The 144,179-nt window shown below is 34.7% G+C and overlaps 1 protein-coding gene across 3 annotated transcripts; it reads right to left on the minus strand.

Annotated features, from left to right (window-relative positions):
* Nucleotides 1-1,254: 1,254 nt before the first annotated feature.
* On the minus strand, nucleotides 1,255-109,260 carry LOC150110504 (tetraspanin-5-like). 3 transcript variants are annotated; one of them, XM_090394241.1, is made up of 9 exons: nucleotides 109,097-109,260; nucleotides 91,415-91,609; nucleotides 86,002-86,076; nucleotides 65,697-65,795; nucleotides 52,593-52,721; nucleotides 31,902-31,952; nucleotides 21,472-21,588; nucleotides 11,192-11,308; nucleotides 1,255-2,516 (listed from the first exon to the last, which is right to left on the minus strand). In XM_090394241.1, exons 1-9 carry the CDS (start codon nucleotides 109,181-109,183, stop codon nucleotides 2,448-2,450), a joined length of 939 nt encoding a protein of 312 aa, XP_090250367.1. In that variant the 5' UTR covers nucleotides 109,184-109,260; the 3' UTR covers nucleotides 1,255-2,447. The 3 variants fall into 3 exon arrangements, with proteins under 3 accessions (XP_090250367.1, XP_090250384.1, XP_090250375.1); XM_090394258.1 differs by lacking the exon at nucleotides 21,472-21,588; XM_090394249.1 differs by lacking the exon at nucleotides 11,192-11,308.
* Nucleotides 109,261-144,179: the final 34,919 nt, after the last annotated feature.

Here is a 144,179-nt window from a genome sequence, read left to right on the forward strand (position 1 = left end):
TCAACAAATACCACTGAAGAGCAAACAGTCATGGTGCCTACCTTAATAAGATGTACGACTTCCTTTCGCTGCAATGACTGCAGCAATCTTGCAGGGCATACTTTCCACAAAAGTATGATAGTGATCAATGAAAATTTTGGATCATTCTTCCTGTAGGCATATAATAAGGTACTGGATTGTTGTGGGGCAAATTCCTTGACCTCATCTGACACTCCAGTTCATCCAAGAGATGCTCATGTCCACAAACCATGCAATTACAGCAGCAACTTTATGACACGGCGCATTATCCTATCTAAAAGAGACAATGGTCAGTTCTGTAGAAATGCCACAAAGGGGGAAGCATTACACTGTCCAAAAATGTTCAGATACTTCTTGGAGTTCGATGTTCGTGGCACCACAAATAGAGGTCCAAAGCCAAACCAGGAAAAATAGGACCATACCACCACGCTGCAACTTCCGAGTTTCATAGTTGGGTTACACACTCTGGTAAGAGAAATTCCCTGGGTATCCACTTCCCTTGTCCATCTGCTTGGTAGAGGGTGTAGTGTGATTTATCACTCCACAACAGCTTTCCAAGCTTCCACATCCCACTGTACATGCTCATTTGCACCACTGAAGACTATGCTGCATGTTGGTTTGGGAAACATGGGGTTTGCATACTGTGGTCCTACCATGGAAATCCATGTTGTTACCCTCAGTTCTGAATGTGCAAATTCATATTCCAGTTCATGACCAGAACTCCACATTCATTCCCCACGAATGGTGGTTTTTACATATTATCCTTTGTAGCATCATACGGTCACCTCTGATGTCATCAACTACATTTGCAGATGACTCCCTGCGCATCCATCTCAGTATGGTATCACTGATCGTTGAACTGGGATGGCCCAATTTGTTAACAATTTGCCAAGAAGATAGGCTTACAACATGGCATCCTATCAGAACGCCTCTTTCAAACCCCATCAGTCCCCTCCTCGAAGCCATTTCACCTAGATGCAGTCGTACTGACTTGGGAGCATTATATTCCTCCAATTTACACTGGCTACAAACATCGTTAAAAGGCACAACGTACCTTGCCCATGGAGGTGTCTATTGACTTCTTTCCAAGCAGTGGAAAGATAAATAAGATACATGAGGAACCTGATTTTCTATTATAAGCATGAATCATGCCTGAGATTCAACTATCATTTTAGTCCCCCCCCATACTTTTAACAGTTGTTTTTATAACATAAACCTTCAAATACAAAACCAGCATAAAAAAAAACAGTTGCTTTTATTCAAAAGGTATTCACAAAAAAAAAAAAAAAAAAAAATGATTCATTCACAGACCACTTTAACTGTACAGTCATCATTACAGAAATAATTTCACCATAAATATTTTACAAATTCATTGTCTCTTTATTCCTCAATTTTCTGTTCAGAAATTATTTCGACACTATAAATTAATTTTGTTTGTACAAACACCTTTGTGATGCACTAGCATAGCATACCAAATTTAGAATAGCCAAGTCAAACTGTTTAGTAACAGATTGCAAAATTTAATTTTAAAGCTTTAATATGCCTCTCCACAATATGCAGATAATAAGAATGAATTTTATATCAAAACATCTTAAAATAATGAAAATCAAAACACATGTAGCTTTTAAACAATATAGACAGCAGTTCAAAAAATTGCTGTAGTTGAATTTTAGAGAAATATTTTGACCTGATTATTTCATTTAAATATGTATTTGAACAAAGTTCAGAAGGCTGGTTTATGGAATAAATATTAGATGCATGAAGATGCACCAGCTGTTTCATGCAACTAATATTTATAACAGCATTGTATTATACTGAATACCTAAATATATTTTTAAACTAATTTATTTTTAATATTTTTTTTTACTAACATACAGATATTACAAAATTTTATCAATAGGAGAAGACCTAAGTTATAATATAAATAGTAATTTACCTTGAAGCCTGTAGACTGCATTTCTCATTGATCTGATCACACATTACTTTCACCGCAGTTTGTTATCATCACATACTGCTTTCAAATTATATAAAGCTTAAATAAAAAATAAATTATAAAAAAAATTTTCATATTCAACTTGTTACCAACCTATCATGTTTAAATGAATTTCTAATTAGGGTATTGAGTGATTGTCAGGAACATTTCAACAAAACTGAACGCGTACAAGAGAGTTCTCTCAAGATGCCAGAATTATCTTCTGAGTATAGGTGACCATATTTTCTTCATGTTGAAAATCTTAATCTCGATCCATGTTAGGGCAAATGAAAGGATGGCGCAGCTACATTGTGCATAACGAAACTGTTCATGAAACTGTCTTTCAGTTATCAAAGGTACAAAAGTTGAGTTCCTCACAAACTATACATCTGGAGTCTGGGAAATTGTGTACAGTGGAAATTCTACAAATTTACAACTACATGGAGTTTGGTTCATGTCAGTGCCATTTAGCTTTTTGAGCAAAGATGTCTGCTCGAAGGTTTTGTGCAAAACAGATACCCAGTATCTGGAAATAATAATGACAGGTAATAAATATATAATCAAAATCATCAAGAAAATAATATTTTTATACTAAATAATAAGAAAAATAATAAATAAACTTAAAATGATATATTGTATATGGAAACTAACTACACTATGACAGTACAGCATACTCAAACTACTGGATATTTACTTACATGTGAGGGGAGAAATATAAATATCCTTCCAACTATCATCAAATCCCTGATATGTACCCTTGTAGGGTACATATCAGAGATTTCATGCAGGATCAGTTCCTGCACAAAAAAGTGTTATTGCTAACTTCCTACTGACAATTTTTCTTCAAATTAGTCTGTTATTCATGACTTCAATACTGTCAAGATCTCGTACTTTAGTCTTCTAAGGTATTTCTTACTGCATCAGTTCATCTCATTCTTTATCTTCCTATGGGTCTTTTCTGCTATCAAACACCTTTTTTTTTTGCTAATCCTTCCTGCCCATGGTATTTAAGTGACCATAACACCTGAGAGCAGCTCTGCTCTGAAAGTTTTTTTCATTTGGTTATACTACAAATTATAGTATAACCAAGTTATACTACTAAAGATGCCAAGAAAATTATATTTTGGTTTCATCCTTTATCCACGTGTGAGTAAACAAAGTTTGCATGTGAAGTTACTTCACATGCAAACTTTTACTTTGGACAATCAGGACATTCTGTCAAGAAAATACTATAGCAGCATCTATCTTATATCAACAATAAAAGCTTGGCAAGTCTGGTATAGTGCAAGATGGAGACTGATCACAGAATCTTTTGGTGTAAGATTTATTTATTACACCACTGCCATTTCAAATTTGAAAGCTTGTTCAAAGAGTGGGTGCTGAAGTGCTATTACACTGCCTTAACTTAAACTGCAGTAACTACCTTGAACTAAATTTTGTTTTACTCTTATCCTTATTAGAAAAACAGTAAATTTTGTTTGATCACAATTTGCTATCCACTATACCATATTATGCTAGTGTGTGCTGCTTGTTATCTCTTGAAATCTATTGTTATTCAACCTTGTTGAATTGACTGTTTGTTAATCTGTTATATTCAGATCAAAATATTTGATTTTATAGTGTTATTAAATTTCTTGTGTCGACATGTTTCAATGTGTTTCACCATGTCACAAGTGCTATTAAAAACTCGTTTCCTACTCTGCTGTTCAGATTTCCAACAAGGACCAACTTCTTTATGTCAGCTACCTCCCCTAATGATTTCAAAAATTTTTCTAGTGCAACCTTCTGTGGGACCACAGACAAAAACAAGTCTTACAGTCCAATCCTCCATTCTGATTTACCAACATCATTACCTGGTATTGTCTGGCCAAACATTCAAGATTATCCCTGTGTTTAGTTTCAAGTAATATAGCTATTTCTTTCCCTGGTTATTGCCTAAATATAACATCTTGTATGTAGAAGAATGTCACCTGTCTGTTTGAGTAATACTGATTACATCATTGTCGTACTTCTGCAATTCTTTTACTAGTTCCAGTTTTACAATTGATGGTGCCTATCCTAAATTCTGCTATGCTGAATTGAATTGGAATTTGTTTTGATAACCGACTTTTCACTGTTTGCTCTGGTAGTTTCCTAATGAAAATAGCAAGGGCCTTATTTACTTGAGTGGTACTCTAGCAGTCACAAAATTATCATGGTGTATCATTTGAACAATTTGGATGGCTAAATCCCAAACTGCCAGCTCATCGTTATTCCTTTAATATCTAGGCATATATCTTCTAATGGGATGGACCACAAGGTGAGGATTAGCATTAGGTCAGAAGCCCTGACAAGTTCCATGTATCCCTTAAAGTGCTATATGGAGGTCTTTTCCCAGCAATCTAGCTATTGAAGACTATGTCAAATGCCAAGTTACTGTTAATTATCTAGAATATTCCCTTGACTACTCATTCAAGCTCTGCATGATACTGCACTTAAGAGGAAATATTTGAACTGTTAATTAAAAATTTCACAAAAAAGATCTTCTACAGCAGTTATCAGCTACCATTTACAAATAATCAGAGCACGACAAATATGCTGGCCCACTTGCACATGGTAAGTAGATTTTGGCAGTTGACAAGTAGCTGACAAATCTATTTAATTTAAAAAAACAATATCTTTAACATGTCATAATATGTCAAATTCTGCATATAATCATTCTTCTAGTTGTCACACATTGAAAGAACTTGGAAGTTTTTCCCCTGACTGAATAACTGCTACTCATAATGCACTCTTTGTTCTTACCAGAGTTACCTTCCTAGCCTGGTCTTTATTACTCATGTAACTCACTGCTGTTTCCCTCTTTATACTGTCTCTATTATATCTCTTCCTTCCATTTCTGGACTGCATGGTTAATCTTATTATTCATCCATTGCTAATGTTAAAGAGTTCTCAACCTATGTTCCAAGAAGCAATGATCTCCTTTCTACCTACCTTATCACAAGCTACCAATCAAAGCTCTTTGTGAGCTTTCCATAAACAATAGGCAAAAATTACAAGAGCAGTATGAAACAACACTAAGATTGGTGCAGAAATAATTCACTGTATTTATCTAGCCTTAGAGGGTATCTTCATTTTTCAGAATGAAAAAAGAATTAACATCCATCCTATCAAGATGCCCTCTAAGGCTAGATAAATAACATTGTTAATTCAGAGAAATCAACCTAAACATAGTCTTAAAATGACTATCCACCAGATATTAGGTAAATTAATGAAGCAATACTTAATGAGGTTAGGAGTGTTTCATTGTGAAAGCTGATTCTAAAAATAGTTTTTCAGATCTATAGTGATTTCTATGCAGATGTCTTCTTCCATTTAATCCTGTTTAAAGGAGTATCCAGAGCATGGAGCATGTGCCAGTCCTGACTTGCCATACAGATCATTGCAAATGTAAGATAACAATGCTGTGTATCTCAGGTTCAAGCAGATGCTAATAGATCTACTGGCATGTTCAAAGTAGGCCAAGTTGCAGACATGAGGAACTGTATATATACCCAGTATACATACAGTTCCTATACATACTGCACACATACCTAGTTATGTGCAACAGGATGAGATGTCATCCCTTGGATAACAGATGGTCAATAGATGAACGTGTGGTTTGAAAGTGGCAATGAAGAACTTTAGCAACAACTGTTTTCAAATACAGTGCATTTAAACAGCCAATATCCAAAACGAAATTATTTCAGGAAACCTACAAAACATAAGCCTATAACAACCATCAATCCCATTGCAGCATCTTTAAAGCACTTACAAAACCAAGGCTATTTGTTTTAATGGCAGAGTCCTTACCACAGAATTCAGTTACTTTTACAACACTTTTTTAGCCAATTGCTACAACCCCCATAAAACAGACAAAAGACAGCATCTTTTCCCCCATATCTCCCACATCTGACATTCAACTACAACAAACCATTCCATATCTGGAGTACATTTGAAAAGGCAGTTTAAAGTTCTTTATTCAGCTGAAACCCTCATCCATTCTTCAATGGAGAATTCTCATCTCTAGAGTGTATAAAGTTCCTTGTGGTAGCAAACAGCCCACTTTGCTGACACCAGTAGATTTGCTAATATCTACTTTGAACATATATTAGCATATATTATATTTGAAACTATATTAGCAATTGTATGTATGGCAAGTCAGGCAGATTATATTCTGGATACTTTTATGCAGGATTAAATGGAAGAAGACAACTGTGAGACACTTAAGTCACTAAGTCAGAGAGAATTTTTATTATCAGCATCAGTTATGAAACACTCCCCTAACCCCAATAAGTGACTGCAATTCACCTGAGATGTGGAAGAAAGCCATTCTAAGATCACAAACCTTCTGTACACACAAACCACCCAAATGAAAAAAAAAAAAAATTTTTTTGCAGCAATCTAGACGAGTGCTGCACATTTTATCCCACCTATGATTTGATCACTGATTGAAGAGAGCAAAGAGATATGTAACTCAAAATTTCTTCTGTTCTTCTGATATGGTTTATACTGTACAGAAACTACTGGAATCATACTAACATTTTCTGATGCAATGATTAAAATTCAAGATTCACAGTTCTCATGTGTTCTCTGTTAAATACTACATAAGGCATTTGCTGATCAAAAATCTTAAGTCCACTATCCTTACTCCTAGATGCTCTCTTCATTCCATTCTACGAGTATAATACCATAATTAAAATCAGCTATAATGATCACACTTCAAGCCAATTTACCAATACATGTTCTTGTTATCCTTTAAACATTTAAAGGCCAACACCAATATCCCACTAAACACATGTTCTACCTTGCCATACTACCTCGAAAAACCACTGCTACTATTTTGCCTTTGCATCTCTGAGTCGGAAGTGGGGGGAGGGGGAGCGAAGTCCATCTTGATGGTGGCCAATATGTGTTTACATATTAATCTAAATGCATGAAATAGAAGTGTCCTCTGAAATTGATATAACATTTGGATAGAATTAAAAAAAAAAAGGATTTGATGCATAAATTATCTGATATTATTTTGACACCTCCAGGGAGTCCAAAGACTCATCGAGGGAGGACACCTGCTCTATAAAATCTGTCTCCACCACTCAATCCACAAACAGATTTCAACCACACCAACACCATCTACTGCCGACCACCACCACCACCAGTATATCTACTATAATTAAAGATACCAAGAAATTATATTCTTGGTTTAATCCTTTATCCATGTGTAAGCAAACAAGTTTGCACCTGAACTATTTTCAGGACTGGAGACTGGTATGAAAAAGCTAATGGCTTCAAATCACTTGCCTTAGCAACCCATAATGCAAAGCACATCTCCTTGTGGAGATATATAATACTATGCATTATGGGAAAAGTCATTACCCAGACTAGTTTCAACCGTTAATCAGGTCTCATCATGTTGAAGTAATGCATTAGCCACATTTTTGTATACAAGTAGGCAAAATGCCGCAACTCATTATTAAAATACTCTGGATTAGAAAAGGTTGTTGCAAGTTTTTCCACTTGGTTATACTATAAATTAAAGATGCCAAGAAATTATATTATTAGTTTAATCCTTTATCTTAGTGTAAGCAAACAAGTTTGCACCTGAACTATTTTCAGGACTGGGACAACTTGTATAAAGAAACTAATTACTTCACATCACTTGCCCCCAAGTCCTGCAAATAGTTTAGGTGCAAACTGTTTGCTTACACTTGGATAAAGGATTAAACCAATAATATAATTTCTTGGTATCTTTAATTTATAGTATAACCAAGTGGAAAAACTTGCAATAATATCTGATATTTCATCCATATGGTCAAACCTCAGTGGTCTAAAATGATGGAACTGATGATGTTTGCTATACTCCATATTATGAACCTCTAACTTCAATGAAGCCTGGTAAGTCTAAAGTGAATGAAATCCTTTGCCTGTACTTTCATTTTAATAGTCCTAAAATGAAATTTTAGAAATCCTTTGCCTGTTGCTAATCCTGGATATAACCCTCAGCCAATGTTATTAAACCATCAAACTGAAGAAAGTTGTCTGGGAGTGAACTAATTTGAGGGCAAAATCTAATGAGATTTCTTAATGCTCCTTAGAGGAAACGTGCAATATTATGTGACCACAAGCTCTGCCAATTTATGAGAGTAGTAATGATGGGAAAATCTCATTTATGACTGATTATTTATTAAACACATTATTGATAATGTTTTAGTTTTTACCTGCTTATGCATCATGGCAGGCTATTATACACTGCTTGGAAAGAAGTCAATGGAACCCCCCCCCTGCATCCCCCATAGACAAAGTGCATTGTGCAATGTAATAGTCACATGTTTATGGCTGGTATAAACTGGCGGAATATGATGCTCTCAAATTAGTGCAACTGTGTCCAGGTGAATGGCTGAGAGAAGGAAACTGATGGAGTTTGAAATGATGGAGTTTGATGCAGGCCTGTTCAACAAACTGGACCATCCCAAGTCAACAATCAATGATACCACACTGAGATGGAAATGATGAAGGAAGTCAAGTGCAAGTGCTACCAGCAGTAGACAACCCATCACACTCACCAGATGTGACTGTAGGGCACTATGAGGGATAATAGCATTTAAATATAAAAACTACCATTCATCGGCTAACACACTGAATGTAAGGATCTGGAACACAAACCTGCACAAAAACATTTAGAACTGAAGCTCACAAGATGGGTTTACATGGTGAAACCGCAATATGCAAGCCCCATGTTAACCAAACTAACATGCAGTCATCTTTAGTGGTGCAGAGCATGTACAGTGGGATATGGAAGCTTGGAAAGCTGTGTTATAGAGTAATGAATCATGCTACACTCTCTGCCAAGCAGACAGATGGGTGTGGTGGATGCCTAGGAAACATCTCTTATCAGAGTATGTAACCCCAACTACGAAATTTGGAGGTGGTGGTGTGATCCTGTTTTTCCTAGTTTGGCTTAGGACATCTTTTTGTGGTGGCACAAACACTGAACTCTGAGACATATCCAAACATTTTGAACAATGCAATGCTTTCTACTTCATGGTGTTTCTACAAAACTGACCATTGTCTCTTTCAGCAAGGCAATGCATCGTGTCATAAGGCTGCTGCAATGGTGGTTTGTGGACATAACTTGACTGGCTTCCACAGATCCCTGATCTCACCCCTCCTGAACATATGTGTGATGAACTGGAGCATCAGATGAGGTCAAGGGACGTCTACCCCACAAGAGTCCAGGAGCTCATTGCATGCATAGAGGAAGATAGTCCAAAGTTCCCATTGATCACTATCATACACTTGTGGAAAGTATGATCTCAATCACTGCAGCTAAAGGAGGTCCTACATCTTATTAGGGTGGGTGTCATGGTTGTTTGTTCCTCACACTATAGTATCCATTGACTTCTTTTCAAGCCATGTATTATAACTCACAAATTGATTGAGTTTGTAACTCATTTTAATTCATATATAATTCCAATTATGATTTCATTACACACTTATATTTGCAGACATTCGCTTAAAAAAAAAAAACTTTGTGCTCAACATTAATGAATGTTTTTTTAATGGAGTTATTTTGAACGAAATATAAAGTGCCTTGTGGGGCAACCAATTACTTTTATTCAGATACACATTTTAAATCAATCAGCTGACTTACACATTAAACAATCTTATAAAAAACTGGAAAGAAACTGATATAACACATTAAACATATTATCCCCCCCCCACACACATACACTACACTACTTATTTATAGTAATGAAATGCAGTTTTCTTTTCATCTTCAAAGAAGAATATAATATGATTTACATAACTTTCTAGTTATCAAAACAGTCCATATCTTTGTTACGAAATACGACAAACTTCAGGCTTGGGGGCAAGAACTTTCATGAACTACACTTAATTTCAGTCAACATACATAAAGAAGTTATCATTCTTTTACTTAAATAGCCTGAAACTGTATAGACAAACAAGTTTTATTACCTGAAAATTTATTTTACACACTATTTTGTCCTACCTGTATGAGAGAGAGAGAGAGTGCCATTAAGTTTTAACCAGCAGTTGGAAGCTGGTGCACACCTGGGCAAACATTTTGGTAGCAGCACATTTGATTCAAGACTAAGATGAGTTTTCTTCTATTACTGCAGATAAGAAGGAAACTATACATACTGGCCACAGAATTAGAAACATATTTTATGTATTGGCATCTGGGTGCCAATACTGATCCTTTCCAATACTGACCCTGTTGTGCATAGTTCAGTGAGATATGGTTAGAAACAGGTAACAGCCTTCATTAAATGCTTTAGTCAATTGCTGCACACAGGAAGCGCTGTTTGTCTGAATAAGCCTTCTCAGACAACAGCAATCTCATTCCTGACAGACTGTCTTAGGACCACTTTTATGCCTCTTAGACAAGCAATGTAGATTATTTTTCCGCTGATTAAACAACTGGGATATATCTCACTGTTTGAGAAACCAGTCAACTCTGTTTTCAAAATCATGGCTCTGGCCAAATGGGCACATACCTTTACTGAACTCTGAAAAATCCTTTGTTTTTCCCATTGTGGTCAACACTGTTGATTACTGACCAGCACCATTCTTGAATAGTTGCCTAGAACATGTGACCAAGTATTTTGCATATATGCTGCATAAGTGACGTTTATGTATATTTGCATAAAGGTTTTGAATTCAGTGGCCAGTATGCATATAATCAGACAGAAAGAAGAATTGATTTTGTCAAAATGAAAGATTGCTTAAAAACTGTCAAGCCAACAAAGTTTATTTAAGCATTTTCACCTTAAGGATAATTTTCTGAGACTGAGTTTTTTTTTTTTTTTTTTTTTGCCAAGATGTTTACACTGATATCTACTGAGCTAGGACAAGAATATTCCTTTCAGTTTAAGGAAGGAGATAATTTGGGAAGGTCAGGAATCAGAGTAAGATGGTTCTTATTTTGGAATTGACTATTTTGAATATATTGGAAAGCCAAAGAACTCCTAGAAAGGATTAGCAAAGGAATTTGTTTATCTGTTTTGCTGTTAGAAAACTAGCATTTGTTTTAAAGTAAATAAATATATTGGAAAGAAGCCAAATAATACTTGTGAAACTGTTTTGGTGTGGAAACACACAAACAGGGAGATATATATATATAAATAAAATACATATACATTTTCAATTTTTACAACCTACCTGTGCAAAGGCAATGGCCAGCACCACCCCTGCAAGAGGAAGCAAATTTCTTTCTACCCACTCCTCACCTGACTGTACACAGCCTCTTTCGAAGATGACACGAGAGCGATCTCGCTCCTGAGAACCATTAAAAGTTTCACAATGAAACAAAAATCAAAACTAAAAGTTATAAATAAACATACAAACTTACCTGATGTTTTCCAAATGATAATCTTGTGATGTCTAAAGTTTAGAAACATGCTATATTTATTAGTATGCCAAAGAAAGGACATGGTAGTGATATGTGCATGGCAAAATTTGAAAATTACCTCTCAACTTCTCTTACTGAAAGTGTGAAATAAATTTTATCTCCCAAAACAGCACTTTATTTCAATGGTACCTTACAGTATTTTTGCTAAAACTTTATACACATGACCATGTGCTTAACTGCATGTGTATATACGGTGTAGATGTAAATTCATCACCATCAATGTACCTAGCCTAGCCATAAACACTGTTACAACTTGAACAGCACATAAATCTTTAATCTATCAGTAAATCATTTACAGCTTTTAGCAGCACTCAATGTTCAAAGGGCCCTCTTTTGCCTTCACGCATGCCTGAAGTCTGTGAGGCCACATATCGATGACGGTATGCACAACATCCAATGGAAATGCTACCACTGCTTGCTCAAAATCCACATTCAGGATGGTGATGCTGGGGTGTGGTTTATGGGGTCAAGCAAATTTGCCTCCAACTACTGTTGCGTAGTCCTAGTCTTGTGTGTATGGGCTGAGTCCTATTGGAAGGTTCCACTGAACAACAGGTGTTGTTCAGGGGGCCATACCACAGGTTCCAGCATGGTGTCTTGATACACTTTGGAAGAGGTTTTAACCTCTTTCTCACAGAAATGCAACTTGGATATAGTTCGCCCACCGATTTGAGGTCCCTCAACACTTCTGCGCATCTCAGAAAAAGGAGAATCCATTCCGATAATAGGGTAATCAGTCCGTATAGTGGGATGAGTTGTTTATTATTACCGGTCAGAAAAGTAACTCCTCTTTTATGATTATTGTAGTTACCTATGTTGCTTGTATAACAGTTGGAAAATTTTACCTATAAAGCACGTGATTTCGCATGTTGGCGACCAATTCGGATGTCCTTCATTTCTTTCTCCCCTTCAGCATGAATTAACTATTCTTGAAAAGACGCGAAGCAGGGACCTACAAACGGTGGGCGAACTATACCCCCAAAACAAAATCATCACTGACAAGGGGGTGATGATCTCTCTGAATCTGTGTGCTATGTCACATGCTGTGCGACCATTCAGGGCATATAACCGATCATTTTGGTGGGTAAACAACTCTTCAACAGTGAAAATCTTCTCATCCGAGAAGAGGATATCTTTATGCATGTTGTTCGTGTACTACTGGAGAAGTACCTTTGATTTTACCTCCCTCTGCTGCATAAATTATTGTGTTAGGAAATGTCAGTAGAATGAAGATAGGCCTCTTGCACCCAGATCATCAGTTAGTACAGGACATCATTCTCTGTGAAATCTTCATCTCTCATGACATCACTTTCTGCATTCTCATAGGATTATTGCAGAGGCATGCCTTCACATCCCTCACAAGCTGTTGTGCCCTAACCCATTTGGTCGACCTGTTCTTTGGCAGTCAGATATGTCTTCGGTATTATTATAATGGTCAAAAGTCTGATACACAAACATCCTACTGATCCCCAATTTTTTTAGTGCTATTACAACTACACACTTCTCATAATTTCTTCACAGAGTGTTAGCCTGTACAGTTCTAGGCAGTTCTCTCTCTCTACTGATAAATATGTGAATGTTGGCTGCATGCTGTGGAACTGGGACACAGTGGAAACAATGGAACTGGGCTCATGCAATCCTGTGAGCAGTGCAGGGCATGCAGATGTTTTAACAGTATTTATGGCAAGAGTGTGTATATAAGTAAAATTAATACTTTCTTCATCTCATACGTAGCTGAAACATAAGCAATTGTGTGCCATAGGTGACTTAAAATAATTTTAGAATTACTTTCATGGAAAATTTTCAAACTCAGAAAACAATGTAATTTCAATGTTTGGATAATATCCCAAGAATATCACAACTAGACTTCAAAGCTGAAGATGGGTTGCTAATTCTGCATTAGCCAGTAAAAGTTGGAAGTTAAGTCACAAGAGAGAATCAAATACTCTAGAACAGGGGTCGGCAACCTTTTCAGACTAGCGGGCCACATTCAACTTTTATTTTTAATAATCGGGCCGCAAGCGTTTAAGAGAAAATAGCGAGTGAAAAAAATACTCAAGATATCAATTTTTATTATATCAATCTTAAAAAAAAAAAATACAAATATTTGAAGTACGAAATATGAAACAAGCATGAAAATTAAACTGAACGAAAAATTATTATCACGCAAAAACCAAGTAATATAGTTTTATGCATCACAATATGTGTCTCTCTCTCTGCTTAATGTGACTTGTGATTGTTTTCCCTTAGCCAAATTATCTAGATCCACTTTATAACTTGAGGTGCAAATTTGCAGATGCAAACATTCATCAGTCAGTCGTGAAGAAAATTTATTTCTTCTAAAACTCATGACAGAAAATGCTTGTTTGCAAATGTGCTTCCAAATGCGACTATCATCTTCTTTGCGAAACTGATTAATCCTTCAAATTTTTTGGTAAGCATTGATAAATTTTTTGGATATTTTCTAACGAAAATGCATTCTTTAATATTTCGTTGTGTTGCAATTCCAAAACTTCCATCAGTAGTCGGTTTGGTAGGTCATCAATGTTGACATTAAAAGGATTCAATATCCACAAATCTTATTTTGTGTAAATCTTCAATAATACCAACAAAAGTTCCCTTTTGTGTTTGCCATCCAACTGCAGATGCTGATTTGCAACATATATAATCATGTAGATTTTCTTCCATCATATATTTCTTCAACAGACATAGTTTGCCTTCAAAAGCTTTTATGTCAGAAAACAGTTCTGATAGTAAATTACCTTGGCCCTGCAGGTTCAAATTAAGTTCATTAAGGTAGTCTACCATAAATGCAAGAGACATAATCCATCTTTTATTCGATAGTTGTGGGACAGTATTTTCATGTTCCGTCATGAAAATATCTATTTCTTCACGTAAATTAAAAAATATTTTTAGCACAGCACCTCTACTTAACCATCTAGCACTTGACTAGTAGATAATGTTTTGACCCATTGCGTACTGTCTACAGTAGAAGATCAATTCAGTGATGACTATTGTCTGTATAAGCAGGACAATACTATCTGCCATAAAGCAAGATCTGTGAGGGAATTGTTTGTGGACAATAACATTCCAGAAATGGACTGGCTGGCCCAGAGCCCTGACCTGCATTCTATAGAACACCTTTGGGATGAATTAGAATGCTGACTCCACACCCCAAAGACCCACATCACGAACTGCTCTGACTACAGCTCTTCAGAAAAAATGGGCTGCCATTCCTCCAGAGACATTCTGACACCTGGTAGAAAGTCTTCCCAGCAGAGTTAGAGCTGTCATAAAAGCAAAGGGTGGCCCTACCCAGTATTAATGTTCACTACTAGAAAGTGTGTCACAGGAAAAGTCTGATTGCAGTTTCGGGTAGGTGTCAAGATACTTTTGATCAGATAGTGTATATAGCATAGCAAGACTGTTGGTTGGTGTGTGTGTGTGTGTAGCAGTTGTGGGGAGGGGGGGGGGGGAACAAATGTGACTTCATAAGGTAAGGGATTTCTCTGAGTGGTACAGTGGTAAATATTATTATTATTATTATTACATGACACCTCCAGGGAGTCCAAAGACTCATCGAAGGAAGGCACCTACTCTACAACTCTCCATCTCGACCACTCAATCCACCAACTATAACAATCTCCATTTACACCAATGCCATCTACCACCACTAGAATTTTCACTGACAATCACAAACATCCATGTCCACAGCAGGATTTAAACCTGCAGCCTTTTGGCTGGAGAGCAGATACGCTAACCACTCGGCCAACCAGACCAGCAAACCTGATGACATTTGAATTTTTAGGCTAATATATTTTTTTTTTTATTAGTTTTGAAAAAATTTTTAATAAAGGAGGAGTGTGAGAGGGGAAGAAGATTTTGTTGACAGTTTGGCAAGTTTGTAGATAGGACTGTCTGTGCTATCATATAATTGAAGTGAGTAAAGATATAACTTAATATTTATAACACTTTCTTCCGAGATTTTGTGGGATCAAGGGCATTCATTTTCTGTTACATTGTTTGATCCACTGCTTGGTTTATAACAATTTTGTTGTATAATTAGTTTTCTGTGACTGCTATTTCCTTTGATAGAATGTTGCTCCATATTTCTTTCTGAGCAACATTCTTCTAATAAGTTGGGTTCATCAGAATCCTGATGTCAACCCAAAGTAACATATTTCGAATGAATTGGAATGCCAAATGCAGGCTAAACAGGGGATTAATGACAGCACATTAACACAGACATGTTGTGGAGTAGTCCAAAATAGTTGGACCATTATCAAAAATTGGGACCAAAGGAAAGCACATGTTAATGAGGAATGTACAATTTAAGTTTCTCTGAAATATAGTTCTATCCTAATACTTCAATCTAGCTTATATCCTATCTTGAAGAGTGATGCTAGGACTAGTTATTGATTTATTCTTGTTACAGCTTTAAATTGTTTCCATTAGTCTACAGTATTTTGTACTGTAATAAGTGCTCATGCACTCCTAATATGTTGGTTTGAATTCAATAACATATGAACTGCTTAATAACCTACATCAATTCTTTGTTCTTGCATGGTGCTGTGAGTTAGTATTATTAAAAGACTCACATAATGAAGTTCATAAATGCTTCAAGAATATGAGTTGGATGTATTATTCATAAAAATGGATGCTTATTTTGGGGAATTACTAATTTGCTGTTCTCTCTAATTCCACATAAATTTATTTAACTGACTTACCATAATACACTTACTTATTCTATTACCTATTTGCTTCAAAGAATAAGGCAACACATATTCTTGTGTGAAGAACTTATTCTGCACAGATACAAGAAACAATCAACTTAGTGTATGTGTGTGTGTGTGTGTGTGTGTGTGTGTGTAGACACACACACACAGGTAACCCTCATATAACACGGATGTTAGGTTCCATAGAAATGCCATGTTATGCGAGACTTAGATCACATAGAAAAACCAGGGTTAGGTTTCCAAAATTTTTTTTAAAAAATTATATAAATTTTTGAATGAAAATAGGCAGAATCATTGAAAATGTCAACTGTGTTGTGAATGGAGAACCTGTGGAACAAGTAAAACATTTCAGCTATTTAGGCACGATTTTTACCGAAGATGGTAAATTAAATATAGAAATAGACAACAGAATTAGCAAAGCTGGTATGGTGGGAAGTCAATTGAATAAATTCATATGGAATAAGAGAGAAATTAGTCTTAACACTAAATTAGCTGTATACAAGACAGTGTTCAAACCAGTTTTAACTTATGGATCTGAGAGCTGGGTCAGAAGTAAAACACTTGACCAAAGACTAGAGACCACAGATATGAGAGTCCTGAGAAAGATTGTAGGCGTGAACAGATGGCATCAATGGCAGTATCATATTAAAAACGAGGATATTAGGAAAGAACTTGACATTGTCAGCATCCAGGAATGCGTTAGCAGAGCTAATCTCAGGTGGTATGGTCACTTAAACAGAATGGGCAAGGAAAGATTAGCAAAACAAGTGTTCTCTGCCAGGTTGGCAGGAAAACGACCGAGAGGAAGACCAAGATATAGGTGGATTGATACGGTACAAAGTGCTTTAGACGATAGAAATATAAGATCTGATAATATTGGAGTGTTGACAAGTAACAGACTGATTTGGAGGAAAATTGTAGATAGGAAATTAATAATGATGTAATTTTTTTCATGTAGTACTATCATATCCTGTACACCCCTTGAGGGTACATGGCAGGAATTTGATGATGATGACATATCCAACAAAAACAATATTTTTTTTAATTCAGGTACTTCATGTAAGTTAAGAAAACAAATTATGAGACAAATGCATAGTATAAAATTATAAAAATTACAAATTGTACATAGATTTCATTGCACATAATGTATAAATGTTTTAGACACAGTATAATAAAGTGCATATTTTAATCATCATCACTGTCTTCAGAAATAGCATTTCTTTAATGGGAATAAATGCAAACATTTTTGCTCCAGAATGGCTTCAGGCCATATTTTTTTAGCTATCAAGAAGTCAGTAATAAGACTTTGCTTACCACCATGCTGCAATTTTTTATTAACTTCATAATATGGAGCTAAACAAATATCCAATTGTCTTGTGAATTTTCCCAAGCGCTCCATTGAGGGATCATTATCCGTAAAATAACTTCCTAACTTTCTCGCCAAGTCCAATCCTTCTGCTAATTTCTTTAAAATGAATTCTTTAACGGATTCATCAGAACTTTCCCCACCATCTGGTTCAACACCCTCCATTAATTGTACTAGTTCCTCCTCATTTAAATCTGTTTCTCCATCAATTAATTCACTAATTTTGTTTCCAACCATATCGCAAAAGCACTCTCCACCAAAAATGTGTGCGACATTTATTATACGACGTAGCTCGGCATCCACTGGAGGTACGAAATTTTGTTCCAGAATGGCTTCAGGCCATATTTTTTTCCAGCAAGCATTCAGTATAGTGGGTTGTAATTCCTTAATGGATAGAGAAACAATTTTCACACAATTCAATATTGAAAACTCTTTCCATGCTTGAGGCAGTGTCATGTTTGGATTAGATTCCAATTTTTCCAAAATTAATTGGAATGTTCACCAAATATAATATGACTTAAATGTTGATATTATTCCTTGGTCGAGTGGTTGAATAAGTGAAGTAGCATTAGGCAGCAAAAAAGCTATTTTAATATTCAGATGGCTTAAATTTGTTGGGTGGTCTAGTGTGTTATTTTGAAGTCCATATTCTTTTTTTTGTATAACTTTCTACATTGGGTACAAAACACTTGAAAAACCAATTTTCAAACAGCTAGCTGTAACCCATGCCTTTTTGTTGGCCCGCCAATAAACAGGTAAGGTGGACTTGTCAAGCCCTTTCATTGCATGAGGATTTGCAGATCGGTTAATAAACATTGGTTTTGTCATGTAATCACCTGATGCATTACTACAAAATAGTAGAGTAATTCTATCTTTGGAAACTTTGAATCCAGGAGCAGATCTTTCATTTTGTGAAATATAGGTGCGTGTTTGCCCTTTTTTCCAATATAACCCAGATTCATCTGCATTGAACACCTGGTCTGCACTATAACCACCTTCTTCAATAATTTTTAAAAGTTCTGCTGGGTATTTTCCTGGCAACTTCAACGTTGCTGATGCTCCCTGGATTTTAAGATTATACAACGAAAACTGCTTTTTAAAGTTTTCGAACCAACCCTTACCGGCACAAAATCCATGCTGAGAGATTTCTTCTGAAGAATCTTGATCAAGTTCTTTTAAATGTTTATAAACTTTGAGAGCTTTTTGCTTAATAATGTGTCCATCCAAAGGAGTTTTCTTTTGAGTGCAATCTTCTATCCAAATCATTAGAGATTTCTCCATTTTTACCATTAGAATATTGCTCAACACTTTCTCGGATTTTATGTTCATTTTGTTTGATTGTTCAAATTGTTGATTCATTTAAATTAAGAGTTCTTGCAACAACTCCTGGTTTTTTTCCAATTTTCAAGCAATCCAAGATTTTAATTTTTTCTTCGAGAGAGATGAAGTTCCTCTTCAATGTTGGTTTTTTTCCCCTTACGTTGCAGTTTTAATGGCCACTACAATAAAAATAAACTTTTGCATAAAAAAAAAGCGTTACATATGTATGTAACTCACCAGTAAATAAACTGCACAGCTTGAAAATAACACACTTATGATTTTTAATGTGCTTTCCTGGCAGAAAACGAAGAAAAATTTTCAACAATAAACACTTTATACAGTAAACCCTAGATGGCAAACCTATGGCACTCGTGCCAGAGGTGGCAAGTCTGAGAATTTTGCTGGCACGTCATACAGGTGATATCCTCTTATACGAATATAAATTATTTAATTTTTTTTAAATTATTACAATACATACAAGTTGAATTTTGTTTTACACAACAGCGCAGCTATAAAGACGTGCATATGATTGGTGCAGTATTAACAAACGCTCGTGTCACCTAAAGACAAAGGCAACCGACAAGTGTTGAGTTGAAATGCCAATTCTGTTCAATCGAATTCCATAACATCTGAAACTGTCATAACAAAATTTATTATTAGTTTTAACACATTCGCGACAGGGTGTCATTTATCGTTCTGACGGAACTTCTCATTACTGACTCGCTGAACTCACACAAAAGTTTCAACCCTTAGTTGAATTTTATGGCTTGTTTGCGTTTTCAGTGGCAGGCGAACTCACACACTCATTATATGGCATGTTTCAATTCTTGGTAGAATTTTATTTTAAGTTAGCCTTTGTGATCTGTCATAATGACAATGAGAATTTCAAATGCAATAAAACAAACATATTTCATAATTGAAAAATTGGACAATAGTTTTTAGTTAGATACTATGTTTCGGTGCAACATATGGTTTTGCTCGAGTCTATACAGCATAGTTTCTGTGAGAGGGGACATGTGATTCATTAGTTAGTGCCGTTTTTAATTCCAGCTGTCTCTAATTGCACTATTTGTTGAGAATTACACAGACTGCAAAAGCCTCTGTTCGGTGATACAATAAAACTAAATTCAATACTTATAACTACTTGCACGATATGGGCAGATGCAAATTTAACGAAGATAAAATTTGATTTTTAAGTCCCGCGGTGAAAAATATATGAAAAAATAATAATAAATAAAGGGTTACTAGAAATCGTAGACCGCATTGAACAAGGGTTACTACAATTTGTAGACAGCGTTATATCGAAACCACGTTGTATAAGTACCATGTTATATGAAGGTTACCTGTATATAAATATTATTTTTCTAAAATAGTTGTCAAAGATGTTTATGTATTTGTCTCAACATGACACTAACGTATCCATCTGAGTACAGAAGAAATCAATGTCAAGCATCTTTAACCAAGAAATGACAGCAAACTGCAATCTCATCAGCTGCAAGTTACTTGTCAGCCAAACTGCTCATTAATCCACAACTTCTCACAGTGGCTTACACTCAACCCTTTTTCCATGATATATTTGCTTCACTTCTATCAACTGAAGGCAATGTGAAATCAACATTCTATATACAAGTAGAGCAGACCAGTTGCGAAGATACTTCGTATGCAAACTTTGGTTTGCATATGCTTGAGTAAAGGATTAAAACAAGAATATTTCTTGTCATTTATGATATACTTTATAACCAACAGTAAAACTTTTTAAAATGTATGCTGAGTTGGAACACAATAAACTTGCATATTAGACTTGCATTATTTCTGCAGGAATTCCATTTAGGATTAGTCTCAATACAAGTTTAATATATTAGACTTGAAAATCATATAGCTAATTAATAAACTAACATTTTGAAGTTCACATTTTAATTTGGCATTTTATTAGGATGTCTATTGGATATTTTATCCTCAAAGTTATCTTCCTTGCTTGAGTGTTTTTAGGAATATATCATAGCAACTAAGGTTATGAGATTAGCATATTCACCTTAAGTCCCCTCCCTGAGTTTATTGAGAGGAAAAAATTCTGCACTTCTAAGAAGCTAACCTTCAGTTGAAAAATCCTTATAAAATGTTCCTTGCATCCAAAATGAGTTTTAAATTCAGATCTTTCCACTTGAAAGACAATTTCTTCCAAGTGTAATTCCTCCTATAGACGTCTCAATTCTCAATATTAATTTGGAATTTAAAAATACATAGTAAACTATATATTGCTTTGCAAAAAGTTCTGTTTGCATTATATTTTTAACACTTTGGACTCTCTGGCATCCATTACAAGTAAGGTCTCAGAGGACAACTTGTTCAAGATCTACAAAACTAAGGCATAAAGGTCACTTATTTCCTATAAATTTTCAGCTAAAACTGAAATTAAACAGCTAATCTGATACTTACAGGGCAAAATTTACCTTCCTTTATGTGAGTTAGCTGTTAGTATCTAAATGAGCTCCCATAAAGCAGTGAGAAAGAACATTACCTGAGTATCCAAGGCTACTTTTCTGACACAAAAAAAAACAATAATAAAGCAAAGGGAAGGGGGAAAATTAGAAGAAATAAAATTTAGTACCTGCAGAACTGCTACCCCTACAGCTACACCTGCTACGGGTACCAGGTTAGCCTCTATCCATTCTTCCCCTGCCCTCAGGCAGCCTTTCTCATAGATCACTGAAGACTTGTCCCCAGCCTGACAGAAAAGAGAGAGAGAGAGAGGGAGAGACAGAAATGACTTCCACCTGTTAGTTAATTATTTAGTATATCAATTAAAGCTGCTTAGCATTAAGCTGAAATATGCATAATGTTTTGACAGTAAAATAATTTAAACACTTTTTGTATAATTAAAGAATGAAATTTAATGTATATTTTTAATTTCAAAATTATCATATTTTTTTAAATGCCAAGAAACTTTACATAATCTCTATATTTCTTGAACAATTTACAATATAGTACATTGAGTTACATGACCTCTCAATTTCAGGGGGAGATAGGATCATCTGCTTGGAATAAATGGATGTTAGGTAAGCATTTAAAGTTCAGATAACTGATAAAACTGTTATGTGGTGCAATTACATAAAGCATCATAGCAATTATTTTCAGATTTTGGAGGTAAGATGGCATGTAATTCAATGTAATAATAATAATAAAATTCCACTATTATAGAGAATAGAAACTTATATAAACAGTTATGAAAATAATCTGAATTTAAAACCATTTATCAATTTTTTTTCTTCTTCTCACAAAGTCTATATTAATATAGATGGCAAAAACTCTGCAGTAGAATCAGTTTCAAGGCTACATAAATCGGATCGGACATACTCTAACAAACAGTGAATAACTGCTGATCAATGACTCCAGTCTAACTACACTTGTTATGCTGCATGAGTACTATCATCTACTTCATGGATGAGTTAATCAATTACTTTGATTTTATTGCATACAGAATATTTAATTTTTATGCAGTACCAATTAGCATGGAATCCAGTTTTGAACTAAGTAATAATAAACTTGAATAGGACTATAAGTATGCATGGGATTTTTATTCTTCAAAAAAAAATAATAATAAATAAATAAAAATCCAGGAAAAAAAACATAAAAAATCTGGCTCATTAGAAATCAACTTTATGTAGTCAAACCTCACTAAATTCAGCTTACTTTTAATCCTCAACATCACACTGTCTAAATTAACTATGACTTCCTCACCAAATAGAGATGAAATTCTGATATGTTGGAAAGGTCTATGCACCCAGTTTCCCGTTCGTACTGAAAAGTGATATCCTGTAAAGTCATGATCACAAATCAAAAATCTTACGAAACTGTGTGTGCAAAGCTATCTGCAGTCTATTATAAAATGTTTGGGAGCAGTAACATTACTGATTTTTTGCAACTTGAGAGCCTTAAACAGGCGGTGGGAAATTGTGTAGCAAAGGTCATTTCGCTATCTCAGAAAATGTGAATGGTACAAAATAAGTGGATAAAATTCCTAAATTTTATCTTCAATAAAACTTTTTGCTTCAAAAGATATGAACTGTTTAAGATGGATATCTATCATAGAACTTCATAGCTCTACTTGGCCATTATTCAAGAATGTTTAATTACTGCATCATCACTTTAGTGGAGAAACCAAGTGCTAGAGAAAGGAATTTCTCTAAAAATTTTCTATTCAGAATCTGTCTACATATTTTATTTATTTTTTTCCAAAATAAACTCTACATATTAAATGACCATTATCAAAAATCACCTTTACGTTTTCTTATTTGCAAAATGCCTTACTCTTAAAAGCTTCTGATGTTTTTATATAAACCCTTTCACACCTTCACATCTCTTGGCATGTCATCATTAAGCCAATAAATCAACAATACTATTATTATAATGGCAGTTCAACCAGGTATGAAGGGAAAGGAGCACATACTAACAAAATTGAGCTACAGTTTAATTCATTTTTCCACAGGGAATAGAATCTGCCAAAGCAATACCTCGTCTAAACAAATTCAGCTGCTTCACTTCACTTTACCTAAAATATGGGAGAATTATGTAATTGTGTTACTGGTATTTTTACCACATGGAAAAACTGGTAGTAAAATTAGTTATTAAGAACAGTTAATTAATAAATAATTTTAACAACAGATGTTCTATGCAGTAAAAAATACCAGCAACACAACTACATTATTTCCTTTTACCAAAGAAGCCTGCATAACAAAATGGGAGACCATTATTTTGAGACCTTCAGCAAGTGGTCCATCACCCATACAGGACATCAGTTAGGACTGCAGGATCTATCCTGCCTTTCATACTCTGTATTTGCCATCCTAATAGTGTGTCTGCAAGCAAGTGCATAGATGCTTTGTGTCCAAAGTTAAATAATGGCATGGCAATTTATTACCTAAATAAAATTTAGTAATTATTATCCTTGGATATGTGTTTCCTCCATTAAACTTGAGCGCAAGTTTACTTGGAAATTATAGTAAAATAATCAATGTGAATTTAAAATAGTATAATCAAATATCTCACTGTATTCCTTTAAAATCAGTATCTACATATGACAGTCATAGAAATATGCTAAATTCCTTTGCCTTTAATGTTCTAATTAATAAGACTCATTTGTGCAATGTGTCAGCATTGTAACTTTTGTCTTGATACAGGAAATAAAATAAGTAAATCAATATTTAAGATTTGCTGAATCTTAGTGTAGCTTCTGATATTAGATAATCAAGTGAAAACAGCAAGGTTTTTAAATAAGGTAGAGTTCTCCCCCTATATTTTATCTGTAGGCAAAAAAGTAAGTTTTTTTATTAATTAGAATTTATTATATATGAAAAGTACTAATCAGACCTACTTGGACATTTCTGAAGTTATGGCTGATGTATTATTTAGTACAGAACTTGATAAATGAACCGAAAATAATGAAATTGGCTATAATGCTGAATGTGAAAAGCCAACAAATGAGCATAGAAATATATCAATTAGCAGAAATAAAATGTGTAAAACCAATAACAAAAATAATAAACTATCGATTTTAAAAGGTTAAAAAATAAACATTAAAAGGATTAAAAAACTAATGTATATAACATGTCAGTAAATAACTATTCTGCTAAATTTGTCATCAGATTTTAGACTGCAAAAACTAGCTATGAGCATGCTGCATTTCACAATATATGTTTAATAAAATTTTACTTAGTAAAACTTATTATTTAGCCTACATGCTGAAATACAAAAAAGCCTTGCTAATTTCATTTGAACTCAATATTTCATTTCATTTTCAATTTAAAAAAAAAAAAAAATTGATGATGTATTTAATAATGTAACGTGAAACTGTACAAAAGAAACACTAAACATGCCAAATGGTATTTTTTTATACTTAAAATGTATGTTTTTAAGTATAAAAATTGGAAATTTAAATATATCCTATCAACTTTAGAATTTTATGACTGATAACTGATAAAAATTATGATGACCACTAATTTGAAATTTTTGGAGTAAGTTAACATAAACATGTGCTCCTCATTTTATCATTTTCCATGTAAAGTGGCTTCACCAAGTTAAACCACAACAGAAGCAGTTCTTAAAGAACTAAATATCATTGCAAAACTTGTAAAATGTCCCATAATAGTCTTTATCAATTAAATATTGGCCACATGTAAATACCTGCTAATGCCTATCACAAAAAGCAAAAGATAGCAACAACAAAGTCCAATGATGATAAATTGTTCTGGGCACAGCTAACAGCACAGTCAGCCAACACTAACAAATACAACAATGCTATCAAGTGTTGCAGTACTAGATATCATGGACACCAAAACGTTTTGTGTTTTTGTTGCCATTGGCCACATGCTCACTGCACAAAACTTCATGAAATGGCATATAAACTTCTTGCAAACCTGAACCAATCTTTTTTCTATCCACTGGGTCCCCTGCAGTAAAACAATACCTGAATTTAGTAAAATGCACTGAAAGCCTGGAGCAGTCTCTTGTTGTTATTGAAACAACCTGCAAAATTAAATCAACCGAAGTAAAACTTGAACAAATTCATGATCAATATCATGATGAAAATTCACCTTTCATTAATACCAGCCAGCTCCATAAACTCATAGTGTTGATGATACATAACACAATTGAGGCCTAAAATAAACACAATGCCACCATCCTAAATTTCCACTGAAATATGTGGTTTTGATACTTAAAAAAAAACAGAAAGAAAAAGGATGGTACAAACTTCCTCATGACTGATGAAAGTAACTTGTGACACATTGGTGAGTGCATCCGAATTAATGGCAGCTGTGAACAACCTAGAAGTACTTCTCCCCGGTCACAAATACAATCCTGGCTTATTTTTACATTCAAGATAGCACCAAGGTTGTTGACTTTGCCAACAACCAAAGAAAAATGATAAAGCTGTGATGAACCATAGCACACTGACCAAAAGAAGAATATCAGTGTAGAAATCAAGATCTTCCCAAAACAGCTACTAGTAGCACTAATTTCTGCACTTGAATTCCTCTTTTATAGTCTATGTTTCATGATTGCTTTGCTTTTAGATGTTGGAGAAGGCAACAAGTATTGCATAGGAAATGTGTGATCTGTCAAATTCATATTGTCTCTGTTGCTTTCCCAATGTCGCCAATCATCTGAATTTTTTGACATCCTCTCCTTAAATGTCAGCATTTTTCAGTACAACTTTCCTAATGAAGTGGTTTCCTTGGAGATTTAGCATTCACAACATCAACTAGCTTTCTCTCTCCAACTGTACGGAACTAAGCAGATAGAGTTGCTATTTATCATCAACAAATGACCTTATACTAAATGTTCACATACCTACCAGAGTACCAGATAACCCTAACTACTCTTCAAGCACTCTGGACATTTTCTTCACTAGTTATCCCTCCAAGTATAGTGCGAGGTTGGTAACGCCCTTAGATAATTCAGACCACAACTTTGTAATTAGCTCTTCTCCCACCAAGTAACAATCACATAGCCATTCCAAACCAAAAGTCATATGCCGTTATATGAATGCCTAGTGGAATGACTCCTCTTTATGCCTCATACCCTTGGGTGGATTATTCTCTTCAGCTTTCCAACCCAAGCATAACACACCAAGTGATCAGTGATGTAATCCTTATCAGTATGGAAGCATATACACTGCTTGGAAAGAAATCAATGAACACCCATGTAGGGAAGATGTATCGTGCCATGTAATGAGTCATGTTCGTAGTCAGCACAAATATGATGCTCCAAAGTTAGCATAACTGTGTCCGGATGAATTTGCTGTAAGAAGGGAACAGATGGAGTTTCAAAGAGGTGGTGTGATAGGATGACATGCTGCAGGTTTATCTGTTTGGTAAACTGCAGACAATTTGGGCCATCCCAGGTCAACAATCAGCGATACAATACTGAGATGCAAGGAGTCGACTGCAAGTGCTACATGAAGTGGATGACCCACCATACTCACCAAACATAACCAAAGAGCACTATGAAGGATAATATGTATAAACTACCATTCATTAGCCAACATATTGAATGCAGCGTTCTGGGTATCGACTGGAGCATGAATCTGCACAAAAACATTCGGAACCGGGGCTCAACATGGATTTCCATGGTAGGACTGCAACATGTAAGCCCCACGTTACCCAAACTAACATGCAGCGTCGCCTTCAGTGGGTGCAAACAGCATGTACAGTGGCACGTGGGAGCTTAGAAATCTGTGTTATGGTTGTTATGACACAGTTATAAGGTTGTTACTGTAACTGTGATTTGTGGACATAAATGTCACTACATTTGACTGGCATGGCATTTACAGAGCCCTTGCAACTCTACTGAACATCTAAAGAAAGAACTGGAGCACTGAGTGAGGTTAAGGGACAACTATCCCACACAGTCCAAGACCTCATTACATGCCTACAGGAAGAGTGGTAAAAAAGTCCATTGATTACTATTGTATGCTTGCAGAAAGTAGGATTATTGCAGCAAAAGAAGGTCCTTTCTTATTAAGGTGGGCAAGCATGGCTGTTTTCCTCACACTATGGCAGAGGTGTTCAACCTGTCGTTCGCGAGCAACCGGGGAATGATTTTTGGTCGATCTCTTGTGTATTCCTCCTTACTTACAAACTTAATTAAAACTGAAAACATAATATTTTATTTATCATTATTTTGTATTATTTTTAATTCGCTTTAAGTGTATTGTTATTGTTTATTTATTTTTCGTTAAAATTGTCAAATCAGTAATTTTCTTATAAGTCCGGGTAAATGAATTAATTTGGATCAGTGGAAGTCAAACAGCGAGCCGAGTGAATACGATTATAACAAAAGTGTAAAAACTCGATTGTAGCTTAAATATTAAATATTCCAAAGCACATTGCATCGATTTTTTACCTAGGTTAAGTCCCATGTGAATATTGTAAAAAAATAAACTTTGTCTCGGTATAGTTTGTATTAGATGTTTTTGTAAATAACTCTTTTAAAGCTAACTGTATATACTGCTTTAATAAGAATATATTAGAGTGTTAAAAACAAAGGCAATGTTTTTGTCGCCGAAGTTGTACATGGCAGCATTAGAAAGATTGTTATTGAAACTTGTATGTATGAGAAAGGCTTGCAGGCTCTAAGTGTAAACATCTCTGAAGTCAGTCAGAAAGAGTTCAAACAACTTTCCGATGGCCAGCAACTTACAATCAAAAGAAAGCAGAGGAGAACAAAAGGTGTGCCGAACTTGAAACTTAAGATGAAAGACTCATACCGATTCTTTGGGGGTTGCCAAACTACATGCGAGGTTTCAGAGGAGACCTAATGAAAAGGGACTGAAGCAAGCAGGAGTCCCGGTTCCAGAATTGCTGTCAGAGAAACTGCCTGGATCCACGTTGCTTGAGATAGGAGTGTTCCGCTTCCAGAGAGGAGCCTCTCAGTTTGAGACGTCGCTAGAGAGAGAGACTACTTCTAGGCCGCAGACAAGGTTTCAAATTGCCGAAAGGAAGAGTTCCAATGGCCGGAGAAAAGTTTCCAGGCAGGTTTAATGTCAGACATTCACCAGTGTGTTGCGTTTTCATTACAATTTGATGAAACAAACGACTTCACTGATATTGCTCAGTTAATGGTATTTATTCACATGGTATTTCAAGATTATTCAAGTAAAGAAGAACTTTTGAAAATTATACCATTATTGGGAAGAACTAGGGGAGAAGACATTTTTTCGGCATTTGATGAATTTGTGAAACAACACAAACTTCCGCTTTTTTAAACTTGTCTATTACTACTGATGGTGCTCCTGCAATGATAGGTAATAAATCAGGCTTCATTTCATTATGTAAAAACGATGACAAATATCCAGCTTTTTTAACGTACCACTGTATTATTCACCAACAAGTACTGTGTAGTAAAAGATTAAACACAAAAGATGTTTTGGATATTGCATTTAAAAATGTAACAGCGGTTATTTAAATTACAGGCAGATAATAATAGGGAACTTCTGTACAATAATGTTCGCTGGCTCAGCAGAAGCCAATTTTTATATCATTAATTAATACAATTTCTTGTATTAATTAATGATATAAAACTTTTTCTTGATGAAAAAGGAGATATTTATCCACAATTGAGTGATAAAAGATGGTTGTCACACTTATCATTTTTAGTAGATTTCTGTACGAAAATAAGCAATTTAAATTTAGAGTTACAAGGTAGAGATAAAAATTTAATTGATATGTTAAGTTCAATAAAATCTTTCCAACAATACTTAATTTTATTAAAGAAAAATATAAATGACTGCAAATTTAGACATCTCCCATATTTATTAAACTTTTTTGAACAAAATCAAGAAATGCTTCTCTATGATTTAAAAGAATTTATTCGTGAAATAGAATTAGTTGAAGAAGAAATAAATTCAAGATTTAAAGATTTTAATAAAACTGAAATGATTGTATCTTTTATCAATAATCCATTTCAAGAAAACTTGAACATCACAGAAATTTCAAATAAAATTAGTGGGCTGTTTGATATAAACCAAGCTGAAGTAGAACTTGAGATAATAAACATTCAGAATAGTTTACATTTAAAATCAATAAACAATGAATTCGTTTGGAAGTATGCACATGAAAAATTCCCAATATTAACTGATATTGCGCAAAAAATTCTGTATGTCGATCCGAAAAAATTTCAGATCGACATACTTGTCAGAATCCGCTTTTCCAAATATGACCATCATAAAAAATCAATTAAGAAACCAAATTATAAATGATCATTTGGATGATTGTCTGCGATTGGCCACTTCTTCATATCAACTTGACTATGAAAATATTGCGAGGTCCAAACAATGCCAAATTTCACAATTTCACATTAACTTTTTTTTTTTTTTTAATCAACCAACATTTCCTGTAACTTGTGAGTTTGTAACAATCTGTTGTTTTTTTCTAACTTTGGTTTTCCAAAATAGAGAAATAAATATTTTATTCCCAATATGTGTGTTTTGTTTTTTTGTATTAAAATAATTAAAAGTGATAAATAAATTTTTAAATACACAAATAAAGTTTTTAGTTGTGTATTTTTTTTAGTTGTTTATTTGTGCGTAATCAGATATCAGGTTGGGGGAACATGATCTATATAAGAGAGTAGATCACTGAATAACTTATAAGAGAGTAGATCGCCGAATAACTTATATATAAGAGAGTAGATCGTCGAATAACTTTTTATAGAATAGTAGCTCACGTAGTAAACAAGGTTGAACACCACTGCACTATGGTGTCCACTGACTTCTTTGAAAGCAGTAACACTAAATTACCACTCAATAAGTAAGCCTCGAGTCTCTGAAAGAAGTGCCAAGGCTGTACAAATGAAAAACTTAATTGACTATTATCAAGAACACAATCTTCTCTCAATGCTTACACCAAAGCCTTAAACAGCTTCAAGAAAAATCAATGGATTGGTTTTTCCATTTTTGACTACTTTGGCTCTTTGGAGAGCCAAAGCAGGAAATTTGCATCATGCCCAAATGTAGTCATGTCGTTTGGTCTTTTGCGCAAGTGATTAGCTATAACTTTTGTCCAACTCACACCACTAATAGCAGAACCATCTGCACCCAGATGGTTCTGCTGCATCAAACCTTACAAAACAAGCCAATCTCATGGCATCATATTTTTCCTCAAATGAATGCATAGATGATTTTTGATAGAGCTCCTTAAAAATACTTAGCACAATACAGAAGACAGAGCAATCAAACTGATTAATGATTCATCTTTAACCAATTCACTCCAACTGCTTTTACAGAAGTGTTTATTTTCTGCGATTTGTATCTTTTATACATATTTCCTTCGTAAATGTTCATCAGAACTAGCATTAATAATTCTCCTCCCCCATCACTACCAAATCTATTTAAACATGTGTGCCTGCCACCTAACATCCCATTTATAATCCAAACTCACAGAACAAATTTCTCTTGTTACTCTTTCATTCCTGCTGTACTCCAGAACAGCTCCTCCTCTGTGTGTATGTTTCGCAAGGAATACAATGCAATTCCTTCAAATCTAATGTGAACAAGTTCCTCCTTTCTTACATAGTTGGAAGTTTATTTTCCACTTGGTTAGATTATAATAAATTTAGTTTAATCCTTTATCTAAGTGTAAGCAAACAAAGTTTGTGCATGAAGTATCTTCAGGACTGAGGCAACTCGTAGTAAAGGTGGACCAAGCTCTCATCACTCCTTGTCTCAGTATCTCCCATAATGTAAAGCACATCTCCTTGTGGACATGTATAATGCTATGCATTAAGGGAAGGGCCACTACCCAGACCGGTTTCCATAATACTTTGCATTATGGGCAAAGCATTATTCCAACATCTTTCTCTAAATCCAGAGTAGTTTAATAATAAGGTGGTACACCTTTTGGCAACTCATATAAGTAAACATGACCTCTCCATTGCTTCTGCCTTAGTATCACCAATTCTGGGTCTGGCTCCCACTGACGAGACCTCAATAAAAGTCGAAACCAGTCTGGGTAGTGGCCCTTCCCTTAATGCATAGCATTATACATGTCTGCAAGGAGATAATGAGACAAGGAGTGATGAGAGCTTGGTGCACCTTTACCACAAGTTGCCTCAGTCCTGAAGATACTTCAGGCACAAACTTTGTTTGCTTACACTTGGATAAAGGATTAAACTAAATTTATATTTCTTACATCATACTAATGTACTATAGGTTGAACAACCAACCAACTTCTTATATGTGGACCAAAGATTAATATACATATCACCTGACTTGTTAAATATTGCCTGCCTCAGGGATGGGGAATGATGTTGTGACAGTCTGATGTCAGGTTGTGTATACAATCAAATCCCACCACAGCAAACACCATTATAACGCACTATAATCTCCACATTCACAATACTATTCTCAAGGGCATTCACTGCAATGAGAGTTGACTATATAATGAGAATAAGTTGAGGATCAAGTTTAGCATCTAATACTGTGATAGAATGCATTATTAAGCACAAATATTGCACTTACTTCTTCTGACATATTATACTTACATAATCTGATTTTCTTACATCATAACCACATTGCTTGTTTCTGATGATTTCCTAAAATAAGAAGAAATGAACATATCTTTTGAAACAATATTTTTATTGGCATATTTTGCACTACTGCAAAATAAAGCATTCTATTAAAAAAAAAAAAAAATCAGAATAGTAGAGCATACACATTCTACTCATACTCAAAAGTATGTTCTGGTCAGTTGCATGACTAGATCTGAACATAGTAAAATATAGGAAATATATCCATGGTCATTTACATTTAATGGAATACTAATTATGCAAATACTCTACTATATTAATAAAGTTAGAATCTCATAGAAGCTACCTCAACATACAGTTTCTTGACCTTAAAGAATAAATGAGTAGATATGTGCTATTTAATATCTTTCACAAGTAGTTCAAATTAAGCCTTTTCTAGAAAAAAATAAAATAAATTGTGAAAACTTCTGTATACATGAAATTGATAAACCAAGAAAGGGTTCTTGATGGAAGATTGAGGAAGGAGGTGGAGATTTGCAAAGGAACAATTTGGCTTCATGCCTGGTAGATCAACAACAGATGCTATCTTTGGGTTATGGCAGATGATGGAAACGTTTCGAGAGAAACAACTGGAGCTACATCTGGCATTTATTGATCTGGAGAAAGCATACGATACAGTGCCAAGGCAAGAAGTCTGGAGGTGTCTGAGGGAGAAGAAGGTTCCGGAGAAATATGTCAGGTTGGTGCAAGAGATGTACAGAAATGTGAAGACAGGTATTCGACCCGTCTGGGACAGACAGAAAGTTTTCAAGTAACAGTTGGCTTGCATCAAGGGTCAGCATTAAGTCCGTTTCTGTGTAACATTGTGATGGAGGTGGTGAGAGAAGATGCACCTTGGACAATGTTGTATGCAGATGCAATATCTTGCTGTGTGCAGATTCAAGAGAAGAAGCAGGAACTAAACTGGAAAGATGGAGAAAAGTACTGGAAGAGAGAGGTATGAGACTAAGCAGAAGTAAGACAAAGTATGTGTGTTGCACAGTGGGTGGCAGCCAGGAGACAGATCTGGAGCTGGAAGGAAATGTCATCAGGAAGGTGAGGGACTTTAGATACTTAGGTTCAACAGTGGAAGAAGATGGAGGAGCTGAGAAGGAAGTGGAATGCAGGATACAAGCGGGTTGGAGGAATTGGAGGGAGATGGCTGGAGTGTTATGCAAAAAGGTGGTGCCGATCAATCTGAAAGACAAAATCTATAGGACAGTAGTGAGGCCAGCTATGAGGTATGCTATAGAAACTGTGCCCCTGAGGAAAAATAACATCAGCAGGATGGAAGTGGCAGAGATGAGAATGCTTAGGTGGATGTGCGGTGTGACTAGAAAGGATCGTCTGAGAAATAACTATGTGAGGGGAACAGTGAAAGTTACAAACTTAGGAGCGAAAATACAGGAGGCAAGGTTGAGATGGTTTGGTTATGTGATGAGGAGGGAGGATGAATATGTGGGAAGAAGGGTCATGCAGATGGATGTGCAAGGAAGAAGGAAGTGTGGGCGGCCAAAGAAGAGATGGAGGGAGCTGGTAGAAGAGGACTTGAGGATGAAGAACTTGGATGTGGTGACAGCCCAAGACAGGAGGATGTGGAGGAGACTCATCATCAACAGTGACCCCACTTAAGTGGGAAAAGCTGCAGAAGAAGAAGATATCTATTGTTGTTTTAAGTAAAAATTATAATATATAATATATAATAAACTATAATAAATAAACTATAATAATAAACTATAATATACACTATATGGCCAGAAACAGATAATAATTCCTTTGCAGCACAGTATTTTGACGAAAATTATGAAAATCAGAGTAACACTTGAAATGGTCATTATTCTTATAATTTTAATTGCTCCTAAGATTATTAGATATGTATTACCGCAAATACTTAACAGCCAGCAATTAATTTTTGGCTGAAATATTTGAAATAACAAAAATGATTCTTTATTCTTGTGAATGTGTGTATAATAATCTTTACTAGGTCACAAGTGCCATTAAAAACTTGTTCCTGCCAACCTGATAGAGAACACCTGTTTTGCAAATCTATCCTCACCCATTCTGTTTAAGTGACCATACTACCTGAGCTCTGCTGATGCATTCCTGGATGTGCCAATAATGTCAAGTTCTTTCCTAATATTCTCGTTTTTAATATGATATTGCCGATGATGCCATCTTTTCATGCCTCCTAATCTTTTTCAGGACTCTCTAATTTTCAGTCTGTAGTCTTTGATCGAGTTTTATTTCTAACCCAGCTCTAAGATCCATAATTTAAAACTGAAATGAACATGGTCTTATAAATTTCTCACTTATTGCATATAAATTAATTCAGTTGATTTCCTAGCATACCAACTTTTGATTCTGTTGTCTATTTCCATATTTAATTCACTCTTCACTAAATATTGACCCTAAGTAGCTGAAATGTTTTACTTGTTCTATATATTCACCATTCAGTTGATATTTTCAATGCTTCTGCCTACTTTCATTGTTTTTGTCTTGTTATTGCTGACTTTCATATCAAATCTATCAAAACAGTTATTCAATTTAGTCAGGGAATCTTGCAGACTTGTACCGGATTTATTTATAAATATAACATCATCTGCATAAAGAGCTGAGATTAACATCTCCCATTTTGATATCAGGTTTAATATCATTTTCCTTCACATGGATAATGAATAATAGAGGGGGATAATGTACAACCTTGTCTGACACCAGATTTAACATTAAATCATCATTCTGTACTTTCTTCATTTCTAACTGTTGACTTACAACTCAAATAAAGACTAAGTATTGCATTGTGTGGTGTCAATGAGGCATTATATCAAGTAATACTTAGTCTTTATTTGAATTGTAAGTCAACTCAAATAAACACAACTGAAGCATTTTGAATAGCTTTTCTCTTGGCACCCTGTCATATGCCTTTTCAAAATCTACAAAACTTAAATAGAGATCTCTGTTATATTCCCATGATTTCTCAACTATTTGTCAGAAAGTGAAAATGTGATACTGATAGCCTCTATTTGGCCTGAATCTAGCTTCTTCACCAAGCTTCCCTTCCACAATTATTCTCAACCGTTTTTCAAGTATACTTGCATAAATCTTAACAGGTAGGGAAATATCTCTAATTCTCACATTCAGTTTTATTTCCCTTTTTTATATATGGATACTATGAGAGCTCTACACCAATCATCTGGAATTCGCCCCTCTGAACTATGCAGTGCACTGCAAAACTTTCATGCCTCCATACTTAAGCATTTCTGGTCGAATATCATCGATTCCAGCTGCCTTCCACATTTTCTAGTTAAAGTATTCCTGATTGCATGCCTGGTCAGTGTTTTTTACCGCTGTGTTGTCATCATTGCTTATTTCATTTAGCAGTTTTTCAAAGTAATTACTCCATACTTCAAGGATATATTTTTCTCCTGTTTTCATGTCACCTTTATCATCTCTAATTCCTTTTATCATGCTCTCCACCATTTTTGAGCTTTTTCAACAATCTCCAGAATACCTTGCCACCTTGATATTTATTTTCGGTGTTCTTACCAAAGTCTTCCCATGACTTTTGTTTAGCTAGTTTTACAAAGTGTTTAGTTTTCTTACATTTGCCTCTGTATTCTCTAAGAGCAGAAGCTGACTTATTTGCCAGAACTTTTGATATGCTTTCTTCTTTTCCTTCACTGCCTCTTTAACTTCCTGTGTCCACCATAGAATTCTGATTTTGTTATCCTTGCAGATAATCTCACCACATGCCTCTCTGGCTGAATCAATATTTTCTTCAGGATCTGCCGCTGAATCTACAAGGTTTGGTTCCTGTTCTCACACTCTTTCATTTTTTCTTGGATAATGTTTGTGTGTAAAGAGCCTGTGTAGCTGAGTGGATGTGGTGTTTGCACCCTGTGGCACTTGACCAGACGAAGAAAGACTTTGTTTCAAATCTAGTTGGTGAATAGAGGAAATTTTTCTGAAACTAAATTTTTGCTGGCCTGGTTGGCCGAGTGGTTAGCATATCCACTTTTCAGCAAAAAGGCTGTGGGTTCGAATCCAGGCATGGGCATGGATGTTTCCGATTGTCTGTGGAAATACTAGTTGTGGTAGGCTGTAGATATTGCTGGTGTAGTTGTAGTTGGTGGAGAGTTGAAGAGCCCGCCCTCGATGAGTCTTTGGACTCCCTGGAGGTGTTACGTAATAATAATATTAATCTACAGTTCACATCTGAGAGCTGCTCAACTTTTAAAACTTTCTTACATATTCTTTTCAACATGAAATTCAATTTTATTCTGTTCATTATTAAATGGTGATCACTTCCAATTTCAAATTCTCTGTACAATCTAGTGTCCTGCACCAGTGAAAACATCACTATCAACAATAACATAGTCAATGAAACTTTTCTTTACCTCTTCTCTTCATGTGAATTTGTGCACATTTTTTTTTGTGTTAGAACATTGTGTTAGTAATAACCAGTTCATGTCCTGAGCAAAAATCCAAAAAGTATTTGCTATTATTATTAGCTTTGCTCTTTTCCCTAAATCTTCCAAAATATTTTTGTATGTCTGGCAATCATTTCCTGCTCTATTTAGATCCTCAACAAGGACCAACTTTTCCTTTTTCATTGTGTTAGTTGCTTTCTCCAAAGCCTCAAAATATTTCTTCCACTTCTACCTTTGTAGAACCTTCTGTGGGACCACAGGTACAAATTCAGTCATGTTGTACCATTGTTTTATATTGTAGTTTAAATTATATTGTAGATTACAATTGTATTTTTGTATTGCAGTTTATATTTTAGATACAATTGTATAAGTCTCATTGTCCAGTTCCCCATTTTGATATTTGCCCATATCACTACTTCATATTGCCTGCCATTCAAGAAGATTAGCCTCGTATTTACTGTTGAATACTATAGCTACTCCTTTTCCCTGATTGTTATTGCTCGAATATAACATTTTGTATTTATTGCTCAGAAAGATCTTACCAGTCTTTTTTGTTTCAGTCACCCATATTATGTCGATCCTGTACTTATCCAATTCCTCAGCTAGGTCCATTTCTTTGTCATTCAGGCTTCTTATGTTGATAGTACCGATCTTGAACTTTGGTGATCTTGAGTTGGGGTGTGTTTCAGGATTTGTTCCAGTAGATGACTTTTTGCTGTTCACCCTGATTCCCTGGCAAAAAAAACAGGGCACTGTTTAACTGGGCGATGTCCCAGCCAGCATGAAATTCGATCATGTTGTAGTTTAAATTATATTGTAGATTACAATTGTATTTTTGTATTGCAGTTTATATTGTAGATACAATTGTAATTGTACTGTAGTTTATATTGTAGATTACAATAAGAATACAATTTGGTCAACTAAATCCCAAATTGCCAGCCCATCCTTATTCGTTCAGGTAGATATCTAACAGGGTGCATCATGAGAAGGTGAAGATTTTACATTAGGTCAGAAGCCCTGGTTGGTTCTTCACATTCCTTTGACAGCTATGCGAAAGTCTCCTTTCAGCATAACCTTAGAAAACTATTTGCATAAGTTTTAAAAGGAATCAAAATTGAGCAGCTTTCAGAGGCAAGGTGTAGATTCAAATATGCCAGTATTATTAGAAAAAGTGGAGTTAAAGAATCAATGGCAAGCACAGAACTAAATGCTTTTTATGCTTTTTGGTGAAATAACCAAGGTGGAATATGTGAAGTATCTACAAGATTTTTTTTTAATGGAAATAATACAAAATTTAGTTCTGTGCTTGCCATTGATTTCAAAGTGTGTTTCTTTACTCCACTTTTTCTAATAATACTGGCATATTTGAGTCTACACCTTGCCTCTGAAAGCTGCTCTATTTTGATTCCTTTCAAAACATGCAAATATTTTTCTTTTCAGTGATATACTAATTTGTGAGCTGTCTAGAACTACATGATTAGAATAATTCCCTATTGCAAAGTTCCTGCATCTTGAACCAGCATATCTACCTACAGTAGTATGAGACTTGTTTGTTGTATGCTCATGGTTGCCCTGTATTTCATGGATTAGCCATCAAACAGTAATAGCTAACACATGTCTTGAATAGAAATGTATCAAGTGCTCACCATTATTAATTTTACTCTTTTCTCTAGATTCATTTCCTACTTTATGTCAACTGCATTTTAATGATCTGAGAATTTCCTACCAGAATCGTCCACAGTGCCTCAGGCATCTTACCCAACAATCCCCTGCCTACTTTGAAATTTGTTTACATTACTTAAACTTTGAACAGAAAACAATTTAACCTTTGTGTTTAAATATTGATTACTATAGCTACTTCTCTGCTTTAATGCTATAGCTTGAATCATAGTTATTTAAAAGTATATCTTGCCTGTTTCTGTGATAGTTTTCCTGATGAAAAGATGAATTATATTTAACACTTCCTAATCATAATTGCTGGCCTGCTTAGCTGAGTGGTTAGTGTATCCACTCTCCAGTTCAAAAGACTGTGGTTTGAATCCTGTCATGGGCATGGATGTTTGTGATTGTCTGTGAAAATACTAGTGGTGGTAGATGGCATCGATGTAGATGCAGTTCATTGTGCTTGGTGGATTGAGTGGTGAAGACAGAGTGCTGTAGAGTAGGTGCCTTCCCTTGATGAGTCTTTGGACACCCTGGAGGTATCACATAATAATAATAATAATGACTGGCTCTTTTATTCTGAAAAATGGTAATCCTATGCCTAGTCCCAAAGTACAGGTAAAACAGCACCATTGATGTGTATATGCTTACTCTATTATATTTCTGTAATTGCTCTGATCTGATTAAATAGAGATTTTTCTTTTAAAAATGCCGATATTATTATTATTATTATTACGTGATGCCTCCAGGGAGTCCAGCGACTCATCGAGGGAGGACACCTACTCTACATCTCTCTCTCTCCACCACTCAATCCACCAACAACAACTAACCACAACTACACCAATGCCATCTACCGTCCACCACCACTAGTATTTCCACAGACAATCACAAACATCCATGCCCATGGCAGGATTCGAACCCACAGCTTTTTTTTTTTTTTTTTTTATGTTGGGCCCATATACGAGAGGTTGGCTGGTCAACTGTTAGTACTGTATATGGGTAGTGGGTTGGGAAAGGAGAAACTTGTTTACATTTGATTTAAAAGCCTGTATGTTGTATTCCTTGGGAAATATGTCAGGGGGAAGACTATTCCACAGTACTGCAGTAGCAGGGATGAAGGAAGAGGAAAAGAAACTTGTTCTGTGGGTTTCAAGGTGTACTGTGAAAGGATGTTGGGTGGCAGCTGTACATATTCAATGGGCTTAGTACAAAGTGGGAGAATTATTGATGCTGTTTCGGATGAACATTTTCCATGAAATATTTATAGAATATACAAATCACAGAGACCAAGCGTCTATGTGAAAGTGTGAGGAGTGAGTTGGTGAGAGATGGGTCATTTATCAATATAATTGCTCTCCTCTGTATTGAATCAAGCATTTTGAGGGAGCTTTTGGGAGCCCCACTCTAAATGTGAGAGCAGTATTCGATAGCTGGCCAGATTTGTGATTTGCATAATGTTAACAGCTGTTTAGAGGTGAAGTAGCGTCTTGAGCAAAAGAGAAAACCTAGTTTTTTGGAAGTTGAGGATGCAATGGTTGTGATGTGTTTATGCCAGGAGAGGCTTGATGTCAGGGTGATTCCGAGAAGAGAGATCTCCTCTTGTCTGACAATTTGAGTGTTATCAAAAACAATGTTGGGGGAAAATGGTTCCTTTTTGTGAGAAATAAGACAGAATTGGGTTTTACTGGCATTGAAGTTGACGAGGTTATTGAGCCCCATTGGAGGATGGCTTGGAGGTCAAAATTATGGGCAGTGGTGGTTGATGTTCTGTGGGTTGTGTAGAGTAGGGTTTGTCAAATGAGAGGGCGGAGTGTAATGTGCTGTCGCCTGCAAAACTGTGTGGGGTCAACTGAAGTAGGTCATTGATATATAGAAAAAAGAGGGTCGGTAAGAGAACTGAACCTTGTGGGACCCCAGCATTAGTTGGGTGTTGAGAGGATAGGGAGCCATCTACCATCATACATAGTGTTCGTCCAGACATGAAACTGGCAATCCATCTGCAGAAGTCCTGAGACAGTCCAAATGATGGGAGTTTGCTTAGTAAGCCTTTGTGCCAGACCTGGTCAAAGGCTTTAGAGATATCAAGTGCAACTACTCGGGATTCGCCGAATTTCTCCATGGCATTTGTCCAGCAATGGGTGATGTATGAGAGTAGATCTCCTGTTGATCGGCTTCGATGGAATCCATACTGGTGGTCGATTAATAGTTGGGCACCTTCAAGGTAGAGGAGGAGTTGAGAGTTGATGGTTTTCTCCATCACTTTAGATAGGACTGAAGTAAGTGAGATAGGACGGTAGTTAGATGGCAGTGATTTGTCACCCTTTTTAAGAATGGGTTGAATGTGGGCCAGTTTCCAGGCTTTGGGATATATATCAGTGGAGTAAGAGAGTGGGTACAGACAGCACAGGATAGCAGTCAGTTCTGTTGCGCAGACTTCCAGGACAATTGGAGGAATGCCATCAGGGCCAGGAGACTTTTTTTGTGTCTGATTTAGACAACAGGTTTATGATATCTTTTGGGCAAAAGGGGCTTATAGCTCAACCACTGGCTATGCCCAGCAATAATATTTACTTTTTTTTTTTTTTTTGCAATTTTAAGTCTGAAAATAAACTGATTATGTGACTAACAGAATATCAGATAATTCAACCCTTTCTCCAAACATCTTCATCTTGTAATCACCAACAATCATTTAAATATATTGTAGGTGCTATTATCTTTATGCAATTCAGATCACAAAGTTTTGATTTCTTCTTCCATGGAGAAACATTCAAATGATAGCTTGTTGCATGTCATTACAAGAATGTAACAAGCTATCATTATCATCTGGCATCTAACAGCTTATAAAGCAACCTTTATAATCATCAAATTATTGCCCCACTGCTTTGACTTCAATACTCTCAAAAATAATGGAAAAGGTCATCAACAGCCAACTGCTTAACAAATTACTTAGTGATCACCAATATGTAATCAGTCATTCTTGTTCCACAGCATAACTCCTAGCTATCCCTACCTACTTTTGGATACAGGCCATGGAAAAGTTCAGAAAAATTCAAGTGGTTACTTTTGATATTTCCAAGCCATTTGATTGAATCTGGCATCGTGGTCTTCTTACCAAGCTACCATCTTAGGATATTCTTTGTTCTCTTTTTGAATGGATTTCTCCAATTGTTCATTGAGGATCATGGGATAGTTTGTTTTCCTTCAGATTTTTCAATCAATGCTGGTGTACTCTAGAGCTCTGCTTTCATTTACACTCTTCCTCCAATACATCAATGATAGTCTCTCTCTCTAATATCTAATCCTATTCATGACTTTGCTAATAACAGTACTCTCTACTCCTTTCCCAATCAGTATAGCAGATTGATTCTGGCCAGGCCATCCAGGACTGTTGTGTTGCCAAAGTATTGTGCAAGACCACCATGATCCCCCCTTTCCAGATGTCCACAGGCCACACTGCAAGATAAACAGAGTGGCAGGACAGTGGATCCTAGTGATGGTTGTCTGGAAGACAGATTAGCATTAAAGCCTCAGGAGAAGTTGAGCAAAGAATATAAGAAGAAAAGCAAAGAAAAAGAGGAAGAATGAAAAGGGCCAGTATCATTACTTGCAGGTCCCTTCTTCCATGGACAGGTGCTCCATGAGGAGAAAAAAATCTTGACAACCTGGATATCATAAAGTTACCTTGTACTGATGGCATTTCTTTGTTTTGAAATTTCATGTTCTAGTGTTGACTTCTGTTTTGCATTACCTTTTTATAATCTATTTCACAAGTTCTATGGCTTGGTGATTAGTCCATGCCCAACATATTACTAAAAAGAAAAAAAATATTTATCATGAAGTTACCATCCAATTACTCAACTGAAATTTTGTTCTAAAGTAAAAGAAAATTCATTCAAGTCAATTTTTTTCACAACCTAGAAATCTCCCGAAATGACTGCAAATATAGTTTGATGCTGTTAATCAACAACATTGTAGATCTTGTTTACATTCACATGTGGACAAATGCCATGGAAAAATTTAGAAAAAATTCAGTTTTGGCACAATGACATGTAATGATCTCACATATAATGATCTGTCTCATAACTATTACAAATGTTTCTTTCTTTCTCTCTTCTCTCTAAAAACACACTGTTGTCATGGTGAATTGATCTTTATACTCAAACTCTGCAATTAATGATAAGATGTCACAGGACTACTCCATTCTTTTATCTAATATCTTCTTTCTGTATACCACCTGCCTTTTTTGGTGATTTGAAAATCTAATAATCAGCATTACTGGAATTCTCTAGATTTGACAAACTAACCTTGAACCATACAAATGAACAAAACCTCTAGAATATCTACAACTCTAAATTTTGATTTCCAACCAATTTTTCAATTGGTTCCAAGAGTTATTAATTTGTTAATCCATCAAACTACTGAATATTATTCTCGCATTTAGGATGGTAGCCTTCAGAATTCCCTATTGGTTTTCAACTCAGGAGAGAAGATAACAATCAGAAGAAAATTTTATTCTGTCAGCTTAGGAGTTAAAGATATTTAGAAGTACTTTGGGGGAAAATGCCAATTCTGATGAAGAGTGACCAAGGAAATATTTATAGAAAATGCAAGTACCAGAGAAACTGAATATCCATGTTAAAAAGGAGTAAATTGAAAGACTGATCATTAATGAACCTGATTGTTCTCTTCTGTACTGAGTCCAGTATTTTGGGGGAACTCTTAAGGGCACCACCACTACTGATGTGATTGAACAGTACTCAATGGTTGGGCAGGTTTGTGATTTTTATAGTTAATAGCTGTTAGAGAAGAAATAAATTAACACTTTCAGTGTAAAGAAATCCTACCTTTTTATGTTGAGGAGGTGTGTTTATCAAGAAAGATTGAAGATTTCTTAGGAAAGAAATCTCATCTTGGCTAGAGATTTGGGTATTGTCAAAAGTAAAACTGGGAGAAATGAGTTCTTTGTTGAAAGCAATGAAAACAGGGTTAATCTTTACTAACATTGAAATGAATAATGTTATCAACGTACTAGTGAAACATGGTTTGGTAGAAGTGGATTTGCATTGGGTTTGCAATCAACTAAATAGGAAACAAGATAAAACATGACAGAATGGACTACTCGCTTTTTTTTTTTTTTTTTTAAGCTTTAGAATATGATGCTCCCACTAAGCATAATGATCACTAGCACTTCAAACTTTTTATTTTAGTTGCATCTTACCATAGTGAACTTGGAGCTGATGGAACAATTTGTTGTAGTTCATTTGCTAGTTAATTTAATTTAAAAAAAAAACAAAAAACTAATACTTACAAGGCTACATATACTAATACTTATCTGGACTTTTTGGAGCTTGTTACAGTGAAATCATTAAAATGGTGCTTACTATGAACAGCTTTAAATTATACAGGTGATCTTACCAACCAGCAACATATCAAACATTTAACCTGAAATTCATTAATACTTCTAACGCTCAATGCTAGAATTGCATTCCAATCACCCATCACTCCCCATGTTAAAAAAATTACCTCATTCCTTTAACTTTTATTACATCCTTATACAACTTGCACAACATAAAGAAGGGAATGAGAAGTAATAATCCCATGTGTATAAATTCTGTAAAATCCCTTAACAAGCTTAACTGTTTCTATTATATCATCTTCTTTTCTACCTATTTAGCAACTGGGGAAATGCATTTTACAAACTACTCCCCCACAACCAACATTCAAGTCACTCAAACTGAACCTTTTCTAGAATTTATGCATAACAATATAAGTCAGGTGATCAAATCTATGCGTAATAGTATAGTTGTGCAACTACTTTCTTATTTCAACTTGTTTGCATGGTCCTTATTATAGAAATATTTTGTAGTCTTCTGAACACAACTCAAATTCTGTTTCCTCAAAAAAATGAATAGCGACAATGAAATGCTTGTTAAGTTTTTATGAACATATACAAAATTATCTTTCATTTAAAGAATACTGATGAGTCAGATAATAAAACTGGCATTAAGTAAATATAAGTAGCAGGATACAAAAGGATATACAAATTCTATACTTTATCAGAGAATTGCAATTTAATTAATTGTATTATTAAATATCAGATATTGCTAGTGTAATTTCATTCCATAGGTTGCTAACAAATAATTTTTAATACCAATATTTGCCACTACCAATATCTGAAATTGATAGCCAGTGATCAATCAGCCTTGAGCAGGATAAAAATGAATATTATCAAATTCATGATATGTACCTTCATGGGTAGTATAGGATATATTGAAAAGAAAAATATGTAATCAAAAGTTCTAAAAATAATCAAATTTGAGAAGCTTTGAGAGGTGAACTTCTGAAAGGTCATACAGGATACTACTGTTATGGAATTTTTCATTTTATGGAGGGTGGGGAGAAGATAAGATTTCATTGCATGGAAGTTGAGAATAAATGCAGTGAAGGGGATGAAAGCTAGATTTTTCTCTCACGTGATGCATGACTGGAATGGATTGCCTTTGGAAGTTATGACTATAGGGTGGTGCGAATGAATTCAGGAAAATGTAAGACACTGGTGAGGATGACATGTGATCCTCCCTCAATAAGTCCTTGACTCCCCAGAAGTCTCTTAATAATAATAAAAGAGATCGAAGAACTGAAAACATTCTGGATGTCTAGAATAATTACTTTGAAAACCTGTTAGACAGAAGCAGTGATAATAAACTGAAAAGAAAAATATGTAATCAAAAGTTCTAAAAATAATCAAATTTGAGAAAGCTTTGAGAGGTGAACTTCTGAAAGGGTCATACAGGATACCAGTATGATGGAATTTTCATTTTATGGAGGGTAGGCAAAAAACGAGACATCATGCATGGAAGTTGAGAATGAATGAAGTGAAGAAGGGAACAGAGTGTTTTTTTTAGATATGTGGTAAGTAGAAGAAAGAATGATCATGGTAACATGCTGTTAATGAATGAAAATGGTAGAATGATAACTGCTGCAGAAGACATTGTTGAGGTATTTAGTGATCAATTTATATGGGTTTTCATCCTGATGAAGGTGGTGGAATCATGAGGAACTTCAGTGTGAAAAACATAGGAGAGAATGGCTTAATTGTGAGTGAGCAGGAGATATTTGATAAGGCAACAGGATTTCATGACATATCACCAAGCATCTTAAGGGAATGTTCCATGGAATTGGCAGTAGCACTAGCATGCCCTTAATAATGTTGTGTCCCAATTTACGATTTCTACTCTAATCTTACAAATTCCATTTATCTATATTCTTCTAACTTCTATGCCCGAGATTTTGCCAAAACTTATACCAATATCTAAGTTATTGCTCCCCGTAGTACCCCTAATATTTGTATTTATATTGCGCCTTTTGGGATATTTAGTTTAGGATATTACATACATAAACAAGGAGAAAGAACTCAAATATATCTGAAAGTGTAACTATTGCAGTCGTGACACTTAACTCGATTCTCAACTTAATTTTTCCGTGTGAGACTAAATACAATATTTTCAAGTGGTTATCAACTGCACCATTTATGCTGTCATAAATAGGGAGAAAGTCAATCTCGAATATATCTCTTAGTATTTAAATATTACTGCAGTCATGACTCTTAATCTCTTTCTTCAACATTAAATTTCCCGCGTGATTAGGTACGATGATTTTTAAGCAGTGCATTGGATTAGCAACATCAGACAACTCTTTTATCATTGAACAAAAGGTTTATTAAGTTTCTAAACATGGTACAATTCAAATACTAAACTAAAATACTTATAGACTAACATCAAATAATTACAACCAATATGGCTATTTGTGATTATGCCGCCATACACATTAATTCATAAATTCACCTGATGTGAACAAATTAGATCAATTCACACTATCTGATTATTCATACTGAAGTAGATTAACAAATCATTCACTGCTAACACATACTTGTGACACTTCAATTATTTTATACATTACATTAGGCATTCAATTCTTAGGATACGTAATTACTTAATTCACACTATTCCGTTATACCGTAATTTGCACTAACACACAATTATGTCTTTTAAATATCTTGTGCAATATAATAGACATGCAAAAATACCTTAGGACTCTTAATCATTCACAAATCTTTAACACTAGTCAATCTACACATAACACATTCTATCATATACTAAAGTCCTAGTATAACTTCAACAGTTCTGTATTGGAATCACAATTCTTTTCACAGACAAATTTCTAGCTAACATAGGTTATGATTTACAGTACCTTTCTTGAGTCTTCATATGGACCTTTATTCTTTTCCAAACGAACCTCTGGTATAACTTCTCGTAACTCTGGAATACTTTAACTCACATATATTTGCTCTACTATCAGCAACGAGGACATCGATCTCTTTACAGCTTTCTGCTTTGCGTAGTTATCACTAGCGTCGAAACGAAGAAGATCCCTCCTTTTCTAGGACCCTATGGCAATTTTTCCTTTGCTTCCTACTCGGGAAAACGGGAATCGAAATCCCGCTCACTTTCATTTCCGTGTTGTGACGAGGAGATATCACCCCTGTCGCCACTCAGGAAAACCCCGTGAACTCCACCAGAACCAAAACCAAAATCCAAGGCCAAAAGTGACTATCCAAAAAAGATTTCTCCCCAGGGGGTTACCAACCCTTTTATAACTGCTCCCCTAAAGGCACCTTTTCTTACTTCCTTTCTCCTCCAATTAAGGTGGCGTTTTCTCACCAAACGTCATTTGATTGGCAAGCCCATTCTCAATGTTTCAATCCGGGGGATCGGCCCTAAGCGATAGCTTTGCTTTTCTTGTGCTAGCCTGACTTAATCCCCTTTCAAACTTTTTCTATGAATTCTACTTAATAACTTAATCCTTTCTACTTATTTACTTAACTCTCTCATTTTTAATCGTATTACAATATTAATTTATGCTTTCCTTTGTTAGTTACTTATTTAGTTAGAATTCCTTATTTTAAGTCATATTACAATATTAATACATTCCTTCCTTTATCAGCTACTTTAATAACAACCCTTACGTTTTATACATATTACTGGATGCAAGAATTTTTCCATTAAATAATTCATTTTTTTTTTGCAGGGGTTTTAATTTATGATATTTATTCTTCATGTTACACCATGATAGCTGAGAATACTATATTCCTAAGATATCAGGTGTAACAATAAGTCTTACAACAGCACAGGTTCCAAGGGAGTGGAAAGAAGGCAAAATTGTTCCACTGCATAAAGGTCGTGATAAGGCTGGGACTTCAAATTATATGCCAATATCTGGAGTTGTGAAGGTATTATACAGATGGTGAGAAGTAGGATACAGAAATGGGTTGATAATAGCAGTATTCTCTGTGGTTATCAGCATGGGTTTTTTAAAGGGAGATAATGTTCGACTAACTTACTTATATCCTATAACTTTCTTTCTTAATCCTCCTTTCTTCTACCTATTACGGTGTAGAGGTATGTATTCTTGTAACCGCAACCTTACTCGAGAATAAAGTGGTTAGCCCTTATTCTCCAGTGGTGTATACTTGGATTTTGCAAAATCTTTTGATAGATTGCCACACGACAAGCTGTTAACTAAACAGAAACAGATAGCATTGGATAACAAACTTCCGAACTGGATCAGTGACTGGTTGTTAGATAGGTATCAGAAAGTTGTATATGGGAGTGCAGTATCCTGAAAGAGGAAGGTCACTAGTGGTGTACCGTTTTGGAAATGGTACACCACTATCATATGTCAGTTTTGGGATCATTGTTCAATTTGTATGTTAATGATATGGGGAAGGATTTAACTAGTGATATGCAGCTGTTTGCAGATGATGCAAAATTGGGGAGAACAATGCAGAGTCAAGCAGATGTTATGGCCTTACAGGAGGACTTGAATAGGCAGGTAAGTGAAACTATCAGTTCAATGTTGCAGAGTAAAGTTTGAGATTTGGTAAGCAATGATGGAATGCAAAGTATACACTTGATGGGAGAAACTTTAAAGGAAGTAGAGGAGATGAGAGATCTGGGAGTGGTAATGGACAAGGACTACTGGATAATGGCAATAATGCAGAGGACCCTGACATGCAAAAATAAAGAGGTTATGAGGCCACTATATAAGGCCTTGATCAGGCCTCATGAATTATTGTGCAGAGATTTGGTTGACGGATTTTCAGGGTGATGAGGATATGTTTGAAAGGATTCAAAGAAGAAGGTTCACAAAGGTGGTCAGTGGTCTTTGAAATGTGGAGTATGAGGATAGATTGAGAAAATGTAAATTGCAGAGCCTCATGAACAGGAGAAGGGGGGGAAGGAATTGCCATAGCTTAAAACTGCATAAGGAGGGTGTGAGCAGAGAAGTGAGGAGCAGGTTGTTTGAACAGAGAATGGTTGGTGAGTGGAATGCATTGCTTGAGTGTGCTGTGAATGTAGACACACTGAATCAGTTTAAGGCCCAGTTGGATAAGCATTGTAGGCAATAGTGTGTACCGTTCCTGATGACTCCATGGAGGACAGATGTTAATGATAATAATAAATATTCAAAAGAAAATGCAATTTAGAGTACATATCAACAGAGGTAATAAAAGTTTTACAGTGACCATACCGCATAATTTAAAACCAAATCAGAATATATTAAATAGAAATAAATTGGCCCAGAATAATTTCCCTACAGGTAAGACTTATACAAACATGTTTAAGAAGTAAGAAATAGGGTAAAAGCAAAACATGCAAAGAACAAGATAGATCAAGGCCAAATATAAAATATAAACTGTTATTACCTACCGGCCTTGTTGGCCGAGTAGTTAGCATATCTGCTCTCCAGCTAAAAGGCTGTGAGTTCGAATCCCACCGTGGGCATGGATGTTTGCGACTGTCTGTAAAAGCACTAGTGGTGGTAGTCGACGGCAGATGGCGTTGGTGTTAGATGATGAAGGTTGGTGGAGTAGTGAGACGAAAAGTGGTAGAGTTTATGTCCTCCCTCGATGAGTCTTTGGACTCCCTGGAGGTGTGATATTATAATAATCATAATAATAATGATGATCAGATTTTTACTGTAGGAAAAATAGTGGAGAAATTATGAGAATATAACAAGGATCTGTATTGTTTAAAGTTGCAAATTAGCAGCTAGAATTAAAGGAGATATACAAAGATAGTCTGATGTAAAATCAGACATAAGGGGGATAATGCTATTTTAACTGTTATTCATCATCTACATGGATCACATTATGAAAGAAATGTAGTATGAAACCTGATATCAAAATTGAAGATATTCAAATCAGCTTTAATTTATAAAGATAATGTTATACTCCCTATCAATTAAAAGTCTTCAGGATTCCTGAAACTGATAAAGTTTGGTCTGAAAATGAGAGATTAAAAGATGAACGTGCACTTTGAAGAGAACCTATAAAACAAAATAAGGTATAATTTTAGTAGTGAAGATGGCAAATTCAATTTGGAAACAGACAACAATAGAATAAGAACACCGGTATGCTGAAAAGTCCATTTTATAAGGAATAAGGTAAATTAGGCAAACAAGCATTATACAAGGCAGTGTTTCAAACAAATTTTAATTTGTGAGGTTAAAAACAAAATGACTAATCACACCAGAGACACACAAATATGAGAGTTCTGAGAAAAATGAGGAGAATGAACAGATATCAATGGAAGAATCACATGAAGAATGAATGTATTAGGAAGAAATTTGACATTATTAGCATTTAACAATGTTAAAGCATAGACCATTAAGATTGTGAAAACATAATGAAAAAAGAAAGATTAGTGAAACAGGCATTTGACGCTAGAATTACAGTAAAAAAAACCTAGAGGAAGACCATGATCTGAGTGGATTGACTGAGAAGTGCATTAAGGGAATGAATTATAAGATTTGATAACACTCCGAGAAAAATGTATAGAAAGTTACTACAGTAAAACCTCGATATAATGGACTAATTCAGTCAAGGGAGTGTCCATTAAATCAAAAAGTCCATTATGTAATAAATTAGATTTTCTGAATGAGTATGTTAAAAAAATGACAAATTAGCTAATTTACATGATTTTACTTATGTAGAAACTTTTATGTAATTAAAATTAAGTATTGTATCTATGAAAAGTTTAATTTCACAGAAAAGTTTTCTATGTGTATTATTGCTTATAACCTCACTGTGGTTTTCAGACTCTAAAAAACAAGGCTGTGATCTATATTAAAATAAATAAACATTTTTCCAAAAATAAGCATTAATAACAGGAAATTAATAACAAAAAATAACCTGTTAATTTAATTATAAGCAAATCTTGGTTAAAAGCATTTTAAAATTAAGGTGTTAATTTTTACGTGATATACGGAACAGAAATTTTGTCCGTTAAATCGAGGGTTTACTGTAATAATGTAAACTTACTATCACAGTATCCTGTACAACACCACCTTGAGGATATATATCAGGAATTTGATGATATTTGATATTAATTAGTTAATTTATTAGCAAACAAGAAGTTCAGTTTTGGTTGGAAATTATCAACCAACTTAAAATATTTTTTACAAGAATTTTTACAATTTTTCTTTAAGAATTTTTTGTAATTTTTTTTTTGTTATTCTACATGTCCTCAAATCATGGCACTTAAAGAGAAAGGTAACTACAGAATGTTATTCTAATGATAAATAGGCATGAAATTTGCATTAAAACAAAGTAGAATTGCTAGTTAATTGCACTGATTAATTTTCACATGATATACAGAACAGAAATTTTGTCCGTTAAATCGAGGGTTTACTGTAATAATGTAAACTTACTATCACAGTATCCTGTACAACACCCACTTGAGGATATATATCAGGAATTTGATGATATTTGATATTAATTTGATATAGTGAGGAAGAAACCTATGGGATAATTCAGCAAATCCCACTGTGTCAAATACTTCTGGCAAAATTTGGGAAATGTACAAAGCACCCAATTAAACTAGTATATCAAAATTTATGCAATAAAACCATTCCTCTTAGAAGTACAGATAATGCAAGTGAAGGAGAGTTGCTTCACTTGCTTCACAAAATAAAGCATGCATGTTTTTGAAAAAAGCCTTATTTTGAAAAAATAGTATTAAGAACATTTCTAAGACTAAAACAATTGTGGTTGATTTCTGGGAAGCTGATGACACATAAGGAACCGGCACAAGCATTATATCCTACATCTTGCAGTAAAATATTCAATATTTGTCAAAAGTTTTTTCACTTAGTTATACTTGTTAAAGATGCCAAAAAAATTATACTTAGGCTACTTGTATATAGAGGCTAATGACTTCACATCAATTGCCTAAGTATCCCATAATACACATTTAATAATAAGATGATACAACTTTTCACTACTGACTTCTTCATTACTTCAACCTTTGTATCCCTTCTGGGTCTGGCTCCCACTGATAAGACCCCAATAAAGGTCAAAACTGGTCTGGGTAGTGGCGCTTCCCATAATGCACATTATACACACAGCAAAGGATGTGTGCTTTGCATTATGGGATATTAAGGCAATTGATGTGAAGTCATTAGTCTCTATATACAAGTAGCCCAGTCATGAAGATACTTCATGTGCAAACTTTGTTCACTTACACTAGGGCAAAGGATTAAACCGAGAATATAATTTGTAATCTTTAATTTATTGTATTCAATATTTCTATAATCAGTTAGCAAAACAGAAACAAATTAAGAAGATATCTGTAATTTAACTACCTAATGTGTTTTGTTTATTTACTGAATGAAGAGATTGATATCATTTTTTAAACAAAAATCTTGGCTTTATGCAGAAAATGACAACTGATATCACACATTTCTACTGATTGCCAACTTCATCATATACCAGAAGATAGCAAAACAATACTGACATTGGGGAAGATTAATATATAATATATATAATATATATATATAATAACATGTTTTTTTTTAAGAGATAATAGTTACTCAATAAGATTAATCTAATAGGAATCTATTCACATATAAGAATGCTAACATTAGTTAAGCACAGAATAAATAAAATTCATTTTATGCTTTTCTTATTTTAATTATAAATCAAGAAAAAGTGCTTTTCTGAAAATGCATATTTCTTCTTCCTGTTTATTTCTTTGAACTTTTGTGAATTTATATAAATAAAAACTCATAAATGTTGTTTATTTAGCAAATATTTATTTAGTGAAGCCTTAGCTTTTTATCAATTGAAAATTTCAGTTCCCAATACTTAATTTAAAAGTTGTTTTTTAAATTCTACAGGCAACTCTCAATACAAATACAGTACAGTATATTCAATCAAACTATGAAAAGTCTCAGCCCCATAAAGCATTGTGGGGTAACTATTAAAATTCAGAAAATCCATAGCAGGATGCTAAACCAAAGGAAAAAAACAATGTTACAGTGAAAATTGACTATGTTCCAATAGTCATGAAAACAGCAACACATTAGTAACATGCCTGGCAAATGTGCAAAGCATTAAGAATTTTGCTATGTGAATTTCAGATAATTTTCTGGCCTAGCAAATATGAGAAACCGTTTGGTCTTAAATATATTGGATATGTATGTGTTCTAAATTTATGTCATCTTTTAATTTACTTACATTTGGCTGTGGCTTACAACAAGAAAATGGAACTCCACATGCTTCTCGGCTGCCAACATCTATACTGGAGCAATTAAAATACACATTCATATCCCAATCTTTGGGTCCTTCGATTCCACAGCATTCCAGCTATAATCATAGATGTTATAATCAATACCATGACAAATGCAATAGTTTTATTTATTTGAAAGTGTTTGAGAAGGTCCCAAACTTTGTCAGGTACAGCAGTTGCTGCAATGTTCATGTTTCACCTTACAACTTTAAAAAAATTTTAAGTCACAATTTAAAATTACTATTTCAAGTAAGAATTACAGTTAAGTAAAATCAAAATTAGACAAAAAGATACCTGTAAGGCTACTTTATATGATGTGCTTGAAAAACTCAATAAGCGGGGGAATTTGTTTGTTCTATAGGTTCTCATCACAAAACCCATAGAACAAATAAAACATTTCAGTTATTTAGAATGAATTTTTAGTGTGGCAAATTAAATATGGAAAGAGAAAACCAAATAAACCAAGCTGGAATGGTATGAAGCCAAATGAATAAATTTACATGGAATAAGAGAGAAATTAGCCACCACACTAAACTAGTAGTAAAAAAAGACAGCATTTTAATTTCGACTCATGGATATGAAAGTTGGGAAGGAAATAGCTATTCATGACCTAGAGACTATATAGTTCTGAGGAAAACTGAGTGAAGAGAAAGTATAGTTACAGATTGATATTAAAAGTGAAGATATCAGAAAGGAACTAAGTTTACATTAGCAATAGAAAACATGAGTACAAAAAGAGAGCCTCCATAACTCATTCAGTATCAACAATACCCTGTGGTTGGAAAGACCTGGGTTCAAATCCTATCTAGGATGCAGGTCCTTTCAAACAAAGGTGATAAAACGGCCAGAAACAGTTTTTTTTTTTTTTTTTCCCTGCATTCTGCAAGACAGGCATTTAAACAGGCCAGGAGAACATGCAATTGACAACCATAATATATATATTTTTTTAAGATAGCATTAAATGTCCAATCAGAATCAGAACATTAATCGAACCATTCGGAAGCCAAATTGATCAATTCCACTTTCTGTAAATTTCTCAATTTGAGTACCCGAGCACATGATTACTGCTTAGCTTTTCAGAAACCACATGAATAACCTCCATAATTCTATTTATCACCACAAGATAGCAAAGCCATTGTGATTTTTGAATAACAGTTCATATATTTCAGTAGCCATTTCAATTAACTCCAGTTTTCTGTGAACAGTTGTCTATAATCTATGTGTATTGTGAAATTTTCTTGTAGTGTTTGAGATAAGCTTGAATAATTGCTTTAAACATATGTTTTACATGTTAATTGTGAAGAAGTGTTAAACAATGAAACCAAACCAAACCAAATCAAATCAAAATGCTCAAATATTGGATGGAAACAGAGCAAGAATCCTGACAAATTAGTGAAATATGCACAATTGTAAAAAACTACAAAGTATGAGTCATAAAAAATAGGAATGGAGATTTGATGTCTGCAAAAGAATTTCAGGATAAACCATGTCATGTCAGTGTGCTTGGAAATGTAATCAAAATATCACTTCTGATCAAACACGAGCCATGAAGGCATTTTACAACTTGGAGAGCTATGCAAAATATTTTTATATGGGGTTTGATTAAGATTGCAACAATAAAAAGATATCATTTCAAAGATAACCCAGTAAGCCAAGATCTCATTCTTTCATATTTCAAAGACTTGAGATGTTTGTGTTTTGTATTTTGTAATTTTTTTTTGTTTGTAAGTATTTAAAGAGCAAACGCAGATATATGCAATGGAGTCTGCCAGAGGGAAAGGTTATAGTCTGAAATGTTATGAGGTAATCAGCTATATATAATGTATAGTCTGTGGGTAGTTTGCACTTGGGAAATCTATACTTAAATGAAATATTTTAATATAGTTTGTTAGTACTTTTTGTACAGTGTTTGAATAATGTTGACAGCCAAAATTCAGTTTGCCAATAGCTTATTGCTGAGTCTTCTGCCATTTAAGGAGTACATTTTACACACCATACTATAGGATTTTGTGGTATGCAGTGAGATTAGGAGACCAGAAACAATGAATGTGAAGCAAGTCAGAGTAGGAACAAGATTAATTACGTGAATGATAGAAAGGGGGAAAATATGAAACCCGTGGAAGAGAGAGAGAATGAGAAAAAAGGTAACAGTGCAGAAACCAGGAAGAACAAGGAGAGAGAGAGATGCAGGTGAGCAAGGAAGAAAGAGAAGTAAGAGGTGCAACGTGTGGAGATTCAATGACCTGTGACATGCAAGATACGAGGGTTGTTTGAAAAGTTTGGTAAATTATCAATAGATGGCAACACAATTCGTTCATTCATAACTGTGTCGCCATGTATCATCTTTTTCATGAACCCTAGCAAAATAAAATTTTGCTAGGGATCATGAGAACTACGCGTAGCCACGTGCAAAGCGTAGTTCTCGTTTGGCAAACATTTAAAATGACTGTGTTCGCAATTTTCATAAAAATGGAGAAAAATGAGTTTCGTGCAGTGATAAAACACTTTTATTTGAAGAAGTGGACAGCTGTGCAGATCAAAGCCAAGTTAGATGCAGCTCATGGGGACTCTTCACCAGCATTAGACTTTATTTTTGGACAAATGAGTTTAAAGATGGTTGTAAGCCCATTGAAGATGAAGCATGTTCCGGACACTCAACTGAGGTCACTAAGAAGGAAATGATCGACAAAATCCATGGTATCATTATGGAAGACCGCTTAGTGAAAGTGCATGAGACTGTAGGCATCTCAGCTGAATGGGTGTATAAAGTCCTGCACAAAAAGGCTGTGAGCATGATAGGTGTATGATCGTTGACTGTCGATCAAAAACGCATGCAAAAAGACATTTCAACACAGTGGCAATGTTTAATTGCAATTCACAGGATTTTTTTTGCATCGATTCATGACCATAGGTAAAAATTGGATCCACCACTACACACCTGAGTCCAAGCAGTAGTCAAAACAGTGGACAATGCCCAGTGAAAGAGCACTGAAAAAAGCAAAGACCATTTTGTCAGCTGGGAAGGTGATGTCCACTGTTTTTTAGGATTCCCAAGGAATTATCTTGATAGACTATTTGGTAAAGGATAAGACAATAACAGGAGTATATTATGTGTCATTGTTGGATCGTTTAAAAGAAGAACTGAAGAAAAAAACGGCTAAAATTGGTGCACAAAACAGTGCTCTTTCATCAAAACAATGCACCGTCCTAAACATCGACCGTCGCAATGTCAAAATTGCACAAACTGAGGTTCAAATTAGTTCCATATCCACAGTATTCTCCGGAATTGGCCCCGTGTGACTTCTTGTTCCCAAACTTAAAAATTTGGCTTGGTGGGAAAAAATTTTCTTCAAATGAGAATTTCATCAAGGCTGTCAATGACTATTTCGCACAATTCAACATATCCTACTTTTTAGATGGGCTGAAAAAATTAGAAACTCGCTGGATCAAATGTGTAGACCTCAATGAAGACTATGTTGAGAAATAAAGGTGATTTTTTCCCCAAAAAAAACGTGTTTAACTTATTTTTTTTTACCAAACTTTTCATGGGCACAAATGACTTGAGAGGCAGTGTGAATCAGGTGGTAAGAGATCCAAGGTTCATACTTGAGGGTGTATGGAAGATAGAGAGGGAAGAAAGCGAGTGTGTTGTCCAGGTATGATAATTCTGAGAGAAAGAGCATCAATAATGAATAGCATGATAGCCAGAATGTGCAAAAGAGAGGAATGGATTATGTGAATACAAGGAGAGGATATTTGAAGCAGAAAAGAACTGTATGTGAGAGATGGCTTGCATTTGAATGAGGAAAGATGCAGGCATTCGGAGAGAATGTTGTTTCCCGAACAAGTCAGTGTGTTGATATAGGGGAAACTAGAATTATCAGGATGGATGGTAGCAGGGGTGGCCTCTTGTGAGAACAGTAGCTTTGAAGAAGAGGGAATACATCATGGAATGCTGACAGTGAAGTCTGGAGGAATAATGATAGGTATAGAAACAGCGACAAGGATGCACTGATGATTCCTTATACTTCCAAATTAAAGGAGATAAACTGGCACTGATAACCTCAGCCTGTCCAAAGATTATTAGGATCACTAAGATATGGTTGATAGAAGATGATATACTGACAGGAATAGAAGTAGTAGAGTATAGAATTTTTTGACAGGGTAGGAAGAGCAAAGACAGTGGTGGAGTACTACTTAAATGAGGCTTGTCATTCTCAGAATGGAAGATTTGAAGGGCAATGACACTAATGGTTTTGAGAGCATATGATGTGAGGTAGAGTTGAGCAGGACAGGATATTTAGTGGGATGTTGCTATAAGCCAGGAAGCATAGAGTGAAGAAAGAGGTTTAGCAGGAGATGTTTAGGCATAAATAGATATATAAACTGGGAAGAGGAAACTGTATAGAGGAGAAATGGAATTTCTGGAATTCTTGAGGGACAAATGTAGTAGAAAGAACATGAGGTTCAAGAGTTTTGGATTTGGTCACAGCATCAGAAGATCTGAATATAACTGAGACGGCATCTCTGCCCACAGTTGGAGAGAGAGTGACCATGTGGTTTTAACTTGGAAGATGAATAGTTAGTATCAAAGAGAAAGAAGTGCATGTGGAATTAGAAAGGCAGGTGATTATAATAATCTTAGAAATCAGCTTAGTGCAGTTCCATGGATGGATGAATTGGAATGGTGAGATATTGGTGCCTGGGAACTGGTGAAGGAATATTTATTAGCAGCAATGGCAAATTGTATATCCTGAGTGAAAAAGAGAACATAATTTGGTGTAAAGTAGATGACAAACAATATCAAACAAGAACTGCAGGTAAAAAAAGGGGTTATGGAAGAGATATAAGGAGAAGGGGTGGAGAGCAGATGTATTAAGAATATAAGACTCAGGCCAGGAGAGTGACTGGTATGGTAAGGAAGGCAAAAGTGAAATATGAGAAGAGACCAGCCCTGAGATCCAAAGAAAATCCTAAGGAATTCTTTCATTATGTGGACAACAGCAGAAGAGGAATGATTGGAATAATGACACTGATGGATAAAAATGGGGATAGAGTGACTGACTGATGCAAAGGACATAGTGCAGTTGTTCAATGAACATTGTACTGGAATATTTCATCCTGGAGAACAAGTTTTAAAGGATGGGACATGCTTGAGATTTAGAAGTGCAAGAAGAATGTTTCAAATACTGAAAACTTTGGATATCAATAAAGCAATGAGGCTGGATGGGATTTCGCCACGGGTTTTGAGAGAATGTGCTAAAGAGCTGACAGCTCCATCAGCATTTCAACGAATCTGGCATTAAGGAGTGGTTGAGATGACTCATGAGGACTTACTTTCCACACAACCATTAGAAGACCCTCCCACCCATTACCAGTAGAAATAAAACTATGGGATTATAATCAACAGCCAAATATGTGCAATGGATCAGAGTAGTAGAAACCACAAATTATAAAATTCAAATACAATTTTAATGAAGATATGGTTTCATTACATATATATTAATCCCAAGCAGACATAGCGTCAATTTTGAAAAAACAGATCAGCCCTTCTTATATCTTTCTGGTCGATCTATGATGGACCTATTAAAATGCATTTCTCCCATCAAACAAAAATGATAAAAATTTAAAGCAAAATTGAGGTGACAGTACACTGGATGCATCTGCACTGAAGATATTATTTATGATGATAATAATAATATAATATAATAAAAATAATGATAAGAGTTTCTATACCAATTTTCTACTGAAAATTCCATAATAAATAATATTATAATACTTTTTGTTGTATATTTTTTCTGCAATTTCCATATTTTCAGTTTTATGAACAAATTTGATATATTTTTTTAATTTATTTTACAACTTGTAATATCAAATCTACATCTTAAATTCACGAGATAATATCTGTTTGTATATAAGTTAAATTTTAAAAAAATAAATAAATTTTCTCTCCCATTCTGTTTAAGTAACCATACCCCCTTAGATTAGCCTTACTCACACTTTCTTGAATGCTAACAATCCTAATACCTTCGTTTTTACATGATTCTAATTTTTCTCAGAACTCTCATATCTGTGGTCTTCAGTCTTTGATCTGATATTTTATTTTTTACCCACCTCTCACATTCATAACTTAAAACTGGTTTGAACACTGCTAGTTTAATGTTTTGACTAATTTCTCTCTTATTCAACTGGCTCTCCCATCACAGCAGCTTTGCTTATCTTGTTATCTATTTCCAAATTTAATTTGCCACCTTCGCTAAAAATTGTGCCCAATTAGCTGAAATATTTTACTTATTCTATAGGCTCTTCATTCAGAATGCAGCTGAAGTTTTCTATGTTCCTGCTTATTTTCATAGTTTTGGTCTTTTTATTGCTAATTTTCATGCCAAATTAGTTACAGTTATTATTCAATTTAGTTGGTGAATCCTGTGGACTTGCATTAAACATGTTTAAGAGTACATTACCCTTCTGGGAGTGGAAAGAGGGCAAAATAATTCGATTGCATAAGAGAGGTTCTATCCTTACAGACAACTTTTCTGCATATCCGCCCCCCCCTCCCCAGCTGAATCAATGTTATTCTTCTGAGTTTGCCAATGAGACAGGGTTTGGTTCTTGTTTTTGAACTGTTTCATTCTTTCTTCAATAATGTTTGTATAGTTGAGTTTACAGTTTACCTGCAAAAGCTGCTCAACTTTATTTTTTACATACTGTTCTTTTGAATGCAATATTCATTTTAATCCTACTCAAAAGTAAGTGATCATCATTTCCAATTTCAAATCCTCTGTATACTCTTGTATCGGCATGACCGATACAAGAGTATACATAGTGTTATCTTCATTGACCAGCATGAAGATAACACTATGTTATCAACAATAACATAGTCAATGAGGCTTTTCTTATTTCAAATATATCAACAAAATAGATTTGCTGACAAGAATAAGATTGACCGAAAAATACACAAGACAAATGACCCAAAGATAGCAAATTGGACATTGTACTGAAGGTATGTAAATGAATTTTTAAAAAATGCTTGGATGAACAACAGGAATAAGGTGTGCAGAACTTTTGAAATAACACTAAACTGTACAGAAAGAGAAAATAGTTCGAGGCCTTATACTGTTCATTTGCTTTATATTTGCAGGTTACTGAAAGTTGACATTACGTGGACCACCAGCTACCTGATTTGATTTGATTGGAATTACACTGACAACTCAGATCTATGATATGAGTATATTAAATGTGGTAACTGCATGTGCTCTCTCAGTGAGTTCCTTTGTGGGACAAAAAATTCACTGCTACCACAGTGATAATGGCTAACTAACCTTTAGTTGAAAAGCTCTTAACAAATTTTGTGTAAAACAAGATCCGAATCCAACTCTTTCAACCAAAGGACAAAATACTACATTTGTCAATGTCCAATCTTTATTTTTCTACTAAAACATGACTTACCATGCATTTAAGAACTATTAACCAAGCACTTCTGCCAGAAGTCTGACTTCACTTCAATATGTTCATTATAGGACAAGTGGAAAGTTCTAGCTTAAGTCCTATATAGCAACAACGCTATTTTAAGTGTGCTATTGTAAACAAATTTAAAAATAAACTCTATAGCATTGTGAACAAATTTGCACCATAATATACATTCCAAAATTGCTTATTTGCTGATTGGAAAATATCTAATTTACTCACCACAATGTTCACCTCTAAAATGTGCCATGCCACTAATTGGAAAGGGAGATCAATCTAAGATTTCTGGTGATTAGCAGATGAAGAGAAACCACACAGAATACATTCAAATGTGAAAGTACTAAAACATTTATTCAAGCTTAACAGTTGAAAACTAAACCCACAATTAAATAACATACAAGTAACTTTTATTGGTGCCATATTTAAGCATCAAACTCCTACAGATTAAATTTAAGTGGATTAGTTGCGATTAGAGATCTAGTGAAATTTTTGTAGTACTTCATTATGATAAAAAGAAGCTATATATCAAATTGAGTTTATCTAGCTATTACCAACAAAATCAAAGTATCTTAAATTAAATTTGAGATACTTTTGGTATATTCTTTTCATGATAGGAATATACCAAATTCCATGGCCGCAGCCCTTGGATGAAATATACAAAGCTTTTATTTATATTCCAGAAACAACATATGACTATCATATATTTCAGCTTGAATTACATGGCCAGCAATAAAATGTAAACTGACACTCAGTGAGTGTTTTTTAATTGCAACAGCTAGCACTTACTATAAGATGCATATAGCATCATGTTATTTTTAATAGCACATTTCAATGAATTACCAAGAATATATGCAGTGACTCTTAGGCCAAATACTATGAAGAATCAGACTAGAAACACTTACATTAAATATCATTGTGTCTGAATTCAATTTACTTTAACTTCACCAGTTTATTCTCTCTTAAGGGGTACTCAAGGGCCAAAGCTGTATAACTGAGAGGAAACCTCCACATAGCATTTAAAGTAATGAAGAGAACCGACCAGGGCTTCTGACCTAATGTCCAATCCTCACCTTCTTGTGTTGCATCCTGTTAGGTATCTCTACCTGGATACTGAACGAATGAGAATGGGCTGGCAATTTGTGATTTAGTCGAGCAAATTGAATTCTTATTGGCTTAAACAACAATATAAAATGACGGTACAACATGACAGAATTTCATGCTGGATGGGGCATCACCAGGTTAAACAACAGGGGCCTTGTTTTCACCAGGGAACCAGGGCAAACAGCAAAAAGTCATCTACTGGAAAAATCTTAATACACAGACCCCAACTCAGCATCAGAGTTCAAAATTAGTACCATTAACATAAAAAGCCTAAATGGCAAAGGAATGGAGCTAGCTGAGGAATTGGATAAGTACCAGAACGACATGACAGGGGTGACTGAATCAAAAAAGACAAAGACTGGTGAGATCTTTCAAAGCAATAAATAAAAATGTTATATTCTAGCAATAACAATCAGGAAAAATAAAGGGTAGCTATAGTATTCAACACTAAATATGAAGCTAATCTTCAATAGCAGGCAATATCAAAATGGGGAAATTGGACAATGAGATTTATTTGTGCCTATGATCCACAGAAGATTCTACTAAGGAAAAAGTGGAGGAAGTTTTTGAGGCTTTAGAGAAAGCAACTGATGCAATGAAAAAAAAATAAGCTGGTCCTTGTCGAGGATCTAAATAAGAGAGTAGACATGATTGTCAGACAATACAAAAATATTTTGAGAAAATTTGGAGAAAAGAGTAAAGCTAATAATAACAGCAAATATCTGTTGGATTTCTGTGTTATTGTTGACAGTGATGTTTTCTCACTGGTGCAGGACAATAGAGTGTTGAGAGGATTTGAAATCGGAAGCGATCACCATTTAGCCTTGAGCAGGATAAAATTAAAATTCATATTGAAAAGAAGAACATGTAAGAAAGTTTTAAAGCAAATAAAAGATGAGCAGCTCTCAGATGTGAACTGTAGACTAAAATACACAAACATTATTGAAGAAAAAATGAAAGAGCTTGAGAATAGGAACCAAACCATGGAGATTCAGTGGCAAATCCTGAAAAAAACATGAATTGATTCAGCCAGAGAGGCATGTTGTGAGGTTGTCTGCAAGGTTAGAAAAATCAGAACTCCATGGTGGACATAGGAAGTTAAAGAGGCAGTGAAGGAAAAGAAGAAAGCATATCAAAAGTTCTGGCAAATAAGTCAGCTTCTGCTCTTAGAGAATACAGAGGCAAATGTAAGAAAACTAAACACTTTGTAAAACTAGCTAAACAAAAGTCATGGGAAGACTTTGGTAAGAACATCGAAAATAAATATCAAGGTGGCAAGGTATTCTGGAGATTGTTGAAAAAGCTCAGAAATGGTGGAGAGCATGCTAAAAGGAATTAGAGATGATAAAGGTGACATGAAAACTGAAGATAAAGATATCCTTAATTGTATGGGGTAATTACTTCAAAAAATTCCTAAATGAAACAATCAGTGACAGCACAGCAGTAAAGAACTCAACAGGCCTGCAATCAGGAATACATATCCATACTTGAAGTAGAAAAAAACATCAAAAGCTGAAAGGTAGAAAGGCAGAGTAGATAATATTCGACCAGAAATGTTCAAGTATGGAGATAAGTCTTACAGTGGCTGCACTGCATAGTTTAGAAGTCCTGGACAGAGGGGACAAATTCTAGATGACTGGAGTAGAGTTCTCATAGTACCCATATTAAAAATGGAAATAAAACTGAATGTGAGAGATTATTTCCCCTACTGAGTGCTCCTGGTAAGATTTATACAAGTATACTTGAGAAACAGCTGAGAACAATTGTGGAAGGGAAGCTTGGTGAAGAATAAGCTGGATTCAGACCAAATAGAGGCTGTCAGGATCAGATTTTCACTTTACGACAAATAGTTAAGAAATCATGGGAATATAACAAAGATCTCTAAGTTTTAGAGATCTGGAAAAGGCATATGACAGGGTACCAAGAGAAAAGCTATTCAAAATGCAACAGTTTTGTGTTAATAGGGCATTATACCAAGCAATAGTCTTTATTTGAGTTGAAGTTTGAAGTCAGCAGTTAGAACTGAAGAAAGTACAGGAAGATGGTTTAATGTTAAATCTGGATGTCAGAAAGGATGTACATTATCACCTCTGTATTATATGCAATACAATACAGAGGGGATAATATAATATAAAATAAGATAGCTAGATAAGATAATATAATGAAAACACTAAATTAGCTGTATAAAGACAGTGTTCAAACCAATTTTAAATTATCAATATCATTTCAAAATAAAAATGAGGATATTAGGAAAGAGCTTCACGTTGTTTGCATCCAGGTATGTGTTAGTAGAGTTGATCTCAGGTGATATGGCCACTTAAACAGAATGGGAGAGGAAAGATTATCAAAACAAGTGTACTCTGCCAGGTTTGCAGAAACAAGACCCAGAGGAAAACCAAGATATAGGTGGATTGATACAGCAAAAAGTGCCTTATTCTAGTAGTAAGACTTATACGTTGGTTAGACATAACTGGTAATTAATTTACGTAATTGACAACGCATATAAAGTAAATTAATTAAAGATAACTTTAATGAATCACTTCTATATTTCGGCAATGTCACATTGCCATCTTCGGGAACATAAAGATATGGTATGTGCACTAAGGAACTAACAAAGCAAATGAGGAAGAAAATAAGAACTAATTTTGTTCCTAAAGTCCTAATGGTGCCCTCTTGCGGGCTAATTTGGTAGTCTTGGCAGTTGGGCTGAAGTTCTCAAAATGAAAGTCTCCCAAATTTGGGGCAGTTTCATGCACCCAAATTTGTTGAGGTTAGGAACGTTTTTTAGAGCTGCTGAAGATTCTTTGAATAGTCTTTCGTATTTAAACTTGCTGCGATGGATTATTTTTGTCTTCTTCCAACGAATTTTATGGTGGGTATCTAAGGCATGGTCTGCCAGCCCAAAGCGGCTGTACTGGTGAAACCGGATGTAGTCTTGGTGTTCTGAAATCCTGATATTTGTTGTTCTGCCTGTTTGGCCAAAGTAGGACAATTTGCAGCTGCAAGGGACCTGGTATACACCAGGTAGGTCTAGGGGAAGTGGTTGGTCTTTGGTAGAGCGGATAAGGGATGCCAACTTATTATATGGTCTGTAACAGGAAGTAAGGTCATTTTTTTTTTTTTTTTTTTTTGAGGATATTAGTTATTTTTTCAGAGGTTTCAGAGGTTCACCTCTGAAAAAATAACTAATATCCTCAAAAAATATGACCTTACTTCCTGTTACAGACCATATAATAAGTTGGCATCCCTTATCCGCTCTACCAAAGACCAACCACTTCCCCTAGACCTACCTGGTGTATACCAGGTCCCTTGCAGCTGCAAATTGTCCTACTTTGGCCAAACAGGCAGAACAACAAATATCAGGATTTCAGAACACCAAGACTACATCCGGTTTCACCAGTACAGCCGCTCTGGGCTGGCAGACCATGCCTTAGATACCCACCATAAAATTCGTTGGAAGAAGACAAAAATAATCCATCGCAGCAAGTTTAAATACGAAAGACTATTCAAAGAATCTTCAGCAGCTCTAAAAAACGTTCCTAACCTCAACAAATTTGGGTGCATGAAACTGCCCCAAATTTGGGAGACTTTCATTTTGAGAACTTCAGCCCAACTGCCAAGACTACCAAATTAGCCCGCAAGAGGGCACCATTAGGACTTTAGGAACAAAATTAGTTCTTATTTTCTTCCTCATTTGCTTTGTTAGTTCCTTAGTGCACATACCATATCTTTATGTTCCCAAAGATGGCAATGTGACATTGCCGAAATATAGAAGTGATTCATTAAAGTTATCTTTAATTAATTTACTTTATATGCGTTGTCAATTCCGTAAATTAATTACCAAAAAGTGCCTTAGAAGACAGAAATATAAGATCTGATAACGTTGAAGTTTTGACAGGTAACAGATTGATTTGGAGGAAAATTGTAGAATAGGCAGTTAGTAATGATGTCACTTTTTCATGTAGTACGATCATATCATGTACACCCTTGAGGGTACATGTGAGGAATTTGATGATGATGCCCTGTAGTACCCTTCCTTCCTTCTACATATCCACAAACTTCTCCAGTCAATTGCAAATCCACTGTGTGTATCTCTCTTTCAATATTTGATAAACCTTACACTAAAAATTGAATAAAGCTTTAGAATATCTATTTCTATAACTTGAATGATCTCTCCAAGCTATTCTTATGTAGGTTCTGATAATTTTATTAACTTCAATGGCAGCAAAAGTCAGTCTTGTTACATTTTTTTTTTTTTTTTTTTTTGTAATTTTCTCTTGAGGCTATGAATACTTCCTGTTACAAACTGGAAGTATTCATAGCCAGTATTAAATTTTTCTTCTTTCTCATTAACTTTCGACATTTGTACAGTAGAAGTAAAGTATATGCAAATTTGTAATGTTTGTAATTACCTCTTTTAAGAGGTAAGAATGGGGCAATTAGTGTCTACCTTTCCCATATTTTCAATCTGAAATTGCACTTACCCATTGTTCCTGTATCCAGTCAATGAGATTTTGCCTGTCAGGATCTTCTCTATAATGAATAATAAAGGCTTGAAACCCATTTGTAGCCTGCAGTTTCAGCTATAACAAAATACTAAATATTATCGAGTATATTTATTAAGTTGGCTTTACATACATAATTCATGCATAAATTATATATATAAGACAAATAGATGAGAAATTATGAAAATATAATAAGGATCTCTATTTGAGTTTTGTAGATCTGAAAAGGCATATGACAATGATATGGTACATTATATCAAGCAACACAGTCTATATTTGAGAAGTCAGCAATTAGAATTGAGGAAGGTAAAGGAAGATCATTTGATGTTAAACAAGGTATGAGGCAGGAGTGCACATTATATCTATTGTTATACATTGTTAATCAAATTACATTATGAAAAAAATAAGGCATTAGGCCTGATATCAAAATTGGAGATATTCCACTCAGTTCTCCACTTTATGCAGATGATAATGATCTCCTAAACAATCCAGCAGAAGTTTTCTTTCTTATCTATAAATATATAGATAAGAAAGAAATCAGTCAAAAAAAAACTAAACTAGCTGTATACAAGACAGTGTTCAAATCCATTTTATCTTACAGATCTAAGAGGCTAACTAGAAATAAAACATTATCAAAGATTGGAGACCATATAAGAGTTCTGAAAAAGATTACAAAAGTGAACAGATTGTATCTTTGGCAAAATCATATTAAAAATGATGATATTAGGAAGGAACTGAGCATTGTCAACATTCAGGAGCATGTGGGTAGAGCTAACGCCAGGTGATATTATTATTACACCCTCCATGGAGTCAGCAGACTCACCGTGGGAGACTCATTCAACTGATAACAAATCTATCCTACTGAATCTTATAAATCCTTGATGCTCCTGCATTAATAACATATTCCAGTAATGCATTCCATTCACTTACAATTCTCGATGCAAAAAAGTCTACTTCTCTTCACACCCCTCTTCATCACATTCTTACATAACTTCTGGGATGGCCTCTGGTTCTTCCTTTCTCATCTTTTATACTTTTTATAATCCCCTCTGGATTAATCCACTAAAATCTCCTCGCTAACTTAAATGTCTCTATCATATCACCTCTTTTCTTCCTATCTGCCAAACTATGCAATCTACATTTCTTCAGCCTCTCTCTCTCTCTCTCTCTCAATAGCCAGCATTCCATAGTCCTGATATTGTCTTAGTCATTCTTCTCTGGACCCTTTCTAATGTTTCTACATCACATTGAAAACCTAGTGACCAAATCTGAGCACAGTAGTACAAGTGTGGTCTGCTGAGTAGTTTATATAGTGGCCTAATCACCTCCTTATCCCAACATGCCAGAATACTTTGTATCATAGCGGCATTATAATGTGCAGTCTTTGCAACACTTGCAATATGCCCTTTAAACTTCAGTCTACTACCAACTATCACTCCCAAATCTCAAATCTCATCCACTTCCTACTGTACTGCAGGAAGTGGATGAGATATATTTGCAACACCTTGCACTTATTAATATTAAAACTACAACCCCACTCCTTTGTCCAGGTCAAGTCTATTCAAATCTTCCTGAAGAGAATTAATATCAGCAATACAAATTATAATTCTCCCCAACTTTGCATCATCAGCAAACAACTGAAGATCTCCCCACTCAGTGCACATGATATATTTACAAACAAGTTAAACAGCAGGGTGCAAGAACAGAGCTCTGGGGCAAGCAACTGGCTAGCTTCTATTCTTCCATTTTTGAGATATACTGTTCCATGATACACAACTTGCTGGTATCATTCAGAGAGCCAATTTCAGATCCATCTAACCAATACATACTATTTATTCCCATCATCTGCAGCTTGTAGACCAACTTATCATGTGGTAGTCTATTAAACCCTTTTGTAAAGCCCAAGAATATTACTGTATATGATTCTCCCTTATCTAACACAATTTTCACCTTGTCATAAAATGCAAGTAAACTGCTAAAACAAGATCTACCCTTTACAAATCCAGGATGACTATAATAAAGAATACTATGCCCATCAATCCAATCGTGTATTCTATTCTTAACCAATCTCTCCAACACCCTGACTACAACTGCAGTTATACAGACAGGTCTATAATTGGAAACCTCTACCCTAGAACAATGCTTGTGGAGTGGTACTATTTTGCTTTCTTTCCACTCCTCAGGAATCTTACATACTGCAAGACTTTCATTAAATAATCAGGTCAAGGGCATAGCTAACTGTTGTGCACATTCCTTAAGAATATGTGGCAATATGTCACCCATTCCCACAACCTTATGAACATTTAACCCAATCAACACCTGATTCTTTCACTTCCAATTCTCCTAATATACTTGCCCTTCTTCTATATATTGCACAGCATCATTTACACTGGTATCGTATATGCTGATAAAGTGCTCTTTCAATAATTCCACTGTCATGGACAATCTATGAGTCATGTCTATCTGTCAGTTGACACTGGCAGATAGACATGACTATCTGCCAGTGTCAACTTGTTATAATTATTATTTTTCTTGCTTGCCATATAGCAGAAGAATAGAAGAATTCTCTGGAATTAAGCATGGCCTGACCAGCCAATCTCCTCTCATACTGCACCTTTTCTTTGCCATGCTCATCAGCTTCCTAGCCTGCACTTTATACTCTTCATGGATCTGAATGCCACTAACTGTCTCCATAGCACATGTCACCTAAAAAACAGAATGGAAAAGTTAGCAAAGACAAGTATTTCTTGCCAGGATAGTATGAAAAAGATCCAGAAGACCAAGATCTAAGAATAACTGATTAGAAGACAAAAATATATAAAACTGTCAACAGGAAGTTTGAAATATAAACTTTTTATGCAGTACTATCATAATATTCTGCATTCTCTCCCCTCCAGAAGACACATATCAGGAATTTTGTGAGGGTAATATTGTGTGTGTGTTTTTAGTTGACAAGTAAGAAAGAAAGAAAAAAAAAAACAGAAAAAAAGTTTGTTTAATTATCAGTTTTATTTACAAAATGGTGATTTTGTTTTATGCAGTATGTTATAAATAGTTTTTGTATGTTTATCTTACTTATTGCATATAGTGGGAAATGATGATCATTACACATACCTGTTTAGCTGATTACCACTGATTTTCTTGTAATGGAATATGACCAATGAAGAATAGGATATGCACACATAATTTTATCTTATAGAGCACTCAGTCATACCACAAGGTAACCAGTTAATCGTGACCAGGTAACTTAAAACATATGCATATAGATGACAATAATTATCTTATTTCTTATCCAGTGATGATATGTGCAAGAGTTTGACTGTTAATAGTGGATATTAAAACTTCGAAAGTCAAGATGGAAGTTATTTTCCAAAATATTTCATTACATCAATTCCAATGTTTGGAACCAATCAGAATTGAATTAAGAAATGCACTAATGTAGGTGTTATGTGTAGACCTAATTTTAACATTATAATGGCATTGTTTAATTTTCCATAAACATGATATAAAACATAGATATTAGCATAATTTAATGGCATTATTAAAAATAATAAATGGTCTTGTATCACTTATAAAAATGCATAAGTAGTTAACATATTTGATTCAACACTGGTAGTTAGGTTTAAAGTTAGCTACAGTATTAACAAAAGCTTATAAAACTGGCCAGATCCAGGAATAAAAATGACTATGATATATTAGGCAACCATGGAGGGGTATAACAAGGATAGCATCTGCAAGTAAGATATTTGCCTAATTGGTGAGCTGGTGCAAAACTCTTCAAGTCATATATATAGCTTAAAAAATTGTGTAATTTGTATTTGTTTGGAAATAAATAAAAAAAAAAAAAATAGATAAATATTATGTGTATATATATTCACAATATACAGTGAATTGACTATAACAAAAGAAAAGTGAGCTCATTATCATGGCAAGCTAACCAAAAAAGTATCACGCAAAACTGTATAATACCAGTTATCAGCAGAAAAAAATAAGTAAAAAAAAAAGCAAAAAGGGCTGGCTGGCTGGAAAGTTTCTTAGTAATTTTGTAAACTTATTCATTTGATTTTTCTTTTTTTTTTGTGTAGAAGTTAAGAAAAGATATTTTAATACATATCCCATTAATGTACCAGACCCTATGGTATGTCACATAAGAAACATTTCTTTTTCATAAACTAATTTATGCAACAAGAGAGTGGCTAATCCTATTATTATAATCTACTAGCCTGTCAAGCGTTTGTGTGTTCTCTGATTTGTCCTGTGTGCATGCAAGGGGATTGAACCTCTTTCAGGAAGCAAAAGTCAAGCTACTTCACTTATGATACTGGCTAACTCATTTTCAGGTTGTTGTTGTTGTCTTATCCTTTGAAGAGTCTTAGATGTTTCTGTGTGCTCCTTGTACTTCTTTGGCTATGTCGATGATTTTGTTTGTATAGAGCTGTTGTTCAGGATAAGGATCTATTTCTTACAAGGCTGCTGTAATTGCTGGACAGGTAAAGATGTGAGTGGGTGTCAATTCAGTATTGGGGCAGTTGTTGCAGTTCCTATATGTTCTCGTATCATCTGTATTGATCTTCATTCCTCTATAATGTCCTGTTCATAGTCTTGCTATCGTGGTGGAGGTCTTCTGTCAGCACTGATTTCAGGAATTTGATGTTGTATCACTTATGCTAGTGCATTGGCATCAGCAAGGGTTATCATTTGAGTTTCTTGGTTGAGTTCTCTGGCCTCTTTTGCTAATTTATCAGCTGCTTCATTGTAATCAACGCCTACATGAGCAGGAATCCATCGTAAAATGGAACTTTTTCCTAAACACTTTAGTTGATTTAAGAGTTTATGGATGTCTTGTGTGAGCTTGGTATTGCCATTTTTGATTGCCTCCATAGCTGATCTTGAGTCACTGTAAATCATAATTCCTTCAGATTGTTGAGATGATGATCGGCGGGAGTTTATGAAAATGAAAAATGACCATCTTCTTCATGAGGAAGTGGAAGTGATCGGTAAGGAGATACTGGAAGTTAAAGCTGAGTTTAATGTGTTAAACAGAGAAATTAGGACTATAGAGATTACTTTAGCTGAAGTAACTAGAACAGGATTACATATGGGTGAGTCTTTGGTGAATGATTCAGTAATAAATAGTATGGGAGTGATTGGGAGTCAACATAATAAAACCACAAGTGGCCAAGAAGAAATGAGATGTAGTGAGAGTGGGGGGGGTAAGTAATAGAGAGTTGAGTAATGAAGCTGGGAGAGTCATGCTGAATAGTGTAGAGAATGAGTCCATGAGTGTGAACTTGAATGAAGTTAATAGTGGTAAAATATATGGTGATTCTATGATTAAGGGTATGGAGAGTGGTATGCATGAGGAGTGCTTGGCTGATGGTACAATAGAAAGAGTGGCTTTAGCAATAAAGAGAGGGCATGAAACAGACAAGATGATAGTTATGGTGGGTACGAATGACCTGAGAGGTAGTATAAATCGGGTAGGAAAAGATTTAAGAACATTATTAGATACTGTGAAGAGGAAAAGTGTCAATGGGAGAATAGTGTGTGTGCTGCCTCGTTTTGACAATTACGAGTTAAGTAGACGAGCAATGATAATGAATGATATGATTGCAAGAATGTGCAGAAAAAGAGGTCTGGAGTTTGTTGATGTTTGGAGTGTGTTTGAAGGAAAAAGGCAGTTGTATGCTAGAGATGGACTGCATCTTAACATGGAAGGACATAAGAGATTGAAGAAGTTATTGTTTTCTGAACAGGTTGAAGTTATTGGGCAGGGAAACTAATATTGAAAAGGTTGAGTGTAAGAGAGAGAAACTTTAGCACTGATTGTGTATTTATTGATCCTTATAGGCAGATTAAATTGCAGAAGAGAGGGGAAAAAAATCGGCATAGGACTACGGTAGTTAGTGATTTATATATCAGTTCTAAAGCCGGTACAAGATCTAGAGGGAATCTGCAATTTTTGTATACCAATGCTAGAAGCATTAGAAATAAGAGAGAAGAATTTTTGGCATTAGTCAGTGAAATCTCACCAAAAGTTGTAGGCATTAGTGAAACTTGGCTGTCAGCAGAAGATGTGGTCACTGGAATTGAATGTGATGGGTACAGTATTTTCAGGGAGGATAGAGAAGATAGAACAGGAGGAGGAGTACTGTTGATGATAGCTGATGTGTTGCAGCCAAAGAAAGTAGTATATCATGATGATAGACATGTGAATGAGAGTTCATTTGAGGCAGTCTGGTGCGAAATAGTGACCAACGCAACCAAATATACAGTTGGATGCTGCTATAGGCCAGGGAGTACAGGGGGAGATATTGAATTCATGCATCAGCAACTTAGTGCAATGAGTGAAGGCTTAGTGATTATTATGGGGGATTTTAATTATGGTGATATCAATTGGAAGGAGGAAATATCACGTAGCAAAAAGGAAATGGAGTTCATACATCTGCTACGAGATAATTACTTGAAACAGCACGTAACCGAAGGGACACGTGGTGTGAGAGTGTTGGACTTGGTTATTGGTTCAGAGGTTATATGCATAAGTAAGGTGACCTCGTTACCTCCAGTTGGTGAAAGCGATCATGTGGTATTGACTTGGGAGGTTGCAAAATCTGTGGATTTTTCTATTAAGAAGGGGTATGTACGAAACTACAGGTTAGGCAATTATAACAAGCTTCGGAGTGAGCTTGCAGCCATCCCATGGCAGAACATATTGCAAGGGAAAGATGTTAGCAGTGCTTGGGATAAAATCAGCGGGTATCTGAGGAAAGCAATATCAGATTGTGTCCCCATGGTCAGGAGGTCAAACAAGGCAGGCATTAGATGGATGAGCAGTAGTATCAAGCTTGAACTACAAAAAAAGAAAATGTTATGGAGAATTTACAAGGAGAAGGGCGATCAGGACACCCATGAGCAGTACAAGGCTCAAGCTAGGAAGGTTACCAGCATAGTAAGAAAAGCTAAATCAGATTATGAGAAGACCTTAGCCAAAGAGATCAAGGGTAATCCCAAAGAGTTCTTCCGCTATGTGGCAAGTAAGAGGAAGAATGACTTCGGAAGGATAACCTTAGTGGGTGCTGATGGTATTGAGGTGACAAAATCAGATGTAATAGTCGAGTTACTGAGTGATCACTTCTCAAAAGTCTATCACCCAAGTGAGGATATCTCTATACCTATAGCAATACCTAATGTGAGAATTGAAGCTAAAGAATCAGAGGTATTAAATATATTGCGAAACTTAAATGCAAACACTGCAGTAGGCTTAGATGGAATATCAGCTCGGGTGTTGCGTGAATGTGCAAATGAATTGTCAACCCCTCTTACCTGGATATTTAATTTAAGTTTGAACTCTGGTATGGTCCCTAGGGAGTGGAAGTTAGGCAAAGTGGTTCCTTTGCATAAGGGTGGCTCTAAAACTGTAGTATTGAATTACAGACCAATCACCATCTCAGGAGTAGTGGTAAAAGTATTGGAAAAGTTGGTTAAAGACAAAATTCAAGAATGGGTGGATCAGGATATGATACTCTATAGAGGCCAACATGGTTTTGTTAAAGGTAGATCCTGCCTTAGCAATCTATTAACTATCCATAATAGAATAACATCAGAGTTGGACAAAGGAACTGGCTACACAGTGGTACTTCTGGATTTTGCTAAGGCTTTTGACAGGATACCCCATAGAACACTGTTACGCAAATTGGAGCAGATGGGAATGGATATTAAATTGGTGATATGGATAGGAGAATGGCTCAGGGAGAGATACCATAAGGTGGTGTATGGAGGAGCCGAATCCAGAATGAGGCAGGTGACCAGTGGTGTGCCTCAGGGCTCTGTGCTTGGGCCAATGTTGTTTAATTTGTATATAAATGATATAGGAAACGGCTTAAAGGGAGATATTCAGTTGTTTGCTGATGATGCAAAGTTGTGTAGTGCAATAAAAAAATCAAGCTGATGTTGAAAGTTTGCAGGAGGATTTAAATAAGCTGGTAAAATGGGCAAAAGAAAATGGATGTCAGTTCAATGTGGAAAAGTGTAAAGTCTTGCATTTTGGGATTAAAAGATTACCAGCTGTGTACTACATAGATGGAAAGGTACTCCAAGAGATTGATGAGGCTAGGGACTTAGGGGTATTGGTAGATAAGGAGATGAAGTTCAGAGGACACATTGCTAAGGTGTCCAAGATTGCACATAGGATTACTTGGTTGTTGAGGAACACACTGACATCCAGAGATAAAGAGGTTATTATTCCCCTTTATAAAGCATTGATACTTCCACATTTGGATTACTGTGCTCAGGTCTGGTCACCTGGATTCCTTGAAGATGAGGAGGCTGTGGAGAGGGTTCAGAGAAGAGTGACCAAGTTGGTGAGTGATATAAAAAATGCTCCCTACATTGATAGATTGAGAGCTTGTGGATTGCAGAGATTGGTTGATAGGCGAAGAAGAGGGGATATGATAGAAACATTCAAATTACTAAAAGGTTTTTATAGGATTGATGCAGGGGAAATGTTTCAGCTGTGTGATAGTGATGGAAGAACAAGAGGTCATCTCTGGAAATTAAAGAAGAGTGTGGTTAACAAAGGTGTCAGAACAAGGTTTTTTGCCTGGAGGGTGGTGAATGAGTGGAATTCATTGCCTGACTTTGTTGTGAGCTCTTCATCTGTAAATGAATTCAAGAAGAGATATGACAGATATTGTTTTGCTAGTTTGGGTCTCCCGCGATGAGTCTACTGACTCCATGGAGATACCCGTAATAATAATAATAATAATGATAGTTTTAAGTAGGCTTCAAGTGCTTTATTTATTGCATAGATTTCACTATTAAAATTGGAAGCGATTCTCCCAGATCCAACTTTTATTGAAAGTTTTTCACCTTTCGGGAGTAGAAGGAGAACACCAGCGCCTCCATTAATCATATTGGTGTCTGATGATCCATTGTTATAACAAATAATCTGTTTGGAGGATGAAAGAAGGTTGATAGTATTTAGGCCTTTTTCTTTGAGCATTTCTTTTGGTTCTTTTTTTTGTACAGTTTGGTAAGGTTTAGATTTATGGAGGTATCTGAAGGTAAAGGATGGAAAATAGAGGTTTTTTGTTTATGTGGGCATTTAACTGATCAAGACCTATTTCTTTCCTGATAGTGTCATCATAATGTAAAGTTGATGATCTGTGAAGTTTGCATTTTTGATTCCAATGTTCATAAGTTTTTAGGGAGATATGATCACTTTGGTAGCTTCTGATATTATTTATGAATTTTATGGTGGCAAATTTTTGTCTGTCCTCCAGCAGATCAAGCCCACATTCCTGTTGGGCTCTGATATTGTTAGTGGATGAGACTGCACCAATGATAATCTTGGATGCTTTTGCTTGTATTTTGTCTAATTTTTTTCTTTACCGATGAGGCCGAAGGTGACCAGATAGGTGCTGCATATTCCATTATTGGTCTTATTAGTGTAGTGTAAGTAGTTTTGAGGATTTTTGGCTTTGTGCCCCAATTTGTTCCACAAAGCCTTTTCAGTATATTTAATTTTTTTTAGAGCTCTGTTGGAAGTGTTAGAGATGTGTTGTGCAAAACATAATACCAAAATACCAAGGTATTTTGGATTTGTGACTTTTTCAATTAGCTTGTTGTTGATCATGACTTTGGGATTGTAGGAATGTCTATTTTTCCTGTCTATACTAAAGGTGCTTAGTTTTGTTTTGTCTGGGTTGATTTTGAGTTTAAGTTCAACTGACCATTTTTCTAATCCTCTCATGGATTTGTTTAGAATCTCCTCTGATTCTCTGATTTAGCACTAGTGTGCCAGATAGCTATATCATCTGCATAGCAAGTAACTATTGTGTCTTCTGTAAGGTAGGGATGAATGTTATTAACATATAGAAGGAACAGTAAGAGAGTGAGTACTGAGCCCTGGGGAACACCAGCCCAGGTTCTCTGCTCTTTTGATATTGCTGCATTCATTCTGACTTTGATCTTTCTTCCTCTAATGAAATCAACAATCCAGATTAAAGCATTTCCTCTAATTCCAATATCATGTATTGTTTGTATTAATTTTTTGATCCAAACACGATCGAAAGCAACAGTCATATCAAGGAATATTGCAGTTGTCTTTTTTGTTGGTTTTTCCTGAAATGAGTCTATTATTGTTTGGCAGAAGTGGAATAATTGATCTGTTGTCGAATGATGGGTTCTATAGGCAGTTTGGTAGTAGTTGATTTTCTTATTTTTTGTCAGCCGGTGCATAAGCCTGGAGTGAACGATTCTTTCAGTAATTTTACAAAGTATGCTAGTTAATGCGATAGGTCTATAACTTTGACATTCTGCAGCATTTCTGTCAGGTTTCAGGATGGGTAAAATAACTAATTTTTTCCATTCTTTTGGAAGTTTGCCTATTTGCCAAGAGGTATTGAGAATGTCCAGAAGTTGTTCTTTGGCATTTTTGCCAAGGTGTTTGACCATATGACCAAAGATAAGATCATTACCAGGAGATTTGTTAGGTACAGTTTTCTCGATTGATTAATTTAGTTCACTTAGTGTAAATTCTTTGGAGAAGATGTCATTAATTTGGTATGTTCTTGCTTGTTTTAGTATTTTACTTGAGTTTACTGAGGGGTCTTGTCCTCCCTGTTATACTGAAGTTTGGAGTGAGTTGTTTAAATACGTTTTTGCCAGTGTGTTTGCAATTTCTTGATCTGAAATAGCTTGTTTCCCAGCATTTATGATGAAGTTTGTTTTCTGTTGGTTCTCTTTTTTGATATTGTTGTCTAGGATTCTAATAATGTTCCAGTGTTGGCTGTTTTTTCTTGGATCCAGGTTGCTGCAAAGCTCCACCAATTTCTCTTGTTTGCACTTCCAAATTTCCTGCTCTATTTTGTGTGTTATGTCCATTAATTTCTTTCTGTATTCATCAGTTTTATTAATTCTGAATTGTTTGTTGATATTGTCTCTTTCTGTAATCATTTTATCAATATTGTGATCTTTCCAGTATGGTATCCAGGTCTTTTTCCACTTGCTTCTTGGTAATGTTGCTTTGGCGGCTTTACTGATGTGTGAAGTAAGGATTTGTAATTTTCTGTCGAGGTTTCCAGGGACAGGTTCATCTTGACAGAGGCTCTCCAAGGTTTGAGTAAACCTTGTCCAGTCGGTTTTTCTGAAGTTCCATGTCCTTTTGATTTTCTGTTCTTGATCAATCTTGAAGTTTAGTTTTGTTATTATGGGTCTGTGGTCACTGATCTGAAAGCACACCCCAAATCAACATCACCAGAGTTTAAAGATCGGTACTATCAACATAAGAAGCCTGAATGGCAAAGAAATGGAGCTAGCTGAGGAATTAGATAAGTACCAGATCAACATTATAGGGGTGACCGAAACAAAAAAGACAAAAACTGGTGAGCTCTTTCTGAGCAATAAATACAAAATGTTATATTCAGGCAATGACAATCAAGGAAAAGAAGGAGTAGCCAAAGTATTCAACACAAAATACCAGGCTAATCTTCTTGAATGGCAGGCAGTCTCAAGTAGAGTGATGTGGGCAAATATCAGAATGGGGAATTGGACAATGACACTTATTTGTGCCTATGGTCCCCACTAAAGGTTCTCCTTAAGTAGACGGGGAAGAATTTTTTCAGGCTTTAGAAAAAGCAACTAACACAATGAAAAATGAAAAGTTGGTCCTTGTTGGGTATCTAAAATAGCGGAGTAGGATATGATTGTCAGACATACAAAAATATTTTGGGAAAATTTGGAGAAAAGAGCAAAGCTAATAATAATGGCAAATACCTGTTGGATTTCTGCTCAGAACATGGACTGGTTATTACTAACACCATGTTCCAACATAAAAATGTGCACAAATTCACGTGGAGAGAAGAGGCAAGGAATAAGAAAAGTCTCATTGACTATGTTATTGTTGATAGTGATGTTTTCTCCCTGGTGCAGGACACCAGAGTGTACAGAGGATTTGAAATCTGAAGCGATCACCATTTAGTCTTGAGCAGGATAAAATTGAATTTCATATTGAATAGAATAACATGTAAGAAAGTTTTAAAGCGAATAAAAGTTGAGCAGTTCTCAGATGTGAACTGTAGACTAAAATACACAAAGATTATTGAAGAAAAAAATGAGAGTTTGAGAACGGGACCCAAACCTTGGCGATTCAGTGGCAAGCCTTGAAGAAAACACTGATTGCTTCAGCCAGAGAGGCATGTGGTGAGGTTGTCTGCAAGGATAGAAAAATCAGAACTCCATGGTGGACACAGGAAGTTAAAGAGGCAGTGAAGGAAAAGCAGGAAGCATATCAAAAGTTCTGGCAAATAAGTCAGCTTCTGCTCTTAGAGAATACAGAGACAAATGTAAGAAAGCGAAACAACGTGTAAAACTAGCTAAACAAAAGTCATGGGAAGACTTTGGCAAGAACATAGAAAATAAATATCAAGGTGGTAAGATATTCTGGAGGTTGTTGAAGAAGCTTAGACATGGAGGAAAGAGTGCTGTAAAAGGAGTTAGAGATGATAAAGGTGACATGAAAACGGGAGAAAAAGATATCCTTGAAGTATGGAGTAATTACTTCAAAAAATTGCTAAATGAAACAAGCAGTGACAGCACAGTGGTAAAAAACACTCAATAGGCATACAGTCAGGAATACATATCCATACTTGAAGTAGAAAAAGCCATCAAAGGCTTGAAATGTGGAAAGGCAGCAGAAGTAGATGATATTTGAAGAGAAATGCTGAAGTATGGTGCTATAAAAGTCTTACAGTGGCTGCACTGCATAGTTCAGAAAGCCTGGACAGAGGGACAAATTCCAGATGATTGGAGTAGAGCTCTAATAGTACCCATATATAAAAAGGGAAATAAAACTGAATGTGAGAATTACAGAGGTATTTCCCTACTGAGTGTTCCTGGTAAGATGTATGCAAGTATACTCGAGAAACGGTTGAGAAGAATTGCGGAAGAAAAGCTTGGTGAAGAACAAGCTGGATTCAGACTAAATAGAGGCTGTCGAGATCAGATCTTCACTTTACGACAAATAGTTGAGAAAGCATGGAAATATAACAAAGATCTGTATTTAAGATTTGTAGATCTGGAAAAGGCATATGACAAGGTGCGAAGAGAGAAGCTATTCAATGTGCTACAGTTATATGGTGTCAATGGGGCATTATATCAAGCAATACTTAGTCTTTATTTGAGTTGTAAGTCAGCAGTTAAAATTGAAGTACAGGAAGATGGTTTAATGTTAAATCTGGTGTGAGGCAAGGATGTACATTATCCCCTCTGTTATTCATTATCTGTATGTTAATGTCAGCTCTTTGCTTTATGCGGATGATGTTATACCTCTAAATAAATCCACTATAAGTTTGCAAGATTCCCTGACTATATTGAATAACTGCTGTAATAGATATGGTATGAGGGTCAGCATTAAAAAGACAAAGACAATGAAAATAGGTAGAATTGTTGAAAATGTCAACTGTGTTGTGAACGGAGAACCTGTGAAACAAGTAAAACATTTCAGCTACTTAGGCATGATTTTTACTGAAGATGGTAAATTAAATATGGAAATAGACAACAGAATCAACAAAGCTGGTATGGTAGGAAGTCAACTGAATAAATTCATATGGAATAAGAGAGAAATTAGTCAGAACACTAAATTAGCTGTGTACAAGAGTGTTCAAACCAGTTTTAACATATGGATCTGAGAGCTGGGTCAGAAGTAAAACACTTGACCAAAGACTAGAGACAGCAGATAAGAGAGTCCTGGGAAAGATTAGAAGCGTGAACAGATGGCATCAATGGCAATATCATATTAAAAATGAGGATATTAGGAAAGAACTTGACATTGTCGGCATCCAGGAATGCATTAGCAGAGCTAATCTCAGGTGGTATGGTCACTTAAACAAAATGGGAGAGGAAAGATTAGCAAAACAAGTGTTCTCTGTCAGGTTGGCAGGAAAACGACCCAGAGGAAAATCAAGATATAGGTGGATTGATACGGTACAATGTGCCACAGACGATAGAAATATAAGATCTGATAATGATAAAAGATGATAGAAGGTCTGTGGAATGAACGTTATGAGAATAGGTTGAAGATTTGTGGGTTGCAGAGATTGGACGATAGGCAAAGGAGGGGTGATATGATTGAGACATTCAAATTACTGAAGGGTTTCTATAAGATTGATCCAGAAGATATTTTTGAAACTATGACTGGTGGTGGGAGGACTAGGGGCCATTCATGGAAGCTGGGCAAGAGCGTGGTTGACAAGGGTGTTAGAGCTAGGTTTTTTACTTGAAGAGTGGCAAATGAGTGGAATAAGCTTCCAGAGTCTGTTGTGGGTGCTACGACCGTGAATGAGTTCAAGGCAAGGTATGATAGATACTGTGTCAATGTCGAATAGTTGTTCTTGACATGATGTTAGGGCCTCCCTCGATGAGTCTGTCGACTCCTTGGAGTTGCCCGGAAGAATAATAATAATATTGAAGTCTTGACAAGTGACACTGATTTGGAGGAAAATTGTAGATAGGAAGTTAGTAATGATGTAAATTTTTCATGTAGTACTATCATATCCTGTACACCCCTTGAGGGTACATGTCAGGAATTTGATGACGACGACTTGATGCAATGCTATAATTAATAGCTGTGATGTCAATAGCAGATTCAGTTCACGTAGTTTTAGAGATAGGTGTTGTGAGTTCCAAATCTCTAAAGAGATCTTCCAATTGTTAACCTTTATGGTCTAAATCGGGGGAGCCCTATGTTGTGCTTTTTGCATTTAGGTCACCAAGTATAATGGTTTCATCAGTTGGAGATTCACTTAGCTTTTCAATGACGTCTGTATCAATATTTGTATTATCAGGGTGGTAGACGTTTGTGATTGAAATAGAATGGTTTAGTAGATGTATTTCAACAGCTTGAGCTTCTGTCGAACTGTTATTATTTAAATATTGATTTAGGGTGATTTCTTTGAATTTGATTTCTGGGGTCTTCAAAAGGATTGCAAGCCTGCCACCTCTTCTTTCCTCTCTATACTTCCTAAGAACTGTGTATCCTTTGATGCTGAAGTTCAGATTTTTGTTTAGTTTTGTTTCTTGTAGACAAACTATATGGATATTGTTTTTGTAAAGCATGTATTTAATGTAAAGCATTTTCAGGTAAAGAGCATTATTAAAGATTTTTTTTTCTGTCCTATATAGACTTTAAATCATGTTTTTCTAAACAAAGGACATCATCATTACTGACACCATGAAGCCGCCATAAAATTAAACTAAAATTTAAAAAAATAAAATTATAATTCCTTTAATTAGGTATTACTCAAAATTTAACATTTTATAAAATTTTTAAACGATATCAAAAATGTGGAAATTGGAGGTATTTTCATTATTGTCAGAAAGCTGCACATGCTGATGGAGGTTACTTGGCAGTGGATTAACTTCCACAATGTTTCTAGTTTACACTGTAGTTGTGTTTTTTATTAAATCAGACCTCAAATATCTGTACAAGAGATCACCAAGTTAATACTCACTGCAGAATACTCATACATCAAATAATAAATTTAGTTTGGCTGTAATGATTGAAGAAGCAACTAAGTCTATGCGACTAGTATATTACAGTCTGCACATGTTCTGTAACCAGTATGCTTTTTTTTTTGTAGGATGAAAACCCTGCATCTAAGAGACTAGCTAACTCTTCTTTAGTTGAAAATAGGTATAAAAAGGTTCATGTCAAGTGTTTTACAGAACAAATGCTACATTGTCCTCATGACTGCCATGCTAATTTACATGCATGAATTCATTAACACCATTAAAACTCTAAAATGTATTAGTGCAGCATTCTATAAATTAACAAAATTGCAAAATATATTTTGATTATTGGTGGCAAAGTTATAAATACACGTTGTGAGGGTTTTTCACAAATGCAAAAACTCAAGTTTTAATAGATTTTAGTTGATCTCTCTTAGGAGAGGTTTCATTACATGTCCAATGTAACAGAATCATAAGCAGTGATTATTTGTTGGAATTCTGTCATATTAATCATTGCACTAGATATGAGGGGATTTATGTATTCTCAAAATCTGGTGACTGAGGTCATCCATGTGACGGAACCTGGATGACCTCAGTTTAAGGTTTACACTGCAGTAAGGCTTCGTTATGCTCAAAGAGGTACCTGGTATGATAAGTTCTGCATAATTTTTCTGACTGTTCAAGTATATCCACTGCAGCTTCCACGATGAGTGACCCAACTGTCAAATCAGAGCACATTACATTTTAAATTTTGGAACTTCCATTATAATACAAGTTTTCTCTTGCAAAATGACAACTGTCTCAATTAACTTACAAGAAATGTGAAAGGTGGCATCACAGAAGAAAATACTAATGAGAAATATCTCCAATAACTTTTCTAATATAGGCATGTTCTGGTTAAGTTTATCACTTATAATTTCAGCATTAACTAAAACTAGACATTTATGCACAACATTGTACATGATATACCATAGAACAGAGTTTGTAACAGCAGCCTTAGCAACTGGATTGGTAAGAAAAACACTCATCCACTATCTGATTAGTGCTTCCTCAACATAAAACTAGTTTCATGTGATTTGATGAGCTGTTTTGGACAGTTTTGCAATATGCTCTCTAAACTTCAATTCTCTGTCAACAATCACACCTGAGTCCCTTGCTTTGTCAACTTCTTGCAGTTCAGTTCCATCACTATAGTACTCAGCATCTGATCTCATCCTTCTAAACTGCATCACCTTATAATTAGCCACATTAAACTGGCAAACTTTATTACTGTTGGTTATTGTGTAATTTGTTATTTATAGTTATGCGACAGGAACCTTAAAAGATTGTAAATTTTGGGCCACATAATGTCTAAGTTTGTCCTTTAACAATTCTAAAGTTTCCATTTATTCTCATGCTATGAGAACATAGTAGTTTTAAAATTTAAACTATGTTTCCCTAAACGGCTACTTATAAAAATCTTTGTGATGTGAGTGCATGCATGTCACTGGGTTAACATGCATGCACTCAGTCACACTTGCATATTTCAGAGTGTTTAATAAACTCACATGCAGGGCCGGCGGAAGTGAGCATGCAGAGCATGCGGGCGCCGCCGCCAGGGAACGGTTCATAAGTTAATTTTTAAAAAACAAAATTTTTATCATAAAAACAAAAAATTCTTAGAATGATCAATATTAAAATAAATAAGGCCGGATACACTGAATAAAAATTTAAAAAAAATGTATATGGCCGCCTCTTTGATCAGCCGGCTGTTTACAATTTGCAGCTAGAGCAGGCTAAATGCTGCCTGCAGAATGTTGTGTCTACTGCAATCTATCTAAAGTGAAACGATAAACGGTTTTTATGCACAGAAACAAATTTTTGTATAAAACATTTATTGCTGGTTAACCAGTCATATGGTATGCATCTCAGTAGGCTACTGACAGTAGTGCAGTGCCGACTATTATTTCGTCTCTGTGTTGTGTTGTGTAATAATTTCTTGTGGGTATAAAATAGAAATGGAATCAAAAATTTAAAAAAAAGTTATTCGGTGCACAAAATCATAAGCGTTATGCTGCGAAAGAAGCAGATATTAAAAAACAAACTGGGACTCTTAATAAATTTGTTAAAATATTAAAATATTCTGATGCAGATTGTAACCAACTCGATACATCAGAAATCAGAGTTGAAGAACTGTGCACATCATCCAGTTTTCATGAAAGTACTTTTGCAACTATTGAACAAGATAATTGAACATGATTTAAGTGAAAAATAGTTAGGATTTAGTCAACTACAACAAGATTTAGTTGTAGTTGACCACGAAACTAACACATTGCTAGTCTCTGTAAATTTAGAAGATCCAGGTGAATGGGGAAATATTGATGAAAAATTATGAGCTGTTTTAATTGAAATGGGGCCTGTTCAAAAGAAAAATATAATATATCCCAGAGATACATATGGTCGTAAATTTAGTGACACGTATTATAATAGAAAAATGGAAAACGGGAGCTTGTGCCAAGAACATGGCTCAATTATTCCGAAACTTTAAATTCTGTTTTTTGCTTTTGTTGCAAACTTGTCGCACCTACTAAATCAACTGAATCACCTACTTTAGATTGATTAAAACGTACTTAAGAACAAGTATGTCACAAAAAAAAAGCTTGTTACTTCGGCGTTAATAGCTATTGAAAATGATATATGTGCGGAATTAAACGTTAAGACCATTATTTTCTAATTTTGTGAATATGAAATCAAAAACCTTGAAATTTTAATAAAAAAAATTTCAAGTATTCAAGTTATTCTGTAAAGATTTTTTGAATACTTATATTAAATGTTCTAATTATTTTTGAATTCTTTTCTTATTTTCTCATCTATTTTGAGTTTCTTTTATTTTCCTAAAAGATAGTTCCACTTATAAAAATTATTAAAATATTTTTACAAGCTACTAAGAATTTAGTAACTTGTAAAATGCAAGAATTTTTTAAACTTTAGTTCAAATAAATGTTAACTTTAATTAAAATTCATTTTAATTTTGTTACCGATTCGGGTCGGTGAGAAGGCTATGATCCCTGTATCATTATATTCAATGATTAAAGTGAAGTGGCTTTATCAAAATTTGCTTTAACTTTTGAGAATTTTTTGAATATTCGGGTTTTTAACGATTATCCTGCCTAGTCAACACCCCCGGTTCATTAGATTTAGCAAACCAACGTGTGGCTGTTCTCAAAATTTATTTAAGAAATTTCAAATAATTAAAATTTTTATTATTGTAAAAGAACCACACTCTCCTGGATAGTTACAGGGGGAGCTTAGATAGAAATTGCATGTGGGTGCCAAAGACCCTAGCACCGGCTCTGCTCACATGCACCTGATAAATACAATTTGTCACTATCATTACTTGACTATACACATGTACTTTGTGCTAAGTGCATGCAGGCATACACTTGTGTCTTGGAGAGTGACTTTATACAAATAGATGTCAATTTCTCGTTATATTATTGTACTCCAGATTGAAATTGTCAGCAGGGTATGTCTAGTCTGCTAGACATACCTTGCCGATGATGCTAGCCACATCCCTGTAATATAGAATTCATGCAAGAAAATGAAAGATTTCAAACTCTTGTAACGTACTGTGGGAAGATTAAGAATTTTAGCACAAGGTAATAAAATTTATTATCAGGTTTATAAATGTGTAAAGACACTTAAAGCTATTAAAAAGAAAGAAAAGAAATTAATGAAATTGGTTGCTTAACATTAGAAAATACAATCTCTACACACTAAATATGATATTCAATAAACAACTAAGTTCACTAAAGGAGAAACAAGTAAAGACATTAATTCACTGGTCCTCTTTATCCTTTCTTTCACTCCACCACATGGGAGGATCTGTGGAGTGAAATAAAAATTGAAGAATAGTAGACGAGGTTTTTTGGATTTCAGTTTCTAGAAGAATTATATCTATCTCACAATAAGAAAATATAAATCAGTATCTTTAAATGATTAGTTATTTCAAAGTATGCTACACATTGGTGATTTATATTAATTTACTATTAACTGCATTTAATAATTTCAATATTTCCAAACCAAACTATTCCACATATAAGAAATAAAATGAACATAAATTTCTTTGATATTTCTATTTTTAAAAATAAAAAACTTAAAATAATTTCAACATTGCAATTGGAGACTATTTTTTGATTTAAACTCTCATGCTGTCTGAGAAATATTAAATTATATAATTCTACAGCAGCTGCTGAAACACTCATTCAAGCAGTCAGTAACTAAATCTCTTATCTGAAATGCTTTAAATTCAAAAACTGAGTATTCCATGTGTAGCAGAAGTTCTGCATAGTCTTCAATGCCTTCTGATAACATTTCAACATGGAAATATTTAATTTCCTCCTCTCCATCCAACATGGGGAGTTGGGTTTGGTAATTCGTCCAAAATCCTTCCTGGACCATCATTTACAAATTCCTGATACAGAACACAGATGCATATTTAACTTTTAATGATTCATTTTTTTTAAATTTATTTAATGACAACTGCAAGATATTGTTACATAAACAGGTTGATTTTGCACATATACCCCAGATATCTATAGACTCATTTGGCAATTTTAAATGAAAGGATATAAATTTAAATGCCACAGAAAACAACTCAATCCTTTAATGCAATTAAAATCTCTTTAAAAGCTGAAATATAACATTCACTGAGGAAACAATTATTTCATGCACAAGTTTACTAACACACATCATTAATGCAGCATTATTAATTAATTGTTTATGTGCTGTGACTTACCCAGTCTTTAAAAATAAACCCAAGAATTCCAGCAGTCATCTCAACTAACAGCAAGATTGCTAGAAAAATTGCATACTGAAAGTTTAAGAATATAAAAAAAAAAAAAATTAAAACCAAACAATGAACACATATAACAATTATAACTTTTGTAATTTTTGTATTTAATGCATGGGAAATTCAGTTTTATTATTATTATTATTATTTTAAAGTATATCTGACTTACACATGAAAGGTTGCAAGACCTATAGCACATGAGTATCATATATGGGCAAGAAGAGAGGAGGAATTTGTTTGACAAGTTTTTTAAACAGCTGAATGTTGTAGTCTTTTGGGGAGGATGAACAAAGAACAGAAGGAGATGGAATGAAAGAAAAGAGATATTGGTTTGGTAAGTGTGAAGCTGGACTTTAAATGGGTGTTAAAGAGCAGCTGTTCTTGTTCTTATTCAGGGATTAGAAGAAACTATGTAGAGGCCAGTTCAGCAGAGCACAGTCCATTTAAATACCAGGCATGAAGCAGAAGATGAACTTATGAAAGAAATTGGAATGGGTCTGTAAGAGAAAAAGAGGGACCAGTTACCTGGATTACCACTTTTGAAAAGCAACAATCAGGGGATCTGGGATGATCATTCCATGGTTGGAAAGATTTTGAATTTATGCTTTCAGCAATACAACTATCAAGGCAAATGAGGATGACTAGTGGATTGCTCCAGGGCTCTGTACTAGGACCACTACTCTTTAATTGGTATATTAATGATATAGAAGATTTGAAGAGAGACACTACTGTTTGTCAATAATGCAAAACTAGAGAGAGAAATATCATTATTATACTGTAGATGATTGAAATAGTTGATAAAGGTGATGTAGATATCTTACAAAGACAATTTAAATAAATTGCCAGTGTGGACAAAGGTTGTCAATTCAATGTTGTAAAATGTAAGAGGTTTTTTTTTTTTTTTTTTCCCCGTGTGGGTTCCCCCCCCCTTTCCTCAACCATCCCATAAGTCTGGTTGAGCCCTCCTAACAAAGGATTAAGTATGTATTTTTATGACTGTAGATCATTGTATTCACGGGTCGGTTTTCCTGTTCTGAGGGACAAAAAACCAGAGTTTCTGGGTGAAAAAACCCTCTACCCCTGTATGAGACTGGCTAACTCACCTTTAGTCAAGAGATCAGATAAAGGTTCCTCGTGTCATGGACAGGAATTGAACCCAGGTCTTTCCAACCAAAGGTCTTCATCTATACTGACTGAGCTACAGAGGCTCAAATGTAAAGTAATGCACTTAGATGAAAAGATTACACATTTCATATCATAGTGATGGTACTAATTTACAGGAAATTAATAGGGCTAGGAATTTGAGGGTGATGGTGGATAGAGATCTGAAATTCAGAGGACATATTACAAGAGCTGGCAAAATAGCTGAGAGGATTACTTGGATGCCGAAGAGCACACTGACAAGTAAAGATATAGAGGTTATTATTCCTCTTTACAAGGCTATGATTTGGCCACATGTTGACTACTGTGTACAGATTTGGTCACCTGCATTTCTTGCAGATTGGGAGGTTATGGAGAGGATTCAGAGATGAGTGAGCAAGCTGGTGACAGGTCTGAAATGTTTCCTATGAGGACAGACTGAGTGTGTGGGTTGCAGAGTTTAGCTGACAGGCAGAGGAGAGGGGATATGATAGAAACTTATCCCCTCTCTAAGTTGCTAAAGGGATACTATGAGATTGACACAGAAGAAATCTTTCAAGGGATCAGACTGGGAAGCTGTCTAAGAGTGTGCAGACTAGGTTCTTTTCTTGGAGTGGTGAATGGGTTGCCAGAGGTGGTTGTGAGTGCTCCAACAGTGAATAAATTTAAGGAGATGTATGATAGGTACTATGTTAATGAATCAAATGTGTCTCCTGCAATATCTTGACCCCATGGATTGCCCATATAAATAATAATTCTTTGAAGTAATTAACTTCAAAGTAGCTCATATGTATACTAAATAATGGAATATCTTTTGGATATCTTAGGTGATTTATATACTTCTCATAATTTAGGAAATTAAACTTTCATATTAAGAATCAATTTTGTACATATATGCAGGTCTATCTCAGAAGGTATGTGCTCCAAACATTGATTGATTCTTCAAATGATTCTAAGCAAATCAAAGTTTATATCATCATGGGTGGGAGTTTAGACAGGTGGAGAGATACAATGTAAAAAAATAAAATTACAAAAATGATATAAAAATTTCTTACCCTGCTGCTCACACTATTGTAGATTTTACAATCTTTTGTAAATGGGGAAACAAAAAAAATTCATAGTGTAGTCACACTATGAATGTGCATATATCAGTTTTATTTACACACACTGGTTTCTCACAAGAATATTCAGAGCATGTAAAGAGGATGTCCAATTGTGCTTTTTTATTGGAAAGATGGCAGTTATGTTTTCATATGAGGGGCATACTAACATTTACTTTACATATGGTTTTGTAACATCACTGTGAGAACTGACAGTAACACTGATTTCTTGACCATATTGTTCCTAAATGACAAGTTTACTGAGATACACCAACATCTAAAGACACACTGGTGTGTACTTAAACGATGTTAATCAAGTTCAAAATAAGCTTCAAACAGTAGAATCCAGTCCTGGAACAAGTACTCAAACATCCATACGTTTTAAAGTTTGTGAAACTTTAAAATATGCAGAGGTGCTCAGTAGAATGCATTCATGCCATTTGCAAGGAACTAAAGTACCTTAAAAGGCAGATAGGTCACGAGTGTTGACTGTTGGGTATTTGTAAATGCTGATGTCTGTAGGTACACTTTATTCACTAATGAAGTTGGATTTAGAAGTAAGAGAGTAAACGCCACTTTATCATAACATGAATTTGGGCTAATGGAAATCCTCAGAAACAGCTGAAGAGAATTTCCATTATCCAGTTAACTGGATCACACTTTTGTGCAACTTCAAGTAACAGGTCACACAGAAGTGGTATTATATCTTTAGTGTATCTTATGTGTATCATAATACACACTAATGATTAATAATAGAGATGCACTGCATTGGAAAATTCTGGATGCTGCAAACATCAAAAATGGCCAACCAACAACAGAACAAAGAGGACGTTATTACAATGGGCAGAAATGTGTATCCAGGTGGAATGCAGAAATATAAGAGCTTAAGAAATGATCATCAACAAAGTAAATGCTTTTACGATGCAAGTTTTAAGATCGAATTAAAAGATTAAAACTGAGTGGAGCCAGTGCTGAGTTTAGGGTTACTCAGTGAGATTTAGAGTGATCTTGTAGATCACTCAGTTTTTGGAAAAGTACCTCAATAAAGTTCGAAACTAGTCTGGGTAAAATTAAGGATTAAACAATAATATAATTTCTTGACATCACTACTTTAATTTATAACTAAGTAAAAAAAATCCTTCAAACCACTATCTTCTGGGTACAAACAACCTGTCACAATATAGGTGCTTACAATTACAGTGTTTGAATTGCTAGAAGCAATTCAAACTTACTGTAATGGACACAAGTGTCCATTGCAGCAAGTCCTAATTTAGTGCTTTCTAATGTTGAGTAGAAGTTTAAAACCATTGGGATAGCGATGGTCTTAAAATGACTGCCTCCCAAATTTTGATAAATTAATGCAGTTATACCTGTCAAGGTTATGGAAGTGTTTCACTGCAGCTGTTGCTGACAAAAATAGTCTCATCAACTTGTGATGATCTCTATGCAGCAGTGTAGTTTTTTGTCTACATTTGTGTGAAGGAAGAGGTGACTTATGCATGGTCTGCCAGTCCTGACTTGCCTTAATGATAGAAACAAGAAATCCATTATTTCTTGCAATCTCTAAGACAGATGCCAACAGATCCTCCTGCTTGTCTACAGCAGGCACAGGGCCCTTCATACATTCCTGGATATGACAGAGAATGGAGTTTCTTTGGTGGTGAAAAATAGATGAAAGTTGCTCATTTCATGTGTAATTGAACAAGGTGTGGAGATTGTTTTAAGAACTTTACCTATCTTTTCAGATGTATCCCCAAAATTATGGTAAAGGAACCATTGTGTTTCAGCTTTGTGTATCTGAGGCATGGAAGGGTTTAATCCATTGTATAGTTTAGAGCCAGTGAAAAATGTGTAGTACAGACTATGTAATGACACAACTAGCCTTGTCTTTGAGTTAGTGTTTTAAAAGATACCATTACCAAGTATAGTTGACATTAATTTAACCAAAACTTTTTTTGAGTAATGTTAAAACAAATTTCAACCCAACAACTGTAAACATTTCATCCAACAATAAGGGCATCAAACTAGGACTATTTTTGTGGCCAATACAATTTTAATTCTTTCCAGCACTAAATGTGTGCACGTGGACGTGTGTGCATGCACTGTGATAACCAGTTTGTGTGCAGAAGATGCAGATTTGAAATCTAGTGAAATATCACTACTTAATATCTTCTTTTGATTTGCAGGTGTTCTTTAAAACAACATAATACACACCCTTATGTCCTGTCATCAGTTAGAACTGAAGGAGGCATAATATGGTTCAATGTAAAATCGGATGTATAATTGAATTAAATAAAATGTGATACTAGAGCAAACATTTTAAGTTATTCCATTGTTATTTATTATACTGGCTTAAATTCTATCATAATTAAATTCTTAAGAAACAGATACCATTTTTTTAAATTAATTTTAACATTTTGCTTTAACATATATTCAATTCATCTATACTGCTGTACATTAATTTTCTTTTAGCCAGCAATATGTGTATATATATATATATATATATTTTTTTTCTTTTTTGTGGCAAATGATTTCAAAAACAATAGTATATTTCTCAGAAATGAATATATAATTTATTTAACCCAGTATTTTGTTTCCTAGATCTATACATTAAAATGTTAAAAATACTAATCAGTGTCTAATCAAAAATGATAGGTAAAAAATTTGACTAATCAGCATCATTAGATCAAAAGATGGAACAGATATCTGCAATAATATTTCAATTGAAGATAAATAAACAGGGAATGGTAAAGGATTTGATAAAAACCTAGTATATACCAAAGTCAATTATTTTTGAAGCTATAACTAGGAATGCGGTGATCAAACTGAGTCCTGCTTTTAATTCCAAAAATAACAAATTTATCTATGTACTGTTATTATCAAATCCAGACTTTTTCAGCCATTTTTATCTTTCTACAGTAATGCTTCAGTTTCTTGATGTGGTTGAGATGCTCAAAGTCAATTTTTTCACCATTTACTAAAAACTGATCAGTATTTTTATTTTTAACAAGAAGCATTACAGGAAACTTTTTAAAGAGATACTTCCATCTGATTCTAATTACAAATGTGCAGTAATACTTATATATCAATTATTAAAGTAATTTGAAATTTATACTTACTGCTGCAAGCAGACAAGTGTTTTCTCTCAATGCTCCAACACATCCAGTGAAACCTATGATAAATGTGATGGTACCAGCAATAACTAGGATAAAGGCAGGATCCAAGGCAATGTTGGTTAATCGACTTAAATTGTTGAATATATCTTTTTCTGTCCATGCCCAAAATCCAACCACAAGGATACCTAGACCCAACAGCTGCATAAAACATAACTGTTACATGACCTTAAAAAACTGGATAAAAAATAAATACATACACATGATCACTACAAACAACCATAATACCAACTAGTTAAATGGTCATTATATGAATAATTAACATATTTTGGTTTATAATTACCAGTACATGTTGAAATTATGGGATCCCAATCCAGCCAGCATTATGCCAAATACAACTAAGGCTAAGAGGCAAGAGTATTGTCTCTGTAGACTGCACATTCTTAAGCTAGTTTGTCTTATATCAATGGTAAATATCAGGATTTAGAGAGAGAAAAAGCCCTGTTACTTTTGTGAGACTAGCTAACTCACCTTCAGTTAATTATTTATGCTTTTTTTGGCTGTAGATTTATGGAATAAATACAAGTTTCTGAAAGAAAAATTCTGTCACCTTTGTTATTAAGATTATAAATTACCTTCAGAGCAAAAAAAGCTTTATAAATGTTTAAGTTAAGGGATATTACATCCCATATCGTTTCTTAGCCGAATAAGAAACTCAAAGAGTTTCATGCCAAATATAGTAGAAACTATATAAAGTTCAGTGATTCCAAGCGTAAGCAAATACCTGGATACTGCAGCAACTGACCCTAAAGGTAGTGCAAGCTGAGGCAACTCATGTCTGAGGTGGAGCAAGCTCCGATTACTATTCTTGATATTTACCCATAATGTGAACTTAGCTCCTAGGAGTGTATTTCTGTTCAACATTATGAGAGAAGGCCACTACCCGGACCGGTTTCAACCTTTATTGAGGTCTCATCGGTGAGTAGGTAGACCTAGTTAATATCAAGTTTGTAGCGAACAGAACTTACAACCCTTCTATGAGTATTGCCGAGAGGTGTCCTAATAAATTATTAGATATATGAAGAGCCAAAGGCTTCAATTTGGCGACATATGACTTGTTTAAGTTAAGAGATATTACATCCCATATCGTTTCTTAGCCGAATAAGAGTTTCATGCCGAATATAGTAGAAACTATATAAAGTTCGGAGATTCCAAGTGCAAGCAAATACCTGGATACTGCAGCAACTGACCCTAAAGGTAGTGCAAGCTGTGCTCCCTAGACTGGATTCAAACCTAGATCTTTCCTACCAAGATCCATGTGTCTAACTGTGCTAGGCAGGTGCCTTACTAGGGTTAAACCATTTGATTATAACATTGCAATATATAGCAATGTTATAATCAAACTAAGCAATAATAAGCAATCAGAAAAGAAAGGAAATGAAAATATCAAAGCCATTAGAAATTACTGTATTTTTCACTTTATAAGACCCGCTCTTTTATACCTAAAATTTGTCTGAAAATTAGGATGCATCTTATACACCGAAATATTTTTTAAGCATGTGCAGTTACGGTGCATCATCGCTTGTTGGTAATGCATGATTAATGTCTGTGTCTGCAATCTACAAAGCACAGACACAGCTATACGACTGCATTTAAGCATGTGTGATTCAGTATGCAAAAAAGAATGGCAATAAGGCAGCAGAGAAGCATTTTGGGCTTCCACCTACAGAAAAAATGGTAAGAACTTGGAGGAACAGAAGAGCAGCAATTACTTTAAGTAAATTCGAAAAAACACAATCTCTGCAGAAAACCTAATGCAAAATGGCTAGAAATTGAAAATGAATTAAAAACTTGGATAATGGATCAAAGAAGATTGGGTTGCTACAAAAATGATTATTCAATGAGCAAAATTATTGGTAACTGAAAGAAATATCAATTTTACAGGGTTGTCATCATGGTGGTTTAAATTTATGAAGAGAAATTATTTATGCATGCGTGCAAAAACAAAAATATCATGGAAAATAAATGGATAATATATGTATTAAAATTTAAAATTAAAAAATATAATAATAATATTCACATGAAAAAGTCCATGCATAATTTCTGCATCTTATACTGTGAAGAATATTTTATTTCCAAAAATTTGACATGAAAAATGCCTTATAAGATGCCCCAATGGTGCATCTTATAAAGAGGCAAAAAATATGGTACATAAAAAGATAGACAGGGACATTGATAGAGATGCATATTAAAACTGCATACTTTTGTTAATAGTGATAAATTGCAATGATTTTTAGCATGAAGATTGCCATTTCATGCTTCTTGATCCAGGAGATCTCAACATGCTTCAGGGAATGCAAGGAACCAACTAAGGCTTCTGATCTGATATCCAATCTCTTCTTTCCTATAGTTAACTTTATTACCTGTCATTACCAGCTTCCACCAGAGGATCTGAGTCCATTTATAATAGCAACAGAATATTCATTACTTATCATTATTTATTATTTGTCAAATGATTCATGCTAAGGAGTATAAGTGATATATTAAGATTTTCAAAGAAAATTTGTTAATTTGATTAATGAAAAAATGCAATGAAGATGTTATGTTATCCAATATTTGATATGCAGGTATTATGGTACTGCTATTAGTATCATAAAGAGCAGTGCCGTAACGAGGACGTGGCAAAAGAGGCGCCAGGACGCAAAACATAAAATATGTAAAAAAATAAAAATAAATAAATAGATATAAAAGTCTGCTATTTTATATTGTATTTTTAAATTTCGGCAATATGCCACTTTAGACACAAATTCTGCAACACACTGCAACTCATTTTGACGGGGTTAATAGTAAGTATTTAACATATTGCATTTAGTAACATCTAACCTGTTACATTTAACTTTTTCACACTTTTTGTCATTTTTGGGTTGGGGGAGGGTGCAAGTTAGACACTTGCAACAGGCGTTTCATACCCTCATTACTGTACTGATAAAGAGTCACATGAATCATCATCATGTGAATGACCTCTAACTTGGGATGTGACTATTATCTTGGGATAAATAGATTAAAGCCATATATCACAGTGATGGAACTGTACTCCAGGAAATAGATGTGGTAGTGGTAGACAAAGAGTTGAAGTTTAGAGGTAATGTTGCTAAGGTAGCTCATAAAATTACTTGGCTATTGAAAAACAAACTAACAAGTAGAGATAAACAAGTTGTTGTTATTCTTCTTTATAAAGTGTTGATATGCCCACATCTGGATTTCTGTGCTCAGGTCTGGTCTTCTAGGTTTCTTGGGGATGAGGAAGTGGTGGAGAGGATTCAGAGGGGAGCAAACATGATGGTGAGTAGTCTGTGGAATGTTCTCTATGAGGATAGATTGAGGATACATAGAATTCAGAAGTTGGTTAATAGGCAAAAAAGAGGAGATATGATAGAAATATTTAAGTGACTTAAAAGAGTTTTATAGGATTGATGCAAGGGAAATTTTTCAGCACTTAGCTAGAGAAGACAGAACAAGAGGTCATCCTTGAAAGTTGAGTAAAAGTGTGGTCAGTAGCAGGCATGAGGACTAGATTTTTCACTTGGAGTAATGGTTCTTAACAGGTGTTCCCTGGAACGCTTGTGTTCCATGAACTGGTTATAAGTGTTCTGCCAGTGAAAGATGTCACATGACACAGTTCTGAGTGTAATTGGCTAATCTGATCCTAACAACTGAAGACTGCTATGCACATTTCACTTTTAGGTCATGTATTTGCAGCAGGGACAGGGAGGAGCATCTCTTTTACAGTCATTCAGTGATGTGTGTTTGGTTTGTGTGTTGTGTAATATCGTAATATTGCACAGTCCATTTTTAATGTGTATTTGGTTTGTGGGTTGTCTAACATTGTAGTAGCATACAAAGGATAAATTTGATATTAAGTGTAAACATGATTCTGAGGCAAATATTAATGATGGGGCAAATATTAATGAATTACTACTACAACTGGAAGTAGTAGTAATGACACTGTTGCAAATACGTCTCGTACAGAAGACAGCATTACACGTAGTAAAATAAGAAAAATTAATAGACAATATTCAGATGAATATTTAAGTTGCAGTTTTACATGGAACGGTGAGGAAGAATATCCTTTTCCCCGCATACAGTGTCTTATATGCGCAGAAAACTATCCAATAGCACAATGGTTCCTGCTAAGTTGAAATGCCACTTTACTATGAAGCATGCCAAACTTGCTTCAAAAAACTAAAGATTATTTCAAGAGATTGTTGGACATGCAAGTTAAGCAAGTAAAATATTTTGAAAAGACTTAAAATTTCCAATAAGGCATAACTTGCATCAAATAAGGTAGCTGAATTAATTGCTGTAAAATTAAAACCACACACTATAGCAGAGTCTCTTACCAGCATACTGTGAAATAGTAAACATTATGTTTGGCAAAGAAGCAAAAAAGGAAATTATGAAAATTCCTCATTCAAACGATACAATAAAAAATAAAATTAAAGATATGTCAGATGATACTGAGAAAACAGTTACCAAGAAACTTTGCAAACAACATTTTGCTTTACAAATTGATGAGTCCACTGACATTAGCGGTAAAGCTCATATACTAGGATTTGTTCGCTTCATTAGTGAAAACGAAATAGTGAATCAATTTTTATGTTGCAGAGAGAATTTACCAACGTACAACAGGACAAGATATTTTTGACTATTATGTCTTATTTAGAAAATTTTAAAATTTCATGGGAGCTGTGTAGGAATTTGTACAGATGGTGCTGCATGAATGGTAGGCTCTATTAAAGGATTTGTTACCCTTGCAAAGAAAATAAACCCAAATAGTATATCTATGCACTGTTTTTTGCATAGAGAATCCCTAGTTTCAAAAATATCACCAGTAATCCTTTCTTTTAGGCTTACACGGTGATCCGAACGCATTTTTGAAAATTATGGAGACAACTACCGTGTTTGAATAAAAACTTTAGTTCAATATAACTAAAATCTACATTCGACATTTCGACCTTTATGGCAAGGTCATCTTCTGGAGCATACAACTATACACAGGAAACAAGCTATACTACAATCAAACTGGTTTGTTAAAAGACACTGACCAAATGCTACAACAATTGTTGGCCTGACCTCTGGTGAGGAAAAAAAATAATAAAATAAAAAATAAAAAAATTTAAATAAAAAAAAAAATTTTTTTTTCAAAAAAATTATACATCAATGCTAGAGTCCTATTATTAGTGTTGTCTACTATATACATATATTCACATCATTCCAGCCAGTTGGTATGGAATGGTTTCTAATATTAGCTAAGGATTGGCTAGAGTCCTGACTTATGCTGTATCTTTCATATTAGGTAGGCTGAATGTGTGCCATCCAGATCCTTGGAATTTTCATGCCATCTTTGTTGTTGATATTTGGGTGGTTTATCAAGATTTCACAGGATTCTTTAAATTTCCTTTCGTACCAGGTTTTTGTGCGGTGTAAGGAGCAGGTGCTTTTCCAGTTGATTTGGTGTAAGGTGTTGAGTGCATGGTCTGAGAGGCCTGCTTCACCATAATGGTTATATTTAATGTGTCTAATGTGTTCTTTCTTGCATATAGGGATTGTCCGTCCTGTTTCACCAATGTACGGTAAGTTACAGGTGCAGCGGATGCAATAGACTCCAGGATGTGCTAATGGGAGGAGAGGATCCTTAGAAGAGTTGAATATGGTTTTAAGTTTAGTGGGTAGTTTAAAGGTGGCATTGAGGTTATAATGTTGTAGGATTCTGTTGATTTTTTCTGATAGTCCTTTAATGTATGGGATGGCTATGGTTTCACTGTAATCTAGATTCGTTTTTGTTGTAGTTTTATAGAGTATTTTATTAACAGTATTTTTGTTATAGCCAGTAGATTTTAGTTATATTAAACTAAAGGTTTTATTCAAACATGGTAGTTGTCTCCATAATTTTCAAAAATGCTTATCACCAGTAATATTAAAACCTGTGCTAAACGAAGTTGTAAATATGGTAAATTACATCAAGTCAAGACCTTTAAAAGCATGCCTTTTTAAAAAACTTTGCATATCTATGGAAGCCAAGTACGAATGCTTGCTTTTGCACACTGAAATAAGATGGTTATTCAAGGGTAAAGTACTATTCTGAATTTTAGAACTTAAGAATGAATTATCGGCCTCCTTTCAAAATGAAGGTACAGATGCTTTAGTAAAATGTCTTTAAAATGATATTTGGTGTGCTAAAATGGCATATTTAGCCAATATTTTTAATTACTTAAATAGCGTTAATACAAGTATCCAAGGGAAAAATGAAAATATTTTGACATCCACTGACAAATTGTCAGCTTTTCAGGAAAAAAAGTATCTCTTTCGAAAAACTGCATATCAGAAAAAAATACAGTAGATATGTTTCCTTCGCTCCATAATAAAAATGTCGAGGGAATTATTTCCTTTATAACAGAACATTTAACAATATTGGAAGAAAAGATTTCAAGTTACTTTCCTTCTTTAAATACACACAATTATGACTGGATGTATTAACTGTGCCATTTGGCACAGTTAACACATCCAGTCATAATTGTGTGTATTTACCAAACACACACACTTTGTTTAATTATGAATTTTATTAACTGGTTGTTGTACTTGAGCTGTGATGGCACTTTTTAAAATTCCTACGTTATTTTTATTGTGTTCTAGTACTCAGCTGTATTGAAGATACCTTTGCTACTAAGGTAAAAATTTCCCATCTATTAAAAATTATTCACATTAGTCTTTGTCTCTTTTTTTCTCTATCTACTTACATACCTATTCTTGCCGCACTTTGCAAATGTGGCAAAATCTAGAGCATAAGGGAAGTCTCCATATAAAACTTATGGGAAGGATGGGGTGAGCCTAAAGCTGTACCTTCTTTTTTGTAGTTATTTGAGAGTTATGTATAATGATCAATAATAATGAGAGCTTAAAAATAGAGAACAAGGACAGCTCATATTTGACTCAACATCCAGATGAAGTGTTTGCAAGAAAAGCAAGTCAAGAAACTTAACTGTTTCAAGATGCTAAATGACTGTTTTTAATAAGAAGAATTCTAGTGTCAACTAGTCAAAATAAATGAGGATTAAGTCACCAGCAATCTCCAATCCCAGAATTCTAGCTACCAAATAGAATAATCTGAAACCCATATAGTAGGTACAAATATCAATTAAGAGTAGCACTATAAATCATCACTACCTAGGAATGCTACCAGCACTGTCCTTCAAAATTGGAACTGGCTGATAAGATTCTAATTCTGGGTAACAATGAGATCAATCACCTTAATGTAACAGGATTAAGTAATTAAACCTGATGGATGGACTTCGACCAAGCTACTAAAAGTAATTTGATATACATCATTTCGCCATAGGTCACATGCTATTGTCAAAAATTGGTCAAATTAGTAATGGTGAAATTAAAGGTGAAATTAAAAATAAAACTTTTAACTGTGGAGACAAAATATAGTCCTCATCCTTTTTTACACCATATACTTCAGATGAACTTTCTAGGTTAAAATGGTGAGTCATTATTTTAAATTAAAGTTATTACTCCAACACAGCAGCAGTTTTCACAATTTTTTCACCATAATAGCCTTCTTTATTGAATGCTGATTATTTAACAATGAAGGAAAGGATTCTCAAAATACTGAATTTAAATAAATGTTACACAAGCCACAGATAGCAAATGCACAGATGCATTAAAAGGCATTCTGAAAATGGTTAATATTTGGGGTAACAACGATGTTACCCCAAATTTCATGAGAAAAAAATATTATGTAAACAAAATTAAAAGAAAACTTTAAGGGATACTTCAATAAAGAAGGATAAATGCTGCTGGCTTCAGAATGTCAGTTAATGGCAACTGCTTCATATAGAAATCAAAATTACTCTGAAATTATAGCTTTAAAAGGCAATGGCAGGTTCATATTTTTAGATGAAGAAGAATGCTGCTCAAGCCACAATAACTAGATAACCAGCAATGAATAAAATAAACCAAGGTGAAAGACATTGTCTGTGGTCATTCATATGGAACGAAATGCCAACAGCCTCTGTTGCGTAACAGCATTCCTTACTAATGTGAGGATGCATCAAGCAACACACTGTAAATTATAATTAAAAATATGGTTGCAGCAATATTGAGTAGAGAAAAATAATAATGTTGTAGATAATCTAATTTATCCATTTCAGATATGGATAATGAATTACATGCGAGTGCACACACGTAATTATTAATGAATGTAAATTATAATTAAAAATATGGTTGCAGCAATATTGAGTAGAGAAAAATAATAATGTTGTAGATAATCTAATTTATCCATTTCAGATATGGATAATGAATTACATGCCAGTGCACACACGTAATTATTAATGAATGTTTATATTGTAGATATCTACAATTTCCAAAAATCACAAAATTCAAGATAAACTTGGTGTTCTTATATCTATTAGTTTACAATGAATGTTCGTCAGTCTATGTTAATTTAATAAATTTGCAGTTTCCTTTTAATTTCACAACTTCAACATCTTTACATAACTCTTCACCGAACTTTCTTAAATTCTGACCTTTGCATCTTTAACTCTGGAGTATTAAATAAATACTCCAGGGCTTAAATAAATTAAATATTTTAATATTTTCTAAAACAGTAACACTCCAGGTTCTTCTTCTTATGGTGCTATCTTCTATCGAAGGTCAGCGACCACTAACTTAATAAAAGTTAAGTCCAGGTTAATACAAATTTAAAACAAATTTAATTTGTTTTAAATTTCTTTTAAAACAAATTTTTTAAAAAGATTATAAAAATTAAACACATTTAAAGATTAATTGCAAATTTACTTTATGTTTAAACAAATAATAAAATTTACAACTTATTTAAAATTTAAAAAAATTTACATAACATAATTAGAAACATATAAAGGCTAATTAAAGAACAAATGAAAAAAATTATAGAATGTGATCATCTTTCATTACTCTATAAAGACAAAAAAAAAAAAAAAGCTTTATGAAGATACTATGCTATAGAGCCCAGTAAAGAAACAAAAATTTTTAAATTTTGAGAATTCTCAATGCATTTTTTTTTTGGAAGGGGGGGGGATAATCAGTGGTGAGCTATGGAAATTTTAACAAAGGGCTTGCATCGTAGAGCAAAAAAAAAGCTGTATTTCACATAAAAACTTTTATTAATACAGCTTGTGTACAAATGCCAATCAAAAAGTATGAGGGGGCAATCAACCTGTAAAGGCTATCATGTTTAGATCATTTCATGATCTAAACATGCTTGCACAGAATCATCTGTGTTAATTTATCTTACATAAGAAAAACATTTTTTAACTATCAAAATATAATAAGAATAAAATCTTTTATAATTGCACATATGCAATAGTTCACATTTTTTATAAACAAAATAAATTTGTTTTGTTTGTGATAGAAGTTTTTATGACAAACAATCTATAAATGTGTTTAGATAATAAACAAATATTATCTAAACACAATAATATTGAAATACGTTATACTGTATTTCTCTTTTGTTTTTATACTTCAAGTGATAATCAACGGTTTTACCATACCATTGGCTATGGTAAAACTTATTTTATTTTCAAACTTGGGCGCATTCGTTATAGAGGAGTTGAAACAATAATTCCAAATAATCTATACACTGTCGAATAGACTAATTTTTGTTAGGCTACCGTATGAGTTTGTTGCTTAATATATTTCAAAAAATTATATTTGTTTGTTTTTTCTTTTGAAAAAATAAAAAAGTAAACAAGAACAAGGGGCTCTAAAATTTGAGAAAAATTTAACAAAGGGCTTGCGCGAGCCCCTTATAGCTCACCACTGGGGATAATGAAGGATAAAGAACTGTTGTCTTTCATGAAATATTATGATTAAATCAAATTAAATCAAGATTTAATTTGATCCAGAACATATACTTGTATATGTTCTGGATCAAATTCCAGATATATATGTTCTGGATCTGGCAACTAAATATAGCAGTGTAGCAGTACATAGGTTTGGGTCTTCATAAACAGGAGTTCCAAATAGTGTCGTTCTCTTTCTGTATTACAATTACATCTATTGAGTGCACTTCCTCATTCCACCCAAAATATTGCTTATGGATATTTTGTGGTGTGTTAATGAAGTTGCTTCACACTAGATATAGGATAAAAACAATAATATAATTTTTTATCAAGATAATGCATGGGATTTGCATAGGTAATAGCAGAGAGAGTAAAAAAATAGCATCTTTAGTGGAAAATGCCTAGATTTTTAAACATCTTGTATGTTAATGAAGTGAGTGCAAGTTTTCACTGTAGAGATTCTAGTATGAGTTATGATTGGCCTTTTTTTTTTTTTTTTTTTGATGGGATTAGTTTTGAGTGATTTGTTTTTGTCAGTGTCACTGTATGACTCATTATATTTTCATTTATGGTTAGATGGAAGGATAGAGTGGAGACATGCAGTGAGAGGAGATGCAATTGATTGGACATGACATCCATAGAGAGAGTGATCAATCTCCTTGCCATAATGTGACTTCACCAGTGCTCCTTTCATATACCACTACTCTGACTCCCTCTCCTATGTGGCAGCAGGATTATGTACTACTGGTTGAGTGAAAAGCCTACCGACAGGTTAAGGCCTGGCACTATATGGCAGCTGGCTATGAACTGCCATTTTTACTAATATGCCATTTTTATTATTATTACAGGCTACTCCAGGGAGTCCTTAGACTCATCGAGAGAGGCCCTAAACATCATGTCAAGAGCTATCCAACATTTGCACAGTATCTATCATACTTTGCTTTGAACTCATCTTTCATGAATGGATGGCATCCACAACAGACTCTGGCAGCCTATTCCACTTATTCACTATGCTCCAAGCAAAAAACTTTGTTTTAACACCTTTGCGAACTATACTCTTACTCAGTTTCCAAGGATGACCTCTAGTTTAACACCACCAGACCTATTCTGATAAACTTCCTCTGAACTAATCTTGTAAAAACACCTCAGTAATTTGTATGTTTCAATCATATTACCCCTTTTTGCCTATCAACCAGTTTCTGTAACCTACAAATCTTCAATCTGTTCTCAAGGTTCATTCCATAGACCTGCTACTTGGTCACATGCCTCCAATTCCTCTCCACATCCTCATCACCAAGAAACTGTGGTTCTCAGATCTGCATGCAGTAGTCAAGATAGGGTCTCATCAAAGCTCGATAAAGAGGAACAATAACCTGATTATCTCTGATGATCAAAGTATTCTTCAGTAACCAAGTAATCTGATGAGCTGCTTTAGCCACTTTTGCTATGTGCCCCATAAACTTGACCTCATTATCCACTAACCACACTCCAAAGTCTCTTTGGCTTTGTCAACTTCCTGTTCCACCAATGTGGTATACAACTGGTAATCTTTTCACTGCAAAATGCATAACCTTACAATTTGCCACATTAAACTGACATACGAGGTTGGTCTGGAAAGTTCTCGACCTAACAATGAAAAAAGAAATTTATAATTTCAAAATTATTTTTATTTTTCAACATAATCTCCCTTAAGACCAATACATTTATTCCAGCGATGTTCCAGTGCCATTATCCCATCCCTGTAGTGGTTCTCAGTAAGATCTGCAAAATACCCCTCTACAGCTGCAATCACCTCTTGACTTAAACAAAAGTGCTGACAGCAAGAAAGAGTTTTAGTTTTGGAAAGAGATAGAAGTCAGAGGGAGCCAAATCTCGGGAATAGGGTGGATGTTCCAACAATTCATAGTGCAGATCCCTTAATTTTCCAACTGCCAAAACACCTTTGTGGGCAGGTGCATTGTCCTGAAGAAAGATGACTTTTTTCCTTCTGCAAACCGGATAATTTCTTATGATTTTTTCATCTAGACTGGTTAAAAGATGGGAATAATATTTCCCTGTTATTGTTTTACCCTTTTCAAGATAATTAACAAACAAAATGCCTTTAGCATTCCAAATCACTGATGCCATGACCTTTCCCGCTGATGGAACCGACTTCTGCCCACTGTTTTGACTGCTGTTTGGATTCTGGTGTGTAATGGTGAATCATGGATCATCCAAGTCTCATCCATAGTAATAAATCAACGCAAAAAGTTTTATTCTTGTTAAAACGCTCCAAGCACTGTTCAGAGATTTTCATGTGAGTGTGTTTTTAATCTGCTATGAGCAAACTTGGCACCCATATTGCGCAACTTTTTCATTTGCAATTCTTCATGCAAAATATATCCTACACTTTCTTTTTCAGCAATTTCACGCACTTTGACTCACCAGACATCCAATACCATATCGTGCACTTGATTAATGATTTCTGGTGTTGCTACACTTTTTGGACGTCCTTCACATGGATCATCTTCAATGCTGGTACGGCCGCATTTAAACTCGGCAGCCAATTTCATAACTGTCGAAAACAAAGGAAAAGAGTGCCCATAAACTTTTATGAACTTCGAATTAATTTCTTTTGGCATTAAACCTTCTTTTACAAAGAATTTTATAACCGCATGATACTCAATTTTATCCATTTCAAGGGATACAGATAAATTTTTGCTTCAGACAGCTGTAAAAAGCAAACTACTTGATAGAATGACTTGCAATTTCACATGGATGCTTATGACAGATGTACCAACTTAGAAAAAAAAAATCTTGTTGACAGTGTTGCCATCTATGGTCGAGGCCAAGAACTTTTCAGACCACCTTCGTACATTCTCCTTTTGCCAATCTATCCAAATCATCCTGCAAAATTTTGACATATGTATTAACTATTGCTCTACCTAACTTTGCATCATCAGCAAATAACTGAACAGTTCCTCTCAGATCCTTTCCTCTACTATTTAATTTGTCCATTAATGATATAGGAAAGGATCTGAGAACAGAACCCTGTGACACACTACTAGTCACAGGCCTTCTTCTGGACTCTACTCCTGAATAAACTACTCTCTGATATCTCTCCATCAACCATCCTATCCATCTCACCAGCCCTATATCCATCAAGATGTGCTTCAGTTTACTGATTAGAATTCCATGTGGTTGTGGTATCTTGTCAAAGGCCTTTGCAAAGCCATGCAGTATCACTATAAACCCATTACCCTTATTCAATTCAGCCATCACTGTATTATAAAACGTGAGCAAGTTATTAAGGCATGATCTACCCTTCACAAAACCATGCTGCCCCCCATACAGTATACCATTTCCATCTATCCATTCCTTTATTCTGCTCTTGACCAACTTCTCCAATACTTGGACAATGACTCCTTACGTGCTGATCAGTTGGTAATTTGTAACAGTGGCCTTGGAGCCTCCTTTATGCAATTTAACTATTTTCACCTTTTCCCACTCCCTTGGGACTAACCCAGAGCCGAGACTTAGATTAAGCAGTTCAGGCATACGTACTATCTGGCAGTCAGCTTGCAGCACTGATGTGTTTATTTGATATACCCTCAAAATGGGAGTTCTGAGCCTTCTCTGCTTGGCATGCTTTTCAGAGGGTATCACTCCATGGAGAAAGGGGGGGGGGGTTGAAGAAACCAGTATCCTGGCTATGGTGACCAAACATATCATTCTGCACTTGCTGACTGGCTGTTTTGGATTTATAGTTGAGGGAACTAAGGCTATTAAGGCTAGCATATGTGTGTATAATTTGGATGTGTACTTCTAGCCAGTTTGCCTGCTTTTAGGGAGCCATATGAAGCATCCAATAAGGCAGGCGGTATTTCACCAGGCAATGATCCTCTACTAGGATTCTAGTTGGCACTACCTCCAACTCAGAATCCTTTTGCAGCAGGAAGGAATGCTTGTAGGGTTTTCCAGAGCCCCATTTGTAGAAACATGTCACATCAGGAAAAAGGGATTTGACATGACAGGGATAGGCTGTATACATCACTTGCCAATTAGTGGTCCAGTTTTGATTGCCTGTTTCAATGAATTAAGGAAATCAAATATACACTGCATATGTTTGTGGATTTGATATTGTATTTACACAGAATGTGTGAAAATGCATGAGGAGGGGACCCCAAAAGCACATTGTTTTTTTCTTTTTTTTTAAATTTCCTACTTACAACAGTAACTACACACTTAACTAAATTTCTGAATGTAAAAAATGTAGATGAGTTTTTTTTTTGCATGTTTTATAAATATTTAAACAGAATTCTGTTTTGGAATACAACTAACTATATAAGGCATGTTGTTGCTGGCTTAAATGGCCAGGTGAATGAACAATGTTTCCACTATGCAAACAACAGTGGGTTCAAATATCACTTGACTGGGTTCAACCTGATTTTTACAAAAATCCATACTAATATGCATGAAATCTTTGGGTAGCAGATGACTTTCAATGCCCTGTGTGTGTGCGCACACGCACAGGTTGCTTAATGGAGACCTCAAATAAAACTTAAAGTACTGTGTTTGATCTTCCAGAGTAGAGAATTATCTAACCCTTAAGCCTATTGATGGTGCTTAATCCAGTCACTGGTGGATGCAAATGCCATAAAAAAAATAAATAAATAAAAATTAGTATGTCAAACATGGTACCAATTTCTTGGCATAACAGTCATCTCATCATAGATACTTATTTTTTTTTTCCTTCTCTTTTTCAAAACTTTTTTGTATATCCAACAATATTTTCAATTTTGTTTGGAAAGCTTCTACAGAAGAGAGTTGAAAGATGGAACATTACATTCTTAAATTGGAAAAGATCCAAGTTCATGACAAAAGAAATCTTTATATACACCTTCTCAACTGAAAGTGAATTAGCAAAATTCATACAGAGTGAGGAGGGTTTTATTTATCCCATATGAAGAAAGCAGGATTTTTTTATCATCCTGGTAACGCACAAAAATACTATTACTGGGTAGCAGATAGTACGTATATGGATAGTTGGACAGTGACGTAGTGTTTGGATGGAGAATTAAAACTTGCAGTGGGTTTTATGCAGTGGAGTGAATCTCTTACAATGAGTCCTTGAATTCTTTGAGGAGTGTCACGTAACAATAAAATAAAGTTTTCCACATAATCCCTCAGCATCAGTAGAATCTCTAAAGTAGATGCTGTTATTCCAGGAAGGTATTTAGAAACAGCTTATATTCATATTTTATATTCATTTTATATTCATCTGTCAGCCAACTACCTTTTTTATGTGACCTAGACCACAGAATGCTGTGAACACACACACATTAGCATGGTGGGTGGGCTAACGATTAGCAAATCATGAAATGTAAAGACTGCACATAAAACTTTTTCAAACTTTGAATAAACATGGTGGTGGTTTTAGATCAGGCAAAGATATTCATCAACCACCAAGACTGGGAAGAATACAGAAAATAAATATCAATAAAGCACAATATATTCTGGAGACTACTGAAAAAATAAAATAAATAAATAAATAATAATCAAGGAAAGAAAAGAATTGAGACTTGAAGATAATGATATTCTAGATGTTAGGGGAGTAATTACTTTGACAAATTATTAAAATGACAGGCAACAGCACAGTGGTAAAAAAATATCTGAGGGAGGAAGCAATTACAAAGACATTCACATATTGGAGTAGAAAAGTAAGGAATTCAAAAAGGTAGTTAGAGTAGATGATATTGGAGGGGGGGGAATAAAAAAAGGAAGAAATATGGAGGTATAAAACTTAGTAGCTATACAGCATAATTCAGGGGCCTGTTCAAAAGGCTGAATCCCAAATGACTGGAAGGGTTTCAATAATGCTCATTATAAAAAGGGGAATAAATCTGAATATGAAAATTAGAACAATGTTGTTACTAACATTCCAGATAAGATTTATGCTAGCATACTTGAAAAAAAAAAAACAAAGAAAAACTGTGGATGAGAAACCTGGGAAGAACAAGCAGTTAAGACCAAAAAGGGGATTGTCAAAATCACATTTTGATATTAAGACTAATAGATAATTGATAAATCAGAGGAATATAGCAAGGTCTGTAAGTTTTGTTGATCTGGAAAAAAATATAAGGCACCAAGTTCTTTGAGCTATTATTATTGTATGATTTAAATAGCTATTATATTGTATAATATATTATATGACATATAGCTTATATTCAAGCTGTAGAGCAGCAGTTAAGTGTAAAGGATATTTGGTTTGATGGAAAAATCAGTGTCGGACTATGGTACGATTATCTTTACTGCTATTCATTTATGTGGTTCACACTGGAAAAAGTTGCATTAAACTTATAAAAAATTAGTAATATTAAAGGTTCATATCAGGACACTATGTAACTATTTAGATGCCACCAGTCAAACAAATTAGTCTTTATTAATAAATAAATCTGTAGATTTATTTATTAATAAATTGGTTACTAATTAGGAAAAAAAAGAATTTTTTAAAAATTATTTTGCGTATGCAGCACCCCCATTTAAAACTTCACGGGCCACCACTGATTTACACACTAATCAAACATCTATCTATAGTAAAATCATCTCGCATTGCAGTAGTTGTTCACAAGGTAGGGAATTTTCTCAAAAGAAAATTAAAAGATTACTCTATAGGATATCCTAAAAGGGGATAATGCCATCATCTCAAAAGTTTATGGTTATAATGACTATTTTTCTGACATTCCCCTCCTGGAATATTAACAATGACAATGCCTGACACCCACTGATGAGATGCAAAAGGAGTATAAATTTTTATACTGAATGTGTGTGTGAGAGAGAGAGCTGAACAAGAAAACAGAAACGCAGTCATAGTTAAATGTCAAATATGCGAAGCATGGAAGTCTGCTTGTGCACTGATCCTCTATTTTAGATGGTACAAATTTTGGTTTCTATTTAAATTTATAAACGAAACGGGTTTAACCTAACCTTCCTACATGTAATTTTATGAATTCGTTTTTGAATGAGGTAAAAAAGGTTGCTAATGTAATGCATGAAGGTTCTAGATAAATCTTACTCTTGTACTTCGGGTAAATGTTCTCTCTCATTCATTGCATACCTATCTGGAATAGTTAGATTTCATCAACTGTTTTCCAAGAGGGAAAATAACGGAACACAATACAACAGAAAGTTAATGGCATTTATGCTAACCCATAGCATTAATAAAACTGAATACTGTTTACAGCCACACTTAAGTACTGTGAAAAATTTGTGAGATTACAAAAACAATAATAATAATAAAAAGGAGAAGATGAGGTCACCTTCTTAATCGTGTCTCTAAGTAGTGCAATGTCGAAGCAACTGGTATCAAAATTGCCGCAAGCAATATGCTATCGCTTTCAAACAGTTACTCTCTATGAAGAAGTTATTATAGATATATTATCATCTTTCGCAAAATGGTAAAGGACAATGTTTACATCAGTTATTATATTTGACGATGATTATTTAAGTTTTACACACTACCGGTACTATAAATTCACTTGAACATTACTACTGTATACGTGAATGTAATAGAATAAGTATTTAAAATTAATATTTATATTAAATATTAATTTTAAAGAAATGAAATTCCTGGTATGGTTTCAGTTTTAAACGATTTTGGAAGTGTGCTATGAATAATTTACCATTATGAGCGTACTGTCACGCTTCTAATTTATGGACAGCCTACACATCACATAATCTTTAGAAAAATACACACAAAAAGCCATACGGTGAGACTATTTGCCGATTTATTAGCTTAAAAACAAATTTGCGAAAAGCTCTCACTTACCCAAAATATTACGTTAAATCCAAAAATCAGATATTTCAAACAACAGCTGATTTCACTTTTATCCCGTCTATGTTTTCTTCCTGACATTCTTCCATCACTTAACACTTTAAACTGCTGCTACGAATTCATAGTTGTCTACTCTGAAATATGACTAGCTTGTCATGGTCGACAACTTTCAGGGAAAAATTGTACATAGATGTGTCAGTGCCATAGATACGTATGAAGGTAGCGCCCTCTAAAGTTCACCAACCGAAAACTTGCAGAGAAGCCCTCCAAGTATATCGATGAAGTATTTATTTTAGCTGTAATTTTTATTTTTTCTGTAATGAAGTTCCGATTATTATTATTATTATTATTATAAAATAATTAAACAGTTAGAATATTTAAAACAATAATATAATAAATTCATTAACATTTTAATATTTTATTTACTTTAATTAATAATAATAATAAGCATTATTATTATTATTATTACACAAGTAAGTAAGTGAGCGCCGCAGGAACCTAATTAAAGCTCTGATATACAGTTAATTCATCATTTTCATTCCGCAAGGGAGAGAGAAACCGAAGTCTCTCTCAGACAACACAGCTGAACTACTTCACTTAAAAAGACCTTATATAGAAGTTCTTCGCATCTACCACGAGATTCAAATTCTGGCTGTTCCAAGCAAATGTAGTCACTATCGACTGAGATACTAACGCAATGGCATTTTTGTTTCTTCAAGATCCAGAATTAAAGCTTAAGTTAAATTAAATTATACATAGCAACACTATATCGTTCAAATGATCATCTGGTGCAGATAACAATAACAATCTGCTAGAAACTATTACTAATACACACAGTGCGTCTTAACAAGTTTGAGCGCCCCTGGGCTAAAAAAATTTGGCGCATTAATCACATTGAGCAATAATTAAATAATACATATAATTAATTATATGTATTATTTAATACATATATGGATAAATGGCGCCCATTTAGCAATGGATAAGGAGGGCCCTGAATACACAATAACTATCTGTTATAATACAAACTATTACTGATACATAATAATTGCCTGTTACAAACGGACTTTTTTTTTCCCTGGAAACTGAAGTTATATATATATTTTTTATTTTTATCTTTTTTATTTATTTATTTATTTATTTATTTTTGCTTGGAAAAGCTGACTTCTTTTTCTGCTGTTCTCACTTGTACGTCTACTAATTCTATACAAATCAAGAAGTTGTTCGACATTGGAATATTATTCTTCTGTGTGGGGCAATGCGTCAAGATCTCCTTAAATATTCCTGATGCCTATCCTGAGTTAAATTATGATACTCTCATTCACAAATTCACTCAAATGCTTTCCAATTTCATATTGTCGTATATGTATTTTCATGGACGCTATTCTGCCAAACAGGAAACTATCACTAGTCTTGCAAAATGGTCAACATCTATTTGCAGTCCAACCTACTCGACAAGTTTCTTGTATCCTTTATCATTTCATCTATCTCCATCCTCTACAATAACCTTCCTCAAGTAGTATTGTCCAACAATAATAATAACAATCTTCCTCTTCTTTCACTACGCATTATTCCCGCTTCCTATACAGGGTCCGCGTGTTATTTAGATGTGACTTCTTCGTTAGTACCACTCCCAACCGACCTGTCACCTAGTCTGCCGCTTTGGGGGAGGGGATATAATTTTTGGCTGCAGAAGCGTATGTTCACGGAGCCGGTTTGCCTGCTTGCGGAATGAGAAAAACGCCAGATAAACTGGCGGAAAAACCCTGCTGCCCGCTCTCAAGATCGGCTAACTTGGCTATGCCTGAGAAATATCCTCAAATTCCTCACGTCTCCGACGAGAATCGAACCTGGGACACTCCTTCCCCAGGCATAATAATAATAACAATATACATACTGTATATACATGTATATTGTATAACAAAAAAAAAAATATATATATATATATTAAAGGCAGCCACTACCCAGATCGGTTTTGACCTTTATTGAGGTCTCGTCATATAAGCTCTGCATTTTTAGGTCTGGCTCCCACTGACGAGACCTCAATAAAGGTCGAAACCGGTCTGGGTAGTGCACCCCACCCCCGCCTTTAATGCATAGCATCATACATTTCCGAAAGGGGATGTGCTTTGCATTAGGCGAAAATATTAAGGAGAGTGATCGTAGCTTACTCCACCTTTACCACGAGTTGCCTCAGTATGGCACTACTTACAAGAGTTGCCTAGGTATGGCATTACTTAAAAGAGTTACCTCAGTCTTGCACTACGTGCAGGCACAAATTTGGCATGCTTGTCTGTTTGCTTACTTGGGAAAAAAGATTAAAACCTAGCTTATAAAACTGCTTGCTTTAACATATATATATATATATATATATATATATATATATATATATATATATATATATATATATATATATATATATATATATATATATATATATATATGTAGGAATTATTTTTACCTTGGGTATAAATATGTTAAAGATACCAAGTAATTTTAAACCTGGTTTTACTCCATTTTACTTGGGAAATGGAGTAAAACCAGGTTTAAAATTACTTGGTATCTTTAACATATATATATATATATATATATATATATATATATATATATATATATATATATATATATATATATATATATATATATATATATATATATATATATATATATTATTCATCCAAGCTTGATTTGCTTCCTCAGCCTTAAGTAAAAGGCTGGTTATATTTCACTAATTCGAGCCCTACCCAAGGGCCTATGAATTGTGAAAATACCTTGGTTGTGCCGAACAAAGCGGCCTTTTGCAACTGCCCCATTTTTATTCCATCTAATTCGAGTGCTTCTAGATGTTTTTTCAGTGTTTGGGGGATGACGCCTAAAGCACTTATTATTATGGGAACAACTTTCGTTTTCTTTTGCCAAATTCGTTCAACTTCGATTTGCACCTCTCGATAATTTGTAATTTTTTTCAGTTTCTTTTTCAGCAATTCGGCTATCTCCTGGTACTCATATTTCGATAAACTGGGCACCCTTGTTTTCGCTTTTTTCAACCACTTTTATATCGGGTGTATTACATTTCAAGCATTTGTCGGAATTTTTATATCTCTTTTTATATCTCTTTTTTTTTCTCAGAGAATTGCAAATGATGCAGCGGCGTTGTAACAAGTGTATAACATCTTGTGGGAAATATGTAAAATAATGTGTAAGTTACATGGTTCTACCTCAATTTCTTCGTGATGGTTATCGCAACTTTTCAGCACACACCCTCGTCGTATATATGGTCAGATACAACTGGTGCCTTCAATCATCATCATTATTAATGGTTCTAACAGGCACTTAAGCACCCACACCTTCAATTCAAGGATAAAGTGGTTAGCCTCAAATTGTGCATTCTACTGGTTGCAGGACGAAAACCACGAGTTTCCGGTAGGAAAAACCTTCCACCTCTCTACGAAACCTGGTAACTCACCTTCCGTTGAACCCCCCCCCCCTTATAAAGGTTTTTCGCGTTCTAGACGGAATTCGAACCCATGTCATTCCAACAAAGGACTTCGTAGCGACTAAGCTACAGAGACTTCAACAACAATAACAAAGTCATTGTTCAATTGTTGATATTCCTGCACATCTAGATGACTAAAAACTAACCATGCGCGAAGTCTTTTGTTTTTTACAATAACTTCCTTTTCATTTCTATTTCAACATAAGCTTCGAGCGCGCTTTCTTTAGGTTACATTCAACATGTAAAGTTAAACTTTAAAAAAAACTTCACAACTATTTAATTTTAAATAAGAATTAAATTTAATTTAATTCTTATTTAATTTTAAAATGGTGATTTTACGTTGCTGATCAATATTCGTCAACATGATGCCTTTGATGTTTTGATGTAATATTATCAGCATCAGTCAAGAAGTTGGCTAAATGACAAATGATCGAATTCTGAAGTGGACAATGATTAAAAAAACAACACGAAAACACATCGTCGTTACCGTTACTGTGACGAGCATACCAGGATCTAAAAAGAAAGCTAACAGAATCAGGATGTCGTTGTAAATATCTGGAGATGTGTTTTGGTTTTGTCGAAATTATAGCCGAAGCAACTAAAGCTATGAGCTTAGTGTATTATGCTTAATGGTATGTATTTTCTGACCGATCTTTTTGTTTTGCTATGTGAGTTTCTAGATTTTTCATTTCGCTAGTTAAAAAGTCTTTAAAGTTAAAAAAAAAGTTTACTTCTAGTTGAGATTCGAACCTAGTCCTCTCCTACCGAAGGATAAATGTCGCAAGACTTTGCTTCGCCAGAAGGGGGAAATAAATAACATATGTAAAAACCTCATAAGAATTATTCACTTTCTCTATTCGGACATTTCGGAATTAAAGTCGCTACGTAAGTTGAACGTGAAATGTAACGAATCGAGGCTCATGAACTGTAGGGAAAAGAAAAGAAACACTACTTTCACCAGCAAGAGGGGTTGATTATGCAGCAAGCAATGACAATTGGAAATTCAAGATTTATTGCCTAAGAGGAAAAAAAAAAAGAAAAAACTAAATTCAAAATGTACGCAGTTGCGTTCATTTTGAATTTGGTTCTTGAAACTTAACTATAAAATATAAAATACTACTACTTGGCAAATAGAATGCATACATTAAAAAAAAATAACGGATACGAAAACTTTATTCAATTAATAATAATGCAATAGATGTTCTGTAGACGGTCAGAGATATTAAAAGCAGTGTAACAGCGCTAACAGACAGATAAGCATAATTTAATAAAAGTGGCTTTTGAAACTGTGCCCAAACTCATTACCTTAAAATGGAAGTATGAACACCATAAAGAAGTTTTCCTCATAGAGGACCTTCATGAAACTACATCACTTGAACCTGTAAAATATACTATTTTAATACTAAGAGTTACATCACAAGTGGAAACCCCCTCCCCACCTGTGAACCAAAATATATTCAGTCAATTTCTTACAGAAAAGCAAAAGACAAATTTGCCAAGACTTGCTTCCGTCACGAGACATGCAAGCATATCCACAAGAGAGAAACTCAAACGCTTTGCAAGGATCTGAACACATCCCAGTCTTTCTGTCCATGTGTATGACATCATTCTATCAGAGCTTGGGCTACCTGACTAGGAAAACAAAACAAAAAGCAGAAAAATATTACCAGTTACAAGTAAAAAATTGCCAATTAATATTTGGCCTTTTGCCTACCCCCATCCACATAAATAAGAGATCAACTTATTCTAAAGAAGAAACGAAACTCAATGACATATAAATGTAACAATATTTCTGAAAAGCCACCCAGAGCTTTTATATTTCTGACATACAGAGTTTATCTTATCAACAAATTACAATTTGATAAGATACCTTTACACTTATAGAGCACTAGAAAAGACATTGCTGGATATATAATAAGCAGGAAATTGATGGCATATCAGTTTAATGAATCTGCCTGATGCTAATACAAAGACATAAACGCCGGCTGTCTAATACAGCACAGCATCACCCATTAAGACCTTAGCCACACGATTTAGATTTATACAGATGATTCTAATTTATTGTGCAGAAACGGGAACACACACACACACGCACACGCGCGCGCACACACACGCACGCTGTAGCTCTTGTTTCTGCGCTCTAATCCAAACAAATGCACATAGTGAAAGAAACACCTGAATGTATTGTGATTCCGAATCCAACTACGAAGTCTCCTAGCTGCTTAAAGTAGTCTTCAGATAAACTTATTTCTCAAAGATATAGACTCTATCAAAACACATTGATACAAAGTGAAACTGATGCAACTATGAAAGTTCATAATGATGAACCATAAAAAACTAACAATAATATTTTTTTAAAAATACTTAGTTAAACTTTGATTAATTTATTTTAATGCATCGAAATTAATAAAAAATATGAATCAAATTAAAATTTTAATGACAAACATAACTTGAAGTATTATAGACAATGAAGTATTTATTCAGGTAGCACTTAGAGCTGAAGTTCATAAAAAGAAATGTTAAAATTTTACTCAAAATTACTCAGTTTTATTGTATATATATTCGGTGATATTAATAAAGATATTGAGTGTAAATAAATATTATAAATATCCTTTACAATCATTGTCTTCAGCATTGAAATCTAGTAAGAATATTTCCACTTCACGCTTTCCTACTACTGCAGTTATCGTATTCGGTGGTCCCAACTACTTCCCGTACTTATTGTATCAGTTTTTAAATTCATTTAGCGACCGAGTTTTTATCACACCTTCAAACACGACATTCCCTTTGGCAACTATCCTCAACTTAAAAAAAATCTCGTAAAGCTGTATAATAAATCTCTTCATTATACAGCTTCCACAGATGGCGTGTTCTCATTTCCTCCACACAACAAATAGTTCCATAAATGCGTTTTTAGTATTCTGTATTTTTTTTTATGTTAATCTCATCCAAGGTTTCAAATCTCTCAATGTTTGGTATTGTCCATGGATTAAGAGTTAAATAATCCGGAATTCCTGATTAGCCACGTCAAGCATTCAATCAGGATAGTGTTTTGCACAGAGTGATGAAAATGATCTTCTACCTAATTTATATGAAAATCATAAAGTGATATGACTCAACCTTATCGCCTATTTCCCTTGCATGCAATAAACGCTTCAATTTTTCCCGGTAGCCAACACTAACAACGTCGTGATATTAATATAGCTACTCATCACTGGACTACTTCTTTTCTCATTCCTTTCAAAATCCATGTGACCAGTCCTTGGGCAGTTTTTCCAGATGCAATTTGATCAATGACTTGTACTAATCGGTAAATACTTAATTGTTCCTGCCTGTCAATGCTATTCTCGTCACTGAATATCACTGCTGCAAATATCTTCACCCAATAAACTTCACTCTTTATCTCTACAGCATATATTCTATAACGAAGTTCTCTAACACAATAAGCTGTCCATTTCCAGATCCAACATCGTGCGTTTAGCAAATTGAGCTAAGATCCACTTGAATTATTTCGATCCTTTATATCCTTTATGCCATACCATACTCCAATAATCTGTTTGACTTAATATGGTTTCAGGCTAATTTTTTCTATTTACTAAAAGCCATCTAGAGTGATTAAAAAAACTTTCAGTCTCCTTGTAAAAGAGCTAATTTGCCTTCAGTCAAAAAAAAAAAAAAAAAAGCGCTTTATTCAGAAGAAATATTCCTCATACCAACCATACCTCATACCTCATACTAGAATTGAATCTATGTTTTTCCTATCAAAGGGTGCACTTCGTGTTACTCCTCCGGATGTTAACCGGAGGTATCTCTTGCTTTCCTCACTACTTTCTCCAAAATCATTCTGATTGAATATATCATCTTCTATGATTTTATGTTTGGATAATATCGCTTCATTTTTTAGTATTGTAAAAAAATAGTAAAATATACTGTACATTAATTTTAAACGGACAGAATTTTACTCATTCAACTAAACGTAGAAAGAAGAACGGAAGAAATATCAAGGGGGGGGGGGGAGGAATCACATATGTTTTAATGATTACTGGATGAAACACTTGCATACGCTGGCACACGGTCAGAAAACAGTATGGCAGACAAAAAAAAAAAAAAAAAAAATTAAGTAGTTGAAACAGACAGAGTAAAATGTTATTGTTTTTCCTACTTTAAAATTGATGCTTCTAAGGTCCGCCTTCCCACTAACACCCAAGTTTTATAAGAGATTTCCAGTGTACTAGCTGTTCGATAAGAACTTTTTTTAGGCAATCCCATACACGGTCAGAAAACAGTATGGCAGACTGTTTTCTGACCGTGTATGGGAGTGGTTGTTCAGCCTCGACAGTTAAATATAATGGAGGGAAAGAAAGTTGGGGATAAGGCAGAAATTATTTAACATTGGATTAACCTATAGATTGTATTTATTAATTTTTATTTTTACTTTTAAAACCTCCGTAGCTCAGTCGATATAGACGAAGCCTTTTAGTTGGAAAGACCTGGGTTCGATTCCTGTCCGTGACGTGAGGAACCTTTATCTGGTCCCTTTCGACGAAAAGTGAGTTAGCCCGTCTCATACGGAGGTAGAGGGTTTTTTCGCGTCTCAGAACAGGTAACCCGTGAACATACGTATCTCCAGACATGGGACACTCCTGGAATAAGGATTGACCGATCTGTTCCTTGGGTTTCCGGTTTCTAATCGTAACTGGCCATTAGGCCTAATACATAAAGGAAGTGGAAGATTTTTATTTTATTTATTTATGTTTGGAAATATATATGAGAAAAAACAGTTCCAGAAGACACTAAAATGAATGAATTAAGAAGAAGAAAAATTTATTGTAATTTGGAGTTGAATTGTAGGAATTGCTGATTAATCGAATGTGCGTGTTTTAACAGATTTACAAGAGATTAGGAGATGACAGTCCTGATGAACAGTATATCTGGAAAGTTTTGTAGAAAATGAAATGCAAACAGAAGAAAGTAAACGTTTCGTTGAAAGAAAGTGGAGTGAACCGGCTAGTGTGGGTCATTAATCAATGCCTAATTTTTTTTTTTTTTTCTGTAACTGAGTCAAGCATTTTAGCTAGCTCATAAAGGCACTATACCCATATGTGAGAACAGTATTCAGTGATTTGATAGAACAGCTTTATGAAAGTAAAGTAACGCACTTAAAAAAACACGAATTTTTAGATGCGAAGCAGGCGATATTTGTAATATGTTTAAGACTGGAGGAAAGTTACCTTAAGATGTGAAATCTCATTACCAGAAATTTAGATGTTGTCTGAATTAAGACTGAAAGAAAAAGGCTCTTTTGGACGAGAGATAAGACTCGACTCTGTTTTACTATCCTTGAAACAAGATTATCGTATCAAAACTCTCGTTTGTTAAATGAGGAGGAGGAGGAGATCAAATATAGCATTTCTGCTCTTCAGTGAGATATGGGCTCGAATCCTCTTACTGTAGAGATGTTTGTGAAAGTCGTCGGATGGAAGAGAATTTTCACCACACAGTATGAGTCCACCACTTTGCTTATTTTATTATCAAAATAACTAGTTAAAAGTTTTTCAAATTTAGTCTTTAGAACAGAAGTTCCTGGTTACATAACTTTTATTCCATCTACAGCATCAATATATTATACGTTTTTATGTGGGTGGGATTCAAATGAAAAATAATTCATAACAAATTATTTTCTTTTAAGGATGCAAAGAAGAATAAAATTTTTAGTATGGTATACTTTTTCCATCGAGCGAAAAAACTTGCAACACTTTTAAACAGTATGTCGCCCTATTTTTAGGAGAATAACAATGTTCAATGGATAATTATTTTCATGAGTCCGGTCCCAATTAAAGGTCTATGAAATATTGTGTGCATTTTATTTTATCTATTTATTGTTTAAATTTGGCACGTGGAACAAATTCTTTTTGTGTCCAATACCTGGCCTTGTGTACTGCTTATCTTCACATTGCTGCGATATGTCTCTATTGTCCATGCTCCGATAAAATCAAAACTAACCACTCGTCCAACTCATTCCCAGAACCGCCTAGTTGCAAGAGAGAGAGAGAGAGAGAGAGAGAGAGAGAGAGAGAGATTAAAGATAAAAATAAAAATCCCAATCGAATTGAAATTCAAGAAAAACGCCTCAGAGAGAGAGAGAGAGAGAGATTAAAGATAAAAATAAAAATCCCAATCAAATTGGAATTCAAGAAAAACGCCTCGAAGAGGATCAATATATATATTGATTTTTTTTCCCTTTTATATATACATATATATGAAATTCAAAATAAGGCTTCAAAGGACATCGTACATGTGAGGCAGATCAAAGACGCTGAAGGAAGAATATTATGGAGGGATGTGGACATAAGAAACAGATGGAGAATATACCTTGAGGGACTTTTGAATGAGGAAAATGCGAGGACTCACAGCGAAGATGGACAGCCTTCTGAGGAGTTGGTGCAGAACATCAGAAGAGTGGAAGTGAAGGAAGCCATGAAGAGGATGAAGAATGGAAAATCGGTGGGCCTAGACAGGATTCCAGTGGAGGCATGGAAGGCTCTGGGGGAAGTGGGAATTGACCAGCTGTGGGACCTGTTCATGAAAGTTTTCCAACAGGAAAATATACCCGAGGAATGGAGGAAAAGTACTCTTGTCTCCATCTACAAGGATAAAAGGGATGCACAAGACTGCAAGAATTACAGAGGAATAAAGTTGATGTCCCACACAATGAAAATCCTAGAAAGGGTTCTGGATGGAAGACTGAGGAAGGAGGTGGAGATTGTAAAGGAGCAATTTGGCTTCATGTCTCTTCGATCGGCCACAGATGCTATCTTTGGGGTTCGACAGATGATGGAAAGGTTTCGAGAGAAGCAACGGGAGCTACATCTGGTATTTATTGATCTAGAGAAAGCGTATGATAGAGTGCCAAGGCAAGAAGTCTGGAGGTGTCTGAGAGAGAAGAAGAAACCGGAGAAATATGTCAGGTTGGTGCAGGAGATGTACAGAAATGTGAAGACAAGTGTTCGAACCTGCCTGGGAAAGACAGAAAGTTTTCCAGTGACAGTTGGCTAGCATCAAGGGTCTGCATTAAGTCCGTTCCTGTTTAATATTGTGATGGAGGTGGTAACGGAGGAAGTGAGAGAAGACGCGCCTTGGACCATGTTGGATGCAGATGACATTGTGCTGTGTGCAGAATCAAGAGAAGTGGGAGCCAAACTGGAAAGTTGGAGGAAAGTACTGGAAGAGAGAGAGAGGTATGAGCCTGAGCAGAAGTAAGACCGAGTATATGTGTTGCAAAGTGGATGGCAGCCAGGAGACAGATCTGGAGCTGGAAGGAAATGTCATCAGGAAGGTCAGTGACTTTAGATACTTAGGTTCAACAATGAAAGAGGATGGTGAGGCTGAGAAGGAAGTGGGATGCAGGATACAAGCAGGATGAAGGAACTGGAGAGAGAGATGGCTGTAATGCTATGTGATAAGAGGGTGCCGATCAATCTAAAAGGCAAAATTTACAGGACAGTAGTGAGACCAGCTATGACGTATGCTTTGGAAACTGTGGCCCTGAGGAAAAATAACATCAGCAGGATGGGGGTAGCGGAGATGAGAGTGCTTAGGTGGATGTGCGGTGTGACCAGAAAGGATCATCTAAGAAATGATTATGTAAGGGGAACGGTGAAAGTTACGAAGGAGCAAAGATACAGGAGGCAAGATTGAGATGGCTTGGTCATGTGATGAGGAGGGAGGAAGCGTATGTGGGAAGAAAGGTCATGCAGATGGATGTGCAGGGGAGAAGAAAGCGCGGGCGGCCAAAGAAGAGATAGAGGGAGATGGTGGAGGAGGATTTGAGGATGGAGAACTTGTATGTGGCTACAGCCCAAGACAGGAAGTTGTAGAGGAGATTCATCACAAAGAACGCCCCTACTTAAGTGGGAAAAGCTGCAGAAGAAGAAGAAGAAGAATATATAAAAGAAAAAGTGTCATGAATTAAGCAATAATGATCAACATTCATTCTTCTCTTCTTTTCTTCCTCAGGAAGACGCAATGTAGAGTCATTGAAAAATGAAAGTTAGAATAGTCAAGTTTCAGATGTGTGCCTGTTCAACAGCAACCATTGGCGCACCCAGGGAGGAGGCCAAAGGCCCTGCCTCCCAAAGAAAAAGGAAAAAAAAAAAACACTATAAAAATTTCCAAAAATCTTTTCCTAATTAAAATTCATTTTTTTTTAAAATTAATGTTGTGTTGTGTCTTCTATTTCTATGCTACTTATGAATTAGTGGTCACATAAGGTCGGAATACCCTATAGCGCTCGGGAATCCTGGCTGCTGTGAACGCAAGGCGAACGAAGTAGTGCTCGGCCCCTACTTCGTTTGCCCGAGCCGGGCCAGAAGAGATTACAGGTATCATGTATTGGAGATCACTACAGATGCTCAGTCATAGCTCGTATGCAATGCGTAGTGTGTATTCTCGAATTATCTACTCAACTCGCTCCTCCCCCACCCAAGATTAAATCTTGAATGCTCGGCCCCCTCCAAGATTAAATCCTGAGTTCGCCACTGCCAGCAACGTTTACGTTTTTTAAGAGAACGAAGTGCTGACTGAGGTGTAAAAAAGCTTATGATCTATTTATATTGGACAATTATTAAGTGGACTACAGGCAGATTACAGAAACAGCAGCATTAGACACTAAACCTATGGTCATACTTAATTTCCATACGACAGTGACGAATCAGCTGGGTTTTTTCGTATGACTCACAATCCTATTCAATTTGGACGAATGTGATATTTTCATGTTTACTAGTAAAACTTGTATGGAGAGAAGTCTGGTAATTTCGGAAGACCAGTTCAACATGATATTGGATGTTGCTTATTATTTGTAACTCATAGAAAGATTAGTCTAGTTTTTCTGGATGATCTGAAAGTGATTTTGTAGAATAATTTCTTATTTATTTCAGTGGAACATTCGATAATTGCAATATATTATTTCACTGGCAGTATGACAGCTACTATACATTCGAATATTGCATAATTGTTGGAAAGCTGTATTCCGTTCAAGTACTAACATTCCAAGTACTGCTGTTAATAACTATGTAAATAGGTATCGTTTCTAGGATTTCTTTTGTGCTTTACAAAGTCTAAAAGAACACCTCATATAAGGAAGTCATATAATTCATCGGTGAAAAGCCGCAGAACATAATCCGAAGAATTATGTTCGAAGCGTTATTGGAAGAATTTCTATGGAATTCAGTACGAGAAGGAAAATAAAATTTATTTCGAAGTCATGAAGATTAAACTACACAAATCAAGCTGTTACGTCTGTCCATCCGTTGCTGATATCAGGACCTAAACCAATTCGACGGATTTCGATAAAATGCTGGCCTTATAAGATGATCATTTAGTCAAATATATTACACCAGCATAAAATTTAAGTGATATAGATATACCTCTATTAAGCCGTATCTGTATGCATGGAATTTTTCAGCGTGTGGAAACTATATGCTTCGATCAACAAGGCCGCCAATTAACAGATATAATATACATATGTATATTATAAATAATATAATATAATATAATATAATATAATATAATATAATATAATATAATATAATATAATATAATATAATATAATATAATATAATAAATGTATATAAGATAAAATATATAACGGAGTCTGTTTCTTATGTTTGACATGCATGTGTTTATAGGACAGTTTATTGGTTTTGCATGAGAAAAAAATCAGGGTTTCTGAAATAAAAATGTAGCGTACATACTTTCAGTTCAAAAGTTTAAAAAAAAAATTTCATCTTGTTCAAATTGCATGCATTTTTCGAAAAGAAGCAAAATCATTATGCTAAGAAATATTTTTATCGTAATTTCGTGATATATATATATATATATATATATATATATATATATATATATATATATATATATATATATATATATACCATATCTGGCCTATGCCTTTCAAAGCCCTATGACACACACACACACACACACACACACACACACACACACACACATGCCATATCCGCCGTACTTTTAGTCAAAGAGCAACCAACTCCGAGAGCATCGCCCTGTCATTCTGCTTGTCATTCAACTTTGATCACTAGTTGTAGGAAGAATGCGTCACATTGTGATTTGCTCACAATTAAATGTTAATAATAAACATTTAAAGCTTTAAAACTATTACTAAACATAACTCAGGAGTGTTTTTTTTTTTTTTTTCACGTGTCTACTCGTGAGACAGATAAATTTAATACTGCAATCCTTCCCTATGTATTCTGTGTCTTCATATCGAGTAATTTTAATGTATTACAATAATAATTGTACATTTAGAAGGAAAGTAGTTTATAAAATTCGCCAGATTGTACAAAAAAAATACGCAGAAAGAAATAATTCAGAAAGCATGATAGTTCAGGTATCCAGAAAGTGTATTTATGGTTAAACAACACACATATACGCAAGGTGTCCTGCATATGCTTGTCGGTCTTACAGGAAAATGTTTACAGACGAACAGGTCGGGTGAAAGCGCTTCCCCAGGTGTTCTATAACCGGTTCCTCCTTTCTGTGAATTGTTTTCCTGCATTTTTCCTACCTTGTTAGAAACAGGCAAAGGCTATTCTACATGCACTTGTGTTATGCATTTGTAGATCATGTTACACATATTTCGAAACAACTGTCTCAAAATAGGACCTAACTTTTCACTTTCAATAAACAATGCCTGCAGGCAAGTGAATTGCTTTTTTTTTTTTTTTTTTTTTTTTGGTAAAAGGAATGTAGAAGCGTGTAGAAATTCTTCCTAGAACTCCATGTCCTGAGATTCATGTAGGAAGGTTATTGCGTGCAGTGTAGAATCGTCCTTTCGTAAAAGCAGCCCAGCTGTTTAGTGGGAAGTGTTTGTTTCGCAACGTTCTTTTTAATTGCTTATGAGGATTATTTCAACAGATTTTCTTTCTTTAAATACCTTTATTTTCCTATCTATGTTATGTGGGAAGCGGCTGCGACCTTGCATGAAAGAAACAGCATAATTGTGATTGGTGCCTTGTAGTAAGTTCCAAAAATTGCTTTTTACGCTTGGAGAAGCTATTTTATTTTTTTTTTCCCGTATCAATAGAGTGAGGAATTGCAAGGGAAAGCACATAACGCCTGAGCCAATGAGGGTTCGCTCAAATGCCATGCAAAAATATTCAATCTGACTCCATACTATCAAATTATCATTTTAAAAATTAAAAATCAAAATGATTTTTTAATCTTTTTTATATGGCTCTCCTCCACGAATCTTTTTTTTTTCTTTTTATAAACCTGTAGTCCATTCGTATCGTAGGTGAACCAAGGATTTTTTTAAATATTTTTATTCATTTATATATTTTTGGTAATTATTATTATTATTATTATTATAAAAACTTCAATGGAGTCAAAGACTCATCGTGGAAGGTCCGCTGTTATACACACAGTTTATCATAGCGCGCCTGAAATATATTCACTGTCTCTGCGCTCACCACACTCTCGGGCTATGCATTCCAATCACTCACCACTCTCCATGCAAAAAACCTTCTCCTCATTCCCTTGCTCACACCCTCCTTATACCCAGGGATGACCTCTTGTTCTCCTGCTATCTTCATTCATTCTGTGTAAAACCTCCCAGACATTAATTGGTAATAACCTCTTAACAGCTTATATGTCTCGATCATATCCCCCCTCCTATCCACCAATTTCTGCAAATTGCATTTTGTCAATCTGTCTTCATACTCTACATTGCAGAGACCAGAAACCACCTTAGTCAATCGCCTCTGAACTTTTTCCAACGCATCTTCATATTTTTGAAAACCAGGTGATCAGTAATCTATATGTGGCCTGATCAAAGCCTTATACAAAGGAACCATAATTTTTTTGCATAGTCCGGGAACCCTTCTCTAGAAACGAAACACGGAACTTTTTCAAGTCACTTTAGGGCTTCTGTAAGAAGGGCAGTAGTCTCACACCGGACGATGAAATTTATCTTCCTCCTAAAGACAATCACAAATATCCATAATTAAAAGAAACACACGTATTAACCACAGTGAAAATTATTTAATTGTAAATATTTCATCCCAAGTATCTTAGGACATCATCAGTACAGTAGTTTAAAACAATAATAGGAATAACATACAGTTAGGGCGCATGATTACAATAGAATCTCATTAAACGTGCATAACGTGTTACAAAAAAAAAAAAAAAAAAACCGTTAATACGTGTGTTTCTTTTAATTATGATCGCACCACAGGTTTCGTTATTAAAATAAAAATAAAAATCCATGCCCAAAATTCAGAATAATTATTTAAGGAAGGCTAAACGTGTAGTCCAATATAGTTTACATTTTTGTTATACATTTCATAAGCTTGCTATGAAAGGTAAAAAATAGTCAGTAAGACTATTATACCATTCATTAACAGTTAGTGAAGTTTCTTACATTTGAAGTTCATTGATGACTGAAATATAAAATTTAATTAGTTAAATGAGCCAAGGTTGGTCGATTGGGAGTGCCTCTGCTACTAATGGCTCATGCGAAAAGTTAAGCAAGTTTGAGCGCGGCTAGTAGTTGGAAGGGATCAATCGTTCAATGCTGTTTGCACACTCTCCCTCGATGAGTCTCTGGACTCCCTGGAGGTGTCATATAATAATAATAATCAAAATCTGCACTTTTTGTATGCAAGTACGTGAATTGTTTGAGGCCCGAACAACTGTCTGATAACCGAATCTAGATTTCTTTATTTTTATTTATTTTTTTCAGTCAAAACTGGATCCAGGTGAAGTAAGTTAATAAAAAGATTCAAACATTCTATGTGTTTTTTTAAATATTTTTTTATTTTATTTCTTTTTAACTAACTGCTTTATTACGTATTTTTTTTTTGAACAAAGTTTGTATTACAAAAATCTTTGCATTTTCTAAGTTTATTTATTTCGATGCTTTTGGACATCATCTTATCTCATTGAAATGCATGTGATAATATCATCCGTGATCGCAATCTCAGGATTGTCGCGATATTTGCGTTTCGATTGGAAAGACTTGAATTCGAATTTCGCCGAGGACGTGAAGAATCTTTATAGGGGTTTTTCAAGTAAAGGTGAGTTAGGCGATCTCATACATAACTGGCGAAGTTTCCCCATGTCAAAACGTCCTCAAAACAGGCAGACAGGATTGAGAAAACCCACAATTTACATATATACATACTGATTTCATAAACATAGTTTGCCGTAATTACAACCAACCAACCAGCAATCATAGGAAATGCTTTGAAACTTAATATTTCCGATAGGTTTATGCCGATAAATAAGAAATATCACATATAAACAAGCCATCCCACTGGAAGAACATGCTGTTAACTGATGTCAACTGGCCTCATGTCCTCAGTTGTTTTATCCCTAATTACAATTAATCTATTCCACTATTATTTATACTTTGGTGACAAGCATTTTTAAAAATTAGTAGTAGAATGTATGGAAATGTTATAAAATTGGAGGTAATGTAGAGCGTATGTTATTCTCTGTGATTTTTCATACCTCAGTCTGGATTATGTAATCCTAGATAATCTAATTATAAAGGGATAGATAACCTAGAATCCCTGCTCTACATGTAATTTTTTCAAGCATCTTCCGAACTCCAGTAAGAGGGATGACAGTATTAAGGTGGGACGATGAAAGTCTACCATTTAAAGACATTTCCATTGGGCACACTGATCTGGCTTGCACGTAATAGCTGAGAAATACAGGTATCTTGAAAATAGAAATTACTGTGTCCACAGGGGAAAAAAAAATCTGCTGGATCAGAAAACAAATTATAGACATAATATATACGTTGATATCATTTATTGCTTTAGTGAATAATATATAAAAATATAATGCTTGTGCATTTAATATTTTGTATATGTTAAGTCCCTGACTTTGGTGCCCTGCTGATTCCGTCCTTGTTCTCGACAGTTCTTTCTTTCTCTCATTCTCTCTCTCTCTCTCTCCTCCTGAATGTACTACTTTTCTGTCATCGTTTTGTAACAATGAAAACACGGCTAACAACTGGCAAACAGTCACCGTCCGTTGAACATTAAACCAATCATTTAATAGTTTAATAAACGTACCACAAGCGAGGCCAGTACATCTGCGATCCGAGGAACTTAATGATGAAAGTTTACATGGATGAGTTGCTGCATAAGCTATTACTGACACGATCGATTGCGCTGATGTCTGCAACATCAAAATCATGATCGGTAACAATGGAATGATATTATGTGGATAGACTGAACTGTCTTATTAATTGTGTGCATATCCAGTGCTCAGCATAGTTTTTTTTTAAAAAAGAGAGTAATATTTATAAAAGAAGTCGACATCTGGGAAATGAGGCAGAAGAGGATAAACGAGAAAGAAACTTTTTAAATTTTCATTCTAACAAAATTCAACGATAGCACTGTTCTACCCCCCCCCCGCCAATCTTCAACGTTTGCTCTTTTCGAAATTTTGTTGCAGTTTCCTCATATTCACTATTTCCTCATGATGATCTTCACTGTCATCTAGGAGCGAATTTCTCAAGGATATGTGTATCTCAGGTGGAATGAGAACATTTATTAGATTGGCCCTTCCCAATTAGTTATCTTATCATGAAACATCTCGAATCTCTCGGTTGCTGAAGATGTCTTTATTCTTCCTTCTCCCCACGACTTTTAAATTTAATCTCTGTGAAGATATTGTGAACATAATGTTCCTTGAGGTCTGGTGTTCCAGATGATCGCCTGACTCTGGAACTAATTCTGTAAGTAGAGGTGACTGCTTGAATTCAAATACGGAGTAAAAAAGTTTGGGAAATCCTAATTTCGGATATATGATTATTACTTATTTGTGTTAAATACCTGTTCTCTCTCATAGTGTACATTTCTTTTTCCTTTCATAATAGGGTCCTGAACTTTCATATAAATATCTCTCATCTGCAGGTATCACATCCCCCAAAGTAACCATATGTATACTGAGCAGATTTTAAAAGTTCCAAATCAGAATTCCTCATTTCCGATGGGAATTCTTTAACAGCAAACATGTGAACACACGTGTGTTCATATTTCGCTGCAGGAACACGCAAAAAGAAGTGGCGTTTCATACTTATGACGTCATCGAGTGCGATCAGAATGAATGAAATTATAGAAAAACAAATAGAAATTATATGCATGTTGTTTTAAAGGATAAATAAATTTTTAACCGTACATTTAGAGAGAAAATGTAATGAGAAAGGATGAAATTAGCCCAAGATTTTAACGGAGATTTTTAGTGAAGATAAAACCATATCACGTGTTCCTTTTCAATTCTACTGCAGTGGCGTAATAATGATTTTTTTTTTTTTAAACCCTCCCCTCAGAAGTTGTTAGTAGGACTCACAGTGCTTTTCACTGTATCCCCTGAAAGCTTTTCAGTTCCCCGCATTACGGGGTTTCGTCGATGGTAATTACTTCGTTGCCATTTATGATCGTGGAAAACTAAATCATTTGCTCGGGGAGTAAGGATCACAGAACTCATTATGCGTTTAATGAGTCCAATTAAACAGTTTTGCAGTATTACTCAATGTAGGTTTGAAAGGCTATTGAACTCAAAATAACTAAAGAACACCGCCTTAAGCACAAGAGCACACTATTTACATACGAATTGTCACAGCTACGACTCTCCACATGTTGGACACAAAAAGTGGATGACGTCATTTTGAACCATGCTCATCAAAAGGCCTATTAATTCAGCTTGACAAAATATCACAAAAAAACCTACGCTTTTTTGTTCTAAAATTATGAATAAACATATGTATGACATGATTACTGTGACCATTTTTGTCTGACACGTAATCGGGGGCACAGTTATTCCTTCCCCTTCCCACAAGATATTTTTCATGATTTGTAATAAAAAATATACTCGTCCATTTTGTAGTTGTACAATAATATTTATTTAATAAATCAACAAAACGTATAGTGGTTTAACTTAAAGAACCAATTTTAATAACATTTTAATAAATATGAAAAACAACTCAAACATGTTAATAGTGTAATACGTGAAATATGCATACAAATTGACAACTTCAATGACTGTAGATTTTTTGCTCTAACACAGTATTCAAACTACACTTCCGTTTCTCTCTATTCATTTTAAGCACTCGCATAATAAACATATAATAACAGAATATTAACTCGTTAAAGTTTAAATATAACGTTCGACGAGGAGAAAAAAAATCCAGAGAAACTAATCAACGTTTGTTGTCAACAAGGGTTAACTTATTGCTACATGTGTGACTAGTGTTGTACATAGCTGTATAGACACATGCTGGCGATCAGGTGGTGATAATTGAGAGAGTGAGCTCAAAAGCGGGACAATTTCTCAAAATCAGAACATTTTGGTCCCACCAGCTTTTTTAAGAAAAGGGGACACAAGCTTAAAAATTGAGACACATGGTCATCTTTGGCCTGAAGTGGCAGCTTCAGGAAACTGGAAAGATGGAGGAATGTACTGGAAGAGAGATGTATGAGACTGCACAGAAGTAAGACAGAGTATATGTGTTGCAAAGTGGATGGCAGCAAGGAGACAGATCCGGAGCTGGAAGGAAATGTCATCAGGAAGGTCAGGGACTTTAGATACTTAGGTTCAACAGTGGAAGAGGATGGAGTGACTGAGAATGAAGTGGGATGCAAGATACAAGCAGGATGGAAGAACTGGAGAGAGGTGGCTGTAGTGCTATTCGATAAGAGGGTGCCGATTATTCTAAAAGGAGAAATCTATAGGATAGTAGTGAGACCAGCTATGACGTATGCTATGGAAACTGTGGCCATGAGGAAAAATAAACATCAGCAGGATGGAGGTAGCGGAGATAAGAATGCTTAGGTGGACATGAGGTGCGACCAGAATGGATCGTCTGAGAAATGTAGGGGGAACGGTGAAAGTTACGAACTTAGGAGCTAAGATACGGGAGTCAAGGTTAAAATGGTTTGGTCATGTGATGAGGAGGGAGGAAGAGTATGTGGGAAGAAAGGTCATGCAGATGGATGTGCAGGGGAGGAGGAAGCGCAGGCGGCCAAAGAAGAGATGGAGGGAGCTGGTGGAGGAGGACTTGAGGATGAAGAACTGGGATGTGGTTACAGTCTTTGGATGTGAAGGAGACTCATTAGAAACAGCGACCCTACTTAAGTGGGACAAGCTGCAGAAGAAGAAGAAGAAGAACATGGTCATCTTAGGTATCATGGTAAGAGGAAGCAAAAACTCCAGGTTCAATAATTTTTGATTGATTTCGTATTTTGTTACAGAAACTGTTTTACTTTGTTGAAAGCACCAAATGTTTAGTTTAGAGTAAGTTTAAACAGTAAGTAGTTTATTAGGGGAGGATTGTATTTATGCCACCTTCGTTAGCTGAATGATTAGTACATGTGTTTTTCAGCGCAATGAGCTTCTAATTTCATTCCAACGTGGACGTTTGTGGTTTGTTCTACTAATTCTGCCTGAAAACGGAGCTAGGATTCTTCTTCTTCATAACAGACTTCCGATTCCATATAAAAGTAACCATACGGCTTCCAAAGTAATGTGAATGTGAACTAATCTGTTAATGATTAACAGATTAGTCTATAAAACGTCTTGAATTTGAAGTAGATTAAAAACTCATTAGATGAATTGAGATGGGAGTGAAGAGCTGTCTTTATTCGTTAATTTATTCCAGTAACATAAAACCTCTTCCCACCAAAAAAAATTATTAAAAATTTTCAGTTATTCAATTCTGACTCCAACCTTTTACGTATGTTTAGATATTAAGTCATTATCACTTGCAACATCCTATTCCATTCCTTTTTTGCTACACTTTCAGCGTTTCTCAAGTCGTTCTTTCAACTTAAACGACTCATCTTTGTCCTTGTTACTTATATTTTTCACTCTCATGTTTCCTTATAATCGCATTCCTCCTGCCTTCCATATTTCAATCTTCCTCTTCTATGTTTTCAGCTCTCTCTCTCTCTCTCTCTCCCTCTCTCTCTCTCTCTCTCTCTCTCTCTCTCTCTCTCTCAGCAATTGTTCTGCAATTCTCTCATATAAAAAGATGAAAGTTTTATTTTCGTGAAATGAGTGCTGCTCCTCATAGACACCTAGGAAACTTGGAGGTGTAATATATTCAAACTAAAATTCGAAACATGATCAGCATCTTATATTATGCATTGGATAAGTGGTTAGTTCGTATTTCAGAGATAGAAGTTGAAGTGAATTGCAGTGATATAGTCTGGTATCAATGTCTTAAGTGTTTTGGGGTATTCTAAAAAAAGAGAAAAGAACGAAAAAGTAATATTAGCTCATAATACGGAGTAGTTCTTTTAGAATAAAAAATAGACAAAAATGTAAGGAATTTATATTTCCTTTCTTCTGTTGATATGTTAAAATAAATTTTCTCTCCTCAAGAGAACAGTAACTTTCTAGAAAGATGCTGCGAGCGTAAAAGTTTCCAGCAGCTTTTAAACTTATTTTAAAGTTATAATAATCTCCTTTATTAAAGACAAAACTAATTATACATCTAGTAATTAAAAAAAAAAACAGTCGCAAAATAATCAATTTTAATAATTTCTTAAGTATACTTTTCAGTTGCCATCTGTTAATTCTTACATCGTGGTGTCTTGTCAAATACTATTTTCCAATATGATAAAATTAAAATTTAAACATTCTGAGAATTTTAATACATTAATCAAACATAAATTACAAACGCACACAACTTATTTATAAAAATTACAAAATACAACGCAATTATGTTAATCATTAAATGATATTAATTACTTCCCTTTAATATTAATTATTGAGTGAAGTTTGCCGAGGCTATACGGACGTAATCTAACTAACGCTGTCAATATTTAGCAGAAATTTAAACCTAATAATTTAATCTATTACATCATGAATAAAGTATGAAGAAATCCCCAATATATAAAATATCTAATATATATTACTGGCATAAAACGTTTTTGCTGAGAGAAACAAGACAGCATGGGTAATTTGAGTCAAGGCCTCGTTATCGCTTGAGGAATTTGACCACAATTAGAGATTACGTTAGAATCACTTGAGTCGGTTATACTTGCTCTTGCATTTTAGCCGTAGAATTGGCTAAGATTAATCTAAGTATAAAAAATATAAACGTATATGTGTGTGTCTGTGTGTGTGTTTTATCACAAGCAATTTCTTTAAATAATTTCCATTATTATTTATTATTTATTTATTTATTTATTATTATTTCCATTAATCGATTGCTGATCGTGTGTGACTGTAGTTAATGGATATTTCGCTTTTTTTAAAAAAGTCACCTAAATAACTTTTTCCGTGTTCAAAACGCTTTTAAGTTTTAATTTGTAGATTAAAGTGAATGAATGTCAATTTACTACTACTACTACTACTACTACTACCATCATTATTCATTAAATACCATCAAACGTGCTGTAGATTGTTAACCGCAACGATTCAGGTAACCACTATTAGATTTCTAATAATAATAATAATAATAAAAGTATATATTTCATTTTTTCCCCAACTTATAACAAAAACGGTGACATGTTCAATAGTGCTAAATTAAAAATCATTATACATAAAATTTAAATTTAATTAACTTTCTCCAGCCATGACAACTAATTCTTTTTGAACTAATCCTTGCTTCTGTAACCCGTTTGAATAAGGCCATAAGACCATTGCACATATTTTCAAAACTATTAAAATAAAAAAAATTAAATTAAAACTTAAAATAAAATTAAAATAAACTAATAAAAATGAACTTTGTATACTTGTTTTAACCCTAGTCATCACTACTTTATGTTGTCTTATTATATAGACATAATCGTCTTTTCTTCTAAATGCTTCAAACTAAGTTATAAACTTCAATAAAATCTTCATATATACAGTATATATATATATATATACTTCATATCTGGTGGAAATATCAAGAGCCATCACTTCAGACTTCCTGAATACTTCCATGGCATTTGCTTAAAACTAAGTCATATAAGCAAGAAGATGCGCTATTGATCGACAGTGGAATAATTCATGTTGATCGTTTATTGGTTGTGAGGTTTTCAAGTAGAGTAGAAGTTGAGTATTCATTTTCTCTATCACTTTATAAAGAATCGAAGTGATAAAAGTTGGATAGTAATGTAATGATAAATATTTGTTGTTCTTCTTTGGCTTGTTTTCAAGCTGAGGGATAAAATATAATAATAGATACAAAAAAAAAAAGAGTTAATATACTCCGGAGCACAAATCTTTAGAACAATTGGATAAGTGTAATTGCTATCTGACATTTTGATATTCAGTTTTGATAAGCCTTTTCTGTCTCTTTCTGTAGAAAAAAATAAGTGTGGCATTGAATATTGGGTGTTTCAAATGGCGTTTAACAAGATCATCCTTATAAACACTGGGGGAAAAGTAAGAGGTCAAGAGATTGGTTTTTTTACATGGATATGCATTCAAACGGTTCTTTTTGTACTCTAATGGTTTTCATGGGAAAAGAACCATTCGAGTAGAAAAGGGGTGGAAATAAATTTGGATAAAATTGAATTCACCTAATAACCCAATAATTTTGAAAAGAGACCGCAAAGATTACTCTATAGACGTTATGCTGGTTTGCTTCTTTTGATCCTTTCAGAATCACTGTCGCATGTGTTGATAATTTAAATACAATTATTTCAATTTAGTATGAACGAAAGAATGAAAGATGGAGCTTTCGATGAAAGCCAATTGCGATATGCCTGATTCTTCTCTTTTTCAGCCCTCAGATAACGATATAATTTTGAAGTTACAAAAATTTAAAGTGCAATAGTCAAAATCGAATGATGTTTCTGTGCCCATAAGAATTAATTAATTGATTTATCTGAAAATGTTTGAATGTGAAGAACGAAAAACAAGGAAATGCATAGAATTTTCGAGGATTGTCTCACATAAGAGTTTTATTCCTGGAGAACACGTGAATGCGAGAAACTCGGTGAGCTTCTCGCATTCACGTGTCTCCAGGTGAGTTGTCTCCTTGGAAGAATAAATCAACGCTAGATTATGGTCTCCGCTTAGAAAACAAACAATACTCAGCGCATACTTAAGCAGGATAAGAACATTTCAAGGGTATTTTGAGAGTTGATACCATTACGTGATGTTCTGATAGGCGTGTGAATAATTTGCGTAAGATCATCATTGGTGATAACAAATATTCGACGTCTTTATCTGCTGAATATTGTGTAATTCGTAAAGAAAAGAAAAACCAGTTGGAGTTGGAGTTATGAGCATTAAAATCTTCAAGGAAGTTGACTTCCCAATATGGAAAGTTGGACTTGAGAAAGTTAACATTTAAGACAAAGAAATCTTAGTTCAGAATGATAAGTGTCCTTAGAAAAGTGATAAAGACATTAATGAATTTGATAGAAGGAAATACAGAGATTTTAGCTAAATAAATCAGAGAGAGAGAGAGAGAGAATGAGAATTCTCACATATATATATATGGAATTTCTGCTGTGATACTGATGGAGTGGAGAGATACAAAGAATTATGACCCGACTGAGAGTTTGTGGGCTGCAGACACTAGCAAACAGGAGAAAGAGAGGTGATTATGATTGAAACATAAACTTCTGAAATGGTCATACTGGATACCGGCAGATTGAATTTTTCATTTTATGGAGAATGGGGAGAGAACGAGAGGGCATCATTGGAAGTGGAGAATGAATGCCGATCAACAAGGGGATGAGAGCTAGATTATTCTTTCATAGGTGAGTACGTGATTGGAATGGATTGTCTTTGGAGACTGTGAGTGCAGGCCTCGTGAATGAATTCAATAAAAGGTATGACAGTTGGTGGGGGGTGGGATATGTGACCTTCCTTGATGAGTCCTTGAATTCCTGGGAGGTCCCTCTTAACAGGGCCGGATTAAGACCCATAGAGGCCCTAAGCACTTAAAAGATTTTGGTGCCCCATATATATGTAATTCGAAATATAAACAATAATAAACCATAAATAAATTTTTATTTTTCAAAATGAAACAAAACTTATAGTAAGATGGAAAATAATGTTTATTTTTGTATACTTCAATTTTATTTAGATTTGAAAAGTTTTCTCCTATTTTTTTTTGCAAAGTCTTTGATCAGATCCTCAAAATTAATCTTACGTAACACATCTGTTTCTATACTTAGTAGAGATAAGGCATTCAACCTGCTTTGTTGCATAGTTGTTCTGATGGGATTTTTAATATACTTCAACTGAGAAAATGAACGCTCAGCTGAGCAATTTGTGATCATTGATGTTAAAAATATACGAAAGGCAATGTCTTCTACAATTATTTTATAAAGTTCAGCATGACTGAATCTTGTTTTTACATTTTTTGTTGGACTGAACTTATGGCGCACATAATGAGTGAAACTGCTGAAGCTCAGCTGAGAAATTAGTGTTCAAGTCCTCTGGGTAAACATCAATCAGCTTTTGACAACACTGAGAATACCTTTACATTTCAGTAGATGATGAAGTCACTGAAGTAGCATTATGTGGCACATCACTTAGAAAAGAAAATCTCTCTGATATTTCTTTGTATATCTTTCCTCTTCTCATCTCAGTTTCAAGTTTGTCAACAATTGTGTAAAAGGTGGTGATACAAAATTTATCTCTGGCATTCAGGTATACTTCTGGAGCATCTCCGTCATTGGGTACCTTCTTTCTGATACTTTTGGAGTATGAGCTGCCTTGTAACCAACATCTGGTAGCATTTCCTTTGTAGCTGCTTCATATCTTTCAAATTCATTTCGTGAAGTGCACAATTGGTCAGCTAATGATCCATACAGATCTGCACATGTTTTTTAAGTTGACATCCTCATTCTGTAGAGCTTGGCTTACTCTATGAAACTTTTGCAAAATCTCATCCCAAAAATTCAACATAAAAACGAATTCCAACTCTTGCATCTTATTTGCAATATTATCTGCTTCTCTTCTAGTGTCTCCCTTTTGTGACTAGTCTTCAGCTATACAGTCTAACGCTTCTAAAATTTGAAGGAAAGATTTCAAAATTGCTGCTGTTGCCATAGCATGTGCCTCTCGTCTGGTATCAGAGAGGGATTTTAAGACATTTTTATTTCCAATACAACCTTTAAGAATTATCCACCGACTGGTTGAGGCTGAAAAAAAAGGTATAGAGCAACCGCACTGTAGAGAAGAAATTAACCGCCTCTTGACAGCAGCCAACAGCACTTCGGCCTACCGAATTTAGTGAATGAGCTGCACAGGGCACATATATAGCAAACTTGTTTCTTTCTAAAATTTTTTTGCTGCATCCCCTTATAACGCCTAGACATGTTAGCAGCGTTGTCATAAGACTGATATGATATGACTGACGTTGTCATAGGACCTACATTTTGAAAAGTTTAGCTGACAAACTTTACGTAAGTACTGCAACACCTGATTTGCCATTTCCTCACTGGTATGGCTTTTTATTTCCAGAAAGGCTAAAAAGCGTTCAATAGGCTGTCCATCTTTTAAGTACCTAAGTACAACACTTAACTGGTCGATATGTGACAGATCTGGTGTTAAATCAACTGACAAACTAAAATAACCAGAAGATTTTACTTCATCAACAATAAGCACGTGGACCTTTTGAGCCATCAGTTGAATGAGTTCCTCACATGTGGCTTTGGACAGATAAGAAGGATTTCCTTTGCCACAATTTCCATATTTCGCAATGTGACCTGCTAAAAATGGATCAAACTGACTTATGAGCTCAAGCAGCCCTAAAAAGTTCCCATTTTGCAATAATCCAAATCTTTCTTCTGTTCCTCGAAAAGCCAAGCCACGTTCAGCTAAGGTACGAATAACAGCTATGACACGCCTCAGGACATGTTCCCAGTAATCACACTCTTCCTGAATTTGTTTTTTTAACTGTTGTCCCAACCCTACACCTTGTCTGCGAGTTAAGTATGTTAGCATAGAGTCTCAGTGAGTAGTGCTTTTTTCATGTTGATCAATTACATAGTATTTCGCCAGTCACTAAACCCTTCTCTTGTAACAAAATGTGAGAAATTTTTAGGAGCAAACAGTTTACAAACAAAACAATAAACTGATCCTGTTGATGGTGAATACAATAGCCACTCTCTCTTGTATTCCTCGCCATTGGTTTTTGTCCCAAAAAGTTTCTGCGAACAGTATCTTACTGGAACAGTATTTTACAGCAGCCACGACCCTGGATCTTTTGCTATATTTACTTCATCTTTTGCAGACTGAATCATTTCACCACCATCACCCACTAAACTTTCATTTTCAGCAATTATTTCAGCCTCAGAATGTTTTGTAAAGCAACTTGCATCAATATTTGCAGTAGAGATATCAAGAGAATTTACAGACAAAGTGAGGTCAGTAGTGAGACATGTGCTAGATGAACCTGCTTGTGATAACTTGATGATTCCAACATCATCATATTTTGATTTTGAAGTGATCAAAGTGGTATTTGTGTCCACTTCTGACGAGACGGAGATTGGCTCTGATCAGGAATTGGTATATAATGTTGTGGAACTTGTGTGAAGAAATCAGTCACCTTTTCAGTCTTGGAATCTAATTTCAAAGTCTTCTCTTGTTTCTTTTTTTTGATAGTTTTCGCTTTTGTGCACCACTTAACTGAATACGTTTCATCTTGGTTCTTGAGATCTGTTAAATACAGAAATAAAAAGATTATTTTGTTGAATATTAGGTGGCAATCAACACAGTTACACATATTACAGGCAAAATCATATGAACAATTTAATTTTCGGCTTACAGCTGAATCTTGTGCTTTCGTGCTTTACCTAACTCTTATTTTACCGGAGTCGCACTTCTGCGACAGTTAGGCCTTTTACAGGAGGCGCGTTTCTGAGACAACCACGTGATTTGTTTTATATTTGCTTCTGGTGTCTTTTATAAGACATAATTTATTAAAACAAGACCTAAAACAGACAGAAAAATAAAAAATAAAATGGTTACGCTAATTACAAAAAATTACCTCATTTGACGCAATGGTAGTGCCAGAAAGCGTCGTGAGCGATAATACGGTGGTGAGGTTCTCCATAATGTCTCACATAAATCTGAAAATTTTATTCAGATTGCATGTTGGAAGAAAAAAATAAACCTAGTCTTCGCATAGGAGTCTCAATATAGATTATGGCCAGTTCAAGCTTCAAATAAGCAAAGTTGTGGTATTACACTACGATATGAAATTCATTTATCCCTAGTATCACCTTTTACCACAGAGTGTGTAGACCCCACACTCGACCTCTGTCTATGTTAGTTAACTTCCTTCAGACTGATGGTTTAATATTTGTTGGCTGAGGACTACTAATTTGCTCACCACTATGAAAGTATAAACAAACGATTTGTTTTAATAGACCGACCGGACTTCCCTCAAGTTCAGCCACCGCAATGCGCACTCCATGCATTGTGTGTGTTTGGAGAGGGGGATTCTTAGCACTATCAGCATATTAGATTTCTGTGGTTTAGCCGAGTTAGATAGACATAGACAAGATAGTGAAGATGAATGTTCTTCTTGGCTATTTTAAGAACAATGCTTTCAATACCCTTTTAGGATCTAATCTCTACTTTTTTCGTTTTTTTTCCCTGCAGCGTATTTCTTTCATAACTTGATTATTCATCCAGCCAGGTCCAAATTTATTATAAAATTCCCTTCACGGAATAAATTTACATATGAATTTTGGCATGATATCCTTCACTATCATCATTATCATTCTCATCAATGATTCTAATAGGCCCTTAAGCGAGCATGACCTTCTAAATATCTTGGAATTTCAAAACAACTATAAGTATACCGTATAGGTAAATTGTGTGTCCTCGTGGTCGGTTTGCCTGACTGGATGAAAAGCCAGAGCTAGAGAGAGAGAGAGAGAGAGAGAGAAAGAGAGAGAGAGAAAGAGAAACCCTCCGCCACCGAAGGAGATTGGCTAACTCACTTTCAAATGAAAAGTCCCAATAAAGATTCTTCGTGTCTTAGACGGGATTCGAACCCACGTGTTTCCGGCCGAAAAGCATTATTGAAACAGACTGAGCTACGGAGTCTTTGTCCTTTACTATCACTTTCATTAAATAAGGAGAAAATTAACACTTCTCATTGAATTTCTTCTCACCACGAAGACTTAAAGGAGCTGGAATATTAATATGATCCATCACTAATTCCTCTTATTTTTATCAAAAAGCAAACCATTTAGTAGGCTCACATAAACATTGATTCAGAAAAACATCACGAAGTTACCCAAAAATTTGCTACCAGTTGCATTATCAATTGTTTTATTCTTCCAGTCAATTATCTCCCATTTCAAAAATTTCCCTTTTATAAATACTTTACTTTTCTTTGTCTCCTCAAAAGGTAATATTATCGCTACTTCCACCACTACGATAGCACACTTTCTTTTTCAACTGTACAGGAGCAATGCTTATCTCACACACACACACACACACACACACACACACACACACACACACACACACACACACACACACACACACACACACACACACACACACACACACACACACACACACACACACACACACACACACACACACACACACACACACACACACACACCGCCTCGAATTTCCTCCCAAAGGACTCGAAAAAACTGAATCTTTAAATGTCAATATTCTCTTTCCGTTAATATGAATACTTCTCCTGTTGTTGTTTAGAATAGTGTTTATCTCCGTGACCATAAATGTCCTTTTCTTTCGTTTTTAATCTTAAAATAAATAAAAATCGTTGATTGATTTTACGCTCTTACACAAATGGATAGATCCATCCTTATTTAGATGGGTTCCATCGCGACCAGATAATTTTCAGTTATTAACAAACCAATCATATAAATGAGTTTGTGACAGCCATGTAATACACACTGTACAGCTGCTGTCAAACCTGGGCAATATATTAACAAAATGTTCAATTAGTAACTAAAACGAATGTATATATTCAGAATTTCTGTCGTTTTTTTTTTATAGACTTTATTTGGATCACTTACTCTCAGTTCAGGCAAACATACTAGAGTAACATTTTTATGATCTAACCTACATAATATATTCCTTTTTTTTACAACAGAATCGCCATAGATTTTAATGCTAACACTTAGAGCAGAACTGTGCACTGTAATTCTAAGTTTTAGAAATCAGTAAGCAACCAGTCTTAACCTTGGTCTTCAACGGTAGCTCACTTTATGGCTATTAACGATTTTAAGACGTCAAGGAGAGCGAGAGTACTATAGACAACCGCCGCCATATCATATTCGTCAACAGTAACTGGTATATAACTGGTGGTGCATTCTAACTTTTGATTCTTTGGATTTATAAAATGCCACCATTCGATGGAGTTTTTTTAGCGTAAATATATAAACAATTAAATTTAAATCTAAATACACCACAATAGATACAGTGTATTGTGGTGTATTTAGGTCCAATAGGTATGAATGATAATAGAAAATTTTCAGATTCCAGATAATAATTCCTCCGAGACTTGAAACTTTAATGAAATGTAGTATTTAGCATTACTATTAAAATTTGTACTGAAGCAGAACAAAATTATATCTTCCTCCCTATGCCAAAAAAAAAATGCTCAAAAGAAAAGCTGCGTAATGTTGCACAATGACAAAATGAATTTTGTAATAATGATAATGGTAGTAGTAGTAATAGTTAAAATTGACATTCATTCACTTTAATCTACAAATTAAAACTTGAAAGCGTTTTGAACACGGAAAAAGTTATTTAGGTGATTTGTTAAAAAAAAAAAAAGCGAAATATCCAGTAACTACAGTCACACACGATCAGTAATCGATTAATGGAAATAATAATAAATAAATAATAAATAATAATGGAAATTATTTAAAAAAATTGCTTGTGATAAAACACACACACAAATACGTTTATAATTTTTATACTTTGATTAATCTTAGCCAATTCTACGGCTAAAATGCAAGAGCAAGTATAACCGACTCAAGTGATTCTAACGTAATCTCTAATTGTGGTCAAATTCCTCAAGCGATAACGAGGCCTTGACTCAAATTACCAATGCTGTCTTGTTTCTCTCAGCAAAAAAGTTTTATGCCAGTAATATATATTAGATATTTTATATATTGGGGATTTCTTCATACTTTATTGATGACATAATAGATGAAATTATTAGGTTTAAATTTCTGCTAAATATTGACAGCGTTAGTTAGATTACGTCCGTATAGCCTCGGCAATTACTTCACTCAATAATTAATATTAACAGGAAATAATTAAGATCATTTAATGATTAACATAACTGCGTTGTATTTTGTAATTTTTATAAATAAGTCGTGTGCGTTTGTAATTTATGTTTGATTAATGTATTAAAATTCTCAGAAGGTTTAAATTTTAATTTTGTCATTTTGGAAAATAGTATTTGACAAGACACCACGATGTAAGAATTAACAGATGGCAATTGAAAAGTATATTTAAGAAATTATTAAAATTGATTATTTTACTGCTGTTTTTTTTTTTTTTTAATTACGAGATGTATAATTAGTTTTGTGATGTATGACTTTCTAAGAAATAGAACAATTCGAGTTAGAATAAATAATACCTTTTCCAAGTAAGTGAAAATAAGACAGGGACTTCCTCATTTTGAGCCTCTCCTTTTTTCCATCTACTTAAATGACTTAGATAAAAAAATATAAATAAAGAAACAAAGATAGCTATGTTTGCTGATGATTTGGTCCTAATCTCAGCTCACAACAACCTAGAAACAGCAGAAGGTCACTTAAACAAAGCCATTGAAAGTTTAGCTACATACTGTAAAAACCAAAAAATCAAAATTAACCCTACTAAATCACAAATCTTTGTTTTTACTATTAATAACCACCTCAGAAAGTGGAAACCAAAGATTAAGCTAAACAATCAACTAATTACATTTAATGAAAACCCCAAATACCTTGGAGTTACTCTGGATCCATCGCTAAGCTTCAATAAACATATCAACAATGTTACAGTCAGAGCAAAAAGAAGACTAAATATCATGAAAAGTATCTCAAGCAAAGAATGGGGAGCCGATGCTAACACCTTAAAAGTCACATATACCTATATTATCCGTCAAATAAAGGAATATGCTTCGCCAATCCGGATGCAAACATCATAAACCAGTTTAGACAAATTTTTAGACTTATAAAAATTCAGAACAATGCAGCTAAAATCATATGTGGACTAAGGAATACAACTCCTGGAAAAATCGAATCCAACCTTCTTAATTTAAAAATTAGGTGGCAAGAAAATCTTACCAAATTTGTAGAAAAAAGAGCCAACCTTGCACATCATAGAACAAGTGAACTTTTTAAAAACTGGAAACCAACAAACAGAATACAGAAAAAATCAACAATACATGAAATCATAGAAAATAAAATTCCCTTGGATTGTCTAAATAAATAGCCGACTACCCAGCATTTCCTCCAAATCAAGGCAGGAAAAATACAGTTATCAACTCTAAAATAGGGAAACATGAGGAAAAAAAGCCTAGAAAAACCCTGAAATCTTGAGATCATTAGCCCTTTCAAAAATAATGGAATATTGACCTTACTCAATAAAGATCTACACAGATGGCTCCAAAAACCCAAATGGCAATTCTGGGAGTGGCATACTGATCTATGGCTCTCATAATATAGAACTAAAAACAACTGACAGCATTGGATGCAACTCATACCATGCAGAATTAATAGCCATTAACACAGCACTACAATATTTGGACAAACAAAACCCGAAGGAGTTTATATTTTTCACAGATTCCTTAACAGCCCTTCAAGCTATTAAGAACTGCTGCACTTGCCATCAAGAAATACTTAGAGACATAGCAAAAAACATAAACAACCTACATAAGGATTCCGAAATAATCTTCCAATGGATCCCATCCCATGTGGGATTACAGGGAAACGAAACTGCAGATGAAGTAGCAAAAATGGCCGCAACATCAAGTGATACCACAGATTTCGATATTTTTAAAATCACCCAAAAAGAAAACATAAAAAGAACAATTCTTCAGGACATGACTCACAACTGGTACTCAGCAGAAAATCCATACCATCAACTCCAAGTTTAATCGCAGTGCCACTACCATGATCTCTCGCCTCAAGACCGGCCACACAAGACCAATCAAGTTTAACAATGGCATAAAAGTCTTCCCCACCTGCGAAATCTGTAACATCGAAGAAGCATCACCAATGCATTTGCTAAACTGTATGAATATTTCCAAATGTGAACTCTATAACAACCTAGAAAAGGTGCTGTATAAAATATGAACTTGACCTCTATGAACTTGACCTCTATGATCTGGTGTAATAATACCGTGGGATAATAATAATAATAAAATAATAATAATTAGTTTTGTCTTTAATAAAGGAGATTATTATAACTTTAAAATAAGTTTAAAAATGCTGGAATCTTTTACGCTCGTAGTATCTTTCTAGAAAGTTACTGTTCTCTTGAAAAGAGAAAATTTATTTTAACATATCAACACAAGAAAGGTAATATAAATTCCTTACATTTTTGTCTATTTTTTAGAGAACTACTCCGTATTATGAGCTAATATTATTTTTTCGTTCTTTTCCCTTTTTTTTTTAGAATACCCCAAAATACTTAAGACATTGATATCAGACTATATCACTGCAATTCACTTCAACTTCTATCTCTGAAATACGAACTAACCACTTATCCAATGCATAATATAAGATGCTGATCACGTTTCGAATTTTAGTTTGAATATATTACACCTCCAAGTTTCCTAGGTGACTATGAGGAGCAGCACTCATTTCACGAAAATGAAACTTTCATCTTTTTATGAAAGAGTTACAGAACAATTGCTGAAGAGAGAGAGAGAGAGAGAGAGAGAGAGAGAGAGAGAGAGAGAGATGAAAACATAGAAGAGGAAGATTGAAATATGGAAGGCAGGAGGAATTCGATTATAGGGAAACATGAGAGTGAAAAATATAAGTACCAAAGGGCAAAGATAAGTCGTTTCAATTGAAAGAACGAACTTGAGAAACGCTACAAGTGCAGGAGTCAGAATTGAATAACTGGAAATTTTGATTTTTTTTGGGGGTGGGGGGAAGAGATTTTATGTTACTGGAAAAAATGAACGAATAAAGACAGCTCTTCACTCCCCTCTCAATTACTCTAATAAATTTTTAATCTACTTCAAATTCAAGACGTTTTACAGGACTAAATTGTTAATAATTAAACGAAGCCGACAAACATTGCTTTTTTTCCTATGTCAAAACAGATATATGACATTACGTTATAATTTTCGTAATGCTAGAAATATAGTTTTGAATAAGATATCAGTATTATTAGCATTATATGTTAATTTGTTATGTACTGATTCAAAATGAGTGAAATACAAAATACTATAACAAAATGACGCTTCCGCCATGTTGTTTCAAATTAATGTGACATTTCTTTTCTAGAAGTATCCTTTAAGTTTGTCATCAGACCTACACTAGTCAGATCAATGTAATTCATTGATATAGACAAACGTTTCCAGTCAACTCACTCAAGTAACTGTCAACTAGATATTTGTGAAGATCTTAGCTACTGTTATGGATATCCTGT

Source organism: Typopeltis vanoorti, chromosome 1, assembly GCF_054136105.1.
Source record: "Typopeltis vanoorti isolate ZY-2024b chromosome 1, IOZ_Tvanoo_1.0, whole genome shotgun sequence".
In the NCBI taxonomy this organism is placed as follows: domain Eukaryota; kingdom Metazoa; phylum Arthropoda; class Arachnida; order Uropygi; family Thelyphonidae; genus Typopeltis; species Typopeltis vanoorti.

Excerpts from the sequence above, each read along its gene's own strand:
- LOC150110504 (XM_090394241.1), bottom strand. The coding sequence starts at position 109,183 with ATGTCAGGAAGAAAACATAGACGGGATAAAAGTGAAATCAGCTGTTGT. Across the intron at positions 86,077-91,414 it reads ACACTTGTCTGCTTGCAGCA|TATGCAATTTTTCTAGCAAT; the intron begins GTAAGTATAAAT and ends TTAAACTTTCAG. Across the intron at positions 21,589-31,901 it reads ATGTAAGAAAATCAGATTAT|GCTGGGGACAAGTCTTCAGT; the intron begins GTAAGTATAATA and ends CTTTTCTGTCAG.